The sequence below is a fragment of the Sciurus carolinensis genome, chromosome 16 (assembly GCF_902686445.1).
Source record: "Sciurus carolinensis chromosome 16, mSciCar1.2, whole genome shotgun sequence".
Taxonomy (NCBI): Eukaryota; Metazoa; Chordata; class Mammalia; order Rodentia; family Sciuridae; genus Sciurus; species Sciurus carolinensis.
The window spans coordinates 55,830,927-55,968,357 of record NC_062228.1 but is presented as its reverse complement, the minus strand read 5'-3'; the positions used below and the strand labels follow the sequence as shown (position 1 = coordinate 55,968,357).

The 137,431-nt window shown below is 52.8% G+C and overlaps 8 protein-coding genes and 1 non-coding gene across 18 annotated transcripts in view; 7 read left to right on the top strand and 2 right to left on the bottom strand.

Moving 5' to 3' along the window:
* Window positions 1-9,940: 9,940 nt before the first annotated feature.
* Window positions 9,941-20,714, top strand: Slc1a5 (solute carrier family 1 member 5). Of its 2 annotated transcripts, none has more exons than XM_047529752.1 (8): window positions 9,941-11,285; window positions 13,378-13,420; window positions 13,851-13,898; window positions 14,747-14,913; window positions 16,918-17,151; window positions 17,397-17,591; window positions 17,695-17,829; window positions 19,562-20,714. In XM_047529752.1, the coding sequence occupies exons 1-8, from the start codon at window positions 10,729-10,731 to the stop codon at window positions 19,794-19,796; spliced, it is 1,614 nt and encodes a 537-aa protein (XP_047385708.1). In that variant the 5' UTR covers window positions 9,941-10,728; the 3' UTR covers window positions 19,797-20,714. The 2 variants fall into 2 exon arrangements, with proteins under 2 accessions (XP_047385708.1, XP_047385709.1); XM_047529753.1 differs by lacking the exon at window positions 9,941-11,285 and adding an exon at window positions 11,834-12,759 and having other exon boundaries at window positions 19,562-20,713.
* Window positions 20,715-28,785: 8,071 nt separating this feature from the next.
* Trnas-uga (transfer RNA serine (anticodon UGA)) lies at window positions 28,786-28,858 on the top strand. Its single transcript has one exon. It is a non-coding gene; the product is annotated as a tRNA-Ser (tRNA).
* Window positions 28,859-30,989: 2,131 nt separating this feature from the next.
* On the bottom strand, window positions 30,990-41,459 carry Fkrp (fukutin related protein). Of its 5 annotated transcripts, none has more exons than XM_047527765.1 (3): window positions 41,383-41,459; window positions 39,761-39,825; window positions 30,990-34,126 (listed from the first exon to the last, which is right to left on the bottom strand). In XM_047527765.1, exon 3 carries the CDS (start codon window positions 34,085-34,087, stop codon window positions 32,603-32,605), a length of 1,485 nt encoding a protein of 494 aa, XP_047383721.1. In that variant the 5' UTR covers window positions 34,088-34,126; window positions 39,761-39,825; window positions 41,383-41,459; the 3' UTR covers window positions 30,990-32,602. The 5 variants fall into 5 exon arrangements, with proteins under 5 accessions (XP_047383721.1, XP_047383724.1, XP_047383722.1 ...); XM_047527768.1 differs by having other exon boundaries at window positions 39,761-39,822; window positions 41,383-41,400; XM_047527766.1 differs by lacking the exon at window positions 41,383-41,459 and adding an exon at window positions 40,625-41,363.
* Strn4 (striatin 4) lies at window positions 41,004-63,546 on the top strand. 2 transcript variants are annotated; one of them, XM_047527762.1, is made up of 18 exons: window positions 41,004-41,330; window positions 46,943-47,046; window positions 47,535-47,608; window positions 48,744-48,822; window positions 50,899-51,096; window positions 53,505-53,646; window positions 56,301-56,460; window positions 57,012-57,125; window positions 57,463-57,557; window positions 58,923-59,098; window positions 59,185-59,232; window positions 59,529-59,650; window positions 60,003-60,173; window positions 60,308-60,448; window positions 60,821-60,919; window positions 61,090-61,176; window positions 62,295-62,528; window positions 62,742-63,546. In XM_047527762.1, the coding sequence occupies exons 1-17, from the start codon at window positions 41,049-41,051 to the stop codon at window positions 62,462-62,464; spliced, it is 2,262 nt and encodes a 753-aa protein (XP_047383718.1). In that variant the 5' UTR covers window positions 41,004-41,048; the 3' UTR covers window positions 62,465-62,528; window positions 62,742-63,546. The 2 variants fall into 2 exon arrangements, with proteins under 2 accessions (XP_047383718.1, XP_047383717.1); XM_047527761.1 differs by having other exon boundaries at window positions 57,442-57,557.
* Window positions 63,547-65,753: 2,207 nt separating this feature from the next.
* Prkd2 (protein kinase D2) lies at window positions 65,754-92,688 on the top strand. Of its 2 annotated transcripts, XM_047529638.1 has the most exons (20): window positions 65,754-65,853; window positions 66,263-66,361; window positions 66,392-66,668; window positions 68,930-69,068; window positions 72,219-72,350; window positions 73,370-73,524; window positions 73,618-73,840; window positions 75,215-75,292; window positions 75,372-75,525; window positions 77,409-77,526; window positions 78,144-78,221; window positions 79,613-79,871; window positions 81,166-81,218; window positions 81,334-81,406; window positions 82,002-82,108; window positions 83,106-83,267; window positions 87,592-87,690; window positions 89,425-89,692; window positions 91,476-91,561; window positions 91,792-92,688. In XM_047529638.1, the coding sequence occupies exons 3-20, from the start codon at window positions 66,426-66,428 to the stop codon at window positions 92,002-92,004; spliced, it is 2,640 nt and encodes an 879-aa protein (XP_047385594.1). In that variant the 5' UTR covers window positions 65,754-65,853; window positions 66,263-66,361; window positions 66,392-66,425; the 3' UTR covers window positions 92,005-92,688. The 2 variants fall into 2 exon arrangements, with proteins under 2 accessions (XP_047385594.1, XP_047385595.1); XM_047529639.1 differs by lacking the exon at window positions 65,754-65,853 and having other exon boundaries at window positions 65,918-66,361.
* A 10,187-nt stretch (window positions 92,689-102,875) lies between these two features.
* Dact3 (dishevelled binding antagonist of beta catenin 3) lies at window positions 102,876-111,824 on the top strand. The gene is given in 5 exon segments (XM_047528867.1): window positions 102,876-103,166; window positions 108,219-108,315; window positions 108,480-108,632; window positions 109,608-110,587; window positions 110,589-111,824. Coding segments are annotated over 5 exon segments (1,893 nt in total). The 5' UTR covers window positions 102,876-102,917; the 3' UTR covers window positions 111,003-111,824.
* A 5,145-nt stretch (window positions 111,825-116,969) lies between these two features.
* Gng8 (G protein subunit gamma 8) lies at window positions 116,970-120,516 on the top strand. 3 transcript variants are annotated; one of them, XM_047529684.1, is made up of 3 exons: window positions 116,970-117,445; window positions 119,929-120,159; window positions 120,382-120,516. In XM_047529684.1, the coding sequence occupies exons 2-3, from the start codon at window positions 120,076-120,078 to the stop codon at window positions 120,508-120,510; spliced, it is 213 nt and encodes a 70-aa protein (XP_047385640.1). In that variant the 5' UTR covers window positions 116,970-117,445; window positions 119,929-120,075; the 3' UTR covers window positions 120,511-120,516. The 3 variants fall into 3 exon arrangements, with proteins under 3 accessions (XP_047385640.1, XP_047385642.1, XP_047385641.1); XM_047529686.1 differs by having other exon boundaries at window positions 117,248-117,352; window positions 120,074-120,159; XM_047529685.1 differs by lacking the exon at window positions 116,970-117,445 and having other exon boundaries at window positions 119,356-120,159.
* Window positions 120,517-126,823: 6,307 nt separating this feature from the next.
* On the top strand, window positions 126,824-131,421 carry Ptgir (prostaglandin I2 receptor). The gene is made up of 2 exons (XM_047529396.1): window positions 126,824-127,855; window positions 128,905-131,421. Exons 1-2 carry the CDS (start codon window positions 127,088-127,090, stop codon window positions 129,295-129,297), a joined length of 1,161 nt encoding a protein of 386 aa, XP_047385352.1. The 5' UTR covers window positions 126,824-127,087; the 3' UTR covers window positions 129,298-131,421.
* A 3,776-nt stretch (window positions 131,422-135,197) lies between these two features.
* Window positions 135,198-137,431, bottom strand: part of Calm3 (calmodulin 3) — a 9,475-nt gene continuing 7,241 nt past the window's right edge. Inside the window, exons 4-6 of the mRNA XM_047529572.1 lie at window positions 137,302-137,408; window positions 136,925-137,060; window positions 135,198-136,838 (exon numbers count right to left, since the gene is read on the bottom strand). Coding sequence (XP_047385528.1) covers window positions 136,810-136,838; window positions 136,925-137,060; window positions 137,302-137,408 — 272 coding nt within the window. The 3' untranslated portion in view covers window positions 135,198-136,809. The remainder of the gene's footprint in view (window positions 136,839-136,924; window positions 137,061-137,301; window positions 137,409-137,431) is intronic.

Here is a 137,431-nt window from a genome sequence, read left to right as displayed (position 1 = left end):
TTTGTCCAGGGCCTGTTAATCAGCTCCCCTCAGAAGTGTAAATTCTCGCACCTCTCAAACCTAGGCCCAGGGGAGGCTGTCCACAGGAGTCCAGGAGGCCTCACATAGCAAGAGGCCTCTACTCCAGGGCTCTTCTAGCCCCAGGCAGTCTGTGACATGGATGTCTCCCAAACTCAAAATGTCCTGTTTCGGGCTGGGGAGATAGCTCAGTTGGTAAAGTGCTTGCCTTGCAAGCACAGGGCCCTGGGTTCGATCCCCAGCACCGCAAAAAAAAAAAAAAAAAAAAAAAAGTCCTGTTTCTTCAGGCCAGTCCCCCATGGTGGGGACACCCACAGAGTCATTGGGAATGGGCTGTCTACTCTCAGAACTGGCTCCCAGCAGGGCCAGGTCCCCTCAGTCTCCTCAAACCTCTGGGGCAGAGCGGTGACCCTTCAGAACCCTCAGGGCACCCTGGTCCTCCTGGAGCAGGGCCATCTCTCCTGGGACCTCAGCCCTACCCGTCCCCCAGGCCCAGGTGGTGTCTGAGCCCCAGGGTGTGGCCTGGCTTGCTCAGACTGGGCTCACTAAAGGGAGAGCTAATGGTCCCAGGACCAGAAGCCCCTCCCCCACCCATCTCTGGCACTGTCCAGGCTATGTCAAGACCTACAGTGATCGCTCGACTTCCTTCTGCCACCCTGGGACAGGAATTGCTTTCCCTCTGTGTCAGAGAGGAGGACCTGGGGCTCAGAAGGAATTCCTCCCTCAGAGTCAGCTGAGAAGGGGACGTACCCCCCCACACACATACTTCATCACTGCCTTTCCAGTCTCCTTGGAAGCATCAAATGTCTTTCTATCCAGGTCACCTGAGCCCTGGGACACCTGTGGGGTCCCAGGCCAGCATCTGGGGAGGTGGCAGGGACAGTTACCCTAGAAGTCTTGTTAGGATCTGGGGGAGCTGAGGGGGGCAGCACCTGACACCCCAGCTCTGGGCCCAGAAACCCCGAATGTGGACGTGTACCACAGCCACTGGGACCCGACAGCCTGCAGCTGGGGCCCTCCAAGGACCTGGGGAACTGGCCAGCTCTTAAATAAATAATCAGGACAGTAGGAAGGGCAGGCAGGCCGTCTCCAGTTCCCCAGGCTGCGGCTCCCAGCCTCTGAGCTCAGCTGTGCCGGAGGGTCCCACACCGCGGGTCCCACGCTGCCTCCTTCCTGTGACTGAGTTGACTCACATTCCTGGAGTCCTGCTGTGCGCCTGGCCCTGTGCTGGACTGTGACAGGGACACAGCAGAGGTGGAGACAGCCCCTATCCTCAGTCCAATGGAAGGGTCCAGGACCCTTGGGGGCCTTGGAGGGACAACCTGAGTCAGACTTGGGGGTCACAGGATTCAGGGTGTCCCTGAGTAAAAATCTAAAGATGTGGGTCAAATGAAGGGAAGGTCAATAAGCAGCAGAAGGGGTGAGGTGGGGTCACAGGGTCAGAGGGGCCGCGTGTGCTGACTGGTATTGGTCATGTGGTTTTGAACTTGAGAGACTTGGCACCTGAGAAGATGTGCGTGATACGATACACACATGAATTTAAAAATTCGCAATGATTATTTTTACAATACATTCATATATATATATGTAATAGACATACACATACATACATATATTTAAATGCTTGGTTGAGATTCACTAATTTATTTCATCAATTAATATGAAATAGGTTGACACCTGAGGTTTTAAAATGTCATAGGAGGGCTGGGGAGATAGCGTAGCTGGTAGAGTGCTTGCCTCGTAAGCACGACGCCCTGAGTTCAATCCTCAGTACCGCAAAAAAAAAAAAAAAAAAAAAAAAAAAAAAAAAAAATGTCATAGGACAAAATTGCAAAAACTTAAGGATCTTTTTTTTGCATGTGTATGGTACCGACGGTTAGACCCGGGGTGCTGTACTGCTGAGTTACTCCAGCCCCTTTCTTATTTTTATTTTTTAAATTTCAAGACAGGGCCTCTCTAAGTTGCTGAGACTGGCCTAGAACTTGTGATCCTCCTGACTCAGTCTCTCCAAGTGGCTGGGATTGCAGGTTGCACCCCTGCACCTGGTTTGGGCTCTCCTTTAGGTGAAACTATAAACAGTGAACATCAGAAGTCAGGGGAGTGACATCAGCTTGTAGAGCTCAAAGCTCTTAATCCTGGAGCATGAGGCAGATCACAGTGGACTGGTTCCCTTCAGGATCCCAAGATGAATGTCATCCATTCACATAGTTTGGAATATTTCCATGGCATAAGTCTCTAACAATATTTTCCCTAGGTTTGGTTTAGTCTGAAAATATATGTTAGGTACACTAGCAATGTGTGTAGGTATTAATCACCTCGACTCGCAATACTCTAAAGTCAAAGAACTTTTCTTTCCTGTTTTTAGATTTTAGGCTTGAAGGAAAACGGTGGCAGAGTAAATGTCCATGGAGCTTCTTAGGTTGAAAGTTACAGTTTCTTTTTTCTTTCCCTGTTATTCTCCTTTATACCTATTCTTATTTTTTCTATCCTACCTTACTTTCTCAGAAGGTCATATAACAACTTAGTTTCAGTTTGGTAATGTAGAACTGTGACTCCATTTTGATTTTTAGTCAGGCTTGGGAGGGACTTGTGCAGGAGCCTAGTCCCAAGTGACAGCCTCCTGTCATTTTTATTTAAAAAAAAAAAAAAAATAGACCAGCGGCCAGTGATGTGTCAGAAAAATAACATGTTACTCCTGGTGAAGTTAGTACTGCATGTCACTTTGCCATGTTTCAGGTGGAGGCTGTTCTGTCAGCCTAATAGAGCTCTGGATCAATCCCAGATGGACATGTAACATGAATGAGAAACAAACCTTGGTCCTTATAAGCCAGTGGGAGCTTGGGACTGTTCGTTACTGCTGCAGAGCCTAGCTTATCCTAACTGAAACAGGCAGTAAAGAGAAACTCACATGGAGTCAAGATGTACCTACAGGTTAATGAGCATGATTTTGCCCATTAAGTCAACAGGACCAGTTTTCTCATCAGGGTGGAAACATACTTATTCTTGGTCAAGCAAAGATGAAGTTGTCCACTCAGGTTCGGGAACAATGTTGTTAGAAAAATATGTACCTTTAAACACTAGATTCACATTCAGAGAGGAGATGCACACGTGAGAACTGAGAAGGCCTGAGTTTTTCCATGATGACAAGTTCATGTTTCTTTTCCAGCTAGGGGGAATCAAAGAGGGGGAAATGGTCTTCATCGTTTAGCTTTTTTCTTCCTTGTGGTGCTGGGGACCAAACCCAGGACCTTATGCATGTTAAGCGTGTGCTCTGCCTCTGAGTCACACGCCTGCCCCCCTCACTGTTTAAAGCCTCTCTTTCTTCCTGCTCACCCTTCCTTCCTCCTTTTTTTTTTTTTTTTTTCCCAGCACATGTAGTTGAATTCCTAAGTTAACTATGTGAATCTCCTTTGATCCCACATTCCAGCCCCTGTTCCCTGTTCCTCTGCTTCTGTTTATAGCAGAAGTCCTCAAAGGCACTGCTGGGTCTCCAGCATCATTTGACATGTTTCATTACCCCTATTCCTTTTTTTTTTTTTTTTTTTTTTTTTTGGTACCTGGGATTGAACTCAGGATACTCAACCATTGAGCCACATCTTTTTAATATTTTGTTTAGAGACAGGGTCTCACTGAGTTACTTAGTGCTTCGCTTTTGCTGAGGTTGCCTTTGAACTCTCCATCCTCCTGCCTCAGCCTCCCGATCCACTGAGATTACACACACTGGGCTTCCCCTCCTCCTTGATAACACAGGACCAAAGAGCTAGCAGAAAATGTAATTTATGCAATTAACTCACATTTACTCCGCCGTTGGAAGCTAAAATTTGATCTGTGTTGTTAGGGGAACGGGTATTATTTAACTAAGTGTGACAACAGAAATTTGTGCATTTCAGGATCATGCAAAATAAGGGCTGCCTGTCTTCCAAAGTTACGAAAATAAAGTTATGAAATAAATCCCAGAATCAGTCTCCCGAGGATACCAAAATCAGAGGATACACAAATCTCTTATATACAATGTTGTAGTATTTGTATAGAACCTACATATAGTGGATATACTTGCATATCCTCTCCTATATTTTAAATTATTGCTAGATGACTAATAATACGATGTAAATGCTATGTAAATAATTGTCATATGGTGTATAATGACAAGGTAAAAACGCATGTACATGTCTAGTACAGATGTAATTTTTCCCCTAAATATTTTCTGTCTTTGCTGATGTGGAATCTGTGGACCCAGAGGTCTGCCAGTCCTTGCTGCACTTTGCTTCCAGAACATTCCACCTGTCCTGTTCCTCCTATTTGCCTGGCTGCCCCTGCTCAGTCTCCATTGCTTCTCCACCGTTAGTCTCATGGATTTGCATCCACTTTCTCCACCCTAGGCTTCCGGGGTTGACTGAATGATAGTGCCCAAAGACATCCAGGTGCATAGAGTCTGTTCACAGGGCTATAGAGGCAGGTGTGACATCTGTGCCACAGGTGTGATTCAGTTAAAGCTTGTGAGATGGGAAGGTGGTCCTGGATTATCTAGGTGGCCCGAAGGAGGTAATGGAATGCTCGAGGAAGTTTGAAGATGCTGAACTGAGGGCTTTGAAGATGAAGGATATGGCTGAGGTATGAAGGTGATCTTTGGAAACTGAAGAAGACAGACCCGGATTTGCTCAGGGGAGCATGGCCCTGTGGATACCTTGGTTTTTGGGGACCTTTGTTTTTCTTTTCTTTGTTGCAGTACTGGGGATTGAAGTCAGGGCCTGGTGTTTCCTAGGCAAGCATACAGTGAGCTACATTCCCAGCCTTTTTTAAATTTTGAGACAGGGTCTGCTAAATCGCCAAGGCTGACCTCAAACTTGAGATTCTGCCTCAGCCTCCTGGGCTAGGGGTGCCTGATGAGCTGGGAGCCTTCTTAACCCAGCAGGACCCAGGAATGGGCCAGCGCTAGGACTGGCACTCAAGTAGTATGGGTTACTTTATTCTTATTTTTGTGTTGGGTGAGAATCCAGGGCCTGATGCATACAAAGCAAGTGCTCTACCACTGAGCCCCATGTCTGCAGCCTCTTCAGTGATTTCTGTCCATTAGGTTGGGCTTCTGCTCGCTGCCCTGACTCATTTCCTGTCAGCTTTCCTTTGAATTTCCTGTATTTTTTTTTCTTCCCATTTTGTACTAGTGATGGAACCCAGGGGCACTTTACCACCGAGTCACATCCCCAGCCCTTTCTTGTATTTTATTTAGAGTCAGGGTCTCACTGAGTTGCTGAGGGCCTCGCTAGATTGCTGAGGCTGGCTTTGAACTTGAGATCCTCCTGCCTCAGCCTCCTGAGCTACTGGATTACAGGTGCATGCCACCACACCCAGAAAGGACAGGGTCTTGCTACATTGCTTGAGGGTCTCTCTAAGTTTTGCCTGGGTTGATCTTGAATTTTGATCCTCCTGCCTCAGCCTCCAAGTCACTGGAATTACAGGTGTGCACCACCATGCCCATCTTCCCTTTGAATTTCCTGCATCAACCAAATCAAACTATTCTTGGCTTCACAAATTATCCAAACCTTTCTTGCCTCCAGGACTTTGCCCTGTCCACTGTCTCTACCCTTCCCCCACTCTGTAACTGACATCCTTCAAAATGTCCCCTGAATGTCCCCTCCTTCAGAACTGTCCCCCTCCTTCCCTGGCCCACCTTCCCCTGTGAGCTCCCCCATCCCCATCCTGTCTACTCTGGGTCATCAGTGTCTAGCAATGGATCTGCCTCCTCTATTGGACTCCAGGAGGCCAGGAGTCAGGGTTTGTCTCAGTTCTGTGGGGTCTCCAGAGCCACCCAGCCCCAGGCTGGACACATATGAGGTGCTCAGAAAAGTTTAGCTGAGTGCATGGATACAGATCAAAGGAGGCACATTCTCAGTGACATCCTGACCTATTTCCCCGGTGGCCAGGCAGGGCCTGGAAGGGCTTTTCTGCTGTGTGGGGTCCAGGTTCCTTTGTGCTTGGCCTCACCTCCTCCTGACCCCTCTCGCCCCCTTCCCAGAATCCCAGGCCTTTCTTTACAATGATGAAATCAGAATCTGGGTAGGAGGTTTTGCTGAGTGGGAGGAGGAGGGACTGAACCAGTTGGCATGTTTTCTTCAGGTCAGAGGAGGGCAGGGGGCTGGGTGCATGACCAGCCAATCCTGAACCAAACCCTGGAACCCCTTCCTGCCTTGGACCATCCTCCCTCTACCTTGCCTCCCAGCCTGGCACTCCCATCCTGAAGGCTGAACATGAACTTTGCCCTATGCTCACGTTGCCCAAGTGGCCTGGGCCATTTCTCCATACCCCTGGGCTCAGATTCCCAGGAGGGCTGCCAGAAGCTTCAGCTGTGGCTGTAGCTGAAGCCCAACTGCTGGCTCCATCTGGGGCCTCACAGGCCTCCTTTTGCCCCATGGTCCCTGGGATCCTCAAAACTCCTGGAGGGGCAACCCGTCTGTGGATCCACGGCTGCCTGAGGGAACACACTGCATAAGGTCTTTTCTTCTTAGAATTGTCTATTTTTTTCGAGCAGGGGTCTTGCTCTGTTGCCCAGAGTGGTCTTGAACCCCTGAGATCAAGTGATCCTCTTGACTCAACCGCCCAAGTAACTGGGAATACAGGCAGAACCTTCTTAGAGTCTTTATCTGTAGAAGGTCATGGTAGCTTATAATTTTTCAGGGACTGAGGTTTGCCAGCACCAGTTAAGGGCCTTGTACACTAGTTCCCATTTCTCTCCGCCGTCTCTGAGGCAGAAGCTTCAACTGCACCCATTTCCCTGCTGAGCGAAACCAGGCTGGAGAGTTGAGTGATTTACTCACAGTCACTGAGCAATCCCATGATTCCTGCGACCTACCGCAAAGCCACAACTTTTCTTCCTGAATGCAGATAAGCAGTGCATTTGAAATGGGTGCTGGCATATGTTCACTTGCTTTTCCTCACAGGTGACATGGTGCCTTACCTTGTACACATCCTCCTGCACACTGCTTTTTCCTTCTTAAAAATAGATATACGTGCAGGACACTGTGGGTACACACCTGTAATCCCAGCAACTGGGGAGGTTTAGGCAGAAGGATCACGAGTTCAAGACCAGCCTGGGCAACTCAGTGAGAGCCCGTCTTAAAAAAAAAAAAAAAAAAAAAAGCCAGACCAGGTGTCCTGTACCTGTAATCTCAGTGGCTCCAGTGGTCATGAGTTCAAAGCCAGCTTCAGCAACTTATCAAGGCCCTAAGCAACTTAGCAAGACCCTGTCTCAAAATAAAATATAAAAAGGGCTGGGGATGTGGTTCAGTGGTTAAGCACCCCTGGGTTCAATCCCTGGTACCAAAAAAGAAAAAAAAAAAAAAAAAAAAAGGTCTTAGCTGGGGTGTAGCCCTGTGTGGTTCCTTCCTCCCAGCACCAAAATAAATAAATAAATAAACAAAATAGAAAGCATAAAGGAGGATGCTCATAGGTTCTACAAAAATACTACAGGTTTTATTTGAGACTTGCGCATCCTCAGACTTTGGTATCTTCAGTGGTGCTGGACCCAATCCCCTGAGGACACTGAGTCACATCTCTGCTGGTTGATGAATCACGGAAGTCGTTCCATGTCAGAACATGGGATCTGTCTCATTCTATCTGATGCCTCTAGGTGTTCTGTTCTGTGGCTCTGACTTGTAGAATAACTGAAGGAATGGACGAACTGCTGAATGAACTGGCCGCCCAGAGGGAAAGCTTGACCCTAATCCTGTGGGATCTAAACACCACCATTGGATTAAGTCTCCACACTCTTAATACTATTAACGTAAGACTTTGGGGATTCAACTTCAAATCATAGCAGTCCAGCTCTTTCATGCTCAGCTCAGTGATGCCTCCTGGTCCAGGAAGCCCTCCCTGATCCCTGGGCTGTGTGAGGTATCTTTTGGGACTCATCACTGTCTGGGGATGTGTCTGTATCTTCCACTGGACTTTTTGTGTCCTAGGAAGATAGACCAGGAGTATAATGGATACTGCTGGGTCCCTAGCACAGCAGGGTTTAACACGGTGCTCAGAATAAATAACAATCCCTTGAAGAAATGTCCCTGCTTGGAGAGGAGCTAAATGCAGGTGTAGCCATGGTGTCTGATGAAGGATGAAGGTGTAGACCCAGGCCAGAGACACCTGAGTTCAAATCACCTGCTCAGGCAGTGGGTTTGGGCCTCCGTGAACTTCATTATCCTCATTTCCTTGCAAGTCAGGAAAATGGGTGAGACTGTCTCAGGTATTGGCAGAGATAAGATAATGTCTGAATAATATCTGAAGATATTAGTTTTTTTTGTTTGTTTGTTGTTTGTTTGTTTTTTGAGCTAAGGTTTGGCCCTGTTACCCAGGCTGGCCTCCTAGGCTCTAGGATCCTTCTGCCTCTAGCACCCAAGCGGGGCTAGACATAGGAGTATGCCAGTGTGGATAGCTGTGAACATTCATTTATTTTAAAAACTATAAATATTATTCAATAAATTACTCTGTATCATTGAAATTTTATAGCAATGTCCCTGGGACAGCATCCGGAGGAGGTCCCCAAAGGGAGGTAGATCTCAACTCAGGCTGTGAGGGTCCTTGACATCATCACAGAAAGGAATTTAAGGATGGGTCAAAGTGAGGCACAGGTAGATTTTATAAGAGGAATCAAGAAGTGCACATTCTGAGAGGCAGATAGAGTGCAGTCCTTGGTGACTTGATGTGTGGATCATTACCTACTAGGGGTTGTTTTCTTTTGTTTTTAATGAAAAATCTTTATTAATTTTCCATGAGGGAGTTTTACCCCTTCCCTTTGTGAATTTGTAGAGTACTACATTGGTGTAACATTGGGGGATTGATAGAGGGTGTGACATATAGCCCAAGTTACCGATTCTAAAAATATGAATCTCAGAAATATCTATTTGTTGAGCAAAAGCATTCTCAAAACTGTTTTTCTTTGAGGTACAAATGAAGAGAGAGGTTCTTTATGGACCTGTGGATAAGGTCTAATAATTGATTTAATAGTCCCAGAGGCTCCGAAAGTGAGGTAGGAGGATCATGAGTTCAAAGTCAGCCTCTGCAATTTAACGAGACCCTAAGCAACTTAGCAAGACCATCTCTAGATAAAAAATAAAAAGGGATGGGTATGTGGCTTGAAGGTTACGTGCTCCTACGTTCAATCCCTGGTACCAAAAAAAAAAAAAAAAAAAAAAAATAGTGTTTGTGATCAAAGTATGTGAAAGTGAAATTCAAATTTGGGCTCTAAGTTTGTACTTTAAGTCATGGTCCCTCTTGTATTGTCCCACATTCTCCTTTCTACCTATCCTGTCTTTTGGCCTACCTCAATGTGAGGAATAAGCTTTTATCAACTGCATTTTATATGCGAGAAACAAATTTTAAGAGATGACAAAAAAAAAAAAAAAAAAAAAGAACTGGGATTAAGATGTTCCAAACCGGGTTGGGGGTATAGCTCAGTTGGTAGAGTGCTTGCTTTGCAAGCACAAGGCCCTGGGTTCAATTCCCAGCACCGCAAAAAAAGAAAAAAAAAGAAAAAGAGATGTTCCAAACTGGGACGTTTTGCAAATGAGACACTTAGGATTTACCTACACGTCTTAGAAACGCTGGAGCCGGGTTGCTGTTGTGTAAGGACTCCAACCTACAAGTTCAATTCCCTTGACTGAAAAAGAAGCAACCTTTCAAAGTCCCGCCCCCTCTGGACAGCGTCCTGCCCTCCTGTGCCACGCCCCTTTAGGCCCCTCCCCCGGATCTAGACAGTGTGGTTGTTTTTGTCGTTTCTCCTCCTACCCGCTACTGCAGGGTTGCTCTACACTGAGTTACATCTCCAGCACCCCCACCCCCTTTTTTTTTTTTTTTTTTTGAGACAGGATGTCGCTAAGTGCTGAGGCTGGATTTGAACTTTTACTCATCCTGCCTCAGCTTCCCGAGTGGCTGGAATTAAGACGTGCGATTCCTCCTTCTTGGGTGACTAGCTCCTCTTGGGTCTCAGCCCCGCCCCTCGCTCTCAGTAGCGCTCGGAACCAGCCGCAGCCAATCGCCGCCCGCGGGTGGGTCCCGCCTTCTTAAGCCCCGCTCCCCACCTTTAATCTTGATAGCTTCGGCCAAACCCGCTCAGGGCCACGTCGCTCGCCCAGGGAACTTCTCCCTCCGACGTAGCAGCTACCTCCCTCGATACCTGGCTTCCACCTCCTGTGCTCAGGGACCTGAATTTCCCCTCCCCGACCCATGAGTGTTAAATTTCTTCCTCCTGGAGCTTCGCTTCCCGGCCTCCAGACTCGGATCCCCTAGCCTTCAGTTTTCAGGACTCGGGATCTGCGCCTCCCGGAGCCAGGAGTCCCGTATCTACGCCACCTGGATTTAGTTTCCTGCAGACCTCTGCCACCTGCCACTCTCAACCTCCCGCAGCCACAGACCCCACGTTCCAGGCTGAGAAACTCCTGTATTCCCAAGGCCCAGGGCCGAGAAACTCGGGCGCTTCCAGCCAGCTTGTGGGCATTTGACAACGCGGAGAAGAGCAGAGAAGCCCTAGAGCCCAGCTGAAGGAACTTAGCCACCCCAGCTTCCGAGAGCCAAGGAACCTCGGCACTGTAAACTCACAACTCCAAGGAGCCCTCCAAAGTTCCAGGGGAAGTTTAGGACTCTCGGTCCTAACGCCGGCGTCCTGGGAAGGGGCCCCAAGCGCTCACAGCTTTCAGGCACAAAGAAACCCCCGCGTATCCCATCATGGTGGCAGATCCTCCTAAAACCGACCCCAAGGGGTTCGCGGAGCCCGCCGCGAATGGTGGACCAGCTGTGGGTCCCGGAGAGGACCAAGTTGCGACTTTAGGTGGCTGCTGCAGTTCCTGGACCCAGGTGCGCGGTTGCCTTCGTGCCAATCTGCTGGTGCTGCTGACTGTGGTGGCCGTGGCGATTGGCGTGGCGCTGGGGCTGGGGGTCTCGAAGGCAGGTGGGCTGGGCCCACAGCACTGGACCGCCTTCGAGTTCCCTGGCGAGCTGTTACTACGCCTGCTAAAGATGATCATCTTGCCGCTGGTAGTGTGCAGCCTGATCAGCGGCGCCGCCAGCCTGGACCCGAGTGCGCTTGGCCGCCTGGGCGGTTGGGCGCTGCTCTTTTTCCTGGTCACCACTCTGCTCGCGTCCGCTCTCGGTGTTGGCTTGGCTTTGGCGCTGCAACCCGGCGCCGCGTTTGCCGCCATCAACGCCTCTTTTGAAGGGGTCACCGGCTCTGTCGAAGAGACCCCCAGCAAGGAGGTGCTGGATTCGTTCCTGGATCTTGCGAGGTCAGATTCTGCCCGCGGAGGGGTCGGAAAGGCTCCGGTGCTAGGCGTGGTGGAAATGGCAATGCCCACGTGGGCAGGAGAGGGCTTTGGGCCCTCTAGAAAGAGGCATCCTCTCTAGGGCCTTAGGAAAATGGGACAGTATGATGGAGGGAGCGCTGATCCCTTGGGAGAGTGAGAACTAACTACCCCGGGGAAGGGGCTTCTAAATTTAGGAACCTGGGCCCGTAGGGACGCTATAAAAGGGCGACAGGCAAGGAGGTCTTATAGAGGGAGGAGGAAGAGGACTGCTCGGGGCTCTTGTAGGACATAGGGTCTTCCCAGAGGGAAAAGAACCCTGTTAGGAAAAAGGGACCCTGAGGACACCCCCAGTTGGATATGGAATATTGATGAGACGCCCCATCTTAGGGCCCTTGGCTGCCCAAAGATTCCATCCGAATGACCTGGATTGCAGCTGTTGCTGTGAGTCCCTATATAACTTCTCAAGCTTAGTTATTAAAAAAAAAAAAAAAAAAAAAAAAAAAAAAAAAAAAAAAGAACCAGGGGCAGAGGCTTTGGGATTCCTAGGTAAGGAGCCACAAGAGGACTTGAGGGAATTCAAGGAATTTTACTTCCCAGCCCCTTGGCTGCCCACACCACGTGTCACCTGGACACAGCCATGTTTCTTTTCTCAGCCTCCTTTCCCCTCCCAGGTTAGCTAGCCTGACCACTTCCTCTTTCTATCTTCCAGCTCAGTCTTGGCCACCCTCCCACCTGCCACCCCCACCTTTCTATCCCTCTTCTTCCTCTGTGTAGCCCCCCTTCCGCAATGGGCCTCCCCAAAGTGGATCCAATTAGAAAGGGGAACAGATTAATTTCCTTCTGCCCTCCACTGCTCCTGACTTTTGAAGAGTGCAGATTGGGGTCTTCATGGCCTTGCCTTTGAGACCTCTGATTCAGTGTCTCCAGATTGGGGACTTCCTGGAAGTGTGTGTGTTTGGGTGGGGGGTGGAGACAATGAGTCATGGGGCATCCCTCCACCTCCAGACATCAGTGCCGGCTGAGAGGGGAGACTTGCCAGGCTTGGGGTCCACAATTGGGGTGGGTAACACCTCCTGGCTGAGTGAGATTAGCTGAGTTCTGGCCCAGCCCTGAGCTGCAGGCAGGCACACCCACCCCCAGGCTGTTTATGAGCTCCCCACAACAGTTTCAAAACAGCTGTAATTCCTGCTTGACCTTTAGTTCCAAGACTTAGCTGGAACATTTCACAGTCACGCAGCCTATAACCAACCAGCTGACCTGCAGCTGGACACAGACACCCGGAAACACTGAGACATGTGGCCTTCACCAGCTGTTAACACACATGCCCACTGGGGACCAAACACTCTTTGGCAGTTGCCATTCAGCTATCAGAGCCACCCTAATGCCTAAAGCCACACGGACACCTGTGACCGCACATGCATGATGATATTCCACTGTGGAATGACTGTACATCCAGGTCAGTTTGTGTAGAGTGCTAACTGCAGTTCGCAGCACGTGGGACATGGGTGGGTTGGCTGCTCTTTCTACCTCATGGCAGACAGCATCACACAAGAGTGGTCCTGTAAGCAGAAATGCATATTCATGACATGAGTGACCAGCCCTTGCCACCCTCTCTGGGCCTCTCACTGGCCTGCTGCTTTCCAACCTGCCCAGATCCTCCCCACATCCTGCCACCTCCCAGCCCCCCCCCCCCCCAACCAGCCCTTTTCTCAGCCCTCCAGGAAGTAGCTGATGCAAGACATGGAGGGTATGAAGTCTGCTGCATGGGGTGGTGCGAAGGTTCAGGGAGGCCCTGCCCTAGCCTGCCTCAGGATCCCAGCATTCTTTACTTCAAGCCCACAATCCCCTGGGCTTGGAATGCCGGGGTGGGGGGGGCACATATCAGAATCCCACACCCTGAAAAGATGTGCAGCCAGGTCCCACTGTCCAGCCAAACCCTGACTGAGGGAGGGAGGGCCACAAATGGGGCCTTACATTGCCCTCACCCCTCAAAGAAGCCGAGCCAGCTCCCCAGAAACCCCCCTCTCCTCCCCTATGACAGTACCTAATAACCCCCATATGTCTATTTCTACAGAAATATCTTTCCCTCCAACCTGGTGTCTGCAACCTTTTCCTCTGTGAGTTCTCAAGGGTGTCCTAAGGGGCGGGTGGGTAGGGAGGGAGGTAGCCACTTGTAGCCCTTTCTACCTGATTTTGAGCCATCCCTGGGAAAATGCATGTGGCCACATGGGACACATGTTATCAAAGGGCTCTTGGGTAACCCCTGAAGCTCATCTGTGCCCTTCCCAATTAAAAAAAGATCATGAACCTGGCATGGTGGTGAACGCCTGTAATCCCAACTACTCAGGAGGCTGAGGTAGGATGGCAAGTTTGAGGCCAGCCTGGGCAACTTAGTGAGTTCCTATCTTAAAAAATAAAAAGGGCTGGAGATGTGGCTCAGTGGGGTGGCTGGGGTTGCTGGCAGGTGGCTTTGAGCTTTGTTGGTCCTAGCATGGGATGGGGACCTCCATGACAATGGGCACTGATTCTTCTCACCCCCACCTGCAGTACTCTACCACCTACCAACTGAGAAAGATCAACGGGACCCAGGTGAAGGTGAGAGCAGGGGCAGTCTTTGTTGACCCTCTGGGTCTTCTAACAGTGGGATTAGATTTAAATTCTGCCATCCTTTCCCGATTTCTGATTTTTCTGCCTTCTTGATTTGTCTCTCCATGAAAGAGGTTTCCAAGGGCTAGGGATGTAGCTCAGTTGGTAGAGTGCTTGCCTTTCAAGCACAAGGCCTTCGGTTCAATCCCCAGTACCACAAAAAATAAATAAATAAATAAATAAATAAATAAAAAATAAAGAAATGTCCAGGCTCCTCTTTCCCCCTCACCCCCCCACCCCATTCTCCCCACTCCCCATCCTGCCTCCCCCTCCCCTTCCTCCTACCCTCAGACTCAGCCGGAGGCATCTTTCCAAAGTGCAGATCTGACCCTAGCTTTCTATCACAAGGCAAGGGGTCCCCATCAGATAGGACCTCAACCCCATCTTGTGACTCCCTCTGTCCAACACATTCTCCTCTAGCCACCGTGACCAGCTTTCATTTCTAGGTTGTTGTATATTGTTTTCTTTCTCTGGAATATTCTATGGCCCCTCCTCTCCTCCAGTCTCAGTTCAGATTCTTCTCCCTCTGGGAGGCTCTTCTTGATGCCCCCTCATCCTCCAAGGTGGCACCTCCTCTCAATTCCCACCTCCCCTGGGGTCCCCCATTCCAACCCTGCTCACTCTGGGAGGCCCCTGATGACAGGTCTCTTTCCCCTGGGCCTGTACTCTGAGCCTTGGGAGGAAGGGGCCCAAGGAGCTATCTTGTCTCTGCTGGGTCAGGTGTGCCCAGGACAGCCCCTGGTGACTACACGGCGGCTGAGTTCCCTCCTCCCACCCCATCTCTTCCTGGCCTGCAGGTGCCCGTGGGGCTGGAGGTGGAAGGCACGAACATCCTGGGCCTGGTGGTGTTTGCCATCGTCTTTGGCGGGGCCCTGCGGAAGCTAGGCCCTGAAGGGGAGCTGCTCGTCCGCTTCTTCAATGCCTTCAATGATGCCACCATGGTGCTGGTCTCCTGGATCATGTGGTAAGTGGTGGGAGAGGGGCCAAGCACGGCTGTGTATGTGGTGGGGGACCCTCTGCACACTCCTTGGAGACAGATGACTTGCATTCAAATCCAGCATTGACCATTCCCTGGCTGTGTGATGTCAGGCAAATAGCTTTCCAGCTCTGTGCCTCAGTTTCCTCCTGTATAAAATGGCAACAGTGTTGTACTCCATGAGTCCTGAGGCTCTGATTCTGGCACATTCTCGATCTTTGTGGAAGGTGACAGAGGACAACTAAGCTGCGGCTGCCGCTTGGTTAAAGCACCTCAGTTTCAGAAATTGTGAGGATATGTTCGCCTTTGAATGAATAAGCTACTGTCACTCAGGTAAAGTGTGTTAGGGCGGGGGTGTGGCTCAGTGGTGGAGTCCTTGCCTAGCAGGTACAAGGCCCTCCCTGGGTTTGATCTCCAGCTTTGCAAAAAAGAAAAGAAATACATTTTTTAAAAGTGAGGCTTTAAACACCTGGCATCTAGTGAACATTCACTGAATGTTAGCTGCGATTATTGTCATTATGACTTGTTAAATGATCCCAGACAATGAGAAAAACAACCTCATACAGAGGCCTGTGGCTTCCCTGTTGTCTCCATGTGGTCTGGTGCTGATTCTTAGACTCTTCCCCTGGATCTAAAAGATCAGGAATTGGGAGAGGGGACAGGATTGCTGCTTTTTTAACAACACCTCCCCACCCAACTCCAACATCTACCCTGTGTCCACTGCCCAGATCAAGTGTGTCTTGATTGACACAAGAACTTTGCTGGGAGACCAGGTGGTGGTGTGGCCAAGAGCAAGGCTCTGCTGCTTCAGCGGCAAGCCCTCCCAGAAGTTGCTTAGCCCCTTTGTGCCTCAGCCTCCCCACTGGGATGATAGGGTAAATGGTACCAGCCTGGAAGGGCACAAATGAGTTCATACGCATAAAGTTCATGGAACAGTTCCCGGCCTATAACCTGTCATAGTAGATGACGTTAGCGCATGTTTGTTTCACACTGTCTTGTTTAACTTCTGGGCATGTGCCACTGGCCGGAACTTGGGCATCTGGCCACACCTAGCTGCACAGGTGGCTGGGAAGAAGAGGCTGGGGAGACAACTAAGGAGACTTAGCAGTCAGGCCGTCAGGGAGGGGACCTTGGGAGGCCTGTTGAAGAGGCATGAGCACTCTGGGGTGGTCCCTCCAGGAGGGAGTGATGACAGTCCCATCAGAAGTATATCGATGACTTAAAGAAAGCCTTCAGCTCCTTTCAGCTGACATCTCATTTCACCCAGCAGTTCCTGGGAGGTTGGCAACATTCTGGGTCCTCTTTCTTTTCTTTCTTTTTTTTTTAGTTGTAGGTGGACATAACACCTCTATTTTATTTATTTATTTTTATGTGGTGCTGAGGATCCAACCCAGTGCCTCACACGTGCTAGGCGAGCGCTCTACCACTGAGTCACAACCCCGGTCCCTGGGTCCTGTTTAATAGAGCTGTTCAGTGTTTGATTATAAGAGACTCGTTTATAATAGGAGCGCTGTGTGGGCTGTTGTGAAGATTCAGTCATGATCAAGGGCTCGGTAGGTCGTAATGCCTCATACCCAGGAGTATTAAGACCTGAACCACGACCTTTTTGTTTTTCATGATGTGCTGAGAATATTGATTCAAGGTTTACCAGCTACTGTAACAAGCAAACCCAGAACACAAATGAGTCATGCGGGTGGATGTTTCCTTATGTTAAGTTCAGATCTGGGGACACTCCTCCAAGCAGTGATGGAACGGGAAGACTTTTATCTCCTGGCTTCTCTTCCCTCAAGGGGAAGTGCCTGGAGGAGGCAGCAAGTGCCTGGAGAAGGCAGCAGAAGCTTCCGCAGACTGGACTGGGAGTGGAGCCCATCTTCAATGCACATTGCCACGGGCGCCTCCTGACCTTGAGGGAGGCTGGGAAGTGGGTGCTGACCACAGTACCTGACCTTTGTGGACATGTGAGCCTCAGTGATCTATCTCTTGGGTGGTTAGGTACGCTCCTGTGGGCATCCTGTTCCTTGTGGCCAGCAAGATTGCGAAGATGCAGGACGTGGGGAAGCTCTTCACCAGCCTTGGCAAATACATCCTGTGCTGCCTGCTGGGCCATGCCATCCACGGAATCCTGGTATTGCCCCTCATCTACTTCATCTTCACCCGAAAGAACCCCTACCGCTTCCTGTGGGGCATCATGACACCGCTGGCCACTGCCTTTGGGACCTCCTCCAGGTGTGCTGATACCCACCAGGACAGGAATTTCACACAGTGGAACATGGAGTGCTCATACATTTTGGAATTCTGGTGTTTTGTGGGATCCCTAGTGCCTTGTGGGATGGGGTGGGAAAACAAAGGCAGGCTGGACCTGGGTAGTGGGAGGGGTGGGCAGGCGTGGCCACACAGTAGTGGGCGTGGTTTCATGTGGGGTGGGCAGGGCCTGGGTCTTCTCGTGCGCTCACCGCCCAGCTCCGCCGCAGCTCCGCCACGCTGCCGCTGATGATGAAGTGCGTGGAGGAGAAGAACGGCGTGTCCAAGCACATTAGCCGCTTCATCCTGCCCATCGGCGCCACGGTCAACATGGACGGTGCGGCGCTTTTCCAGTGCGTGGCTGCTGTGTTCATTGCACAGCTCAACAGGCGACCCCTGAACTTCGTGAATATCATCACCATCCTGTGAGCGCTGGGCGGCTGTGGCTGGGACCCCTGGACCCACTGGACCCCGTCTCCTCCCACTGCAGAGGCGTTTACCTCACCGCCTCTCCTCCTCCTCCCCCAGGGTCACAGCCACCGCGTCCAGCGTGGGGGCAGCGGGCATCCCCGCAGGCGGTGTCCTCACTCTGGCCATCATCCTCGAAGCGGTCAACCTCCCTGTCAATGAAATCTCCTTGATCCTGGCTGTGGACTGGCTAGTGTGAGTGTGGGTTTGAGGCTTGGGGAACTCAGGGGAGCCCCTGGTAAAGGGGACGAGCGAAAATGTCACTGAACGCCTCTGGGCAGAAGACCCAGGAGGGTGTTCCAGAGGGAAGGGGTGGGACCTTGAGCCTTCCAGTCAGAGGGAAGGTTGGCATCTTTGGGGTTCTAAGGGGAACCCCAAAGAGGAACTTCTGGTGAACCAGAGTGGTGAGTAGAGACTGTTCTTAGGCTAGGCTGCTTGGGTTCAAACCCCAGAGTTATTATCCACTAGCTGTATGACCTTGGGCAAGTACTTCATCTCCCCATGTCTCAGTCTCTCCATCTGTAAAATGGTGAGAAGAGACTCTTGTTAGGGTTTAGAGGACTTAATATACATACCTCCCTTCAAACCTCACCCAGTAAGTGGTAAATTCTACTTAATTATTCATAGTCATGATGAAGCTATTGAGTGTAAAGATTGGAAAGTTTGGTTTCAAAAGTTATGTATGAGCCAGTCCTTTGCGGTGGCACACGTCTGTAATCCCAGCCGTTCAGGAGGCTGAGGCAGGAGTATGGAGAGTTCAAAGCCAATCTGTCTCTAAATAAAATATAAAAAAGGGTATGGCTCGGTGGTTAAGCATCCCTGGGTTCAATCCCTAGTACCTAAAAATAAGTTACATATGAGTTACTTTGTGTCTCAGGAACATGGCTCCTAGGTATACACCCTGGAGTATTGAAAACTTAGGTTCTCACAAAAACTGGTGTATAAATGTTCATAGCAGCATGGTCCAGAAGAGCAAGCAGGGGAAACCACCCAATTGTCCATCACTAATGAACAGATAAACAGAATGTCCCAGCTGTACACTGGAATAGGCTTCAGCAATAAAAAAGTACCAAGTACCGATGCATGCATACACCTTACAATGTGGACGGCCCTTGAACATGTGCTAAGAGAAGGAAACTATTTACACAGGACCATATATTATAAAATTCCATTGCTGTAAAGTGCCTGGAATTGTCAAATTCATGGAAACAGAAAACGGTGTGGTTGCCTAGGACTGGGGAAGGGAGGAACTAGGGGACGAATGCCTCCTGGGTACGGGGGTTTCTTCTCGAGGTGATGAAATATTCCAGAATTAAATCATGATGGACGCACAATTCTGAATTTACTAAAAACCATCAAACTATACACTTTAAAGTGCACATCTCGTGTTAGGTGAATTATATCCCCATTTTTTCAAATGGCACATAAGCACAAAAAACATAAGGAAAAAGATTCTTGGGGATTCTAGGGAGGAGAAAGGTCTGAGGAAAGGAGAACCTCAGTCTGCCATGGGGAGAAAGGGTGGTGGGTCTTTGGGGGGCTCTAGGAGAAGGGAGGGATGATTTTGAGGTTCTGGAAGGAACCAATTATGTGTTGGGGGAAAAAAAGATTATTTGGGTGGAGCAGGGAGATTTTTGGGGATTGGAGGTAGAGAAAATGTGAGGGACCCTTTGGGATTCTGGGAGACTCAGGGGAGGTATGGGACTCCTGGGGGTTGAGATGAAGAGTCTTTGAGGTTCCCGGAGGAGGGGATGCTCAGGATGCTGAGAAGATGGGAAGATGAGCTCTGGGGTCTAGGAGGGATGGGGTAAAGGAAGATGGCACTAGGGAACCCTCAGAGTCTAGGGGGACAGGCAGGAGGCTTGGGCCTTGGTGACTTTCCTCTCCTCTCCTCCCTCTCACTTCTCCATCACTGGTACCCTTTTAGGGACCGGTCCTGTACCATCCTCAACGTGGAAGGTGATGCTCTGGGGGCAGGACTCCTCCAGAGTTATGTGGATCGCACGAAGACGCAGAGCACGGAGCCCGAGTTGATCCAGGTTAAGAGTGAGGTACCTCTGAATCCACTGCCGGCTGCCACAGAGGAAGGGAACCCCCTCCTCAAACAGTATCAGGGTCCCCCTGTGGATGCTGCCACCTTTGAGAAGGAGTCAGTGATGTAAACCCCTAGAGGGACCTGCCTGCCCTGCTGAGGGGCACACTGGACATTGGGGTGGACAAATGGACAAACTGGGACTCTGGGGGCTGCCTGCATGCTCTGGGGAACCAGCACTCCTGCCCTGCACTGGACAGGAGATGGGGTGGCCTCACTACTGGGGTATGTGCCTGTGTTGAGTGTCCCCACCCCGCAATGGTCCTCAACTCCTGTCCCCACCCAAGGCGATAATATTCCCCCAACTCCATCCAGACCCACCTGGCCTTGCCTGTCTCCAGGTAGGTCACCTTGTGGAGTTCTGTGGCCTTTGGGGGCTGCAGGTGTGTGTGTGTGTGTGTGTGTGTGTTGACCACTGAACTTTCTCTGGTACATTCCACCTGCTCCCCAGGCGCTCTATTCCCTCCACAGTAACAAATATTCCCCGGATCCCTGGGGGAAGGCCAAGGATAAATATTGTCACTCCAAAGGACACTTTCTAGCAATAAAATTGTCAAGTATATTTAATCAGGTGTTTTAAGACATTGAATTAAAGCACCAACCATGACATCAAAAATATGATAAACTGAACTTCATTGAAAAAAAAAGTCTGTTCATCAAACCACCAGAGGAAAACAATTGGGCAGTTTCTCTTTTTTTTCTGCATGAAGTTTTGGGGGTTTTTTGGTACTGGGGGTTGAACCCAGGGGCACTCTACCCCAGTGCTTTTTATTTTTTACTTTGAGACAGGGTCTTGCTTAGTTGCTGAGACTGCCCTCAAATTTGCAATTCCCCGGCCTCAGCCTCCCGAGTTGCTGCGATGATAGTTGTGTGCCACCATGCCCAGCCTGGGCAATTTCTTACAAAGCTACAATGGACACCATGCAATTTAGGAGTCACACTCCTGGATATGTCAGAGAAAAGAAAACTTCTATTCGTACGAAACCACGAATGTTTATAATAGTTTTTTTTTTTTTTTTTTGGTACCAGGGATCAACCCAGGGGTGCTTACCCACTGAGCTACATCCCCAGCCCTTTTTTGTTGTTGTGGTTGTAGACTGACACAATACGTTTATTTTATTTACTTTTATGTGGTGCTGAGGATCAAACCCAGTGTCTCACACATGCTAGGCAAGTGCTCCACCACTGAGACACAACCCCAACACCCCACTCCCAGCCCTTTTTTGTATTTTATCTGCAGACAGGGCCTTGCTGAGTTGCTTAGGGCCTCACTGAGTTGCTGAAGCTGGCTTTGAACTTGAGATCCCCCTGCCTCAGCCTCCCGAGCTGCTGGGATTACAGGTGTGCACCACCATGCCTGGCTATTAAAGATTTTTAATGTTGACAATGATTCTGTGTATTTATGGGGTACAGTGTAATGATCAGATCAGTATAATTGGCATGTCTATCATGTCAGACCTCTATAATTTCTTAATGTTGAGAACATTTAAAATCCTCTTAGCTGTTGAAATGTTCAGTTGTCATCCATGGTTATCCCACTGTGCTGTAGGATGTTAGAAGTCTTTTCTCCTGTGCAGCTGCACCCCTGGGTCCATTAACCATTCTTTCTCCAGCCCTCCCCTCCTCCATTCCCTTCCCAGGCTCCCGTAATACAAAAATATTTATAGCAGCTTTATTCATAATTGCCAACATCTGGGAACAAATCAATTGAATAAGCTGTTATCCTCATGTGGGAAAGACTGCTCAGCAATAAAAGAAATGGTGGCCTGTACTTTTAATCCCAGCAACTTGGGAGGCTGAGGCAGGAGGATCTCAAGTTGGAGGCCATTCTCAACAACTTAGTGAGGCCCTAAGCAACTTAGCAAGACCCTGTCTCAAAAAATAAAAAAGTCTGGGGATGTGGCTCGGGGGTTAAGTGCCACTGGGTTCAATCCCTGATGCCAAAAAAAAAAAAAAAAAAAAAAAAAACATTGGAAAAGATTGGTGCATTCTACACTCTGTATATTCCAATTAGAAATCTCGTACAGGGCTGGGGGGAAGCTCAGTGGGAAGGGGAAAGCCTTGGTTCCATCCCTAGCACTGAAATAATTTTTTTTCTTTGTACTGGGAGTGAATCCAGGAGCACTTTACCAGGGAGCTGTACCCCAGCCCTTTTTATTCTTTATTTTGAAACAGTCTCACTAAGTTGCTGAGGCTGACTTGGAACTTGCAACCCTCCTGCCTCAGCCTCCCAAATTGCTGGGATTACAGGTGTGCACCATTGCACCCAACCTAAGAAACAATTCTTACACAACTCGCGGTAAGAATTCCATTGTAACCCCTACACGGAATGTAGGTATCCCTTGATATCTGAACTCTCACCATCCAAATAGTCCCAACACAATAACTTGCTTTTTTTAAACCCCCATTTTCTTTTTCTTTCTGTTTGATTTTGAGTTGGGGCCTCATTATGTTGCCCAGGCTGGTCTTGAACTCCTGGACTCAGGTGGATCCTCCTCCCTCAGCCTCTAAAAATCTGCTATTTGAGTCCAAACCCTTCTGTGCTGCTGTTTGAGCTTGGGTGTTATGGGGCGCAACTAAAGAACAGACTGATCACCACTGAGAAGTCCAAATTTGAGTCTTCATTAGCCACCAACTGACTGTCTCACATAACACCCAAAATGGCTATTGGGAGAACAACCCCAAGCATAAGGTTCAGGGGTTTTTATACTATCAGTCAGTACATCACTCCTAAGTGTCTGTTGCTGGGTTTCAAAACTACAAATTAGGGCTGGGGAGATAGCTCAGTTGGTAGAGTGCTTGCCTCGCAAGCAAAAGGCCCTGGGATCAATCCCTGGCACCGCAAAAAAAAACCAAAAAAACAACTACAAACTAATGTCATGAGATCTAAAATCATAAGCATAAGGGGAAGTGGGTCAAAAGGACCTTCCTTGGGTACAAGTTAAGGAATGGTTACTAACATCTAGACAATTGCTACTGATGTGGTACACTGTCTAAGAAAAATAGGAATCAAAGAGAACAATTCTACATTATATGAAAATTGTCATTTTGTGTCGCCAAACATGTTATGCTAAGCAACTGTTGATGGGTACAGAGGTGAGGTGTTCCCACGGGAGAAGCATTTCCTACATGACATGGAGTCTCAGGGTAAAATGGAGTCTGTTTGGTTATTGCCCATGTAGCCTGACCTGGAACATTTCCATGGAGTCAAATATGGCAGCCTGTACACAAGGTGCTCCTCATCTGTTCTAACAGGGCCTGCCCTACGCCTGCTGAAGTGTGTGACACACTGCATCATCTTCCCCTTCCCAGGAGTCTGTTGACTTGTGCCTGGTGCCTGCGATGGCACCAACCTAGGTCCACTCGTAGTTGGCATCTTGGAGATCCTGGACATCTTTCTGGTTTAGTTTTACATCCTGTGCTTGCATGGAGGGGAAATGGGATTCATGTCTGACTGTGTCCTGCATACAACATGGCCCCTCATGAGGTTAAGTGTTGAGTAATTAGATCATTGGTGTTTTACATGTTTTCTATTATGCCGTAATCCTTGGTGGGTTGCTATCGGGGGTTTAAGAGAATCTAAGTTTATCTGGGCAAGTTGCCTGGGATTTTTGGAAGAGGCTGGGAGTGCACTGTTTTTCTTATTTAAAATAGTGCTTAGAGCTGGACACAGTGGTGCATGCCTGTCATCCCAGCAGCTTGGGAGGCTGAGGTAGGAGGATGACGAGTTCAAAGCAGCCTTCACAGTTTAGCAAAGCCCTAAGTAACTCAGTGAGACCCTGTCTTTATTTTATTTATTTATTTATTTTCACATGGTGCTGAGGATGGAACCCAGTGCCTCACACATGCTAGGCAAGCACTCTGCCACTGAGCCACAACCCCAGCCTGAGACCCTGTCTTAAAATACAAAAAAGGGCTGGGGATGTGACTCAGTAGTTAAGCACCTCTGGGTTCAATTCCTGGTACCCCAAAATAAATTAATTAATAGTGCTTGGGCACAATCAGGGGTTCGGAGGTGGGGAAGGTACCCAGGGTGGTGATGGCTGAAGTTGCCTTCACTGCTACAAAATCTGCAAAGTCTGAACTTGGGGGAATTTGGTTCGTGGGACAAAATATCTGGTAGCAAAATTTCCCTGGAATCCATACAACCATCAGTGGCCACTAGTGGTCTGAGATGGTCCAGCCAATCCTGGAAGTGCCTTCGCCCTGTGCCACAAGGAGCCACATCTTTGCCCTGGTCTCAAGCACATACCTCAATAACTGACGAGTTTGCAGGCTCTGTTGAGCTTCCTGTAGAAGAGGCTGTGAGAGTCACATCAGAGCCTGGATGGCAAGAGGATGGTTCTGCCCAGAAAGCCAGTAGCAGGGACCCTGTGTCTTCCCTTTAGCAGATCTGTCTTTATCAGAGCCTGCTCAAGTTCCACCAATTCCCAGTGAACAGCAGTTAGCCAGACTGACCTTGAGAACTGATGGCCACACTGAGTTCAACATCCACCTTCAGAATCCTGTACCCTGACAAGGACAGAAATGTCAAATTACTGGAAGAATTATGAGCACCTCAGCCTTCTTTACTGAGTATGTGATAAAATACATATATAATATAAAATACATTGTGTATTTTTTATCCTTTTTTTTTTTTTTTTTTTTTTTTTTTAGTACCAGGGCTGGAATTCAGGGGTTCTTAACCACTGAGCCACATCCCAGCCCTTTTCATATTTTATTTTAAGACAGGGTCTCCCTTAGTTGCTTAGGGCCTCACTCAGTTGCTGAGGCTGGCTTTGAACCTGCAATCTTGCCTCCGGAGTCACTGGGATTGCCGGCAGGTGCCACCACACTAGCTCTCCAACTGTGATGTGGACAGGAGCTTAAGAATCCCCTAGGGCTGGGGAGATAGCTCAGTTGGTAGAGTGCTCGCCTCATAAGCACTAAGGCCCTGAGTTCAATCCCCAGCACCGCCTATAATTAATAATTATACTTAACATTTGTTGATTACTCTTACTACTCTTACTTACACTCTGCACATATGTTTATTTCTCTAAACATTGATCTGAGGTCATTCCAATTATTTTGATCTCCTGCTTTCTTTTGTAGTGCTAGGGATGGAATACAGGCCTCAGACATGCTAGCAAAGTGTCCCACCACTGAACTATGTCCCCAGCCCCTTGGTCCCCAATTTAGAGAGGAGGGAATGAGTCCCTGGACCCAGTTAGCAGGTGCCAGGGCTGAGAAATAGACTTCTTCAGCCTGGCTGAAATGTATCCGCACTTAAAACACTACTGCCTTGTTTCTCCATAGTAACTATAAGTGACAATAACATTTGCCCTTGATAGAATAAACTCTTTGTGCCCCAGTCTATACCAGAAGCTTCCCATGCAGGTTGAATTATCTCAACCCTGTGAGGTAGCCACCATGGTTGTTCGCATTCTATAGACAAGGAAACCAAGGCTAGCTGAAGTTAAGGTGCTTTTCCAAGGTCACAGCAAAGCAGAAAGAACCAGGCCTGGGACTGCCCAGCCCGTGTTCCCGCCCCCAATGCCCTCTTGTACCCTTCATGGCACCCTCTACTTGGGAGTTAGAATATTCCAGTGCTAGGGTCAGAAGACAACTTTCAATCAATGATTTTTGAAAAAGTTTTGAAAACCAGGGCACTGTCTTGGAATGAAATCAGCCTGAGTCTCTTGGCAGACGGAAATGTGACGTCCAGGGGCCTCGGGTTCCTGGTCTCTGCTCAGCAAAGGACTGAAGAACAGGATAAGAGATGGGAAGCAAGCAGCAGGTTTATTGAAAAAGCAGCAAAATAACAGACTTCTCCAAAGAGAAGGGGCCCAGCCGGTGTGGGTGTGGAGAGTTCTGGCTTGCTCTTTCTCTGGGCTTTCCCTCTCCTTCCCATCTCCACGCCCTCCTTACTCCCTCATTGGCTGCACCCCTTGTGTCCGCACGTCTGTCTTGGTCTCTCCACTGGATTTTGTCAGCTGGGAAGTTGACCTTGCTGGGGCCTCTGTGCACACACCGCCTGGTCCTGGTCCTGATGCCCTCCTCTGCCATCCTGCTCTCCCTGCTTCTCAATCTCCCTCTGAAATTGTGGCGTCCATGGAAAGGGTGGGGTGAGGCTCCTTCTGCCACTTCCTCCAGAGACTGGGACTCAGAATCTGGACCCCTCCGATGTGACCCTGCACCTTGCAGCCACTGAACACCAGGCAAGGACTCTTGGTCCCTTGGGGTTGGCCCTGGCCTGGTGACTGTGGACTCTGGCAGTGCCGGGATGCCGGGCGGCCCCAGTCAAGCACAGGAGAAGCCACTTCTTCCCCTTCCCTGCTATACCCTCTGTTCGCCCTTCATGTTTCATGTTCAGGCTGCTGCAATCCCATTTTCTCTGCCTTCAAAAGGACCAAGTTAGGTCCCGCCCACTAGGCCGCTGCTGGTGCCACCTGGTACAGCTGCTGTCATCTCCTACCTCAACTATTCGGGCCACCTTCCCTGCCTCACCTCACCCTTTGCTTTTCCTCTGTTCTCCACACGGTTGCCTGAGGGCACCGGTTCCCACTTGCTGCCACTCAGGTCCCTTTGCCCAGACTTCCCTGGCTCCTGCCTCATTCAGGGAGAGCCGGCGCTCACCAAGGCCCACCAGGCCTCTGAAAGGAGGCCTTTCACTGACCGCACTCTTCCCATCTTCCCACCCTCCCCCTGAACACTCACATTTCTTGAACATACCAGGCCTGCCCCTGCCTCAGGGCCTTTGTACTGGCTGTTGCTCTGCCTGGACCCTTCTCTCAGATCTCTACCAGTCCCTGCTCACCTCCTTCCATCTCTGCCCAGTGTCACCTCAGCGAGGCCTTCTCTGACCACTTGTTTGATCCTACGACCCTCCTCCTGGTTCCCTGCCCTCGCCCACCCACACCTACCCTGTTCTACTTGGCTTTATTTCATTCATGTATTTATTTTTTGTGATGCTGGGTATTGAACCCAGGGCCTCCTACTTCATGTAAGTGCCACCACTGACTGAAGGGCACCCCAGACCTCTACTTGTTTTTTAAAATGGCAGGGGCTGGGGATATAGCTCTGTCCGTAGAGTGCTTGCCTTGCAAGCACAGGGCCCTGGGTTTTATACCCAGCACCACAAAAAAAAAAAAAGGCAACTGTCACCTCCTAATGTGCTATATAATTCGCTTCCTTGTTATGCTTATTGCCTACTGCCTGTCATCCACTAGGATGAGCTCTTCCTGGGTGGCATCTTTGTCCTGTCCTCCACTGCATGCCCAGAGCATGCCCAGAGCTCAGCATAGGCCATGGCACTGCACATAGTAGGTGCTCAGTATTTGCAGAGTTCTGAGTTCTGAGCAGTGGGGCCCCAGCACTGCCTGTCTGTAAGAAGCTGGTTCAGTCCCAGTTTGACTACCTGCCAGTCATGACCTTGGGTCAGTGCTGCCAACTCTCATGCTGGTGACAGTGGCTCTGCTCTGCCTCTCCCGGGGGCCACTTGGTGAAGGTCACTTAAGAGCAGGAGTAAAAGCACCCGCTGGCCACTCCCTTGGTCCCTGCTTTCCTGATGAGGGGTCGGTGTTTCCAGGGCTCTTGGACTCCTCCTGACCCTGTCTGCTTTTCTTCAGGTCAATCTAAATGAGGTATGATTTATAGTAATTTTAAGGATGTACAAGGAACTGTGTCCATTCAAGTGGACTATTTGTTTGTTTGTTTGTTTGTTTTTTTTAACTGGGCATTGAACTCAGGGGTGCGTAACCACTGAGTTCTTTTTATTTTTTATTTTGAGACAGTCTCAGTAAGTTGCTGAGGCTGGCCTTGAACTTGTGATCCTCCTGCCTTAGCCTACCCAGTTGCTGGGATTACAGACGTGGGCCACTGTGCCTGGCAGACTATCAGATTTAATAGGATGGATACACCTAAAAAAAACCACCCACAGCCATACACCTTATTCCCATTACCCCCAAAGATCTTCATGCTCCTATGCAGTTGCCCCCTAACCCCAGGCCCAGGCCACCATTGATCTGCCTTGGGTCACTACGAGTTCATTTTGGCTCTTCTAGAATTTTACATTAATGCATGCATACAGTTGTAGCTTTCTGCATCTGGCTTCTCTTCCTTGGGCTAATGCTTTTGGGGCTCCCCTGTTTTTGCACTGCACATACCAGTGGTTCACCCTCTGCTTATTGCTGAGGGGTGTTCCATTGCCTGATGAGCTTCAGCTGGCATTCGCTCACCCAGTGACAGGCCGTGGGTGCTTCCGGATACAAGCCACTACTTTTTTTTTTTTTTTTCTTTTTTGGAACTGAGGCTGGAACCCAAGGGCACTTTACCACTGAGCCACATCCCCAGTCATTTTTAATTTTTATTTGGACACAGGGTCTCGTTAGGGAACCCAGGTCGGCCTCCGGCTTGTGATCTTCCTGCCTCAGCCTCCTGGGTTACTGGAATTCCAGATGCGCACCAGTGCTCCCGCTAAGTCAGCTTTTCATAGCGAATATTGTGTGATGTCCAAGGATGAAACACAAGATATTTACTGCTTGACAAAGGCATTCCTCCACCCAGCAGCACCGGGGACACAGGCCCCCTTCTGTCCCACTGTGCTCAGTGTGAACCCTGAGGCAGTTGGGTCAGAGGGAGTTCGGGGGGTCTCCAGGGAGAACCAGGAGGATACCGAGAGTTGGGATTCAGTTGGGTAACTGGCCCATGATTTAATGTCTCAGCAACCATCATGACCACCCCAGTGTGTGCTGGGAAAGCTCTGTTTTCCTGAAATGAAGTTCATAGATCACATAAACCACCTGCTAATGATTTTAAAAACAATCCTTAGCCAGTCGTGGCAGCCTGTGCCTGGAAGCCCAGCTACTCAGGAGGCTGAGCAGAAGAAACGCTTGCGCCCAGGAGTTTGAGGCCAGCCTGAGCAATATAGTGAGAACTGTCTGAAGAAATAGTAAAAATAATCCTTGGTTGGGGGTGCAGTTCAGTGGTAGAGCACTTGCCTAGTATATGCAAGGTCCAGCAATATGAGGATAAAAAAAAAATCTCTTACTGTTCTAACTGTAATAAAGAGATAGAGGGCTGGGGGGATAGCTCAGCTGGTAGAGTGCTTGCCTTGAAAGCACAAGGCCCTGAGTTCGATCCCCAGTACCTCCAAAAAAAGAGATAGAAAAGGAAAGTAATTTATAATATGCACCTCAACATCTCCAGAACCTGTGGAAGTAGGCAGACATTTACACCGGGTAGTTGGCATTTCCTAATGTGGCAGAGACTTACTTACTTCATTGGTGTCTAATTGCCAAGAGCCATGGTCAATGTGATTTTCTGATCTGGTGAACAATCCTTGGCCAAGTTTCTAACAAAATATAAGAGAAGCTTCCCTCATTTTATACGCTCATTGCTCTTCTAGAAAATTCAGAGGCTGTTAAAGACTTACCAAAGGCACTGGTGTTTACCAGAGAGTTTGATTTAAGGTTCAGATAATGATTACCAGAGTTTTCACCTCCAAGTGAGGTTAACATTTAATTGGTGTGCACTAGTATGTATACCCTGGTTGATAAAACACTGAAGTGCTTCTATTCTGGCTGGTTAATAATAACAAGAGTGAATGAGAGAGTGGTGACTTTTTTTGTTGCCGAGGCTGGCTTTGAACTTGAGATCCTCCTGCCTTCCCTCCTGAGCTGCTGGGATCACAGGTGTGCGCCACCATGCCCAGCTGAAAACATTGAATTTCAATAGTTCATGTGCCAATGTAAACTCATTAGCTCACGTTAGTTGTGATGGGTTTTCTGTCATATCGTAACTTAGTTGATAATAAAGATGTTGGATATATAAAACCATCAGACAGTATGATAAGACCTAGAAAAGTTTTTACATTTCTATGCTGTTAGTTCAGGAACAGAGGAGAGAGGAGAAAACCAAAAATGCTATGGTTACTACTGAGACATCATTTGTTTATTGAGACCTCAAGTCACCAAATTATTTCCATTTAATGGGAAGTTGCTGGAAGCATTTGATGTGGTTCTTTGTATCAAATCACAGCTAAGGCAAGGTTATTGTTACTATAGATAGAGACAGCTGTGATCATCAAGAAATCCCACTGATTCTAAATAAAACAAAATTATTTAAAAAATTTGAGAATGAGTTCAATTTCAACTTATGTTCTTTGGTAAACAATTTAAAGAAAGATGTATATATAGGTAGACTGCTTGGAATAGAGGATAAAATAAATATTTAAAAATTTGATGCTGGGCCTGGTGGCACAAGCCTGTAATCCCAGTGACTTGGGAGGGGGAGACAGAAGGATAGCAGGTTCAAAGCCAGCCTCAGTAACTCAGTGAGGCCCTAAGGACCTCAGCAAGACCCTATCTCTAGATAAAATATAAAAAAGGGCTAGGGATGTGGCTCAGTGGTTAAGCGCCCCTGGATTCAATCCCTGGTATCAAAGGAAAAAGGAAAAAGAAAAGAAAAAAAAATTCAGTGTGCCTGTATGCTTATATCCCTGAACCAGTTAACCAGCTTCAGTTTTTTCCCCCAGTACTGGGGACTCAGCCAAGGGAAACTCTCCATTGAGCCACATCCCCAGACCTGTTTACTTTTTGAGACAGGGTCTTGCTAAATGCTGAGGCCGGTCTAGGCTTGTGATCCTCCGGCCTTGGCCTCCCAAGTCACTGGGATTATAGGTCTGCATCACCACGCCCAGCTTGGCTGCAAAATACTTTAAAGATCATCTTTCCTTCATGAACATCACTGGGGCGTACAAAAATCGCAGGAGAGGGGGATACTGCTTTACTGCATGGTGGTGCTGCAAATGTGCAGAGTCCTCTCTCCTCAGGCCATGCCATCTGAGAGCCAAGGCTCATGGTAATTACCAAATCATCCCCTTCTGTTTCCAAAATGTTCTGTATTTTGGGGGAACCATTTGTGGGTTCAGTGGTTGAAGGCAGAGGCTAGGTTGTAAGCAGTCAGGCTTTGGATGACTGAGACTTGGGAGATTGGGCCAAATGTCTGTCTTCACTTCCTGGTCTGTGAAGCCCCCTCCTCTGAGGATGTGCAATGCTGTAACATGACCACACCCCCCTTTCTATGTGAGAGAGGCAGGGACTTGCCTAAGATCCACAAGGACAGCAGGTGGCCACACCAGGATTCCAGCTTGGTCCTGGTTTGGAGATCCTGGTTTGAACTGCTTCCCCTCTGAAGTCCCTCACAGTGGCCCTGTGATCAAGTGCTCTCACTATCCCAGTTCCTGGATGTGTGTCCGGGGTCCAAGTTCATATTGAGAAGTGACAGTGGTTTGAAGTCAGGCCTCTGCCACCTTAGAGCCTGTGCTGCTTTTTTGAGCGGGGGTCTCACTATGTTGTTCAAGCTGGTCTTAAACTCTTGGGCTCAAGCGATGCTCCTGGCTCATCCTCCCCGTAGCTGGACTGCAGGCATGTACCACCACACTGGATTCCTGTGGCTGTTCATTTGTTTCAAAGCACACTTAGGAGGTGTGCAGAGCAAGGCATTAGGATGAGGCAAGAAAACATAAACTCCCATTCATATTCACTTTATTTAAAAATGGAATAATTTAATTATGCCATATTAGTAATTAGACTGATAGTAGTACTTGTACATAATTTATAAATAAATACACATACCCTGGGAGTACATGCCCAAACACTACTGACTCTTAGGTGCATGATGGAAAAAGGAAGGCTTAGCAGCTAACTGCTAAGTAGCATGGGACCCTCATGCTCCTCTGGGGTGCCACTTCTAGAAGGGTCATAGTGAGGAAATCAAGTATGGGCTGAGGCCTGATGGCCTGGGTTCTAGTCCCCGGTCTGCTACTCCCTTATCTATCCGACCTTGGGTGAGCAACGTCACCATTCTGGCCTCAGTTTTCCTCACTGCGAAATGGACATAATGGCAGTTGTGGCTTGAGGGCGGGGAGGTGAGGGATAAATACTGAGAATGATGCCTGGTTCCATAAATGTGGCAAGTCAAGAAACAGGTGCAGAGAGTTGAAATACGGGGGTAATGAGCGGCCAGAACCGGTGGTTAACCAGTAACCCCTCGGATCTCTCAGCTTGTTTCCTCTGTCAAGATGGGGTTAAGCCACGCACGTGGCTGTCCTAGAGGAAAGAAGTCACATTCCAGAAGAAGGGAAGATGGTCACTGCTGTCCCACCTCCCACAGGGCCTCTGAGAGAAGAGCAAAAGCTCAAGAGATGGATGGCTTGCAAAAGAGGCGCTGGGCTCCACGTCCCCCGGCATCCACAGGCCACCAGGAGTGGGACAGACGCGCCCTCTAGTGGAGGAAGCAACCCCAGCAGCCAAGAATCCTGAGGTCTCCCTGGGTGAAGACACCAAATCCAGGCACTTGGAATCCTGGAGGATCTGGAAGCTCTGACCCACTGGTCCAGACCCAACTCGGAAGCAAGAGAGCCGGGATTTGGAGCTCGCCAGACCCGATTCTCCTTCCCTCTCTTTTCCAAACTCTCCCAGTGCCTCCGCGCAGGGCTCCTGGAATCTCTGGCACAGCACTTCTCTGTGCCGGGCCCTGAGGGAAGGGCTGGCATTTCTGGGCCTGTGTACAAAATGCAAGTAACTCCTTCAATTACTGGAATGACCCAGGATATTCCCACATATATTCCATATTCCATTGCTCAACGTGGGCAGGACTATTGCACAATTTCTGGACGTTGCTTCCAGTGCTTGGCCTGGCTCTGTCCCTGCCAAGGCCAGGCTTCTCTTGTGTGCTTCCTTCAGTTTCTTTCTTGGTCAGTTCACCTGTTCTTTCTCCAGTATATGCCCCCCATTGTCAATTTTAGCTTCTCCACATCCAGAAAGAACCCCCCCAAACAAAGGACATCTCTTCTGCCAGGAGGTTCCCCCGACATCAGGAGAGGGCGCCAGGACTTCAGCCACCTGTCAAACTAAGGAGTGCGGGGTTGGGGTACTCAGGGTTCTCGATAACCCCCGGGCCGAACTTGAGCTCCAGGAAGCGGCGGTAGTTGTTAGGTGCCTGCGCCATGAAGCCGGCAAAGGGCAGGGGCACCAGAGGCTGCAGAAAGTGCTCTGGGAACTCGACATCCTGCCGGTGGTCTAGCCAGGTATCCTTGGTCATGACCCCGTTGCGGGGATAGAAGGGCCACAGATCTACATGCAGGTGATTGCTCTCGCTGTACTGCACGCGGAAGAAGTCGCCTTCTATGGCCTTCTCCCACACGAAGCCGCGCTCGTCCACCACGGAGCCAGCCTCGGCCCCACGCAGCTGCTCGCAGTTGCCCACGTCCTCCAGGTAGATGCCCAGGTCCACATCGTAGTCCCATGGGATGATGTCTCCGTGGCGGGCTGCACCCAGGAGCGAGCCGCCCTCCAGCCAGTAGCGCACGCCGGCCGCCTCCAGCACGCCCACCACGTAGCGCGCCGTCTCGCGCAGCGCGCGCAGGCAGCACGGGGGCGTCCAACGCTCCTCGTAGAGGTAAGAGGGCGTGTCACCCACCACGGTCCCGAAGCAGCGCGTGCTCTCCTTGCTGCAGCCGAACCACTCGAGTCTCCCGCCCTCCCAGCTCACTAGGCGGATGCCCAGAGCGCGTAGCAGCGCCGCCCGTCGCGCGCGCCCCTCGCGCTCCGCCTTCCAGCGCGCGTGGGCCGTGGCCAGTGGGGGCTGGCGTGCCGCGGCGAAAGGCAGGTCCAGCAGCTGCACCGCCCAGCCTCGAAGAGAGGTCTGCAGGAAGAGGCTAGTGCCCACTGGCCGCGCCAGGGGCGCCGAGAGGTTGAAGAGGTCGCGGGCGCGCAGGAGCACCACAGCGTCTCCATCCAGTGCGTCACAGCGGGAGGAAGCGGCTGCCGGGCCGTAGCGGGCAGTCCACTCTCTCAGGGTGACGTTCAGGGCTAGGCACCGTGCTGGGTTGGCGGTGGAAACAGGGGCGGCCACCAGGCGGGCACTTCCCGCCCTGAGGGCTTCTATCATGCGCTCCAGCTGGCCTGGTGATTCGGCCCGTGCCCCATCAGGCACTAGGGCCACAAACTCGGTGGTCACGTAGGTCTCCGGGCGGGAGGCCGCAGCAGGCCGGTCGATGGCAGGCTGGAGCAATGCCAGGCGAACGTTGGGGATGCGGGGCAGGGCCAGGGGCGGGTAGGGGAGTGTGTCTGCTGCCACCACCACGGGCTGGGCTGGGTCCTGCTGCAGGAAAGAGTCCACCAGCTCAGACACCGCGTTGTCAAAGGCCTCAAACTCCCGCACGAGGATGGTGACGCGGGGGCCAGTGGCAGATGCACGGCGGGGCCCCCGAGCACGGGAGTTCTTGGGTTGGTGCTGCAGCCATGAGACATAGAAGAGAACCAGGAGGTTGAGGGTGATGGCGGCTGCCAGGGCAGCCTGGCAGCGGGTGAGCCGCATGGGGCCGAATTCAGGCCCTAGCCGGGCATCCTGGGCATCCTGGGAAGATGGGATGAGAGGGGAGGCTGCAGCTGGTTGTCAGAAGCCCCCTCCCTCAAACCTCAGTCTTGCTCCCCGCGCCCCTCCCCCCAGTCTCAATGCCCCCTCGGTGCTGGGGATGGAACCCAGGGCCTGCAGCATGCTCGGCAAGCCTCCACGGAACCCCACCTCCAGACCCATTGCCTTTCTTCTCCCCGTTTGGCTTTCATTCTGCCTTCACTTCCTCCAGGAAACCTTCCCTGACTCCCAGGCTGGGTTAGGCACCTGCTCTAGGTTCCTTGAGCCTCCTGGGGTTCTCTTACTCCAGCCTGGCCACTCTAAGCCATCACTGCACAGGGAAGAGTCGTCGTTTCTTACTACATGGGGACACCCGAGGGCGGACCTGAGGCTGCTTGGTCACTGCTGGATGCCCAGCAGCACTCAGGACAGAGCCATGTGGTGCTTTCAAGGATTTTCCTCCCAAGCGACTCACTTTACATGTTCAGTCTCATCCTTTGCCTATTCTGGCAACTTCTCCTTCAGATTCCGAGTCGGTTATAAATACCCTGGCTCCACACCCAGGCCAACTTGCACCTCCCTCTCCAGCACTCCCTCCTCCAGGAAGCCATCCTGATCTCTCCCTCCCACACCTGGCGCTGGCACCACAGCAGCCCTCAGTGTTACCCCAGGCCCCTGCCTTCTGGCCCCTTCTCATTTCCTCAAATCCTGTGCCATCCCATCAACTCCTTCCTGATGGCCAATCAGATCATTTTGGTTTTACAAGAAAAGCCAGAAATGCTTAAAAAAAAATTTTTTTTTTTTTTAAATCAGAATCATAACCCCCTTTAAATTTTTTTTTTTTTTTGTACCAGGGATTGAACCCAGGGGTGCTTAACCACAGAGCTACATCCCCAGCCCTTTTTGTTTTGAGATAGGGTCTCCCTAAGTTCCTAGGACCTTGCTAAATTGCTAAGGCTGGCCTTGAACTTATGATCGTCCTACCTCAACCTCCTGAGCCACTGGGATTACAGGTGTGTGCCTCTGGGCCCAGCCCCCCGCTTTCTTTTTTGGTGGTGCTGGGGAGGGTACCTAGGGCCTCACACATTAGGCAAATGCTCTACCATTGAGCTACATCCTCAGCCCCAGAATTGTCCCAATTTTAAAATGTTGATCACTAACTGATTCTTTTAAAAAATGGTATGGGTCAGATTCCTAGAGGTAGAGAGTGGAATGGTGGTTGGCAGGGGCAGGGGTCCGGGGGTGGTTTGAGGGGTACAGCATTTCAGGGTGTTGTTTTTTGCAGTGCTGGGGATGGAACCCAGGGTCTCAGCAAGGGCTTTGCCACTGAGCTATACCCCCAGGGTTTTGAGTTGTTTGCACAACAATATGAATGTACTGAACACCAATGAAGTGTGCAATTTAAACTGGTTAAAATGGTACACTTTATATTATATGTATTTTATAACAATTTAAAAAATTTTAAAAAGTGGATTGGGTCACATCAAAGTAGGCTGCCAACACAGGACACAACGTGTCCCTGTTCTTTGGCCTCCAGATGGCGCTATCTCCCTCTCCCCATCACAACTTGGGAGTTTTGCCTGATCTCTGCACAGATGGTGTAACTGGGTTCTGAGCAAGTACTCAGTTTCCCCATGAAGGATTTTTAGAGGTTTCTGGCCTCCCCAAAGACAGGGAACATCAGAGACCCAGCTAATCCTTCCTCCTAAATACTTCTGACTCTTCTCATTTCCTCAGCTTCCCCTCAACCCAGGTCCACCTAATTCCCATCCAATCTCCCCTAGGTCTCCTGCCCAAGTCCCTTTTTCTTGGTAGCGAGGGGGGCATCTTCCTAGAGCATGAATCTGACCTCTCCTTCCCTGCTAGAACTTGCCATGGCTCCCCAGTGCCCAGGGGAGAAAGTTAAAATGTATAACACTCCACTTGCGTGTCCACTATACCAGCTTCATCGCCTGTTATGGTTTAGATAGGAGGTGTCCCCCAAAAGCTATTGTGTGAGACAATGCATGAAAGTTCACAGGTGAACTGAGTTATGAGAGCCTTAACCTCATCAGTGCGTTAATCCTCGATAGGGATTAGCCAGTGGTAACTGTAGGAGGTAGGGTGTGACTGGAGGTGGGTGATGGGGCCCTGCCTGGAGGGGAGCTGTTTCTCTCTGCTTCTTGGTGTGATGGAAGGTCAGAGTTGCTTTCCTCCACCACCCACTTCCACCGTGATGTTCTGCCTCACTTACAGCCCCAAGGAACTGGAGCTGGCCGTCTGTGGACTGAGACCTCTGAAACCATGAGCGCCAAATAAACTTTTCCTCCTTAAAATTGTTCTTGTCAGGATTTTGGTCACAGCGATGAAAAGCTGATTAAAACACCTCCCTTAAACTCTGCCTAAGTCACCTAGACTTTTTTTCAAACTGGTGTTATTTCTAAGCAATTGCACATCTGTTCCCTCTGATTGGAAGGGTCTCCCCTTGAACACCCCTTCTCCCCATACTTTTGCTGGGGAATTTCTACTTATCCTTGAGGTCTTGGTGCAGACACCTCCTCCAGGAAGCCCTCCCTGAACCCCACATTGAGCCAGGAGCCTCCTCTAGGCTCCTGTAGCCCTTGGCTTCCTCTACCCATGCCCTGCTTGTTCTGGTTCATCTCTGTGTGGGGATGGATCTGTCTGCAGTGCTAGACTGTGTGCCTTGGGAGGGCACAGCTTGGTCTGCCCTAATCACTGCTGTGTCCCAGCACATGGCCAGACACTGAGGATGTAGTCAGTGAAAACTGATGGCCGAGGTCAAGATTTCTGTGTGTCTGTAAAGCCCACTCAGTTTCCTGAACCAAACTCTACCTTAATGCCTTGTGCCTGGGTCCTGCCTGGCCTTCCTGCCCTCTCTCTCCACCCATCCCACTTGAGAATCTGAGTTGTTGTCACACTTGTAATCTCAGTGACGTGGGAGGCTGAGGCAGGAGGATTGCAAGTTCGAGGCTAGCCTTGACAATTTAGAGCCTCAGCAACTTAGTCCCTCAGGACTTAGAGACCCCATGTCTAAAAATAAGAAAAAGGACTAGGGATATAGCTCAGTGGTAAGGTAGAGCACCACTACATACAATCCTCAGTACACCCTCCTCCCATCACGAGAATCTGAGCTGTACTTTAAGAGTGATTTCTGAGAGCTGGGAGCAGTGGCACACACCTGTCATCCCAGTGACTCCGGAGGCTGAGGCAGAAGTATCACAAGTTCAAGACCAACCTCAGCAACTTAGTAAGACCCTCTCTCAAAATAAAAAATTAAAAGGGCTGGGGATGTGGCTTGGTGATTAAGCGCTCCTGAATTCTAGTCCCAATTTAAAGGAAAAAAAAAAAATGACTTCTGCGTCAGGGCTGTAGCTCAGTAGCAGAGCACTTGCCTGGCGTGCATATGAGGGTTCCATCCCTAGCACTGGGGAAAACAAACAACAACAACAAAAAAACAGCTTCCACTAGGTGCAGTTGGACTTGTAGTCTCAGCTACTTGGGAGGGTGAGGCAGGAGGATCATTGGAACCCAGGCAGAAGTTCAAGGTCAACCTTGGCAACAAAGCAAGATCCTATCTCAAATAAATAAATAAATAAAGAATAATTTTCCGATTTTAGAACACTGGAATTGCCTTCCAGATTGATCTCCCTGGCCTCAATCTTTCAACATCAGTCTGTTGAACTACAACACATCAAATACTGTTCTAGGTACTGTAGCTACAGTCATGGACACACAAAATATTCCTGTTCTTGTAGAACTTATGTTATTGTGGAGGTGAAGAACTTTGAAACCACAGAATCTTCTGGGTCTGAAAAAAATCTTAAAAACTGCTGGGCGTGATGGTACACGCCTGTAATCCCAGCAATTTGGGAGGCGAAGGCAGGAAGATTCCAAGTTTGAGGTCAGCCTGGGCAACTAGAGACACCCTGTCTCAAATAAAATACAAAGGGGTGGGGATGCAGTTCAGTGGCAAAGCGTACCTGGGTTCAATCCCCAAAACAAAAACAAAAACAAAACTGAATGAGTTTTACTCCTCAGGAGCACAAAGTGGTCCTTAGATAGTTGTAGAATCTTCAAATTCTTGATGGTCAGCAAGAGACCATCTTTTTACTTCCATCTTTGTCTCATTACAGTTCCACACTCAGTGCCTACAGGGACCCTGCTAAAACAAGAATGAGATCCTACCCTGACTGCTCCAACCCTCCCCAACCTTCTCACTCCAAGGAGAAGACGATGTCCTTGCAGTTGCCCAGCCTCACATAAAGACCATCCTTCCGTACTTGCTCACTCTGCTCCAGCCACGCAGGGCCCCAAACCCTTTCTTCAAACACACCCAGGATTCTCTAGCTGCAGAACTGCCTCTTACCTGTCTGGATGTCCCCCCCACCCTTGGCCTGCAGGTCTTTGCTCAAGCCACCCTACAATGGCTGTCTTATTTAACAAGCATGTCCCTAATACCCACCTTCTTCCTTTCCCATCCCTGCCTTAGCTTTCTCTCCTACCGCTATGATGTTTACTGTCGGGGTTCCCATGGAAGTCAGGGATCTATTTTGTTCCCTGCTCAGTGCCTGGCTTATAGCCAGTGCCCAATAACCATGTGTTGAGGGAAGGAATGACTTCAATTGTTAAGATGGGGAGCCTGTGGTTTAGAGATGGGAAGGATGCAGGGAAGGATGCAGGGACGGATGCAGAGGGCAGATATTGGGTTCTTAGTGACCTGAGGATTTGATGGCCGAGAGGGAGATGCTAACGGCTGGTGAGGGTGTCAGGAGAATGAAGGAGGAATAAAAAGAAATCATTTAGTACCCTGACAAGGTTGGTCTTGGCTTCACCAACTCTAAGTACCATAAAGTCTTTCGTTAGGGCATAGTGGATGATTGATGACTGTGAAGACCTGAATGTTCTACATGTTCTGCATCAAGATACAGCAACATCAACAACTATCAGCTCACAACGTGTCAGGCCCTGTTTAAACACTTCACATGTATTCACTGTTTAATCCTCATATATGATCACATTTAAGGCTGAGGAAATGGCTCTAGAGACTTAAAGTCACTTGCTCAAGGTCACATTGCCAGGAAATGTTAGACCCAGAATTTGATCCAAGAAGCTGGTCCCAGAGTTATGCTTTAAATCAATAAACTCTTCTGCTTCTCTTGGGGTCAGCATACAGCTCAACTCTCAGGCTATCTTCAGTAAGCCTACCCCAGCTCCAACCTGATGGGCTCGTGAATATGTGAATATGGCATGATAATTAATTCAACCCATTAACTTAGTGGATATTTCTCAAATGCTTTCTGTGCCAGACCCTATGTTCTGAGGATCAGGATGAAGGAGGTAGTCATTGGCTCAGGACTGCCTTCCAGGTGTGAGAAAACAGACAAAAACCAAACACCATACAAACAGGCAAGAAGGCATGAGAGGAAAACAGGGGGCTTGCCAGAAAGGTGGTCAGGGGAGGTGAGAAGAGCATACTGGTTTCTCCATTCTCCACAAAACATAAGTGCACCGCTCTGATCTGGAGTGAGTCTCCAGCCTTGCAGCAGGCAGAAAACACAAGTTCTATGTGGGAGAGCCTTTGGGGATGAGGAAAGGGCACTTGCCGTGAGAGTGCTATGACACTGAGGGACTTCTTACCTCCTATGTTGCAGCAGGCTGGGGGAGCTCCAGGAGGGCTGTGCCAGCCCAGCTTAGCTGCTCTGCTGAGGGAAGGAGAACCAGAAAACTCCAGGTCAGAAAATTCTGCACAATAGAGCCTGATTTCATATGACCACAAAAGTGGCATCTACAAGGTCAAGGAATCCTTTTTCTTAAAGTCCCATAAGTCTGGGCACCAAATGGGGCATCATGCCAGGAGAGGGGTGGGGTGGGTGGGAGGGATGGCAGTTAGAACAACCTCTAACCATTTCTCATGAATGTGTCCAGAAAAGGTAAGGCTAAAAGGTAAGGCTGTTACCATGACAACCCTTTCCCTAGACACACTCCACCCCCTAGAGACAATTGTAAAACATCCCCTACCTAGTTGGGCCTGGTTCCTAGGGTCACCTGTGGGGGAGGGGCTGTTATTGTAGCAACAAGCACTTGGCCTTTCCTGTTTCTCATCTCCTTGGGGATGGTCCAGGCCCTGTAACCATAGCAACTGCCTGGAAACAGCATCTCCTCCTCTAAATAAAAACACCTGGTTGGTTTGGTCCAGGGACCTCCCAGGATGAGAAGAGGGAGATGGTTACTATGGCAATGCCAACTGGGTGGCTACGAAGCGGGGGTTGGGAAAGTCTCTTGGACATCAGTATCCTTGGGGCTGGGGTCCTTTCCACCTGGGTGCTAAGTGAGGGGGGTTGCCATAGTAACTGATGAAGGCAGGGGCAAAAGGACCATCAGGGAACTAGGTGACCTTAGCAACCTGCTCCTGGTGCTGAGACAGGAGAGGTTTGGAGTTCCATAACCACAATGGGGAAGGGGAGACTGGGCTCCAGGCAGGGTGTTTCCATGATTACCGACCTGGCCAGGAATCAGCAGGGGCCACTTTGAAATCAACCCTGGGGGTCACCTTTTCTCTCAAAGAGTGAAAGCGATTGTCCAGCGGTGTATTTGGGTCTGGGTGGGGTAGGACCCTCTCTTTGGGGTGAAGTGGGAGGAGCAGAAAGCAGCCCCTTCCTAACTCTCGCTCCTGCAAGGGCGGCAGCCGCCGCCGGCGGGGACTGGGTCTCCTTTGCTCTCCTCCGGGCGCGCCCCGCCCCGCCCCTGCCCGCACCCCCGCGCGCACGCGCGCCTTCGGGGTCGACCCGGGTGGGCGAGGCTCGCGCCCGGCCCCGTGCTCGTCACCGCCTCCCCCCGTCCCCCGCCAAGCGCGCGCGCGGGGGGTTGGCGCGGCCGCGCAGGCGCGCGAGGCACAGCGGGCGCGCGGGCCGGCCCCGGGGCCTCCATGATGGAGGAGCGAGCGGCCGCCGCGGTCACTGCCGCCGCCTCCTCCTGCCGCCCGCTGGGCTCCGCCGCGGGCCCCGGCCCGACTGGGGCGGCCCCGGTATCTAGCCCTGCTCCGGGGCCCGGCCCGGCAGGTAAGGGAGGCGGCGGCGGAGGCAGCCCCGGGCCCACGGCGGGTCCGGAGCCCCTGAGCCTGCCCGGGATCCTGCACTTTATCCAGCACGAGTGGGCGCGCTTCGAAGCCGAGAAGGCGCGCTGGGAGGCCGAGCGCGCCGAGTTGCAGGTGAGCGCCGCCCGGGACCCCCGACCCCCCACCCGGCCCGGCCCGGCCTCACCCGCCGCCGCCGCCGCCGCCATCTTGGAGCAATGGCCGCCGGGACGGCCGGGGGGGCGGGAGGGAGCCGCGACGGTCCCAGGGAGCAGGTGGGGGCCCGCCCGAGCGGGGTCCTGAGGAGCCCCGCGGCGGGAGGGCCGGGGACCGCTCGGAGAGGGAGTGGAGGGACCCGCGCACGGGAGGGACCGGCCGGGACCGGCGGAGAGAAAGGGGCGGAGGGACCCGAGTCGGCCGGAGTGGGAGTGAGCGCACCGCGCAGGGGCTTCTGAGGGGCGGCTCGGGCCGGAGGAAGCTTCCGATAACTCGGAAAGGGCACTCGGAGGAGTTGGAGGGCTCTGGAAGATCCGAGTGGTCCCGGACCGGAGTGGACAGGAGCTCTCAGGGGGCGGGGGTATTCCCGCCCTCGAGCCCGTCCCCGACCCGCTGCGGGGTGGAGGTCGAGCTGGGTCCCGGCCCAGCTCCTGGTGGGAGAGCGGGCGCGTCTGGGAGGACTTGGGACCCACTCGGGTCTGGGTGAGGGAGCCGGGAGGAGTGAGGAGAGGAGGTCCGAGAGTCCGGGATGGGGTGTGTTACGGGACCGAGGAACTGAAAGACGGTTGTGTGAGGGTTTCAAGAGGTTCCAGGAGGAAACTTTAGGGAGCCCCGGCATGTGTGGCATAGGGCAGGGTGGGTGTCCCTGGATGGAAGTGTGGACAGGATAGAGAACGTACCCTAGGAACGGGAGTGCTTGAGAATGGGAGCACCAGTTTGGAGGAGTGGGAGTGATGGCCCTGACATGGGAGGTATGTGTAGGATGTCAGGTAAAGAGCCCTGAACTGGAGGGGGACGGTGTATGCCTGGAGACGGGGGCCTGGGATGAGAACAGTGAGAGAGAGTGGAGGCACCCTGGACGATGCATTAGGGGCAGTGTTTTGTAGAGCAGGATGGTTTGCGGAAGATCCTGAGATGAACCCTGTGATTTGTGGAGTAGCAGTGGGGAGGAATGCACTCCGTGATGCTGCAGGGAAGAGTCTGAGGGGTTTGGCTAGGTTCTGTGACCTTGAGGAGTATGGGTCATTTTTGGACAGTGTCAAGAGAAGCTTCAGGGTCGGAGAGGTGAGGATTTGGGGATGGGCTGCCAGGTGTCTGAGGGCTGCCCGACTGGTGTATTATTAGCAGAAGTTGTCAGTACATGATTCTAGCAGCCCATCTTTGCTCTTTGATTTGCTGCTTCCTACTTAGTTTTAGCAGGGACCCAAGTAAAGAATTGATTGGAATTTTGGTGATGGGATTGATAAAAAGCATTCCCATAGTTGCTCCCTCCACCATCTTAGCCGAGTGGTAGCTGAGGCTCTGACTGGATTGGGAGAGGAATCCTTACATAAGTGAGCCTCACTTTTGTGGCCCACTCAGTACTTTCCAAGTTCTTTCCCAGCATACATCTCATTAGATCTTCTCAATACCCCATTATGTAGGCAGGGCCAGTGTCATTACCTCACTCAGCAATAGTCATAACAGCTGCTATTTATTCAGTGCATATTATGTGCTGGACACTGTATTAAGCACTTTAGGTACATGCTATCGTTTGATTCTTGCGGCATCCTGGAGAATAAATGATATTATCCCTTCCTTTTTAAGTAAAAGCAGAAGAGGGTTTGGGGAGAGCAAAGAATTTATCAAGGATCACTGGGACTGGACTGTGTTCCCTTCCTTTCTTCCATCCAATCTGGGATAAGAAAACTGGTCTAGGTGGCCTCCCTAGGTCACCCAATGGTCATAATGGTCAGAGCTTGGGCTGAATCCTGGTCTCTGGAACTTCACACCAGTGCATCCTACACCCACCTTCTCATCTTTTTTTAATGAGCAAAAAGCTATGTGTATCCCATGGCTTGGTGACTCTTCTTGGGTTGTGGGGTGGGGTGGGGGCTTGTGGGGAGCACTCAGCTAGATTCTGCTCTCTTATCTGGCCTCCAGCACCACTTACCTTGAGTTTTTGTTACATTAGGAAGATTAAAATATCCGGCAGGTGTGCTGTGTGGTGGCACACATCTGTAATCCTGATGACTTGGTAGGCTGAGGCAGGAGAATCTAAAGTTTGAGACCAACCTCAGTGACTTAGACCTTGTCTCAAAGTTAATAAATAAATAAATAGATAGATAGGATCGAGGATGTAGCTCAGTTGTAGAATACCCTTGGGTTGAATCCTCAGTTTGTTTTGACTGCAAAAACAAACAAACAAAAAATGGTGACTATGCCTGTTTTCCCTGTGTAAAGTGGAATGTCTCAGTGGAGACATGGAGGGAGTTGATGTGTTCCTAAAGTGGTACCCCACCAGGGTCCCCACTGCTCTCCACTACCATCAGTGCTCGCTACATTGCTGAGGCATTCCACACTCTGCTGCCTGGGCAGGGTCAGATACTTCTGATGAACCAGGAAGAGCTGACCCACCCGCTCCCAAAGCAGACTGCTGTGTAGCCAGTTCTCGGGACACGTATTGAATGAGATCCTGACAGGAGGCACCCAGAATTTGGAGTGGAGAGGTGGTAAAGGTACAGTCTGATAATAACCAGTAGTGTGTTCATGGGGATTCCAAGAAGTAGGCTGTGCTTTTTTGCCCCTCAGATACTTGCAGGCCACCAGAGGAGGCTGTGCAAGAGCCTGCACAGATTGTACACACTCACACACTTGCTCAAGATTGTGGCTCTGCCCTGGTGCTGTATGCTGTGTTCTGACAGGGAGGTTCTCTGAGGACCAGAGGAACCTTTCAGGGAGGGATCTGACCCAGACATTCTTGTGGGAGCAAGTTGTGATGCCTGTCCCAGGGGGCTGTGGGATCCGGTGGGGACTCCTCCGTGCCAGGAGCTGTGGGAGTGAGGAACTGAGGTGCTGTAGGGCTCCAGGCACTGCACAGGGACCCTGGGACAGAGGCTGACAGCAGGAGTGAAGAGGCAGCAGTTGCTGGAGGAAGCCTGGGAGCTGCTGCCTTCTTGAGAGAGGGAAGAGCTGGTGAGGGGTGGCTGCCATGTCTCAAAACTAAGGTTCTTTTTAGGGAGGGTGTCTTCTCTCTGGCCAGAGGGAGAGGTGGTGGGTGGATATGGTGAGCAGAGAACTTCCGGATCCCAGACTTACCTGCCTCCCCAGTTCACAGATCTGCTGCTGGCATTTGCTGGTGTTTGCTGGGAAACTGACTGGCCACCAACGTTTCCCCTTTTTGGTGGGATTCCACCAGTCTGAGACACTTTAACCACATCTTTCTGGTTCTCTTTTCTCCCTTCTCTGCCAGAGGAACTGGGAAGGGGTTCTCTGCCAGAGGAACTGGGAAGGGGACAACAAAGGAGAGTGGGCTGAGATCCTCACATTGTAGTGAGCATGGAAGGAAAGACCTGGGAAGTAGAAGCACCAGTGGGGACAGCTGAGAAGGGCGGCAGGCAGGGAGATCGGGGCTGCTCAGCATGGACCCCTTCCTCTCCTCTCTCCCTCTGTCCATCTTCCCTAATGATGCATAGAGGAGGTTTGGATCCTGAGAAGACACAGGCCAGAAGCTCACCCTTGTGAGATGTTGGTCACATGGGCAGTCTGCCTAACTGGCCCAGGATATTCAAGTACGTACATTTTGTTGAAAAGTCTTAGGAGGGAAAAAGTCCTCTCTCTCAGTGGACAGATAAGGTGTCTTGCCCATAGCATATCTGGTGATGTGTTTATTTGCTGCTTAGTAGTCCCACATTCCCCAGTAGAATATAAACCCCATCTTGCTCAGTGCTGTACCCTGATGCATAGTTGGGGCTTAAATAGTTTGTGGACTAAATGAACAACTGTCCTGTAGTGTGTGTATCCTTTTTCTTTGTTCATAAACAGGCACACCATTGCAGGTATGCCTGTGGAACACATTCCTAGAGGTGGAACTGATGGGACAAAAGCAAAGTGCATGAACCTCTGTTTATTTAGGTACTGGGAATTGGACCTGAGGGGGCTCTACACTGAGCTACACCCCCAGCCCATTTTATTTTTTATTGAGACAGGATCTTGCTAAATTGCTGAGGCAGGCCTTAAACTTGGGATCCTCCTGCCTCAACCTCCTGGACTGCTGGGGTTTTAGGCATGCTCCCTGACACCTATCTTAGTCTCTTTCTAGATACTGCCATATTGCCCTCCAGGAAGGGTGCATCAATCAGCTCATGGCCTCACCAGGTATACAAGGGTGCCTGTGTCCCTGGCCAGGACCTGTGCTAGGTATCACTTAACATGCTCAGTTCTCAGCCAACCTGAGGGTAATTCCTGGTCCCTGGGGCTGTACAGAGGGGATAGCAGGACTGTGGGCACAGGGATTGCCCTGATCCAGGTGCATGGGGCTGGTAGGTCAGGGTCCTGGCAGCTTCAAGGCAAGGAAGAGTGGTGTGGGTGGAGAGGCTGCCTTAGACAGAGAGAGCACAGCTTGGAGGAAGGGATCTAGGGTCAGCCCTTGGGGGCTTCCATTTGAGCTATTGAATTTCTTCAATAGGTGTGTGAAATGCAGGGAGCTCAGTGCCAGGAAGATGTTGTCCACCAGGGCAGGGGACTGTGATCTGTAGTATTCCTGCCTGAAGGGCCTTACCTCTTAAAGGGATCAAAAGAATGGACAGAGAGAATAAAAATGGCGAGAAAGATAGAGGTAGGAGCTGACATCTGCTAGCCCTCATTCTGGGCTCTGCCTCCACTGAGGAGAACTGAACACATGAGGGGGTGCTCTCATGCACCCCATTTTCTAGAGGGCCAAGTGGTGGCTTGATGATCTGCCTAAGCTAATGCAGCAAATAAGTGACTAAGCCAGGATTGGAGCTCAGGCTGTCTGAGGCTGGAACGTGGAACCCTAGGGGAGAAGCCAGGGATGAGCCCAATGCTCAGGGCTTTGGCAGAAGTCTTCCGGAACATGGTCAGGGGCCAAGATCCTGCCTCGAAGGCCGTTGGCCTTGTGTCTCCAAATGACCTGTTGACAGACGAGCAGACTGGGGCAGTCTGAGCCAACAGACGGTGTGAAATGCTTGGCAGGAACCCTGGCCCATGTCTGTGGCACATGTCTCTCATGCCCTGGGTGTGACATCATGGGATGGTTGGTCCTTGCAGTGGGGGTTGGGTAGCTTCTGCATTGCAGCGGGAGCTGAGCTAAGCCACCCACTCTTGTCCCTAAGCTCCAGAAGTAGCTTCCTACGCCTCTCAGAGACAGATGCTCTAGAAAGAATAGTGGGACGCCACCCCCACCGCCACCTTAGGGATGGCAGCTGACTTGGTGCGGGAGGGGAGGTCAAGGGCTTGCATCTTACTTCCATCCCTTCCTCTGCTGGCTCTGACCTTCTCCCCAGAAGGCAGCAGCTGAGTTAGACCCACACTGGCCCCATTTTCATTGTAGGGGCTAAGGACTCCTCTTCAGATTTTTCATTGTGGTAACATGGCTGGGAACCCTGGAGACAGTTCGTGTGTCTTGCCAGTGTGTCTGTTAAACCTGGCATATTGCGGGTTGGGAGCTAGAACTGTACCTGAGTAAGTGAGCGACACACCATCACTAGGCCAGAGCCCTGAGGCCCTCTGCCTCTCCCTTCTGCCCCCAGGCTCAAGTGGCCTTCCTCCAGGGAGAAAGGAAAGGGCAGGAAAATCTGAAGACTGACCTGGTGCGGCGGATCAAGATGTTGGAGTACGCGCTGAAGCAGGAAAGGTGAGTCCTGCAACCTGCTCATCCTGCCCTCTGAGAGGTCTTGTGGGCCACACACCTTTCGACTGCAGGCACTTGAGGACCAAGCATCCTCTTCCTGTCATTCAGGGAGGAAGAGGAAGTAGGTGCAGTGGGATCCAGAATAGACATCAGTAGCAGTTTGCATGATGGAGGCCCGTGGTGGGCTGAATATTGACCATCACCGTCTGGCTTACCTGTTGTAATACCTGCTGGGCATTATTGTCCTGTTTCTGACAAGAAACTGAGGCTTCAGGACGGGGTGACTTCAAGGAGTCCTGGAACTGGGGTGGCAGCCCAACCAGGCTCACTCCAAGATCGCTTTCCATCACTGCCTGCAGTGGCATTTTCTAGGGGGCAGGTCTGCTTCAGAGTGGGGTGAGTGGAGGAGGGAGACCCTGGGATTTGGGATTCTGGAGGTGACTGCTGGCCCATCTACCTGTTTCTGACTCATTAATCATTTGCTCTTTTAGGGCCAAATACCATAAACTGAAGTTTGGGACAGACTTGAACCAGGGGGAGAAGAAACCAGATCTTGCAGAACAAGGTACCCAGCCTGGGATCCTGGCTCTTGTCGCCCCTCCCCCGAAGCTGGCTGTGAGGGAAGTGTGACGGGGGTGCTCTTCCTTACTGTACTGTGAAAGGCAGAGTGACCGCCAGTCAGGGTGGGGCCAGAGGGATGAGTTCTCTGTGCCCTGCTGTCTGCTCCATGTGGGGCTCTGCTGGGCCCTGGGGTGGACCTGCCTGCCAGCCCTCCCTCTGAGACCGCCATAGAATCGCAGCAGCTTGTGCCTGCCTGTGAGGAGCGGGAGCTGGGCTATTTATAGGGCGCTGTGGACAGCGTGGGAAGCTGCGGAAACCTTGCTGAGCGGCAGTGTGTGTGCTGGGCTGGCATCCAGCTCTGCATCCCAAAAGTTGATCTGTGGGTGCTGCTTTATGTCACAGCACAGAAGTGCCCCAGGGAGCTAGATAGACGTGGCCCTGCCCTCTGGGCCCTTAGAGCCTGAGCCCCTTGACAGGACTGTTCCTCCAAAGGGAGTGCACAGGTTCCAGCTGAGGGACGGGGCTGGACCAGCTGTGGAGGTAGCAGACCTGAGGGGCCATGCTGGGTCTGCTGAGGCTCGGCCAAGGAGAACTGCGAGGCAAAGGGACTCTTCCAGCCAGGACTTGAGGTCTACAGTAGCCAGGTTCAGGCCCCTGGCCAGGCACAGCAGAGACACCAGTAAATACTTGCTGAATAGAATACGAAACAGATTACCAGCTAGATCCCCACAGTGATCCTATGAGATCGATGCTGTGATTACCAGCATTTCTTGGGAGAAAAGACTGAGGCTTGGAGGGTAGGCTGACCACCCAGGTCACTCCACGGGTGTGGGAAGTGCAGAGTGGGGCTGGACCCCAGCAGCCTTTTCTCCCAGCCTCTGGGTGGGAAGATATCTAGACCTGCATTTGAAGGCAGAGCTCTGCTTCTATGTGGGGAGTGGTCTGGGGAGCAGTTAGGAGACTATAGGTGAGGCCACTTCCAGGAGCAGGAATCACTGAGAACAGGGAGAGAGGATTTCCAACACTCGGGAAGTGTCTGCGGTATGCGTGATGAATATGACTTTGGGTTTGGGGTGAGACTGGAGGAGGTGTTGGTTAAGTGGCAGTCTCGAAGATAGCCTCCTTTCTCTGTCCACCAGTCTCCAATGGCCCTGTGGAGTCGGTCACCCTGGAGAATAGCCCGCTGGTGTGGAAGGAGGGGCGGCAGCTTCTTCGACAGTGAGTATGGGGGTGGGGACCGGATGAGGGGCAGGACACAACCCATTTGGCAAGGGAGATAAACCTGCAGACTCCACAGTCCTTCCTGTCCCTACTGGGGACACCAAATTATCAGGATCCCAGCTGGCCACAGCTGGATGGTCTGTCACCTATGAGTGGAACTCTGCCTAGGGAACAGGAGGAAGGACTTGCTGTAGGAGGCAGATGTGGGGACCCCTACTCTTGGAACACAACTTGAATGTTTCTGTGCCTTTTTTTCTCCTAAGGGTATTTTTTATCTTTTAACTTTTATTATTTTTGAAATACTAGGGGTGGAGCCCAGGGCCTTGAGCACGCTAAGCACATGCTCCGCTGATCTATACTTCCAGCCAAATTATTATTTTTTATTACTGAAGAGATTTGTATATTTTTGAAAACTCGGACCAGGCATGGTGATGCACGCCTGTAATCCCAGTGACTTGAGAGGCTGAGGCAGGAGGATCACAAGTTCAAGGCAGCCTCAGCATAGTGAGACCCTGTCTCCAAATGCAATATAAAGGGTGGGAGATGTTGTAGTAGAGTGCTGCCTAGCATGTATGAAACCCTGGGTCTAATCCCCAGAGCTGAAAAAAATTAATAATAATAGTAGGTAAATAAATATCACTCACAATTCTACCCTGAGGAGTTTTATATACCCATAAGAATTTTGGCATATGTACTATTGATTTCTTAAACATGTAGGCAGATAGACTACCCGTCTTTTCTGTGGCTGTGTTATAAAAGCAAGAGTCCCCTTTCGCTGTTCCAGTGTCTCAGAGCATTGCTTTTACTAAGTGTCGTGAACATTTTCCATGTAAATTATTTGTGTTGTGTTTCATTGAGGTCCTTAATTCTTTGGTATTATGGACATTGTGACAAACATCAGGAAGCTGTCCTTGGCTTCCCCAAGCTCACTGCAGGTGCGGCTGCCAGTTTAACACATGCACGGTCACCCCAGGCGATAGGAAAATAATAATAATGATGCTCAGGGGCCATGTTACCAAGTCCCTATGGTGTACTGGCACTGTGCTAAACATTCCTCATATACTGGTTCCTCTCCTAAGTCCCTGTCCCTGTCCCCATGCGGTGTAACTGCTCTCATTCCCCTCCTCACTTTCACAGGCGAGGTGCGGGGAGCTGGTGTGCTTGCCTGAGGCCACACGGTTAATATGCGGAGGGTCTGCAATGAGACCTCAGGCAGCGGTCCAGGAGGCCTCTTGCTTAGTCACCTTGCTTCCCTGCCTTAGACACTCACTCAGGAGGAGAAAGCAAAGGAGGACATACGCAGCCTAACTGCCAGAGGTGGCATCTCTCCCAGGGTACAGGATAAACAGAAAGGGCCTTCTGGCCAGCAGGTCCCTTGTGGATAAAAGTCTTTTATCTTTCCAATTCACAATTGACTTTGTATTCTTTTTCTTTTTTTTTCTTTCTTTCTTTTTTTTTTTTTTTCTTACGCCAGTCTTGGCTGGCTTCAATTTTTTAAGTTGCAGAAGCAATAAATGCTCAGTTATAGAAGTAAGTAGAGTAAGTCCCTTTTGTGTCCCTGATCACACTCTGCCAAGGTCACTACTACTCAGTTTGTCTGTGTCTTTCTTGGAGGGCATAACATAAGTGTGTTTGTGTGTAATATAAACGTAACATATACCCTAACATTTTTTTTCTTCTTTGCAAAAACTGGAATTACGTGGAACATCTAACTTGTCGTTTTTATTCTGCTGTTTACCAAAGCCATCTTTCTCTGACCCTCTGCTGTAGTTACTCTCTGCTTAGAGTCACTTTCAGCAATCTGCTGACACAGTCTCCTTCAGTGGGACATTGAGGCTGGTCCTACACTTGGGCTGTCCCCTCAGCGCACCAGGGACACTCTGTGTGGTGTGCATGTGGACCAGAGCTTCCATTGGAAGCAGTCTGGAGAGTGTAACTGCTGTGCCAGGGTGTGCCTGTAGAAAATCGTGGTGTCTGCTCTTAAACAGCCCCTTGAGATGCTGTCACAGTTTGCATTGGCCCCTGCCATCTGTGAAGAGTGGGTTCTGAATACTTTGGCTCTGACCCCTGTAGGTACCTGGAAGAGGTGGGCTACACAGACACCATCCTTGACATGCGATCCAAACGTGTACGCTCCTTGCTGGGACGCTCACTGGAGCTCAATGGGGCCACTGAGCCTAGTGACACGGGCTCCCGGGCAGCGCCGGGTCCTGGGGGGCTCAGTGGCGGTGAGTCGCTGCTGGTGAAGCAGATTGAGGAGCAGATCAAGAGGTGAGTCCTTGGGTTTCCTCCTGGTGAATGTGCGCCCGAAAGCCAGCATGTGCTCCTGCATTTTCTGCTTTGTAGTGTATTGTGGGTCCATTTGTCCTGGAGTCCTCTGTCCTTCTGTTGCTGGGAGCCCCTGAATTCTGTCTGGATACCCTGGGCCTCCTCTCCAGGCCCTCTGCCCAAGGCAGTCCTGCACACCCTGGCGCCTGGACCCTGGTGGCTTGATAGCACTTGGCAGGGATCAACACGTAGTTCCCACCTTCAGGAGCTCTTACTTGTCAGAGTAAATAATGTCATTATTAGGTGAAATGTTAAGAGTGGCAGGAGATAACCAGGCATTGTGGTGCTTTCCTGTAGTCCTGGCTACTTGGGAGGCTGACGTGGAAGAATTCCTTGAGCCCGGGAGTTCAAGGCCATCCTGCACACCACAGTGAGACCCTGCCTCAAAAACAAGTGAAGCAGGGCATGGTGGTACACACCTGTAATCCAGTAATTTGGGAGGCTGAGGCAGGAGGATCCTAAGTTCAAAGCCAGTCTCAGCCACTTAGCGAGACCCTGTCTCAAAATAAAAAACAATAAAAAGGGCTGGGGAATGTAGCTCAGTAGAAGAGCGCTTGCCTAGCATGTGTGAGGCACTGGGTTTGATTCTTGGCACCACATATAAACAAATAAAGTCCATCAACTAAATATTAAAAAAAATGAAAGGCTGGGGATAGAGCTTAGTGGTTAAGTGATAGAAATAGTGGCACTTTGGATGAGGTAGGCAGGGAGGTGACATTTGGGCAAAGGGTACCTAGAAGGAAAATGTTCTAGGCAGAGGTAACAGTGAATGCCTCTGTCCTGAGAGGGACAGGTGTGGTGTGTGCAGGAAACCAGAGCCAGTGTGGAGATGCAGGCCTGAGGCCTGTGGTGAGGCCAGGTAGCAGGAGGCAGATCATGTTGGATTCTAGACAGGCATGGTATTGCACGTCTATAATCTCAGAGGCAGGAAGATTGCAAGTTCAAAACCAGCCTCAGCAACTTAGCAAGGCACTTAGCAACTTGGCAAGACCCTGCTTCAAAAGAAAAAAACAAGAAAAGGGCTGGGGATGTGGCTCAGTGGTTAAGTGCCCCTGGGTTTAATCCCTAGTACCAAAAAAAAAAAAAAAAAGTTGGATTGTACACTCGGTGGTTGTGGGAAGCCTTTGGTTTTTGGCAGGTTTACTGTGACAAGAGGCTGTGGAGGCAGGGAAGATGGGGGAGATTACTGCAGTGTACAGGTGAGAACTGAGGGATCTTAGTGGTGGGGAAGGGGGTTTCTCCTGGGTTGACGCTATTTAAAGGATTTAGGTGATGGGGGAGCAAAGGAAGCAAGGTCTTGTCTAAATGCCTGAACAGCATCTCCTGAAGTAGGGAGACAGGTGGAACTGCAGGACTGCTGAGACCAGCTTGAGGTGCCTGTGCTCCTCCATATAGAGCATCTGGAGCTTGGGGCAGGTGGCTTCTAAATGTACCCCTAGTTTGCCAGCACCTGGATGTTCTTGGAAAGGCATAGGACCATCCGTGACCAGTGAGGGAGCGAGGATGGATGGCGCAGGGAGATCTGAACCCAGGGCCTTGGGCTCCCACGCCTTGAGACAGGAGAGGAGCCAAAGGAAGGAGAAGCAGAGAAGGGGAGCTGGTGCCGAGCGCCCTGTCGGGGGAAGTCCTGGAGAGTGTGGTCCTGCCTGCCCTGGTAGCGAGTGAGGGGAGGGTCTGCGATGGTGCTTCAGGGAGGACTGAGAGGGAGCAGGGGGCTTAGCAGCCTGGGCAAGTCTCGAGTCATCTCTGTACCAAGGGGTCCCTGGCAGTTCAGAACTCGGTGGCAACCAGATGCAGAGAGGAAGGTGTTGGCGTGTACCTGTGCTTTGCTTGATCCCGCTCTACCATGGGTTTGGCGGACACTTCCTCTGCTGGAACTTGTCATCAAGTTAGAGGTCAAGAGGTAAACGTAGGAGTGCCATCTGTCTCTGGGATAGCACAGGTCCTGCAGCCCTGCTGGTTCGTGGCCCCACAGGCATTGGTCAGGTGACCAGTTCCTCTTTGCTGCCTCTGACTGACCGGTGCTTGACTGGCCATGGGGACAGGAGCTGCTGTGTCAGTGGCACTTCTCTTCCAGCTTGGCCCCCAGGGCAGGTGCTGTCAGGGTGGGTGCAGGGCCTCCAGAACCCGGGTGGGAGCTCAGGGAGACGCTGGGCTGTCTGGTCTGAATGAGGGACCTGCTGGGGACAAGTGTCCGTTGAGCAGAGCCTGGGTCCGGCTGTGCATAGTCAGGACCAGAGCTCCTCGGGGCTTAAGAACTTAGCTGGGTCTTGGTTCTGGCTACAAGCCTGGCACCTTCCCACCTGGGATTCACCACCTGGCAGGACTAACTCTGCCCTTGTCATGAACAGGAATGCAGCAGGCAAAGACGGCCAAGAGCGCCTGGGTGGCTCCGTGCTGGAGCAGATCCCCTTCCTGCAGAACTGCGAGGATGAGGACAGTGACGAGGACGACGAGCTGGACAGCATGCAGCACAAGAAGCAGCGTGTGAAGGTGGGCCCCTCCTCGCTGGTCCCGGTCCAACTGCCCACAGCCAGGCCCTCCCTCTGACTGCAGAGGTGCCCAGGTCAGGGCCCTCTGTCTGAGCTCCCTCTCCCAGCTGCCCCCTAGAACTCTCCGCTGCCCCTTCCTCAGCTCACACGGTCCTGGAGACTCCCCTGGAGTTCTGCAGGCGAGGCCCGTGCCTGGCCTCACGCCCGCGATGTCCCCTCTCAGGCTCTCGCCATTGGAGTCGGATGTTCTTGATATCGCTCTCTCTCTCCTCCAGTAGCCTGGGAGCTCCACCAGGAAGGGACACTGTGGCTCTGTCCCTGTGTCCTGAAAAGGGTGTGGAACAGAGACGCTCAGTAAATATTTGTAAATGGTGTGAGTATGGCCGAGCCCAGGTCAGCCTGGGTCCGGGTGGGCTCTAGGATGTGGGTGTCTAGTCTGCCATTGGTGTGAGGACCCAGACCCAGGGATGCTGCCTCTGGGGAAGTGTCCAGATCACCTCAGTGTGGTCTCGAGATCTGGCTCCTGATGCAGCCTACATGTTCCCCTGCTCCCTGCCTGCCAGAGCCCCCGTGCTTCTGCCATCTCAAGGATGCTATCCTTAGACATGGTGTGGCCTCATCGCTCTAGCAAACACCACTTTGGGCTTTCACTTGGCAAACCCTGTGCCAGTGGCAGGAATGACATGAAGGGTCCAGTCACTGACAGAGAGCAGCTTGTGGCTGATGGTGGCCTTGTGAAGTCACGTGCAGAAGGATGAGCCATGATGGAGGCAGAGATGCGCCAGAAAGGAGGGGCAGTGGGAGATGGCTGGGCCTTCCCTGAACTCTGGTCTTCCCAGCAGCAGCCTCTGCCTAGACCCCCTTCCCCACTTGCCCAGACTCAGCTCAGACACCACCACCTCTCATGGTGACACTACCTTTCTCTGGCTTGCCCTCTGCTTCCTGTCCCCCTACAGGGTCAGGGACCTCCTGTGGACTCCTGTAGTCCCTGGACTACTCTGGTGTCAGATCTGTGTCTCTCTTCCCCAACTCCTCCGAGGGACTGGGTTTGCTTTAGCTTCAGTTCTATCTGGCGCCCCCAGCGTGTCTGCACAGGCCATGCCTGGCTGGGGCCTTTGGGGAATGCACTGAGGGGAAGGGAAGGCTCAGAACTGCCCCCCATAGGAAGGTGGGAGGGAAAGCAGTACTGGGGTCTTTCACCTTGCTCTCTGGTCTGGAATATGGATCCCTCCTACCTGTGCCCCCACCTCCCCCTCCCCGGGAATTTGACTTTTTCAAGACTTCTGTATTGCTTCCTCTGGGAAACCGTCTATGTCCTTCTCTGTTCCTCCCAGCAGAAATGATCACTGACTTTTTAATATTCCATTAGGCCTTTGCATCTGTCACCACACTGTCCCTTGTGCCCTGTGGGTTGGCTCATATATAGGGGTCTCTACCTCCCCAGGCCTGTGTCCACACAGCAGACCGACCCAACAGACCTGCTATGACTCCCAGATTGGCTAGTGGCCTGGCCACATGGCTTAGGGCTCATGCTTCTTTTGACTTAGCTTGTTTCTGAATACATGAAATGGGGCTCAGAGTCTCCCTGTCTCTGGATTGGGTTGTTTAAAATGAGCTGATACGTAGACCTTAGCTGTGCAGAGACTGCCCCCACCAAGAGCCCCCCAGATGTCAGCAGTTGGTCACTGTTAGGCATGCCTGGCATGGGCAGCTCCCACAGGGCTGGGAGGGCCCCTCTCGCATGCCTTTTTAAGAGCATCTGTGATGGTTCCACCTTCCTGTGAGTCCTGACCTGGGCGGGCATGGCCTCTCCGGACGTGCTGTCTAACCCTTGACCATATTCACTCCTGTGGCCCCAGTGCTGGCCAGAGTCTGGCCTCTCACAGGTGCCCACAGGTTTGCCTCCAGATCCAGTCCCAGCTCAGGCCTCGCCTGTAGAGGGGACAGCCACACCCTGGAGGAGGCCATGGTTGGCTGAGGCTGCCCAGGGCATGGCCTAGCTTGGACTTGGTGGCCTGGGGCAAGTGACTTCACTCTGCCCAGTAATCACAGTGGCTGTGCACGGGGTTGCGGGGGTTAAGTAGAGCCAGGTGTGCGAAGTTCACTCGGTGTAGTTTGTTCTGTGTAAACAAGGCTGGTGTGTGTGTGACAAGTGGTTAGTGTCATGGTTACTCTTACTCCCATGCTTAAAATGCTGCTGTTTGTCCTTTAATTGTGCGTCTTCATGCGTTCACTTGTGCACAGATACATGTCCCCCACCTCATTGCTGTTTTCCAGCCTGTCTTCCCCAGAAGCCCTGTGCTGGGGGTGGGGGCAGGAACAAGCAGAGGGGAGGAGGATGGCCGGAGTGCAGGGCCCAGAGGATTCCAGTGGGAGGTGGAGGAGGACTGCAGGGGGTCTTCCAAGAAGTCAGGCTGAGGGGCCCTGGCCCAGCCCTGTCCCTAGCGCTCAGCAGCTGCCGAGGCTCCAGCAGGGGGCGCCCCAGAATCTGAGTTGATACTCCAGGACAGCCCCAAGTGGAGGGGGACGCTGAGGCAGGAGGGGTCTGAGGATGCCAGGCCAGGGCTGGGGACTCTGGCTTATCTACTCCCAAAGACCAGGTAGGCTTGGTCTGCGGACACAACCCTGACCTGCCTGCTTTTGTCCATACTGAAGCTCCCCTCCAAGGCCCTTGTTCCCGAGATGGAAGACGAGGATGAGGAGGACGACTCAGAGGATGCCATCAATGAGTTTGATTTCCTGGGCTCAGGAGAGGACGGGGAGGGCTCTCCAGACCCTCGGCGGTGTGCCGGAGAGGGGAGCCCACACGAGCTGGGTGAGTGGAGCATGACTGGGCTGCTGCTGCTGGCCTGCCTCCCTCCAGGGTCAGACTGGGCCCTGCCCTGGCCCCACAGCTGCCGCAGCTGCTTCCTGCCAGGTCTCCACCGGATGGATATGCTTCCGAGGGGGAGGGGCCAAGGAGAGCAGGGACAGGAGCCAGTGGCCAGGCCCTTCACCCTTCCCTGGAAAGTCCCAGGGGGACTGTAGGCAAGGCCTTTCTTCCTGGAGCTAGGCTGCTGTCCTCTGTGGCCAGTGTCTAATCCTGATTAAGCTTAGGAGGGACCAGAACAAGGACCCAGTAGGGGAGAGGCAGGCGGGGCAGGGCTGCATCTTCCTCCCTGTTTTGTGATTTGTTGCCAGGAGCACACTTGTGGGGGTCACATGGGTGGATGACTGGAGACCGAGTCTCAGGACAGGGCAGAGACTTGCCCGCAACCAAGATTTTCCCTTGGCTGCAGAAAGACCTGTGGTAGTGGAGAAGCAGCACTCTTGAGAGGCTGGGTTGGAACTGGTGGGCGACTCCTGCCTCTTGTCTTGTCCCTGCAGAAAGCCGTCGGGTCAAACTCCAGGGAATTCTGGCTGACCTTCGGGATGTGGATGGGCTGCCCCCCAAAGTGACTGGCCCACCTCCTGGCACACCCCAGCCTCGGCCCCACGAAGGTAAACCCCATGCCTCAGTCCCTTGGGGCCCATGGCAGAGGGAGGCTGCAGAGCTAAGCCCAGGGCTTCTGTGTCCTTAGGGGCGAGGTCCAGCCTCCAGTCTGCAGCCTCCCTGTCCCAAAAGTTCGTCTGTCTGTCTCTGTCTCCCTCTCTTTTTGTTTGTCCTGCCCTGCTGTCTCTCTGTCTCTTCCTTTCCAGCTGTGGTTCTTGATCTCGTCCTCCTCCCTTTCCCTTTCTCGCTCCTCATTTCTCTCTCCGCCTCTCTCTGTCTCTCTCTCCCTGGCCCTCTCTGCCCCTCCCACCCTCCCCCTACCAGGTTCCTTTGGCTTCTCCTCAGACGTCTTCATCATGGACACTATCGGGGGCGGGGAGGTGAGCCTGGGGGACTTGGCAGATCTCACGGTCACCAACGACAACGACCTCAGCTGTGATGTAAGTTCTCAGGTGCCCACGGGCATCACCTACAGCGCCTCCCTTGCCGAGCGCTGGCCACGGTCTAGGCCAAGATTCAGTCCCACAGCTCTAGGAGGTGCTTCACCTCGTTTGACAGGTGTGCGAGGCAGACCCTTGTGGCCTGTGTTCTGAGCCTGACCGTCTGATTCAGGCCTTGGGCCATCTGGGGACCTCTTGGGCGGTGCATGTGTGCTTTGTCTTGGGCAGAACAGGACCTTGAGTGGTTGATCCAACAAGATTTGGGACATGGTGTGGAATTCAGAAGTGGGGCTGGGCACAGGGTCCACCTGGAGCTTGCCATGGGCTCCTCCACTTACCCAGGTGGCACAGGGGAACTCCCACCCCAGATTCTCTGACTCCAAAGAACTACGGCAGAAATGATGGTTCAGCAGGGACCATGTAGGGTGCTGAAACAGGTTGAGGGGGTCATGTGGCATGAACCTTGGCTGGGGCAGGGCACTCATCCTGCCTGACAGTCTGCTTGCTGTCTTTCCTGAGCCTGGCCCTTCCAGGTCCCCATATGGTGTGCCACCACCTTTGTGAGGGCACGTGCAAGACCTCAGGGCCACCTCCACAGGGGCCTGCGGATCTGCTGCAGACCTCAACCTGTGCGCTTGCCTCCATTTCCATGGCAGAGTGCCTGGTCTCCGTGTCCTCATCTTTCCCTGTGGCTTCATGGCCTCATAACCCTTCTCTGCAGCTATGCTCCTAATCTGAGCTTCCCTAGAGCAGCCAGAGCAAGCCATGTAACTCCCTGCTCTGAACCCTTCTGTGGCTCCCCATTTCTCCAAAGCTTTTTCTCACAGTGAAATGCATGGTTCTGAATGTGGCTCACCATTCTGCCTCCTGCCAGCCTTTCTGGTTTCACCCCTCACCCAGGTGGTGTAGCCCAGCTGCGCTGTCTCTCAGGCACCGGACCCACATTCTGCCTCCTGCCTCAGGGCCTTTGTGTGAATGGTTTCCCCTCCCCTATCTAGTTCTGGTTAAGTCCTGTTCACTGGTTACTGCCTCCTGAAAGCCCGTTGGCCCTGCAGAGACCAGGCTGCCTGGTGTCCCCTCCCTGGGTGTTCTTGATTTATAGAACTGTTCACAGTGTGTGATCTGTGCAGATGCCCCTCTGAACTGCATGACCCTAAGTTCAGGCCCACCTTGGTTTCCCCAGAACCTGGCATACTGCAGGAACTCATTGTGTGAGTGAGGGACTCTGCTGGACACCGAAGAGGGGAAAGTGTCAGGCTGGAACCAGTCTAGGTGGGGGCTGGAGGGCTCCTGGGCCCGGGTGTCAGTGTCTGCACGAGGGCCAGAGTGGACAAGGGGACACTGAGGCAGCTCCCCCCCACCCAGCTATCTGACAGTAAGGACGCTTTCAAGAAGACGTGGAACCCCAAGTTCACCCTCCGCTCGCACTACGACGGCATCCGCTCCCTGGCTTTCCACCACAGCCAGTCGGCGCTGCTCACCGCCTCTGAGGACGGCACACTAAAGCTCTGGAACCTGCAGAAGGCAGTAACAGCCAAGAAGTGAGGGCAGCAGTCCCAGAGCAGGGGTGGGGCCTCCAGGCCTGGGCCCGGGGCCCTCAGTGACGCTGGACTCCTGTCTTCCCCAGGAATGCCGCGTTGGACGTGGAGCCCATCCATGCCTTCCGGGCCCACAGGTAGGAGGTGCCCGCCTAGGAGGCCGGTGGTGGTGGGGGCTCAGTTCCCGTGCCCCTCCATCTTACGCAGCACCCCTGCACCGTCTCTCACTCCTAGACAGTTGGCCCCACATGCTCCTAGCTGCGGCCTTACTGTGGCTCTTCCAAGTTGGAAATGAATAGGGCTTGGGGACAGGCAGCTTGCCCGGCTGGCACATCCACACCTGATGCTACCCTTAGAAACTTAGGTCCCCACAGCCAGGGAAGGTTTTGAACTGCCTGTCTCTCTTCCCTTCCCCCACCGTGGTTCCCTGCAGAGGCCCAGTGTTGGCAGTGGCCATGGGCAGCGATAGCGAGTACTGCTATAGTGGAGGGGCAGACGCCCGCATCCATAGCTGGAAGATTCCGGACCTCAACATGGACCCCTATGATGGTTATGGTGAGGACGCCTCCCTCCCTCCCACACGGTGCGCACCTCGTGCCCATCTGAGGTGCCAGAGTGCTCAGGCCGGGTTCTCATCAGGCCAGGCAGGAGTAGCTGGCTTCAGCCTGCAACTGGGGGAAGGTGGTGGATGAGGCAGAGCTGGGCACCTGGAGGGTTTTTGAGAAGGTGGACGAGTGAGGCCAGGCATCAGCTGGGCCAGGCAGCAGGGACCTGGGCTTTCTCTGAGGGAGTCGGGGTTCAGGTGTGAGGCCAGGAATGGCTGGGTCCCTGCAAAATGAGGGCCCCTGGACTGTCCAGCGGGGCAGGTGGTCTTGACTTAGTGTGTTTCCTCCCTGGGCTGGCCCAGACCCCAGCGTGCTCAGCCATGTCCTGGAGGGCCATGGGGATGCAGTGTGGGGCTTGGCCTTCAGTCCCACCTCCCAGCGCCTGGCTTCCTGCTCTGCCGATGGCACCGTCCGCATCTGGGACCCCAGCAGCAGCAGCCCAGCTTGCCTCTGTACCTTCCCCACAACTGGCGGTAAGTAGGGGCTCTGGCACCCCACACTGGTGTGGTACAGAGCTGGAGGCCTGGAGGTGGGCAGCTCCTGAGGAGGCCCTGGGCACCAGGGCAAGATCTGGCTCCTTGGGCAGTCTTCTCCCCTCTACCCTCAGAGCATGGGATCCCCACCTCAGTGGCCTTCACCAGCACCGAGCCTGCCCACGTCGTGGCTTCCTTCCGCTCTGGTGACACCGTCCTGTATGACCTGGAGGCTGGCAGCGCCCTCCTCACACTGGAGTCCCGAGGGAGCAGTGGTAAGGGACTCTGTGAGGCTAGGGACTGAATAGCTTATAGTGCCCCAGTTCCTCCTGTGGTTCGGGGACCCAGTTGCCCTCAGGGGCTCTAAGTAGGAAGGAAATAAGATTGAGTGGAGGCGAGCCATGCTCTGAGACAGTACGGGTCTCTAGGGAGACCAGGGACAGCCCGTCATGGACGCCTTACAGAAAGGACAGAATGTTTCCACAGGGCCCAGGGACCATTTTGCAGAAGCAGCACCATAGTGGACGGAAGGGAGCAGCCCCTTCGGCCTCAGGCCCAGGCGCCAGCTGGCAGTGCTGAAGCCCCCTTGCCTGTCCTGGTCTCCCTGTTTTCTCTGCATCCTTCCCTCTCTCCTCTTTCCCGGCCAGGCCCAAGCCAGATCAACCAGGTGGTGAGTCACCCGAACCAGCCCCTCACCATCACCGCACATGATGACAGGGGCATCCGCTTCCTGGACAATCGGACAGGTGAGGCCTGGCCTCTCACCCGCCCCACAACATGTGCTCGTGAGGGTGGAGTGGAGTAGACTGGGACCCAGAACCTGGCCACGAACCTGGCCATGATGCCTTCTCGAGCCCTCGCCTCCCGGGCAAGGCCCAGGGGGACAGGACCTGCCACCCACCCTCTCTCCCTTCAGGTAAATCCGTGCATTCCATGGTGGCCCACCTGGATGCAGTCACCTGCCTAGCCGTGGACCCCAATGGCGTGTTCCTGATGTCTGGAAGTAAGTTGGGACCTGTGGCTGCCCCCTCCCCACCAGAGGAACTAAGCTGGGCCCTGACCCAGGGGCTCCCTGGGCTGGAATCCACATGGGCTGGGAAATGGCCATAGCAGGAGAAGTCCTGGTCATGACGGTGGTGACAGCCAGCTGTGCGTGCAGAGACAACTGTAGACACTTCACCTGTGTCACTTTGCTTACTCTTCTAAGTCACCCTCTGTGGGATGTGGGGCCTGAGGCTCACAGGTTTCAGGACTTGGCCATGGCATGGTGGTTGCGGGACTGGACCCTTGGGGATTTGAACACTTGGTCCTTTCCTGATCTCTGGATGTGGGTGCTGGGCCCAGCATTGGTAGGGCTGTGCCTGGAAGGCGCAGGGAGCAGCTCCCTAGGGGCTGTAGGCTGGGCTGCCCTGCCTCAGACTCCCTCAGGGTTGAGGCTGAAGGAGGCGCAGGCCATGCTGCCTTTGCCTCTGCCTCATCTCACCAGATGAGCATCTCGTCCTAGGCCTATTTCTGTCCCTGCCCAATGATGGCATCAGCTGTCTGCGGAGAGCCTGAGGGGCTTGTCAGAAAGACTGGTGCAGAGTGCCTCATACTGAAGGGCTCCATCGCCAAGACTTCAAGGCCCCGGGTCCGGCCAGGCTGCCTGCAGCCTCTCACCCCACTCTCCAGTGTCCCCAGGAGTCTCCACGGCTGACCCCTGCCTGGAAGGCTCCTTGCCCTATCCGTCCTTGGGTGCCACCACCTAGGAGTGTTTCTTCCTTTTTTCTTTTCGTTTTGTTCTGATGCTGGTGATTGACCCTGGGGCCTTGCGCAGGCTAGGCAAGTGCTCTACCACTGAGCTGTCCCCAGCCACCTCTGCTGTTTTCCTGTTCGTTGTCTGACCTGCGGGGTCCACAAGGCAGGAAGATGTGTTTTGTTCTGTGACCCTCCCACTCCTGTCACACAGCAGGTGCTCAGTAAATACTTGGTGACTAGATGGTGATTGACAGGATGGGGACAGAAGGCCTGTCCTTTGGACAGAGCCCCACGAGCCCCAAGGCCTTAGGATGAGGCCAGGTGAGGACTCAAGGGCCAGGTCCGGGTGAGGAACTTGGTGACAGTCCTCCAACTTCTGTGCAGGCCACGATTGCTCCCTGCGCCTGTGGAGCCTGGACAACAAGACATGCGTGCAGGAGATCACAGCCCATCGCAAGAAGCATGAAGAGGCCATCCACGCTGTCGCCTGCCATCCCAGCAAGGCCCTCATTGCCAGTGCTGGCGCCGATGCCCTGGCCAAGGTCTTTGTATGATGCCACCTGGCCCCGCCCTGGCCACCATACTGGCTGGGGAGCGGGCCCGGCAGGTGGGGCTGAGGTGAGTGGCAGGCCCTCTGGGCGGGAGGGTAGAAGCCTCTGCCTCCTCGCCTGAGGGCCCCACAGCCCTTTTGCCTGGCACTTGAGGTTATGCCAAGTCCACAGTCCTCTGAGAATGACTTGAGGTAGCCCTTGGGCACACAGGGGAGGGGGCTGAGGCCTAGAGAGGGACCCGAAAGGTGGTGGTCAAGTCTCTCCTCCCTCTTCTCTGCAGGTGGCTCCCAGCCTCACTTTGGAGGTTCAGAGGCCGGGCCTCTCCCTACCTGAGGAGGAGCCTGGCGGTGCTAACAGCCCTTTCTCCAGGAACGCCCTCCTGTGGCTCTCCTTCCCTAAGTACCCAACCTGGGGATGGGCCCCTTCAGGAATTGCCCCTCGAGGATGGCCTCGGGGTTCTGCCCATGCCCTGACACCCACTCCTGGTATCCACTGCCTTCTCGGGGGCAGTGCAGCCAGGTCTGAGGGTCCCTGGGGATCAGTTTTTCTAAGATGCCAGAAGGTGTCAGGTTCTTCCTTGAGCCTGGCTCCTCCAGACCTTGGGGGAGCTGTGCTGGGAGGAGTCTCCAGGTGCCCCCTCCCCGGGGCCCCTCCCCTGCTTTCCAGACACTAACCAAGCCTCCCTGGCCCTTGGCCCTGCCTGGGGAAGCAGTGCCCGTGACCCTCCTCTGAGGGCGGCCCTCACAGCCCCCCACAGCCCCCATGGAGAGGGACAGCCTTCTCTCCAGAGGGCCTTCTTGAGCCCCTCCCTGAGGTATGGAGGGTGGAGTGGGGGCCCCTGGCCCCCCATAACTCCCTGTATATCTGTATAATAAATGGGATTTTAATGGCACCCTGCCCCGTTATCACTATGTGATAGTCTGTCAGTCTCCTGGCTCCACACTTGACCTCTATTTATTTCACTCTCTTCGTTTGGGTTCTACCCTCTCCACACCCTTGATCTTCCTCCAGGTTCCTGTTTATAAGCCCCATCCTCTCTACCCCTGAACTTGTATGTGAAAACTTGTCTCAATAAACCCTTTGGAGTAAGATAGGTGCCTGTGCCATCTATTGAGGAGGCTGGGGACTTGGGGGGGTGGAGTTTGATGGGTTGAGGTTTTGTGGTACTGCAAGGGGGTGTTAAAGAGAGGCCTGGAGCTTGGGTGGGGTGCCAGTGGAGGGGCGGAAGTAGGGGCACAGAACCGAATCTCCTCATGCCCCTCCTTTCTATCCCTGAGTGCGCACTCCCAGGGGTAGGACCCTGAGGAGCAGATGCTACAGTGTGGCAGGTCAGCAGGAGACCTGGCCACCTGGGCATGTTTGCTGGCTGGTGCTGAGGACTGAGCCTCCTTCCCTGTCCCAGTGCTGCCTGGGCCCCTGGGGGGCAGGAGGGAAAGTGGTAGGCTTGCCAGCCATGCTGGGAGGGTCCTGGAGGAAGTGCAGGTGCCCAGCCCTCGAAGCAGCTGGAGTCGCTCCCTTCTCAGTGGTTGATGTTCACTCTGCTCAGCTGGGAGCAAGGCCCTTTTCCTGTCATTTTACCAGTCCTCACAACCTCAAATAGGGGCCACTGTTATACCCATGTCAGAGGATGAGGCAGAGGAGGGGCTGCTCCGAGGCTCCAGGGTCATGGGAGTTGGTATCCAGTCCTGTCGCTCCCTGCTTGCTCTGGAGCCTCCACCTCCTCCGACCCCCTGTGCCTGGGTGAGTCCATCCCCACTGCAATATGGTTTTGATATCCACACCTGGTGTGGTGGAGGGCTGGGCCCCAGTGCCCAGGACTTGGAGAGGGTGAAGGCCTGTGCACTGCACTCTGAGGACGTGCGGGCATTTCACTGGTCATCTACCCATCTGGAAGAAGGTTAAGTGGACAGTGACGAGGCGACACAATCAGGAGCCTGGCTGTAGGTTCCATGTGGCCTCGGCCCCCCTCATCCCTCTGGGCTCCTTGCAGCTTCCCCAGGTGGTGGTTTGGGTTTTCACTCCAGCCTCAGACTTCCTTCCCCACCCCAGTCCCCGGATGTGGTGACAGAATCAACACTGTACAAACCTCAACTGCCCCCAACAGCCCTGTACAAGGAAAGGGGGTTCTTCTTGCAGTCTCCATCCCGACAGCCCTGCTGGTTGAGGATCCAGGCCAGATGGGTGGCCCAACTTGAGCCTCCTGCCTCTGGAACTTAAGTTTGGGCCTTGGCCTATCAGTGGAGGGGGTGGTCTTGGAAAGTCTCTGCTCTTTAAGACTTCAGCTTCCTGTATGTAAACTGAATGGTAGCTACGCTTTGATTATTAGCTAAGGAGGAGAAATCCAAGTAGGAACTGCCCCTCAGGGGGCTGGAGGTGTGTTCAGACGGGCCTGGCACACAGTAGGCCCTCAACAGATGCTTGCTGAATCCCCAAAGGAATAAACAAACTCATCCATAAACCCCTGAGTGCTTGGGATGCCACCCCTTTCTCTGCAAATGACTAGCGACAGCTACAATTTACCAAACCTTGTTCCAGGCACCTGTATACCATCTCATCAGTCCCCACAAAGACCCTCTACGGTCAGTCCGTTACAGTCCCATCTAACAATGGGGAGACCAAGGCTCACAGAGGGGAAGTCCTTAAAATCACGCATGGCCCTAGGAGGCTGGCGGATCTCCACCCATAAAGCGGTGCGCGTGTGCTGCTGTCCCTCCAGTTCCCCTAGCCCTTGGCACGCCACAGTGGCGGGGTCAGGCTCAGGGGCGCTGGAGACAGACCTGCAGCCAGACTCCGCCTCCGTCTTTCCATCTGGGGAAGGGGCGGTGGTGCCCCGCCGCACCCCCTCCTCTAGAATGGGGCGCGGTGAAGGCACCGGCAACATTCTGGGAAGTGAGACCGAGCCCGGAAAGCGGGCCAGACCTGACACCCTGTTTCCGACCCTTTTCCCTGCGGTGGGCGCCGGATGCAGGCCAGCCGAGACGGATCCCCTCCTTAAGGGACCGAGTGCCTGGAGCCCGGGTCCCGCGACCTGCGGCGGGTTGAGGGTGACTTGGCCTCCCTGTCAGTTCAGGGAACAAAGTTAACTTTGGGGTGGCCTGGAGAGAGGAATCAATCCGCCCGCCTGCACTCCATCTGCCACTCAGGACCCCCGATCAGGTTGGGGAAGGTCCCGCCCCCAACTCAAAGGCCCCGGGCCCGCCCTCCCCTTCCGTCCCCGGCCCCTCGGAAGGGCCCGCCCTCCTCCCTGACGTCACCGAGGCCCGCGCCAATTGGCCGACGGCACCATCGCTCGGGACACTTCCTCCTGGGCCGCCACTGCCGACTTAAACTTGGAGGGGGAAAAGAGCCACCCACGCCGTGCGACCCTCCCTTCCCCCCCCACCCCGCCTCCGGTAACGCCCCCTTCCCTGCGTCCCCCGATCGAACTTTGTTCTAACTTCCGCGACCTGTGAGATTCCCCCTTTCTACCCAGGCCCTGGGGACCCCTTCTGTCCATCCCTGGGTCGGTCGGAACCCTGGGATCCACTCGATCCCTGACTCAGATTCCTGCCCTGTACTCCCAAGGTGTTGGACCCCTCAGGGTCCCTTCTTAGGTTCTCCTCTGAGGGCCCTGGAACCCAGGATCCACTCTCCCCCTTCTTTTCAAGGGGCCTTTGGATCGCGGAGTTTCTTGGTCCCTGTAACCCTGACCCATTATTGCTTGGAATCTCTTGTTCGCTGGGTTCCCCGAGTCACTATTTCTTTCTGGTCTTCTGTGATCCCTCGATTTCTGCCGTGTGATCCTTTTCTCTCATTTCCCAGGATCCTGTCATCCCCGCATCTCTCAACCTGCCAGATTTCTCTTCTTGGTCCCTGCGATCCTACCACCAGCTCAGGAGATCCATCGGATCTAGGACCCGGGTTCCCAGGGCCCTCCCAGCCGGATCCCGGGTTGGCGCCGGGCGGGGGGTGCGGGCCAGCCCCCATGGCCGCCGCCGCCCCCTCCCATCCCGCCGGGCTCCCGGGTTCTCCCGGGCCGGGGTCTCCTCCACCCGCTGGCGGCTTGGAGCTGCAGTCGCCACCACCTCTGCTGGCCCAGGCTCCCGCCCCGGGCTCGGGGGTCTCCTTCCACATCCAGATCGGTCTGACACGCGAGTTTGTATTGCTGCCCGCCGCTTCAGAGTTGGCCCATGTGAAACAGCTGGCCTGTTCCATCGTGGACCAGAAGGTGAGTGTTTGGGGTTCCCCTATCCAGCTTGGGGAGAGAACCCAGGAGTGGGGTACTGTGGCCCCCTGGGGCCTGGCCTGCCTAAGGGAGAATGAGGGGATCTGGGTGACTTGAAGGGGAGACATTGGCTCCCAGTTGAGTCCTCACTTCACCATCCATTTGAAGGAGGCCTTGAGCAGGGGTGGGGAGCCCCAGAGATCTCCCCAAATTGCGAATCCTTGCATGTACTGTTTTCTGCAGGCAGTAGGGAGGAAGGATGGTGCCTGCCAGGTATAGAATGGGGACAAAGAGGCAGGTGGGGAAGCAGATGTGGAGGGACCTCCCCATCCAGGCCCATCCAGGGCCTCCCATTTGGTGGAAACAGTAGAAATTGAAGCCAGGCTGGTGGTGGTGATCGGGTGACACGTGTGGGTGTGGGTTGTGCACAAGTTGCCAGGGGCAAATGAGGGCTTAGGACCCAATTCCTGCCCTCCCCAGACATGAGGTGGTGCGGAGGAGCAGGCACCCCTTATGCACCCACAGAGTCTCTGGGGACCCTAGCCCCTCTCCTCATCACACTGTCCCCACCCTCCCCTCTGCTTCCTGAGGTATTATTGGCCCAGGGGTCATGGCAGGGAGGAACCAGGTAGAACTGGATACCTGAATCCTAGATTGTTAAAAGACTAGCAGGTTTCTGTGTTCAAATACCAGACTGTAAAAATGTTAGAATTGCAATCTAAGTATTAGAATATGCATCCTAAGTAATTGAATTCCTCTGAATTCAACTATTAGATTCGTAAGTTATTGAAATATTAAAACTTTAAAATGTTGAAATTTTAGATTCCTAGGTTGTAGGAACCCTAGAGTGTTAAAATGTGAGGCTTTTGGAATGCTGGATTGTTGAGATCCTTTGTGCTAAGATAGTTATATATTAGAATCCTAGCCAGGTGTGGTGGTCCATGCCTTTAATCCCAGCAACTGGGAGACAGAGACAGGAGGATTTTAAATTCAAGACCAACCTCATCAAATTAGCAAGGCCCTAAGCAACTTAGAAAGACTCTAACTCAAAACAAAAAATAAAAAGGGCTGGGGATGTAGCTCAATAATAAAGCATCCCTGGGTTCAATCCACAGTACAAAATAAAAAAAGAAATTAGAATACTAGTTTGTAAGACTCCTAGAACATAACCATATTAGACTACTGCTGACCTAGGTTATTGGAATCCTAAAACATATAGTCCTGGAATCTAGAGTATATAATTGAATAATGTGAGCATATTGGAATCCCAAAATACCCAGAATTTTCTCAGACCCCTGGAAATAAATCCTGTGGGCTTCAGAGAAACATCAGGAACTAGGCCAACTCCCTTATTTTACAGACAAGAAAACTAAAGTTTAGGTTTACTTTAGTTTAGGTGGTCAGGGCCAAAGTGATCCTGGTTCTCTGTGGAGGGAGAAGAGACAGGGCTTTGTCCACCAAACCCCCAAATCTAGCGGGCCCAGCTTCCACCCCCAACTCAGCCTGCCCCATGGGAAACCAGTATGGAATGGTGGGAAGCAGATTTTCCCCTGGGTGAAATTCTTTGTCCAACAGCTCAAATCCCCAGTCTTCCCGCTCCCCCTCCCCGTCCCCAACTTTATTTTTCTTCCCTCCCTGTCCAGGTGTTAGGGCCTCTTCCTTCCTTCTCGATGCCCCACCTGGGCAGTTTCACTTTCAGTTCTACCAGGTTTCATTTCCGGCGCCCCGTCCCCCTTCAAGGTGGGGACTGGACACCTGGGTCCTTTGAGTCGGGGGTGACAGGCACCCTCTACCTCCAGCTCCCTGGATCTCTAGCCCACCTCCCCACCCCCTCCCACAAGTTCTAATTCCCCTCCCAGCGCGCTGTGCTCCAGTGCTGGGCCGGGAGCCAGGTAACAGGGACAATAGATCCAGGAAGGAAGCTGGGGTGGGGGTGGGGGGTGGCGGACAGAGGAGGGGGTGCTCATTCAGGCGCACTCCCTTCCCTCCTCCAGCTCTGGAAAATTCTAGGTGTCCACGCTCCGGGAGCCATTAACCCTCCCACCGGCTGGCCAGTGCAGCCACCAGTCTCCGGCCAGTGCTCCCTCCCAGCACACCTGGGGCTCTGGCATCCTGCCCGGCTCGAGCTGGGGTTGGGAGGGGTCAGGCAGGAAGCCGGGGCTGCGGGGTCTCTGTTTCCGGGGAAAACCGCCTGCCCTGCTCTGGGAGGCTTCTGTAGGCAGCTCTGAGCTTTTCCGTCCCCACCTCCCTCTCCCGCCCCTCAGTTCCCGGAGTGTGGCTTCTACGGCCTTTACGACAAGATCCTGCTCTTCAAACATGACCCCACGTCCGCCAACCTCTTGCAACTGGTGCGCTCTGCGGGCGACATCCAGGAGGGCGACCTGGTGGAGGTGGTTCTGTCCGGTGAGAGGCAGTGGCCAGCCTAGGGGCGGGGCGTAGGACGGGGGCGGGGCATCTGGAGGAGGTGGGAGTGGGAGGACATTGGACTCAGGGGCTTTTGTTTTATTTTGTTTTGTTTTTTGCGTTTCTGGGAATCATGACCTCCTACCACCGAACCACACCCCCAGCCCCAGAAATGTGCCTTTTAAAAGTATAGGCCAGTGGTTCTTGTCCTGCTGCTGCAGATTAGAGTCACCTGAGGGCCTTCTGCAACTTGCCTCTCCCAACAAGATAGACGCGTTGTGGAGTTCGCCCAGCACTGGTGGGTGAAAGATTCACCTTCATGCGCGACTCCCCCAAACAACGCCGAGACCGAAGAGCCAGACAGTTACATAGCACTGCGTGATTGCATTTATGAAGCGCAAAGGCAGACAGATCAAAGCCCGGCTCGGCTACCCAGAACAACTCTGAGGCTGAGGCAGGAGAAGGCATATTCAAGGCCAACCTGGGCAACTTGGCAAGGCCATCTCAAAATAAAATCAAAAGGGCTGGGGATGTGGCGCGGTGGTAGAGCACTCCTGGATTCAATCCCCAGTTCTGCTCCGGGCGGTGGACACAAATGCAGTCAGGAGAGTGGAGACCCACCAGGGGTCCAAGGGACTTTTGGGAAATTGATTTATATCAGTCAGGATGCTGGTCACATGGTTTGTACAGTGAAAATTCGCGTATGTGCCATTTCCTGAACATATGTTATACTTGTTACTCTTGAATATCAAGTTCAAAATATTCTGATGTCTGTGCCTCCTCCCACTGAAATGCTCAATGAGGTCATAGTCTCTGCAAGATGAGATGAGACCTGGTCATCTGTATTTTTTAAAAAACCCCAGGTGGTTCTGATATGCAGCCAGAATTTAGTCCACTCGCCATACCCATTTTATGGGTGGGTAAGGTCTCTGCATCTTAGACAAGGCCTTCTTAAGAGTGGGGTGTCAAAAGCTGGGTGTGGCGGCTGCTGCAGGCCTGTAATCCCAAGGACTTGGGAGGCTGAGGCAGGAGAATCACAAGTTCAAGGCCAGCCTCAGCAATTTAGCAAGATCCTAAGCAACTTGGTGAGACCCTGTCTCAAAATAAAAAAATAAAAAGGGCTGGGGATGTGGTTCAGTGGTTAAATGCCCCCAGGGTTCAATCTCCATTACTCCCCGCAAAAAGAATGGGGTGTCTGCTTATTGTTGTGCTCAGGAAAATGTGGTAAGTGGATGAATGATGATTAGAAGTTTGGATTCACACATTTGGTGAACTCACACAGGCTTCCAACATCCTCTTAGAAGCTGGTAGCTCTTGAATATTTATCTTCACCTCGATCCCTCCTCTAAGCTGAATCCTGCTTACATATTTGTCCCCTTGACAGTTTTACTTGGCATCTCAGATATGGTCTGTACAGGAACAGAATTTTTTTGTTTTGTTTCTGTTTGGTGGTGCCAGGGATGGAACCCAGGGCCCGGCGCATGCTTGGCAATTGATCTGCCACTAGAAGGGCCCCAGCCCCAGCCCAAGACAGAACTCTTGGTTCCCTTCTTCTAAGCCTACTCGTCCTACAGTCTTCTCCATTTTGATGATAGGCATCAGCATTCAGCCAGGTGCTAAGGCCTCAAACCTCCAGGCATCCTTGATCCCTCTTTTTCTCTCACCTGTTCCTGCCATCCATCAGCAAACCTACTTGTCCTGTCTTTAACATACATCCTGAACCTGCTTCTTAGCACCCCCACTGGTCCAAGCTACTATCACATCCATCCTGGACTACTGTAGTTCGTAAGTCAGATCATGGCTCCTCAATATCCTTAAAATAAAACATAAATTCCTCTGCATGGCTCAAGACCACCTGTGATCTAGCTTCTCCCAGTTCTCTGAATTCATCTTTTTGTTTTGTTTTGGGGGTTCTGGGGTCAGGGTGCTCTACCACTGAGCTATATTTCCAGCCCTTTTAATTTTTATCTGAGTCAGGGTGTTGCTAATTACCCAGGCTGGCCTTAAACTTTTGATCTTCCTTCCTCAGCCTCCCAAGTAGCTGACCCCTGAGTTTGTCTCAGCACTGTCCTCCATACTTTCTCAGTCCCAACCATGTTTGCCTGCCTTCTGTCCCTTACACAGACCACGTTCCTTCCCACCTCAGGACCTTTGCACTTGCTGTTCTCTATGCCCTGATCTTTTTTATAGCTAGCTCCTTCTTGTTATTTGGATCCTAGTTTAGATGTCATTTCCTCATGGCAACCTGACTATCCATCAAGGGTTAGAAACTTCTCAGTAACATTTGATTTACTATACTGATTTATTGTCTTTAGAGTACTAGGCATTTTCTGAAATTTCCTTACTTATTTATGTGTTTATGTTTCTTGTCTGTCTCCCCAAAAGAAAGTCAGTGCCCTGAGAGCACAGTGTATGTATCTTGTCCATGACTTTAACCTGAGGGCATAAATAGTCCTTGGCACATAGAAGAGTTCCTTTCTGTTGCATAATAGCAGGAGTAATAGCTAAATATTGGACTGGAATTTTGGGGAAAAGAAATGAATAAGACTTTGTCCAAGAATGCAACTTTTAAAATAAGAGCTTGGGTGTAGGGATGTAGCTCCATGCTAGGTCTCTTGCCTGGTGTGTGCAAGGCCCTGGGAGGAGGGGGCCAAATCAGGTGAGAGCTAGCATTTACTTTCTGTGCTGGTATTGTTTGAAGGCCTATCATATGTTAATTCATTTAAACCTTAAAGAATCTTTGAGAAAATGTGTGCCCAGCCTGTTTTCCTAGGTACCCCTCAGGCCTTTGCCTACTGTCCTCTGGCCCCCCAATTTACCATTTTAACCCTTTTAAGGGTACAGTTCAGTAGTGTTAAGTACATCCACGCCACGGAGCACCCAATCTCCAGAACTGTTTCACCTTGCCAAAATGAAGCCGTCCACCCATTAAACAACTCCCCATGTCCCTTCCTCCCCGCCCCTGTCGTAGGTATGTAGGTATTTTGTCCGGGGATGGAGCTGGGGCAGAACGTAAGAAATGGAGGGAGGAAGGAGGGGGAGGTGGACAAATCTTGTCACAGGGAGACTTGTGGAAAACCTGGGAACGTGGGGCGGGAACAGCTGCAGCACCCCCTGACTCTAAGTCCTGCTCCTCCCTGCCGCCTGCAGCCTCCGCCACCTTTGAGGACTTCCAGATCCGCCCGCACGCCCTCACCGTGCACTCCTACCGAGCGCCTGCCTTCTGCGACCACTGCGGGGAGATGCTCTTCGGCCTGGTGCGCCAGGGCCTCAAGTGCGATGGTGAGGGCGAGGGGCTGGGCGGGGCCGACGCGGTGGGACTCCGAGGGCGAGGCCGTGGCTAGAGCTGGGGGAGGAGGGGCGGGGCTGGAGGCGGAGCTTGGGGCGGAGCCTCAAGGTGGAGCCTCAGAGCGAGGAGCACCCGCTGGGGAACAGACCTGGGGGGAATGTCCTGGGGCTCCAGGCAGAGGGCAGGCTTGTATCATCAGGGATCAGGCAGAGAAACAGATCCAGCAGGAGATGATATTAAGAGGTTTATCTGAAGGAATCGGCTTATAGGATTGCGGGGCTGGCCGTGCCTATGGGAATCCTCTGGACAGCCTGTGAGGGAGGGCCCAAGGGAACTCCCAGGCACAAACTGCTGTCCACAGGGAGAGCTCCTTCATCCCGGAAGTCTCAGCTCTGTTCTTTAAACCTTTCCATTGATTGAATCAGGCCCATCAATTAAATAGGCCAACGTATCTCACCACTGTCGACTCTGTAGACTTTACCCCCATCTACCAAATACCTTCAGAGCAACGCCTAGATTAGTGCTGGAGTAACTGGGGGCGCTAGCCAAGCCAAGTTGACACAGCTGACCGTCAAAGCCCACACCTCGTCAAGCTGGCACCTGACCTTGTTTGCTAGGACAGCTGTAGCAGAAGATCACAGGCTGGGGGGGGGGGGGGCTTCAATAAAGTGAGGGGCAGAACTAAGAGTGGGAGCAGAAGCCGTTTTGAGGCTCTGGTGTCCAGAGAGTGATGAGGCAGGGGTGGAGCTTTGGAGGTGACCTTGGAGGTGTCCATTGTTGGGGTGGGAAGGGAAGGGGTGGGGTGAAAAGCATGATACAGGATCTGGGGGTGGACCTTGGGGGAAAGTGGGGTTATTAGAGGGAATCAAGGACAGGGTCTGGAAATTGGTGCTTAGGGGTGTAGTGCCTTTTGGAGAAAGTTGGGAGGTATGGAGGAGGAGGAACAGAGCCTCTGGGGTGAGAGGCGGAAGCGGCGCAGGCTATGTCTCTGACCGTCTGGCGCCCCCCGCAGGCTGCGGGTTGAACTACCACAAGCGCTGTGCCTTCAGCATCCCCAACAACTGCAGCGGGGCCCGCAAGCGGCGCCTCTCGTCCACATCTCTGGCCAGTGGTCATTCAGTGCGCCTGGGCAGCTCCGAGTCTCTGCCCTGCACTGCTGAAGAGCTGGTAAGGAAATAGAGAACCGGCGGGGTGGGGCTGCGGGGCTGGGGCCTGGGAGCAATGAACTGATGTGGCCTTCCCACTTTGGCCGCCCCGTAGAGCCGTAGCACCACTGAACTCCTGCCTCGACGCCCACCCTCTTCCTCCTCCTCCTCTTCCGCCTCATTCTACACTGGCCGCCCCATTGAATTGGATAAGATGCTGCTCTCCAAGGTCAAGGTGCCTCACACCTTCCTCATCCACAGCTACACGCGGCCCACTGTTTGCCAGGCTTGCAAGAAACTTCTCAAGGGCCTCTTCCGCCAGGGTCTGCAGTGCAAAGGTTAGCTGGGCCCCAACTGGGAGGAGAGACAGCGCCTGGACCTCCCTCAACCCCCAATCTGAGTTGTGGGACAGAAGAATCTCAGTATTCTGATCCTTAGTAGCACAGGACCTCAGAAAGGGAGTTCTCTGAATCCTGAAGTTCTGGAAGTTTTGGAATTCTGGAATCCTGGAAGCTTGGAAATCTAGATGCATAACACACTTAGCATTGAATTCCCAAACTAATGAACCTGAGAATTCTAGAATCAGAGAAACTTAGAAATAAGATTCAAGAATTTGGGAATCAGAATTTAGCTAAAATAACCACAGAACTTTAGACTGTAAATCTTAGAACTGCTGAGTTATAGATTTTCAGAGCATTAGAATTTTAGAATAATGGAACTTGAGAATAATGGAAGCCTGGAAGGATTACTTTTGAGAGTCTCAGAAATCTAGAATCATGTACACTTGGAAGCATTAAATCCTAGACTTTTAGAACTCTATATGCTAGAATTTTAAACCATCAAATTCTAGAATCTTAGATGTATAGAACCCTAGAACCTCAAAGTCATTTGATTCTGGAGGCTCAGAAGTCGAGAACTGTGTGTAGTATTATTAAATGTTAGAGTTTATGTAAAATTCTAAACTCTTGGACTTTAAGAAGTCTTGGGCTGGGATATAGCTCAGTTGGTAGAATGCTTGCTTTGCAAGCACAAAGCCCTGGGTTCAATCCCCAGCACTGCCAAAAAAAAAAAAAAAAAAAAAAAAAAAAGTCTTAGAGGTCTAGAATCATAGAAGAAGATTCATGGATTTGCAGCATTCTAGAAAGTTGGATGGGAAACACTGGAGACTTAGAATTCCAGAATCACACTACTAAAAACTGGGTTTTCAGTAAATTCTAGAATCTTTGATATATAATGTTCTAGAATCTGGTTCTCAACCATGGGCGATTTTGTCCCCGGGGGACCTTGGCAATGGTTGGAGACATTTTCATACCAGGATGATGCCCACTGTCATCCAGTGGGTAGAGAACAGGGAGGCTGCACAAAAATGGAATTATCCAGCCCAAAATGTTAATAGTGCCAAAGATTGAGAAACCCAGCTCTACAGGGTTCAAAGCCCAGAGTCACAGGATGTTAGAACCCGCTACATTAGATAATTTTAGGAGTCTAAGTTAATGGAAACCTACAATTGTAGACCTTTGGATCTGTAGAGCCTTAGGGCTTCTGTGACTCCCACTTAATCCGATCTCCCCATAGTTAAGGAAGCCATGGCCCAAAGTGGGGAAAAGCTAAACCCACACAGCAAGAACAGTCTCTTCTGAGCCTGGGAGTTGAATGAAATTTCAGCCCTTGAACTTCTCATCCCCACGTCCCTTTTCCTGTCCTCCTCCCAGACTGCAAGTTTAATTGTCACAAACGCTGTGCCACCCGTGTCCCTAATGACTGTCTGGGGGAGGCGCTTATCAACGGAGGTAAGAGACTGGGGTCCCTGGAAGGAAAGGGGGGTGGGCAGCACTGGGTGGAGTCTCCTCTGATGCCCTGTCCCCCCAGATGTGCCAATGGAGGAGGCCACCGATTTCAGTGAGGCTGATAAGAGTGCCCTTGTGGACGAGGCTGACGACTCTGGTGTCATCCCTGGCTCCCACTCGGAGAATGCCCTCCATGCCAGTGAGGAGGAGGAAGGCGAGGGAGACAAGGCTCAGAGGTACCCATGGGTCCCCCAAGGGGCCTTTCCCCATAGCAAGCCTCAATGGCCCCATCTCTACAATGGGCTGACATTGCCTTGATTTAAATTTTCCCAGTTCCTGAGGCAAACCTTTTAAAGCACCAAAACTTTAAGTTTAACCTTTTTTCTACTGAGTGTGTAGCTCAGTGGTAGCGTACTCCTGGGTTTAATTCCCAGTATAGAAAAAAAAAAGGTTTTTTTTTTGTTCTCATACTAAATCCCTCCTGTGAGGATCATTGTCCCCATTTCCAGGTTAGAAGATGGAGGCTCAGGGGCTTTAGCCAATGATTAGTAAGGGAGAGGAGCTGAGGCTTCCCCCAGAGGACCAGGACAGCATGAACTCAAGGGAAGTGGCAGGCTGCTTCCACGGATGCCCCAAGAACTCTTCAATGACCTTCTGGGCCTGACTCTAAGCAAAGGGACGTGAATAAAACAGGTAGAACTGTGTTCACATAGCGTGGAGAGACAGCTAATAAACAAGTGCATCCAGGGCCTCAGGGAGCAGTAACTGCTGCACAGAAGCACTGAGGGGCTGGGCCACTGGCTTCCCCCGTGGTGACCCACTTGCGTAGCTTGCTCCAGGCCCTGGGTTTGATCCCAGTCCTGCCATAATGAATAGAGCAACAAGAAGTGTTGGAGAACAGGGGGTGTGCTGTTTTAGTTAGGGTATTAAAGGAGACCTGTCTGAAGCGGTGACACTTGAGAAGAGGGAAGGCGGTAGGAAGCCTTGGGGAAGATGCCTGGGAGCAAAACCTTCCAAGCAGAGGCAACACTGAGTGCAGAGACCTGAGATGGGACCAAGCAAGTTCCAGGAACAGCAAGGAGTCTGTGTGCATGGAGCAGAGAGGGCGAGGGAAGAGGGTGGGATGTGAGGTGGGAGAGGGGATGGGTCACAGTGATCACAGAAAGTTCCATGCTGTGCCCCAAATTCCCTTTCTCCCTGGCCTTTCCTGGGAGCATGTAGTAACACAATAATGGGCTGTTAGAGCTAGACCTTCAGAGACTTGGGACAGGGACAGGGGCGCTGGGAGAAGCAGCCCATTTCACAGATGAGGAAGCTGAATCTTAAAGAGGAAATGAGAAGTGCCAAGGGCACCCAGGGCCCTGAACAAGCACAGAAGTTGTCAGTCCTGGAACTGGGCAGCCACTTATCTGTAGACCTGCCTCTCCTCACTGTAACGATGGCATCCACACGGAGCAAGGAACCGAGGCACGCAGCAGTTGAATCACTTGCCCAATGTCACACAGCTGACTTCATCATTGCTGGGCTAAATACTAATGAACACTTAGTGGAGGTCCCCGTGGTAAGCTCCTTAGAAAGGTTTCCACCTCTTGTAGTAAGCCCCGTGAGGGGAGAAACTGAGGCACGAAAGGATTAGGTAATTTTCTAGGCAGCCTATCTGTGGAACTTGCAGTGCATGCTAGTCACTAGACATGTGCCACTAGACACATCTCCATCCTGGAACTGGCCTCTTCATGTATCCCTCTCAAGAGTCCCCTTTCTGGCTGGGTGTGTGGCGCACGCCTGTAATCCCAGCGGCTCAGGAGGCTGAGGCAGGAGGATCGTGAGTTCAAAACTGGTCTTTCCTATAGTTTAGCGAGTCCCTAAACAACTCAGCAAGACTCTATCTCTAAATAAAATATTAAAAGGGCTGGGGATATGGCAGAGTGGTTGAGCGCCCCTTTCTTCAATCCCTGGTACCCCCCGCAAAAAAAGGGTCTCCTTCCTCACTATGGGAAATCCGCCAAGGTTGCAACCCCGCCCCCCAACTCCCAGACTGTCCAGAGGTGCCCCCTGTGGCACCAGGCAGTATGGCCATTTTCTGCACGTGCCTTCTCACCCCTTCCTCTACCCTCCACAGCTCCCTGGGCTACATCCCCCTGATGAGGGTAGTGCAGTCAGTGCGACACACGACTCGTAAATCCAGCACAACGCTGCGCGAGGGTTGGGTGGTGCATTACAGCAACAAGGATACGCTGGTGAGTGGGTGGGGCGGGGCTCAGGTTAGGGGCGGGCCGAAATAGCCTGGTGGGCGGGCCTGGAAGCAGAGCCAGGGGGCTGTGGGTTGTAAGAGTGGGGCGAGGCCCAAGGCAGGAGTTGGAGCCCGATTGGACCTTGGGGAAAAGCTTCTAAAGGGGAAGGGTCAGGTGGTGCTGTGCCACATCTAGTTTAGGGACGGGGGTTATCAAGTGGGACCAGGTGAGGTGAGGCAAGAAAGGTTAAGGGAAGGGGTTGCAGTAGTGGACCGCAGGGAGAGGGGCCGTGGCGGCCAGGCTGGAGAGGGGCTGTGGGTGGGGCTAAGGTGGGTGGAGTCAGGGCTGGGAGGGGTGGGTGGAGTCAGGGGTGGGTGGGGCTGGGCTTGGGGTCCCCGGGTTTTCATGCAGGCAGAGCTAGAATTAGGGTGGGCGAGAGAGTGAGGAGGGGTTTGAGAACCAGGATTGAGAACCAGGAGGGCAAGGTCAAGGCTGCGGTGGGGCCAAGTGGGCGTGGTGGTGAAGGACCAGGTTGGGGAGGAGCTTTAGACCGGGATCACCCAGCTGCACAGGACCAGACCGCCTGGCGGCCAACCTCACCCTCCCAAACGTCTCCCCATCAGAGGAAGCGGCACTACTGGCGCCTAGACTGCAAATGCATCACGCTCTTCCAGAACAACACGACCAACAGATACTACAAGGTGGGTCTTCCGTCCCCCAGCGGCCCCAGACTCCCTCTTTGCCCGCCTCCTTCCCCACTCTCCTTGCCCTCGGTTACTCCACTGAGGTCTCGAGAATCACACCGTCCCTACCGCAGCTTCCCTGCTTCCAATCCATCAAAAGGACCAACATTTGATTCTGCCCCACCGCTTTCCAGCTGGGCAGCCCAGGGCAAGTTCCTTCACCTCTGTGCCTCGCATCTTTCACCTGTAAAAGGTCTCACTGGGACTCAGGGCTGCTGCGATAATCCACGTAAGGTGATTAGCTAAAAGGGTCTGGCATGTGTAAAGTTCCCGGGAACCATCAGCCTGTTATTATTACTTTAGAATTTGCTTATTTATATTTCTCAGTCTTCATCACCCCCTCCTATGCCAGCACCATGTTCCAGCCACTGTTTCCACTGGGCTGGTCACAGCAATCTCTGTAGTGGGTCTTTGCTTGTGCCTTGGCAGCCACCGTCTCCCCACACAGCAGCCAGAGGAGTCTTTAAGACTGTCAAAGCCTCAGTGGCTCCCACTGCCCTTAGAATAGAAGCCCAGGCTCCCTGCCAGTACGTGCCATGGGCTGGTTCCTCCCCATCCTTCCTGCCTTGGTCAGACCCTGCCGGTTCTGTCTGTCTTACTGCCTGGCTTACTGCCTACCTAAGTCGTTGGTCTTTCTGTCCTTCCTCCCCTTCTTTCCTTTCTCTTTCAAAACTTTTCCCACCCCATGGTGCTTTTTTTTTTTTTCTTTTTTTCCTGCTATCAGGATGGAACCCTGGGGCCCTTAACCACTGAGCCACATCTCCAACCCTTTTTTATTTTTTATTTTTATTTTTTTTGAGACAGGCTCTCTCTAAGCTGCTTAGAGCCTCCCTAAATTGCTGAGACTGGCTTTGAACTTGTAGTCCTCCTGCTTCAGCCTCCCCAAACACGTGCTACCACACCTGGCCCATGGTGCCTTTTCTCCCAGCCCCCTTCCTGTCCCCTGTCCTAATCTTGTCCTATCTCATCTGCTCCCACACACAGCCAGAGGCTGCCCCTCCCCTGCTCAAAACCCTTCAGTGGCTCCCTAGGGCCCTCAGACAAAGTCCAGGCTTCTCTTTGTGGTCCACAAGGCCCTGTGTGCCTTCATTTCCTTCATTTATTCATCAAGCATTTATTAAACACCTCGTGTGTGCCAGGCACTGTGCCATGAGATGGCATCACCGGAGCACAGTGAGCCTTTCCTGGGGCCTTCGGACGTGCTGCCAGCTGGCCTCTTCTGCTGGGAGCCTTTCCTGCCACTTTGTGCAAACAGGCCTGTCTGCTTGATGCTGGCTCCCGTGTGCCCCTCTGAGGGAGCCCCAGGGCCGCCTGGGGTCCTTACCTGCACTGCTTCCTTGTCCTGCCAGGAAATTCCGCTGTCAGAAATCCTCACGGTAGAGACCGCCCAGAACTTCAGCCTCGTGCCTCCAGGCACCAACCCACACTGCTTCGAGATTGTCACTGCCAACGCCACCTACTTTGTGGGCGAGACTCCCGGCGGGGCCCCCGGTGGGCCGAGCGGGCAAGGTGCTGAGGCTGCCCGAGGTTGGGAGACAGCCATCCGCCAGGCCCTGATGCCCGTCATCCTCCAGGACGCACCCAGCGCCCCAGGCCATGCACCCCACAGTAAGTCCCCAGCCGGGCCCCTGCCAGGATGGATCTGGAAGGGCTTGGTAGGACCCTGAGGAAGGTAGGTGACGGTGGGGCTGGGAATGTGACCACTGGGCTCAGGGCTGAGTTAAGATCTCTGTCAAGCTCTGACCGATGTGTGGCCTTGGGCACGTCAGGTCCCCTGTCTGTGCCTGTCAGATGCGACAATGGCTCCTCGTGCGTTTCCCTGAGGGCCTCCTCTGTTCAACCTATGCTGGGCAGTGCTTGGGACACAGCTCAAGACCTGCTCTCACCCTCCCAGTGGGGCCGAATACCTGTCCCCAAACAGCGATGACACAGTGAAGGCAGGACCAGGGCAGGGGAGCCAGGGGGCTGGAAGAGCCCAGGTGGGTGCCTGAGCCCATCTGCGAGTCAGGAGGGCTTCCTGGAGGAGGCAGAAAGGGCAGGACGGGGAAAGCAAGTGGGAAATCCCTTCAGACTTGGGAGAGGGTGGTCAGGGAATATTAGTTCCCAAATGGCCAGTGTGGTACAGCCAGGAGGCAGGAGAGCACTTGCTGGGAACGAGGTTCAGCGAAGAGGCCAGCGTGCTGGGAACGCCCAGCAGCTCAGGAGGGGCTGGAGTCAGTAGATGGGGACTTGACTGTGCTTTGGAGGCCAGTTAGGGGCCCTGGGCTTCCTCCCAGGCTCTGGGGAGCCTTACGTCAGCTTTGTACTTCAGCAAGATCCCCCTGGCTTCCCCTGAAGGGTGAGTAGTAGGGAACAGGACTGGGGTAGGGAAGCCAGGCCAGAGTCTGGGGGCAGTTTGAATGGGGGGTGGGGAGCAGGGGCCTAGAGTGGGCTGTGGGCAGGTGGGAGAAGAGAGACTTCAAATGGTAGAAGGATCAGGACTTTGGAAATGTCTGGCTCTGGTTGGGTTTGCAGTGGGGCAAATTCAGGGGAAGTTGCTAGAATCAGTCTGGACTTTCCCTCCAAGCCTCAATTTCCTTCTCTGTAAAATGGGATTGGTGTGCCTCCCTGGGTGCTGGGATCCCTGGGTAAAATGCTCAGCATATGGTTTGTGGCATCACTTCTTCAACCCCTCAGGGTATCTTATTACTCCTCCCAGTGACCCTAGGAGGGAGGTCCTTTTATTATTCACATTTTCTAGATGAGGAGACTAAGGTTCAGGGGCGGCCAGGTCATAGTCCTGTGCAAAGATGCACCATGATTCCAACCTGGGTGGTCTGGCTCCAGTGGCAGCCTTTGAAGGGATGGGTGAAGACAATCTTGAGCCTGGGGTCCCCTCACCTCCGCTCTCCCCTCATCCCAGGACAAGCATCTCTGAGCATCTCTGTGTCCAACAGCCAGATCCAGGAGAATGTGGTAAGATTCCCGCCCACACTAGATGCCTTCCCCCTCCCATGCAGCCTCCGGTCTCCTGTCTCCGTGGCCTCCTAACTCCATTTTCACCCCTGCCCCTCCTGTCCCCACCCTGCAGGACATCGCCACTGTCTACCAGATCTTCCCAGATGAGGTGCTGGGCTCAGGGCAGTTTGGAGTGGTCTATGGAGGTAAGGGCCCTTCTGAGCCAAGTCAGGGGCTGGGCAGAGCCTGTCTGCCTGGGCTCCCTTTTGGCCACATGCTCCCCCCCTGTTTTGATTGGCTGAGAAAGCTCCATTCTGGGGGCGCTAGGTTGTAGGCCCCACTTTGTCCATGGAAAAACTGACGGGCTTGGGCTGGGGTTGAGGCTCAGTGGCAGAGCATTTGCCAGCATGTGTGAGGCACTGGGTTCGGTCCCAGCAGCACATAAAAGAACTAAATAACCAAAATAAAGGTGTCGTGTCCATCTACAACTAAAACAAAACAGACAAAAACCGGCGCGCTTGCCTCCTGCACTCTGATCGGACACAGAGCTAGATCCTTGATTCTCATTGGTTCTACTCTAGTTTCCCAGGTTCGTTCCCTCCTCCAAACTCTCTTACTTTCCTTCATTCCACTTTACTTCCTCCATCCCCCTGTCACATTGGGGACATTTCAGAGCCACCTGGATGGCCTTCCATCACCTTTGCCCACCTGGCTGGGTCGTCGCGGTAGGGGGTGAGCACCTCCTGCAGGTCTGGGCGGCCTTATTCCCTCATCTCTTACCTCTCCTTCCCTGTTCCTCAGGAAAGCACCGGAAGACTGGCAGGGATGTGGCAGTGAAGGTCATTGACAAATTGCGCTTCCCCACCAAGCAGGAGAGCCAGCTGCGGAATGAAGTGGCTATTCTCCAGGTGAACACCGGGGACTGTGGAGCCGCTATGCCCTGCCCAAGAAAGGCCTTCCCATCCTGCTTCTTTCTTTCAAAAGGCATCTGGCTTAGTCAGGGAGAGCTTCCTGGAGGAGGGGACATGTGTGCTGAGACTGAGGGGGCGAGGTGTTCTGAGCAGAGGGACCAGGCCTGTGCAAAGGCCTGGGGGTGAGAGAGGGCATGAGGTCTCTCAGGAAGGAGGGGGTGGGAGGAGAGGCCAGGGAAGAGGGTGGGGCTAGGCCCAGTGGGTTTTCTCCTGAAGGTAGAAGAAATTCTGAGGGATAGGGGTGTAGCCCAGTGGTAGAGGGTTTGCCTAGCATGTGGGAGGCCCTCAGGACCACAAAAAAGAAAAAAAAAAAAATACTAATAAAAAAATACATAGCCAGACATGGTGGTACACACCAGCTTGGGAGGCTGAGGCAGGAGGATCACAAGTTTGAGGCCATCCTCAGTAACTTAGTGATATTTGAGACCCTGTGTCAAAATAAAAACCCAAGAAGGCCCCTAAGGGATGTGACTCGGTGGTTAAGTGCCCCTGGGTTCAATCCCTAGGATCACATAATATTAGTAATAATAATAATAGCAAAATTTTTTAAAAAGGATTTTGAGCAACGGAAGACAGGCTCGGGAGTAGACTTCAGAAAACTCCCTCTAGCTGCCATCTGTGGTGGGAAGGGATGGGATGAATCTGGAGCTCAGGGAGGAAGGGACCTGAGCAGAAGTGAGGTTAGGGCAGAGCAGGCCTGTGGGGAAGGGGAGGGCTACAGATTTAACAATGTAGACATGACGGACATGAAAAGACCAAATGGAAAACTAAACAAAACCCAGAGTCACAGACAGACCAAGCTCTCTCTCCCACCCTCCTGCACCACCCCAGGGACGTCCTTCTGCTTTGTGGTCCACCTGCCTCCGCGGCTGACCCTCTGGGGTCTGAGTTCACGTGACCTGGGCCCTGACCCTGTCCCCTTCCAACCCCGCAGAGTCTGCGGCACCCCGGGATCGTAAACCTGGAGTGCATGTTCGAGACGCCCGAGAAGGTGTTTGTGGTGATGGAGAAGCTGCACGGCGACATGCTGGAGATGATCCTCTCCAGCGAGAAGGGCCGGCTGCCCGAGCGCCTCACCAAGTTCCTCATCACCCAGGTGAGCGCCCCCACGCGGCGGCCCTGGTGCCTGCGGGTGCTGGCCGCAGATAAAGAAGAGAACACCCGGAAAAAAAAATAGAGGGACAATAATAGTTTTTAAGAACCATAATAATAAAAAGGCTCCTAGACTAATAATAATTAAACAATAGATTAGCAACTAGAAAAATAATAGAGCAGTAACAATAGCTATTATTATTATAGAAAAATAATAACAGATGAGTCAGGCTCTGCCCCTGACTTTACCCACCTAGAAAAGGGGGGAAAGAGGCCTTTTCCCCCGCTCTGTCATTCAGTCAATCATCTGTTAAATTCTTAGACAAACTGCTTGGTCCCATACTGGGCAGTGCTGGGGAAACAGTGGTAAACCAAGACAGCTTCAGCCCTAGATAGCATCACCCAGTGCCCGCAGGGCTGGCACAGGGGAGGTTGAGCCTGACCATCATAAATTACCGTGGTCACTGACATTTATAGAGCACTCACAGCTGGGCAACTCTTTAACTCATGTAATCTTTTAGTAACCTATGTGGAGGTGCTATTATTACCATCACTCCTCTTTTCTAGCTGAAAAAACCAAGGTTCAGAAATGTCAAGTAACTTACCCAGGGTCACACAGCATCTGTGCTTTTAATTAGTAATGTCAAATTAATTTATTTTCATACAGAGTGTATATGTGGGGCCATTTTAATTGGTTTTCCATCATAGCATTGTGTGTTGTTCTGTCTGTACTCTTTTCACTTTAACAGTAGTTGAGTTATATCTTGATGTAAAGCACCAAATCCCCCGCTGATGGCCACGGCCATATAAGTTGTTTTACCTTTTGCACCATTATAAAGCACATCCTGTACATCCATCACAAACATGGAACCCAGGGGCACTTACCACAGAGCCACATCCCCAGCTCTTTTTATTTTTTTTATTGAGACAAGGTTTCACTAAGGTGCTGAGACTGACTTTGAACTTGTGACCCTCCTGCCTAAGTCTCGAGAGTTGCTGGGATTTCAGGTGCACGCCACCTTGCCCGGCTTGGTGGGAGAATTTCACGAGAGCACATTTCAGGTAGTAGACTTTTGATTCTTGAGAAACGTGTGCTAAAAGTTATTTTTAAAGATGTTGTTCTCTAAAATCTCTAAAATAACTGGATTTCATTCTTTAAAATCCTTTTCAATCTTTACTCCCACAAATAGAGTCCTATTTTCTTACTCCTAATCAACACTAAATAAAAGTAATTGTTTTTTTGTGAGGGGAATACTGGGGGTTGAACCCAAGGGTGCTTAACCCCTGAGCCACATCCTCAGTCATTTTTATTTATTTTATTATTTTTTAAATTTTAAGACAGAGTCTCACTAGGTTTCTTTCAGCCTCACTAAGTTGCTGAGGCTGGCTTTGAACCTTCTATCCTCTGACCTCAGCCTCCCGAGCTGCCGAGATTACAGGTGTGCACCACTGGGCCTGGCCATTTTTCTACTTCTTATGACTTTATTTGGCAGTTTAAAAATTACAGATGAGGCTCAGCATATTGTCAAGTTTATTGACCTTTTTTTTTTTTTTTCCTTTGATGTTCCTGTTGCATGTTTTTCAACTGGATGTTCTTTTGCTTATTGAGTCTTAAGAATTCTTCATCTGTGAAGAATCGTAGATCTTTGTCACTTACCCTGTTTGGGTTCTTTGATTCCAGTATTTACTTGCCTTTTTGTTTTCATTGTGACTTTTTTCAGAGGGTTTTAACTTTTCAGTGTTAAATGTCCCTATTGCAGTTTCTGGGTTTCCCATGCTTTCTAGAAGGGCTTCCCATGTGGCTGGGACACACCTTATTCTGAGACCTTTTTTTTTTTGGTACTGGGGTGTGAGCCCAGGGGTGCTTAACCACTGAGCCACATCCCCAGCCCTATTTTTTTTTTTTTTATATTTTTTGTTATAAATGGACATGATACCTTTATTTTACTTATTTGTATGTGGTGCTGAGGATCGAACCCAGTGCCTCACGTGTGCTAGGCAAGCGCTCTACCACTGAGCTACAGCCCCAGCCCTTTATTGTATTTTATTTAGAGACAGGGTCTCGCTGAGTTGATTAGGGCCTCATTAAGTTTCGAGGCTGGGTTTGAGCTCACGGTCCTCCTGCTTCAGCCTCCCGAGTGGCTGGGACTGCAGGCAGGTGCACCTGCTGCCAGCCGAGACATCTCCTTTGTTTGCAAAGCGCCCTGTGCTGTGCTTCCTTTGCCCAGGCCCAGCACCTTCACCATCTCCTGCAGGTGCCTGTGTTTATCAGGCTGGCTTGTGGGGTGGGACCAAGAGCCAGGGAGGCAGGTGCTGGAGACTTTAGGTGGGGAGAGGGAAGGCAATGCTGTTGGCACTTGAAGTAGTTTCCTTTTCTGGTCTTCCTTTCCTTCCTGCCTTTTCTCCTGCTCTCTCCTCTTTCTCTCTCTTCCCCCACAGATTTCCACTCTCTGGGCTCTGGCCTGCTCCACCTCTCAGTCCTGTGCTAAGTTCTTTATGTCATGAACTTATTTAGGCCTCACCACCCTCTGAGGTAGGTATCATCATAACCCCATTTCATAGACGAAGAAACTGAGATTGAGGGAGACGCCAGGCTCTCCCGAGGTCGCACAGCTGGGCAGCCGCTGTTTTTCAACTGGATGTTCTTTTGTTTATCTGGGTCTCTCCAGCTGCCATTTGTCCTTGTTCACCGTGTTCACTGAGAGACAAGTGAACCACCCAAAAATCTGGAGGTGACAAGTACACATTCATCTTTCCATCTCGGTCTCACATGAGAAATGAGTCCGTAGAATGAGGAACGGGGACCACAGTGCTGGCTTTCAGTGTTTCCTTCAGAAAAAGTCATCGAGTGACATCAGGATAAATACAGAAATTTAATTCTTAGATGTAGGTGACAACTGCAGGCTTACGTGGCTCTGGGCTTCCTGTACATTTGGCATTTGGTTTGGTTTGCACAGAATGGAGGCAGAATCATAGTGCCCACAGGTAGGTGGCTGCAAAGGCTAACCAGTTTTGTTTTGCTTTAATCAGCTCACCTTGCCACCTTAAAGCATGTTCATGAATAGATGCAGCTTTGAGACACACACACAAACATATTTACCTGCAGGCCATTGTAAAAATGATAACCGATAATAACAGCAGTAATGCAGCAGGCCCCTTAGCTAAGATTTCAGTTACGAACAGTCAACTGCAGCTTGAAAATAATAAGTGGAAAAGTCAGAAATAAACAATTCATACTTTTTTTTTTTTTTTTTTTTTTGTTCCAGGGATTGAACCCAGGGATGCTCAGTGTGGCACTGAGCCACATCCCCAACCCTTTTTATTTTGAGATAGGGTCTTACTAAATTACTTAGGGCCTTGCTAAGTTACTGAGGCTGGCCCCCAACTTGTGATCCTCCTGCCTCAGCCTCCCAGTTTGCTGGGATCATAGGCATGCATCACCATGGCCAGTTTCCATGGGACATCTTAAAATACTTCCTGGGATTTCTAGCCAAGCATGGTAGTACATATCTGTAATCCCAGAAACTTGAAAGACTGAGACCTGAGGATTGCAAGTTCAAGGCCAACCTCATCCACTTAGTGAGACCTTGGCTCATAATTAAAAAAAAAGGCTAGGGATGTTGCTCAGTGTCCCAGGGTTCAATCCCCAGTATCAAAAATTAAGGTGGGGGGAGGATTTCTGCAGTTTGCATGCAGCCCTTTCTGTACCAGGCACTCGCTCAAGCACTAAACCACTCATTTAGACTTCACAGGAGTCTCTGGGGTGGGTATTATTATTACCCCCATTTTACAGATGGAAAACTGAGCCCAGTGAGGTGAAGTGACTTGCTCACAATCATAAGTCAGTAAGTGCAGAAAAACCACCAGGTTTTCCACTAGGGCAGGTGGCTCCAAAATCTGCCCACCTCTCGAGAGTTACCTCTAGGATATAACCCATGTCAAGTTTCTGCTGTTTGTAGTTTGTATTGCTTTCTATTACGGTTTTTTAGAGGGTTAAAATATGTTAAGAAAACTTACACTATAGAACCTTCTTGAAAGTCCTTGTTCTGTTCATAGCTCTTTAGGAGTTTACCAGATGCTAGAGGGTCTCAGGTTGCCCCCAGACCCTCCACCCTAGCCCACCTGCTAGAGTTCTGGACCCAATTCTTAGCTCTTGGGTGTAAATGACTCTGGGGTTCTGAGATCCTTGGTGTTTGGACACCGCCCCTAACCTGGGGAGGCTTCTTCAGGGACACAGAGCAAGGCATGGATGGGGTTAGGAGTGCGGGCTGCCCAGGGCTGACTCCAGGGCAGTGCCTTCTGCCTTTCTCACTGCTCTGTCTCCTCAGATCCTGGTGGCTTTGAGACACCTTCACTTCAAGAACATCGTCCACTGTGACTTGAAACCAGAAAACGTGTTGCTGGCGTCAGCTGACCCATTTCCTCAGGTCAGTCATGTCCCCTCCTGATTTGGGGAGGTCCAGTCCATTGGTGGATGGGGACTGTAATAAACAAGATACAGGTGTAGCTGTGGGTGCGGGATCTTGGAACCCAAGAAGACAATGGTTTAGATAAGATAGAGGCTTGTTTCTCACTTCTGTAGGATCTGGCATAAGCATTCTGGGGCTGCAAAGGCTGTTCTATCTGTTCTATAGTCTTGGGGACCAGGCTTCCTGCTATCTTGCAGCCTCTCTGTTGGGGTGCTGGCCTTCCTGACCCATGATGGGCCCTCATGTCATCTGCATTCTTGCTAGGAAAAATGAGGAAAGAAAAGAGGTAGAAGAAATGGGCACACCCCTTTCTTTCACTAAGGTGGTACTTAGAAGTTGCAGCATCACTTCAACTTATGTCCTATTGGCCAGGGCTTGATCACATGGTCCTGGGCTGCAAGGGATGCTGGGAAATGTAGTCTTTATTCTGGGTTGTCTTGTAGACCACAAAATTGAGGACTTTTTGAAGAGAGAAGCAGAGAACAAATACCAGTGAATAGCTATGGTCCTGATAGGGAAAAGGTTTTTGACAAGTCTCCCTTATGGGAGGAACCAACTTGGGCAGGGTGAGGCCATAATAGCTATAATTTATTAAGTACCTACTGTGTATTTGGGCCTGTAGTTACAGGTTCTTGTCTGGTCCTTCCACATCCCTGTGGAGTTTTTACTTTGTTGTCTGTTTATTGAAGATCCTGTCTGTGCCCAGGGGATGGCCATCTGTATCAGTAGTTGGGGGCAGGGGTTGCCTCCCCCCCACTCGCCCAGGGACATTTGATGTCGTTGGAGACAGTTTTGGTAGTCACAACTGTGGCAGGGGGAGGGTTGCTCCTGGCATCTAGGGACACTGCTGAACATCCTACAGTGCCTAGGACATTCCTCCACAGCAGTGAATCATCTGGCCCTGAATGTCAGGAGTGCCAAGCTTGAGAAACTCTGGTTTAGAGCAGCGATTTCCACAAGAAATACAATGCATGCCAGAGATAGAATTTACTTTTGTGTGTTTGTGTGGTGCTGGGGATGGAACCCAGGGCTGCTCTACCACTGAGCACCCCCCAGCCTTTTTTTTTTTTTTTTTTACTTTGAGACAGGGTCTTGTGAAGTTGTTGAAGTGTCCTTGAACTTGATCCTCTTGCCTTAGCCTCCCAAGTCACTAGGTTTACAGGCATGTGCCCAGTCCGCGAGCAGCACTTTAAACACTTGATCCTGTTGAGTCCCCAGAAAGCCCGAGAAGAGGCTGCTACATACATCCCCTATACAGATGACAAAACCAAGGTTGGAGGGATTAGGTCCTTCGCCCGAGATCCCCAAGGCCTATTCTGTTAGACACTGCTCCTAACATGTCGCATGTGTTCCACCATACATCCACCCCTTAAGGTGGGGACAGTTGTGATCTCCACAGTGCAGAAGAGAGGGGAGGCTGAGACCCATACTGGGAGGTAGAGGTATAACTTCAGGGACATTTATTGAGTGTTTGCTGCTTGCTGGGCACTGTCCTGGGCTTTGGTGGGTTAATTCACATAGCCCTTTGAGAGCGGGCTGTTCTTCTTCTCCTCCTCATTGAGATGAGGAAACTGAGGCACAGAGAGGGAAAGTCTCTGGATCCAAACCAGCATTTGATTTTCTTTGAAATACCATGGCGAGTGGCGGGTGGTGGGTGGCATCCTCATAGCCTCCACCTGTCACGCTCTGCAGGTGAAGCTGTGCGACTTCGGCTTCGCACGCATCATCGGAGAGAAGTCCTTCCGACGCTCTGTGGTGGGCACACCTGCCTACCTAGCACCCGAGGTGCTGCTCAACCAGGGCTACAACCGCTCCCTGGACATGTGGTCGGTGGGCGTGATCATGTATGTCAGCCTCAGTGGCACATTCCCCTTCAACGAGGACGAGGACATAAACGATCAGATCCAGAACGCTGCGTTCATGTACCCAGCCAGCCCCTGGAGCCACATCTCAGCTGGAGGTGAGCGCTGAGGCTTGGCAGGGAGGCACGGGTGGTGGGCGGGGCCAAGGAGGCGGGGCCGCAAGAGTGAAGATCCTGAGGCTGCTGGTGCAGAGAATTCAGCCTCTGCTTGGTCTGGACCACAGGAGGGGCCGTACTGTAAGTGGTGGGATGAGACTAGGAACTCATAGAACCGGTGTCCTGGAGACTCATAGAACCCGTGTCCCCTAGGTTATGTGGGTTAGAAAACGAAGCTCCGCCAGGCATGGTGACGCACGCCTGTAATCCTAGCAGCTCAGGAGGCTAAGGCAGGAGGATCTCAAGTTCAAGTCCAACCTCAACCACTTAGTGAGATCCTATCTCAAATTAAATATAAAGAGGACTGAGGATGTGGCTTAATGGTTGAGCGCCCCTGCGTTCAATTCCCCAGTACAAAAAACAAAAAAACAAAAACAAACAAAAACACAAAACTCCACAAGAGTGCTTAGATTGATATTGGGAGTCCTGGGTACCAAGGGAGACTCGGCCTGTTGGGTAAGAGCTAGCAAGGGATGGGACCTGAGGAAGCCAAAGGAATGGGGTGGCTTAGAAGGGGGCACACCCTCCCAAGGTAGTCATTAGAGTCTGGAACCCTGTGTGACTAGGAGACCAATCCCTGGCAGATACTAAGAGGTGACTTCTCAGAAAGCTCAGAGTGAAAGCTTGTCCTCCAAGGCTTCTTACTGAGGAGAGGGCCTCAGATGAGCGCTGGATCATTTTAAACCCCTGACACTCAATAATCCTCTTCACTAAGAATGGGCCTCAGCCCCCGGGCCTTCTGCAGGCAGCAGTGACTACCGACTATTTGATAATATGAAAGGTTTTCATTTTGCTTTTTTGAATATGACCAGTGATAGTTGGATTTCTACAAACCAGCATGATGTGAAATTTCTACTTGAAATATATATGTGAATTTTTAAAAAGCAGGTGAATGTAACACAAAATTTTATCAAGTTTCTTTTCCATATGTTAAACATTCACATTCACATTTTTATTTATTTAGTTTTCTTTTTGTGGTGCTGGGGATGAAACTCAGGACTTCAGGCATGCTCACCAAGCACTCTACTACCCAGCCCTAGTTCACTTTTTAAATTAAAAAAAAAAAAAAAAAAAAAAAAATATATATATATATATATATATATATATATATATATATATATATATATATTTGAAACTGGGTCTTCCTAGGTTTCCCAGGCTGGTCATGATCTCTTAAAGAGATCCTCCTGGGGGAAAAACAAAAAAGGATCCTCCTGCCTCAGCCTCTCCTGTAGTGGGGACTAGAGGCATGTGCCACTGTACCCAGCTCCCTGTTCACATTTTTAAACATAGTTAAGGGTCTACAGTGAAAATCCTCTTTCACTCCTTTGTTTGCTGTTCTTTCCAAAAGGCAATGGCAATGGCATTAGACATGATGTGAGATATGTATATCATATATGCTTTGCCCTCACAATAGATTTTGGTTATAAATGACTTGAGTTAAAGAAAAATATTAAATGGAGAATAGTGCTGGTGAGCCTGTACTATTGTGACGATGATATGGAAATGGGGGAACTGAGGTAGAGAATTAGCGAAACGTATAGGAACAAGTGTGCACGCACGGAGGAGACCATTTCGTAATTTAATGACAAAATCAAAATCTGTAGGCATGTGATTGGCACAGCTGAGCCCCCCTAGCCCCCTCAGCTAGGCAGGTAGGCCGCGTGGCCTGGTGGGAGGAGGCGCCCCTCACCGCGCAGGACCTGAACTCTTGTCTTCTGCGCAGCCATCGATCTCATCAACAACCTGCTGCAGGTGAAGATGCGCAAGCGCTACAGCGTGGACAAGTCTCTCAGCCACCCCTGGTTACAGGTGCTGCTGCGGGGCGGGTTGACACTTTGGCGGGGTTGGAGGGGTATAGGTCTCCCATTGGCTAGGCTGTGAAAGGGGTGGAGCCAAGTAGTTGGGCAGGTTGCGTAGGGCGGGGCGGCACCTTCACAGGTGTGGGTGGTACCCTGGCACGGCAGAGCACCGGCGCTGCTCTGCCTCCAGTTGGCTGCCCATGTTGCGGCCCAAGCTAATCCCAGTTCTCCCGGGCCCAGGAGTACCAGACGTGGCTGGACCTCCGAGAGCTGGAGGGGAAGATGGGCGAGCGGTACATCACACACGAGAGCGACGATGCGCGCTGGGAGCAGTTCCTGGCAGAGCACCCGCTGCCTGGCCCCGGGCTACCTGCCTACGGGGAGCTCGGAGGCACCCGTTCACCACCCGACCACGAGATGCAGGGACTGGCTGAGCGCATCAGCGTCCTCTGAGGCCCCGTGTCCCCGCCTTGTCGCCTTTTGGAGCAGCCTTCCATACCATCCCAGCAACAAACTGTTGAAGGGGAACTGGCTTTCTGCGCACACGGATGGGACGTCAGCAGGGGGCTGCGGTGGAGGAGTTATTCCCAAAGGCCCCTCTCCCTCTCCCAGCAATTAAAATGGACTCATCTCTGGCCCCATGGCCTTGGTCTCTGAGGCTCGGCACTGAATCATTAGCCTCCACCTGTTCACAAGGTGGAGGTCAGGAAGGAAGACTGCCGGCACAAGAGGGAGGCAGGAGGTGGGGAGGAGTTTTGGGAGGAGGACTAGCTGGGGAATTGAAGGGGAAAGAGCATGACATGGGGGTGGGCAGAGGAGCTGGAGCAAAGCACAGAAGCGCCTCCACTTCGGTGGGGTGACAGCTGATAAAACCTCCTTAAGTCAAAAATGCATTTAATCCACCCACTTTTTATCAAGCATCACAATAGCAACAGAGTTCACTGTTGTTTCCCCTCAGGATCATGGGGGTGCTGCCCAAGTCTGTTCTACATATTATTAGTCTGGGAAAAGAGCAAAATTCAAAATCTGAAGCCCATTTCTACTAGGGTGCCATGCTAAAAGTTGAAATATCGTAAGCCAGACCATGAGCACAAGTGTGGTCCTACTAGAAGCCTCACTGATAAAATTTTCTTTCATCTTCCATCTTCCTTCTTCCCTTCTTTCCTTCTTTTACACTATAGGAGATTAAGCCTAGGGATACTCTCCACTGAGCTACATCCCCAGCCTTTTTTTTTTTTTTTTTTTTTTTAATTTAAAATTTTGAGACGGGGTCTTGTAAGTTGCCCAGACTGGCCTCAAACTTGTGATCCGCCTGCCTCAGGCTCCTGATTAGCCAGGATTACAGAAGGGCAACACTGTGTCTGGCAGTATTTTCTTTTGTACTGATGTACTGACTTCTTGACACCCCAAATGTACTCATTCACTCTTTCTTTCATGTGGGTCATTGTGCTAGGTGATATTGGTGGTGGGGACTCAGTGGTGACCAAGACAGCCCAGGCCATGCCCTCATGAAGTTCACTGTCCAGTGGAGACACAGACCTGTGTTTGGACCATGATGATCCAGAGTAGGCAGGGCTGGGATGGGGAGCAGCCTAGAGCAGTCTGGGGGCAGGGATGGTGGCTGTCTGAGCAGACCTCTTAAGTTTCATCTTAGTTCTGAGGTTGTGAACAGGGGAAAGGGCGTGGAGGGAACATGTCTATCTCCTCTGCTTTTGACCTCTGCCCTCTACCTCCCTGACTTTTGGTCAGTGAATAATCTGAGTATGCATGTGGATAAAACTTGGGCATGCTCAGGCTTACACAACATAATTAAAGACTCACCTAAGCTCTATAGAACAGGGAAGAATTGAGCAGTCTAGCCAGTTGAAGCTTAGAGCAACTTGTCTACCTGCTGGTTGGTTCCAGAGCTGCAGCTCTTTAATTTGAAAAAGCTAAGTGAGCCTCTGAGGATATGCAAATGGGTAGTCACACCTCTGAGTCAGAGCTAATACTATGGGGGAAAGTCTCTGAGATCCATCCCAAATGCCTGTCTTCTAAAATGGGACTAGGATTCAGGAGTGCGAATAACACAGGGATGACTCCATCTCCAGTGACAGATCCTGGCCAGCAAGTCTATGGAAACGCCACTCCCCGCACCCGTCCGCAACTGCACTCCTGCCTCGGCCACCAGTTTTGTTAACATCCTGAGACCAGGAGTTAAAGACACGATTCAGAAACATGTTACCTGTGAAAATGCCTCAGTGACAGAATTCCAGAATGCCCAATGTCATGAGGATGCCATGGCAGATAAAATCAAATCCACACTGCAGAAACTTAGGGTCCTGCAACTTAAACCACTAGAGATAAAAGGTCTGTCATGCCCAGTGCGGTGGCCCACACCTGTAATCCCAGCGCTTGGGAGACTGAGGCAGGAGGATCGTGGGTTCAAAGCCAACCTCATCAACTTAGTGAGGCCCTAAGTAACTCAGCAAGACTCAGTCTCTAAATAAAGTATAAAAAGGGGTTGGGGATATGGCTCAGTGGTAAAGTGCCCCGGGGTTCAATCCCTGGTACCAAAAATAAAAAAAGTCTGTTGCATCAGGACCAGCAGACACCACAGAAGGTAATTTCAATAGGGACACTTGTAGATACTGTGAAGAAAAGGGACATTGAAACTGAGACTGTCCAGGTTTAAAATGCCAGTCTCCCTAGTGACCCTTCCAGCAGATGTTGTCCTGTGTCCACAAATACCCCTCAAGTCACCAGAGGATGTGTCACCATCCCATCAGCAGGCATCCTACCAGGGTCTAGCACACACAGGGCCAATCCCCCACTTCAGTACACAGCAGTCATCATGATAAGGCCACATTTGTCACGTGGTATATGCTTGTCTAAGCCACTCCGGTTTGCTGGACCCCTTATTACCTAGCACAGTTTCTTAGACTATGCCAATAAATACCTTAGAAAGAGTTATTCTATCACTCTGGAAAGCTAACGTTCTGTGTTCACAAGAGCCTCGTGGGCCCTACCTCTGCTCCCAACCATCTCAGTCCTCACCTTCCTCAGTACCCCGATCCCTCTGAGAGCCATCAGCCTGTCCCTCAGACCCACATCTTCAGTATCTGCTGGTTCTCGTGGGGCTTCCAACCCGGGCACACATGGGTGCATCTGGGGCTCTGACCTGCTAAAGGAGGAAATCGTTTTGTTTGTACTGGGGGTTGGACCCAGAGGTGCTTTACCACAGAGCTGCATCCTAGCCCCTTTGTATTTTTCGAGACCGGGTCTTGGTATTGTTGAATGCTGCCCTTGGACTCGGAATCCTCCAGCCTCAGCCTCCCGAGTCATGGGATTACAGGCATGTGCCACCACACCTGGTGAAACAGATCCTTTCATGGCCCTCCTGACACTGCCTTAGTGCTCCCCCAGAGGCCCACTGGGACCTCCAACCCATCACTCAGAGCCTCTTGATGTTCACTGCATCCCCTGCCACACTCCCATCCTGCCCATCATGAACTCCAGTGGTAAAGGGTGCTACTGGCTAGTACGAGGCCTCTAGGCTGTGAATGAAGTCGTCAAATGTAGGTTCCTCCTGGTCTGTGACCCAAACATCATCCTGCCTCTACCTCCCAACACCACCCACTCCAGTTTTCTTTCACACACTTTTGCTTCTGATGGTTCTCAACCCTTTTTGCTTTCCCCCAGAAAGTCACCAATAAACAGAGAGAAAATGCCTCAGTGTTTCCTTGGGACATCTACTTTTCTCGGACCCTGAATGATAATTTGAGAGATTTTGTTTTTCCTTGCAATTCCACTCCTGTCTGATTTGTTGGTAATAAACTCGTCTGCTCAGGCATCTCAATAGCTCCCTCACTGACACTCGGTACCTGCCCCAAGCCCTGGCTTGTAAAGGACACAATGTGTCTAAAGACTAATTACAGTGACATAACTCTTGAGTACACTATTTAGGACATGAACTTGTTCATGAATGTAAAATCTATTCACAGAAAGTATTTACTCTGTTTTCTTTTTTCTAATCCTAAAAGGCAATTCTGACAGATTCTGGGCCTGTCATGGGTTAAATTTTGCACCCCAAGCAACCAACCAAAAAAAGAAAAGATACCTTGAAGTCCTATTTTCCAGGACCTCTGAATATTAACTTATTTGGAAATAAGTTGTTGCTGATTTTTTTAGTTCAAATGAGGTCATTCTGAAGTAGGGTCTCTAATCCAACATGGTTGGTGTCCTTATAAGAAAGTGGCTATGAGCCAGGAGCAGTGGTGCACCCCTGTAATTCCAACTGAGGCAGGAGGATCCCAAGTCCAAGTCCAGCCTCAGCAATTTAGCAAGGTCCTGTCTCAAAAAAAGATCAAAGAAAAGTGCTGGAGAAGTGACTCAGTGGTTAAGCGCCCTTGGGTTCAATCCTTGGTACCAAAAAGGAAGTGGTCGTGGCTGGTTCAGGCAGAGACTGGAGTAAGGCTCTGCAAACCAAGGAACGCCAGGGACAGCCAACCAACAGCCAGAAACTAGGGGGAGGCGAGGAAAGACTCCCTCACTGGTTGTAGAGGAAGCAAGGCCTTGCGACTTCTAACGTCTGAGACAGTTTTAAGTCACTTCATTTGTGGATTTAACCCGATGTGGCACGCGATTGCTGAGCTCTACTTCCCTTTTTATAAAACAATTTTGAGACGGGTGTTGTTAAGTTGCTGAGGCTGGCCTCGAACTTGCCATCCTCCTGTCACAGCTTCCTGAGCAGCTAGGACTACAGGCATGCGCCTCTGCTCCTGGTCCCACGTGATACTTTGAAAGAGTCTTAAGAAACGAACTGAGGCCTGTCTGGATGTTGTCAAACATGGATTCCAAATCTTTCAGCTCTTACCTCTCCTTCAACTGACCTGAGGACTCTACCCCAGAGCCGTTAGTTTGGGGCCAACCTTCCTTCTCATTTTAGTCTCCCAAATCCTCTTTCTCCTTTCCCCCAACCTTGGGGGCACTAGGGAGCCCTGGCTTTGTTTGCCCTTTCCGTGACTGTATGTAAGATCACCTCTACAGGTGCTGGCCCTGCAACACTGGAGCGATGGGATTCTTGGGCCTCGCCCTCCGAGCTCGGGCCTGCTCCCTCTACTGGGTCCCCTGCCGCTAGCATGGCTGCAGTCATGCTCTTAATCTCTATGTGCTACCGCCGGTCAACGGCTGCTCACTGAAAACACCCAGCTTTCTCAGCTCTCAGGCTAAGCCCTGTTAAATCTTAGCCCCCCACATTCTCCCGGCCACGTCACTATTCACAGTTGCCCAAACCTGACCCCAGACACCCTCCTTCCCCTCCCTTTTGAGAGACACAGCCTCATGACTGCGGTTTCTTTACCCGAATTCTTACTTTGCCTTGTCTTGACCTTGCAGAGCCCCCGCTTGACAAGTGGATGGCTCTTACCTTGGTTATCCAGAAGGGAATTTCCAAGGGACTGAGTGGCCAGGGCTGGCTTTCAACAGCCCAGAGTCAACCCTTTCCTGAGCCAGTCAGACCAAAGGGCGCACTCGGGGAGGGAGGATTGGAGGAAGCAGAGATGTTGATCAAAGGGTACAGAGAGAGCTTTGGTTACACTGGATGGTGAGTTTTAATGTTTTCATGAGTTTCTTGTCAGCCTGCTCACCATAGTGAATAATAGTCTTGTATATTTCAAAGTTGCTATGAGACTAGTTTTTTTATTGTTCTTGCTACACACACACACACACACACACACACAAATGATTAAAGAAACTGGGTGCAGTGGCCTCATACCTGTGATCCCAGTGACTCGGGAGGCTGAGGCAGGAGGATCTCAAGTTCAAAGCCAGCTTCAGCAATTTAGTGACGTCCTGAGTAAGTTAGTGAAAACCCTGTCTCAAAATAAAATATAGAAGGGATGGGGAGATAGCTCAGTCGGTAGAGTGCTTGCCTTGCAAGCACCAAGGCCCTGGGTTCGATACCCAGCACCGCAAAAAAATAAATAAATAAATAAATAAAATATAGAAAGGGCTGGGGATGTGGCTCAGTGGTTAAGTACTCCTGGGTTCAATCTCTGGCACCAAAAAAAAAATCAATGAGGTGATATATATGCTAATTAGCCTGGTTTAGTCTTTTATAACATATCCGGAGATCAGAACATCACATTTACCCCATAAATATACACAATTATTACCTGTGAATTATAAATAAGTACAGGACTGGGAATATAGTTCAGTGATCTAGCCTGTGCTATGCATATACAGTAACAAATAAATAAAAATTTAAAAATAAGACAAGGCATAGTGGCACAAGCCTGTAATCCCAGAAACTTAAGAGGCTGAGGCAGGAGGATTGCAAGTTTGAGGCTAGCCTCAGCAAACTTAGCTAGATTTTGTCTCAAAAAAGTGGGGTGGGGGTTGGAGGGTGTAGTTCAGTGGTAGAGCATCCCTGGGTTCCATCCCCAGTACTGCAAAAACAATTATAAATAAAACTAAAGCCCCTCACAAAACCCAGCATACCTATGGTGCTCATATTTTTAAAAATATTTTTTAGATATCGATAGACCTTTATTTTATTCATTCATTTACATGTGGTGCTGAGGATGGAACCCAGTGCCTCACACATGCTAGGCAAGGGTCCACCACTGAGCCTCAACCCCAGCCCTACAGTGCTCATATTAACCTGAGATGAGAGAGCGGATACTTGGAGTGAGAGTAGGTGTGCTCTGTGGTACACCATAGTTTTGGTGTGATTTGGAGACAGAAAGGACTCTTGGTGGCTGTAGGAATGTTAATTAAAAATGTTACTAAGCCTGCTGAACTTTTAGGAACTTTGCTTCTGTCTCAAGAAGCAACAGTGTTTAAGATCCATGTATCATCAGAAAGACCCCAGAAAGCAACAGATGGCAATCTCTCAACCGCAGAGAGTGACTCCTTAAAGAATCTGCTACTAATTTGGCAACAGCAAAACACCTTCATGGACACATGTGTGTCATCTGAGCCATGACTGTGTTCAGGGAGGTGGAGGCAAGGCGAGGCTTTTAAAGATGAGGAGCACATGGGATATTTTGAAACAGTAATTCTTTTTTTCTTGTACTGGGGATTGAACCAAGGGGACCGTAACCACTGAGTCACATCCCCAGCCCTTTTTTATATTTTATTTTGAGACAGGGTCTCACTGAGTTGCTCAGGGCCTTGCTAAATTGCTCAGGCTGGCCTTGAACTTGAGATCCTCCTGCCTTGGCCTTCCAAGCTGCTGGGATTACAGGTGTGTGCCACCGTGCCCTGCTGAAACAGTAATTCTTGGTTACCAGGATCAGTAACCTGGGTGGGTCCAAGTTTATACAGGCAGTCATTGGGCAGGGGTCCTTACAGAAGTGTGTGTGTGTGTGTGTGTGTGTGTGTGTGCGCGCGCGCGTGTGTGTGTGTGCGCGCGCGCGTGTGTGCAAGTGCATGAACTTGTGGTGGCCTTTGTGATTGGGCAGAGGCTTGTGATAATTCTTTTTATCAGGCATGTGCATGCCTGATCTGTGATCTTTGGGGTTTATTATTATTTTTGTTAGGGCTTGACACAGGTGACTCCATTTTGATTTTGACATCTTACCCAGTGAAATTCCCTGGCTGATGGAGACACTGAACTTGCTCCTTCCCCAGTCCCCCATCTTACCCTGACTTACTTCCCTCATCTCATCTGACATTCTGCTAGAAGAACTTGAAATCTCATAATTGTTTTTTCTTTTTGTGGTACTGAGGATTGAACCCAGGGCCTCACACGTGCTAGGCAAACACTCTGCTAGTACATCCCCAGCCTTTTTTATTTATTTGGAGGTGGGGGTCTCAATAAATTGCCCTAGATTGTCCTCAAACTTGCCTTCCTCCTGTCTTAGCCTCCTGAGTTGCCGGGATTATAGGCATGTGTCACCTCGCCCAGCTCCAACTCTCATGATTTAAGTCCCCTGACACTGCAAAGCCCCGTTGGAAGCTTGATGTTTTACCTACTCTGCAGACACCTTAGATCAAATAGGTTTAAACATGGTCTTTGATCACATTGGGGCAATTTTTTGTATCCAGGGAACTGCTGTCTTGACTACCCAAGAAACCTGCAGAGCTGGGGATGCGACACAGTAGAGCACCTGCCTAACACGGGTGAGGTGCTAGGATCAATCCCCAGTCCTGCAAGAAAAATAAGTATTATAGGCTGGCTGGGGCCGTAGCTCAGGGGCAGAGCACTTGCCTAGCACAGGTGAGGCTCTGGGTTCAAGTTCCAGCACAAAAGACAGATGGATGGAAGGACCTGTGGTGACCGACTGACATCGCTGTCAGCCTCACTGAGGCCAGGGACCTTCAGGGGACACATGAACCGGTCCTTCACAGCTGTCAAGCCTTGGACATGTGGTTTCTGGGGTGGGGACGGGGGGTCTAAATGCTGCAGTCAGAAGCAACTGCTTGGTATTCCTTCCCAGATTTCTTCCTCCCCTCCTCCATCATCATCATCATCATCAGTAAGAACAGAGTGGACTGAGGCTGGGGCTCAGTGGCAGAGCGCTTGCCTGGCATGTGTGAGGCACTGGGTTCGAACCTCAGCACCACATAAAAACAAACAAATAAAATAAAGGCATTGTGTCCATACACAACTACAAAAAACATTTTTTAAAAAGAACATGGAGAGGTCAAAAGGGAAATCTTCAGAGCTGGGGTTGTGGCTCAGTGGTACAGCGCTTGCCTGGCACGTGTGAGGCACTGGGTTCCATCCTCAGCACCACATATAAATAAATAAAGAAGATATAAATAAAGAAGATGTCATGTCCATCTACAACTAAAAAAATATTTTAAAAAAGGAAATTTTCAATATTGCTGTGGTTCTTCTGATACCACCAGACTCTTCACCTCCTGCTTGGAGTCCTCTTATCTGGCTGTCCCTCACCTCGAATATTGGTTTTACCTCTTTATTATCTTCTTAGTTATTATTCTCGGAATAACCGTCTTCAAATGACTGGTGATCAGGACCCTAAATCAGCTCCAGATTCAACCTTCCATCAGCAAATGGCTCAACCTGTCTCGCAGGGATGAAAACACAATTCTGACTTCACCCCAGACACTGACTATTCAGACAATCTGTTTCAAACTCTCCAGATCCCTATTTTCAATTCTTGATTGTCTCCCAACTGTTTGAAAATTAGATGGTGTAGGTCTGTCTTGAACGAGAGGACTGAATAGTTTTTCTCTACTAAAGTCCAGTTCTTTTTCTCCTTGGGACTCACTAGATCTTTTTAAAACTTAAGCATCAAACTCTTCTGGCTCCTAATGTGTGGAAGATACTGCTCCAAGTACTTGACAGATATCTCATTTGATCTTCAGAACAATTCTATAAGGTACAAATGGAAGCACAGAGAAGTTAGTAGCTTCCCAAAGCCACACAGCTGAAGTCCGCCTTCAATGTCTTTGCTCTCAATTCTACCACTGCTATCTCCATCATATGACCATAAGGTCATACGTGCACTCAAAAATCATAAAATGGAAGTTCTTCAGGGTGTGGGGTCACACACCTAAAATCCCAGCACCTCGTGTGTGTGTGTGGGGGGCAGAAAGGCAGGAAGATCACAAGTTTGAGGCCAACCTGGACAGTTTAGGGAAACCCTGCCTCAAAATAAAATAGAAGGACTGGGGACATAGTTCATTGGCAGAATGCCCTTAGGTTCCATACCCAGTACCAAAATAATAAATAATGAGATGAAGGTCTCACATGATCTTCTGGGCCCTGACTTTTTTAAAGAGTCAAGATCTGTCCCGAGCCCGGCGCGGTGGCGCAGGCCTGTGATCTCAGTGGCTCAGGAGGCTGAGGCAGGAGGATTATGAGTTCAAAGCCGCCTCAGCATTTGGCGAGGCCCTAAGCAATTCAGCGAGACTCTTTTTCAAAAGAAAAAAAATACATATATAAAATGCTGGGATGTGGCTCAGTGGTTAAATGCCCCTGGGTTCAATCCCCAGTACAAAAAAAAAAAGTCACGATCTGTCACGGGGGCTGGGTTTGTAGCTCAGTGGTAGAGCACTTGCCTAGTATGTGTGAGGCTCTGGGTTCGATTCTCAGCACCACATGTAAATAAATTAAATAAAGGTTCATCGACAACTAGAAAAAAAAAAGACTTTTTTTTTTTTTTTTTTTTTTTTAAAGATCTGTCTTGGAAATGGGTATGAAATCGGAGCTAGCTCATGAAGGCTGTAGAGAGGTACTAGCACACTGAGCGTAGTGACACAAGCTGGCCACCTGAGGGGGCGCTCGCGCCGCTCGCGGAGCATGGGAGGCACTGGAAGCCTTGGAAACCAATGGCAGGCTCAGACTCAGGACCACAAAACACGGAGAACAGAGCATCTTAGAAGGCTGAGAACAAAGCCTCTTAGAACGTAGAACAAAGGCCCCTGGAATCGCAGACTGGTGGAGCATATAGCCTCACAGCACCTAGGAGACAAAAGACGCTTAGATTCTCTGTTCTCATCAAATCATTTTATCTTCCATCCAACATTCAGAATTTGGGACACAACCGATCTTGGACTCTTAGAAGCAAGACCGGCTACCTAATTTTGTCTGCTCGGTGCAAAATGAAAATGTAGGGCACCTTGCTCAAAAAATGTGAATTTCAAGATAGCTATAGTAGACTATTAAACCAAGCGCCTAGGTCATCTGAGTCCCACATGGGTGAAGCCGGCCCTGCTTTAAGAGGCATAACTTTATCCAAGGATGTCGTCCGTTTTACAGAGTGTCTGGGAAGGCTTCCTGGAGGAGGAGGCGAAATCAGTGCTGACCCTCAACCCCACTCTCCCCCCAACCGCGCAGCCTCAGAAACTGAAGGTTAGGAAGGGGAGGTAGGAGCTTCTGCCAAATTGTCACGTGGATTCATTCTCTATTTATAGACCATCCTTCCTCTCTCGCCGGACAGTCCAATGGTAGCCAGCGCTCGCCCGCAGGAGGGCGGAACAGGCTGCGGGACCGGGAGGCACAGACCAATGGCATTGGAGCAAGGGCGGACTTGTTTCATTGTGACGAGAGAGGGGCGTGGTCAAGGCCCCGAGGCAGACTCACGGGGGGGCGTGGCGAGATTGCCTTTAAGCAGAGTGAGTAGGTAGCTTCGAGCATGCGTCGTGTTGGGCGGCGCGGGTGCTCTGTCAAGCAACTTCGTAAGGGAAGGAACCCGCCAATAGGAGGCGGTTGCTGTGTCGCCGGGGGCGTGGCCATGCAGATAAGGCACGGGTGGGCGGCCCAATGGGCGGGCGCCTATGCAGATGAGACGGTGACAGCCCGGCCAGCGGGCGGGCGGGCGGGCAGGCAGGCGGGCTGCTGGGGCGGGGAGGTGGGACCGGGAGAGGGGTGGCCGTGGGGCCCGGCCGGGCTGGGGCGGGGGTCCGCAGCCATGATCCGGGCCTTCTCGTTCCCGGTGAGCCCCGAACGGGGCCGGCTGCGGGGCTGGCTGGAAGGCAGCCTGGCCGGGCTCTGCGAGTTGCATTGGCTCCGAGAGAGGCAGGAGTACCGCGTGCAGCAGGCGCTGCGGCTGGCCCAGCCCGGAATGGGGGGCGCTGAGGCCGAGGACGAGGAGGACGCCGACGAGGACGAAGATGCGGCGGCGGCGCGCCGGGCCGCAGCGGCCCTAGAGGAGCAGCTGGTGAGGGGCCGCCTGTCCGTTCCTCCCTCCACCCTCGTCTATATCTGTCTGTCTGTCTGTCTCGGTTGGATGCTCAGACCACCCGTCGCGGGGGGGGGTGACTCAGAGAGGGGGAAAGGACAGGGGTAGGGTTGGAGACCCCGGAGTCCAAGCGGCGGGCGGGACCTGGCCTCCCCGCCCCCAAATCCGGGGAGGGGGTGCTGCATAGCCTCTGCTGGGGCCTCGTGAGATGCATGGCTCCATCCTCTACACCCCTTCCCCAAAGAAAATTCTTCTGGGCCCGAAGTGTGTGTCAAGACCGGATCTGAGTACTTTGCACGCGTCGTCTTCTTGCAGCTTGGGAGATAGTGGGTGGTAGTCCCCATTTTACAGAGAAAAAAACTGAGGCTCAGAGAGAGGAAGTGACTCACCCAAGGTCACACAGTCAGGATTCAAACATGCCCCTCTCCGGGCCCCGCTACTAGGGAGGGTTCCATCTTCTCTGAGTCCTGGTGTGCTTGGAGATCTCCAGAGGGGGCGCGGTGGGGGGAGGGGATTTTAGGGCCTCCAGAGGGAGGGATCACTGCTGGGAGTTCGCTCAGTCTCTGAGGGCCCCACCGGCATCATGACCGTCCGTGACATCCGTGACACTTGCCACTAATTCCTACCTGGTCCCAGCCCTCCTTAACCCAAGAAGAGGCAGGTTAAGGCAGCAGGGTGATCTGACTTCTGGGTGCTCTAATCGGGGAAGAAGAGCAGAGGTCTCCAAATTAGAGAAGCACCGTTCCTCTCCGTCCCTATGTCATTCCCGGAGTCTGGAGACCCCTTCGTGGTTACCCGCGCTCGCTGCCTACCACCACATCTCCGTGATCTGTGTCTGCTTCCTTTCTCAACCCTGTCCCTCTGTCTCGTCTCCAGGTCTTCCCTCCTTGCATTTCGGCTCTTCTCTCTCTTCCTGCCCCACGCCTCAGTCTCAGCCTGTCTCGTCCCCTCCCCCAGCCCACAGACCCTGGCTCCCCTTGCAGATCCCGTCCCGAGCCTGTGGGTGGTCAGAGCTTCCCGTTTGGGGAAACCTGAGCCGAGGTTGCGGGGGGTGGGGGTGGGGGAGGGGGCTCTCCCTGTCGCTGACCTCGACTGCCCCCTCCCCAGATGGGAAGTGGGGAGGGCCGAAGCCAGACGCCGGCGCTGCACGCCCAGCCCCTCCCCCGGCCGGGAGTGGGACCCTGCACATTCTTCTTGGAAGCAGAAACAGCTGTGGGAGGCCCCGCCCCCTCCAAAAGTTAGAGACTGGATTGTGGGGGCCTGCACCAGCTCCCCCTACCCCGAGGTGCCTGGGTTTCCGAAGGTGCCTCCATCCCTCCAGGAGCGAGGGCACTGCCCCTCTGCCTCCCCATCTCTATGCCCCTCATCTTCCGCGTCTCTCAGTCTCCTTCTCCTCTCCACTCTCCCCCAAACCTCAGTCTTCCTGGCTGGCATGAGTTGGTAGTGGAGAGGCCTGTCCCCCCACAGTCACCAGGCAAAGCTCTCCCAGCATCAGGGAGGAGGCGGTGGCGGGCGGGGAAGTGGGAGAGACAGCAGCACGGAGGGAGAGGCAGAGAAGCGCTAAATATAAACTCCTCAAGTGTTGGGGGTTCCTGGGTCCTTCTGAAGATGGGCCTCCTCTGTTCCCTGAACCCTTCTTACGAGACTTTCCCAGCATCTTCCACCTAAGAATACACTCTCTTGGAAGCAAGAAAGACAGAAGCCAGACTTGGTGACTTTCTAGTAAGAATGATGGAGATACCAGGTAAAGACTAGGGGTATTGCAGAAAATAGAGGTAAGAATTCTAGGTGGGAGTCAGGGGCTCCCTGGGTTCCATTTGCTCCCAGGAACAAAAAGGGCCACCTTTAGCAAGGAGGACTTAAGCTAGGCTTGCAGAGGATGTCCTACCAGAGCTAAAAGGGCTCTGGATCCTGATAGGGGAATATAAGGAAAGGGCAAAGGTGTGGGGTGTGGGACAAAGGTAGAGGGGCGTCCAGAAGCCCTAACTACACTCGTGTTAAGCCTGCCTGAGCTGAACGGCCTGCTTGTAGTAGAGTTTGCAAGAAAGGACCAGTAAGGGGCACGGAGGCGGGGAGGCAGGGAGCAGGATTCAGGCCAAGGACCTCTGGTCTTTTCGAGAGTCATCCTTTCTGTAGCTGGAAGGAATGAGGTCAGATTTGTAAAATTGGGGATGTAGACTGGGGACGATTTCAGGGTCATCTAGACACTGAGGAGGAGGCCGTGGGGGAGGAGTCCAGACTCTCTTCCTCAGCCCTCCCTATGTGGAAGAAATGATATGAGGCCTGCAGAATTTATCAAACAAAACCAAAAAGCAAAGCAAAAACAAAACAACAACAAAAAAACCCCAAAACATCATTTTACATTTATTTTTAATTATGCAAGTCATGTTTTAATTATTCCTTGTTAGAAATTCATCGCTTTCATGTAATGATGCAAGTTAGTATTAAAAGGAACTGCTCTCTTAACTCATTTAATCCTCACAGCAATCCTATAAGAGATGGAGTCACAGGATGCCATGTGACAGAGGAGAACACTGAGGCCCAGAGTAAAATCACCCACCCAGGGTCTCACAGCAGGGGAAGTGGCAGAGCTGAATTTGAACTCTGGCACTCTGAGACCAGCTCATGCCTCCTTAAACTCTCCCCATCCCTCCCTTGACACCCTAACTTCAGCCTCTCCCCTGAGGTCCCCGAAATTGTAACCTTGGCTTGAATCTCTCCAGACCTCTTCCTGAAAGGACTTCCTGCATCAGCTCTCAGAAACAGTTTACATACCAAGAAAGAAATGCAGAGCTTTTGTAGAAGCTTTGCTTTTTACAAATGCCAGTTTCTTGGGTGAGGTCCCCATCACTGTGCTAGTGGTTCTCAAAGTGTGACCCCTTAACCAGAGGCACCACATCACATGGAACTTGTTAGAAATGCAAATTCTTGGTTTCAACTCCAGACTGGGATCAGAAGCTCTGGAACTGAGACTCAATAATTTTGGTTTAAACAAGCCTTCCAGGTCTTCAGTAGGATGGTAGTCCTGTAAAATTATATCACATAGTGACATTCTAACTGTCTTAGTTTGTTGAAGTACACTCTTTGAGGTTAGCACAGGATAAAATTGCCTAATGATGCATTTCTTAGAATGTGTCCTCGATGTTAAGCAACACATGACTGTAATTCTGACCTCACTCTCATACTCTGTATTCTGCACTTTGATCTTTCTGCTAATGCTTTATCATGGCCACGGTTCTACAAAGAAAATTTCCATGTTCCATCTTAACAGGTGTATAGTATTCCATATAAATGTACATTCATTCATTCATTTGTTCATCAAGTATTTCCTGGGCACCTGCTTTGTGCCAGACATTGCTAGGGGCCATGCAGCCAACACAAGTCTCGGCCCTCCTAGAGATGACATCCTAGTGAGAGACACAATAAACAAGTGACACCCCACTATATGATTTTAAGTCAAGAGGTCATTACTGCTGTGTAAAATATAAAAATAGAAAATAGAAATAGAAAAAAATAGAAGGGTGTCAGCATGCAGAATGACAGGGGAGCTATTTTGGAAAAGTGTCAGAGAAAGGATCACATAACCAAAGATGTGAATGAAGCAGGCCAACCAGTAGGCTGTGTGGGGGAAGCCAGGCTGCTTTCCAGAACAGCAAGGGGGCTGGCTGTCTGGAACCCAGGGATCAAGTCAGAGACTGGGGGGACACGGCAAGGAAGGCACATAGGTGGCTTCTCGATTTCTTTAACCACTCCTTACTATTGCGCGATTTGCCTGCTTTTTTGGGTTCTGCTCAAAGTTGATTCCCCGGAGAGCATCTCTGCATGCCCAGGCCAGGAGCCCAGGCTGGAACGATTTGTTGACTTTGCCCACATAAACAGGCCCAGATGGGGGCTTCTGTTCTGGGGGAGGGGAGGAGGCAGGGCCCCAGTGGAGTCAAGGGCTGGGAGGGGGGTTGTGGCTGCGGGGGAGCCGGCCAGTCTTTCTGCCCTAAATAGGCAGGGCTGGGTGCCTGCCCTCCCAGCCCCTCCTCCCGCCCGCCCTCCTCCCGCCAGCCAGACAAGCCGCTTTTGTCTGAGGGTCAACCGTCAGCCGCCCGCTGCCACTAGCTCTGGACTCCCTCAGACCCATGTGAGCTTTCCTGGCTCTGGCCCTCCCTTCTGAAATGAGGCTAAGCCCGGTGTCTTGGAGCCCCCACCCCTAATAGGTCACGGTCACTGCCCTGGAAGGGTTTTCTCCTTCATTTGTTCCTGGGAATGAGGAGCAGAGGACTGACGCTGGGACGTGGAGGTTTCTTGGCGGGAGTGGAGTCAGGGCAGGGGGAGGATGTGGTCCCAGGAGCAAAGCGATCTGGGGCAAAAAATGCTAGGGACCACTGCTGCAGGACCATTCAAGTCAGACTCAGAAGGACTTCCCAGGATGCAGGGGCAGGGCAGGGGTTGGGGCTGAGGGGAGAAACCAAGGAGGGTGTGAGTCTGATGCAGGAAGCACACACCTGAGAGAGGGTCAAAACCGGAAGAAGGGACTGCGGATGAGTTCAGGGGTAGAGCACCTGCCTAGCACCCAGGAGGTCTAGGTTCAACCCCTAGTACCCCCACAACACACACACATTTTAAAAACCGGGAAAAGACACACCCATGACTAAGGGATCTGCTGGGTTCTGGACACCACCTTTTTAGCACTGAACCATCTTTACAGCAAGAAGACCTGAAGTTAGACTCAAAGAACACTCTGATAGGAGTTAGGGAGCACAGATGGGAATAGTTGGCAGTGAGATGGGACAAGAGTTGGGGCCTCAACGCACCCCACCAGGAGTGAGAAGGGGCTAGGGCGTGAAGGACCAGAGTTAGACAGCTGCTGTCCCAATGGGGTCTTAAGGGGTTCTGAGACTCAGGTTCGGATTTTATCCTTTGAAATCAGTCTTATTGTCAAAGTGAACCTGTCTGTGTTCACGAGCTCATGGAACTCATGGAACACGAGCCCATGGAACAGGCTGGGGCCTGCTGACCGTCCTGTTTTCCCCATGCCCTCAGGAGGCCCTGCCTGGACTCATCTGGGACCTGGGTCAGCAGCTGGGAGACCTGAGCCTGGAGTCTGGGGGCCTGGAGCAGGAGAGCGGGCGCAGCTCGGGTGAGCAGGATGGAGGGGAGGGGTCCGCCGGGGACACCCCAGTCTTCCCACTGTCCCCTGTCTCTCAGGCTCACACTGTCTCTCTGTCCCACCCCCTCCTGTTCCCAGCCCTGCTTTGCCCACCCCAACTCGCTGATGGTCTTTGACTTCTCTTTGGAATCCAGGCTTCTACGAAGACCCCAGTTCCACGGGAGGTCCAGATTCACCACCCTCAACCTTCTGTGGGGACAGTGGCTTCTCCGGATCTGGCTCCTATGGACGCCTGGGTCCCTCTGAACCCCGAGGCATCTATGCTAGCGAGAGGCCCAAGTCCCTAGGTAAGGTGGGTGGGGCTGGGGACCTGAGGCCAGGGACAGCACGTTAAGAGGATGGTTTTGAGCATAAACTTCCTAGTCAGTCCTGGACTCCAGTTCTGGCTGTGACCCTCCCTCTTCGTGTGATTTTGAGCCTCTCTCTTCTTTCCCAGCCTGTTTGTCTATTGGGGGGGATCACAGGGTCTACTGCTGGGGATGTGTTGAGTGCTCAGTGGGTCTCTGCCCCCCAGCACTGGATTCAGCCACTTGGTAGTCACTCTGTAAACAGGAACCGCTGCTACTCATTTACGAAAAGTACACCTCTGAGCCCCTACTGTGTGCTAGCCTAGCACTCTCCTGGGGGTGAGGGCCACAGCAATGAACAAGACAGGGAGCTCCCTGACCTCATGGAATGGACATTGTAGTTGGAGAAATAGAGAATATGCAAGATAAGTAAAATACATAGGGTACTGGTTACAGACATGTGCTATGATCATACATAAACCAGGGGAAGGGGACATCCCTTTGAGTCTGGAGAGGGAATTGGAATTAAGGAAAATATGGCCAGGGAGGGTCTCACTGAACCTGTAACATTCGAGGGGTTCTCCTAAGTAAGACAGTGGGCCAAGCAGTTGTCCAGGGGGGTGGGGGATAGTAGTGGGAGAGCATTCCAGGAAACAGGAAAAGCAAATGCAAAGGCCCTGGGGCTGGTGCGTGACTGTAGTGAGCAACTGGAAGGCCAGTGTGGCTTAAGATCTGTAAATATAGAGGACAGGGTTAAGAGCTGGGGCTTAGAGAGGCAGAGGCAGAGTCATGCAGTGTCTTGTTGATCCCTGTGAGGACTTTGTCACCAACCTTAAATGAGGGAAGACAGGAAGGCGGGTTTTATTGATGAGGTAGGGTGGGGACCGAGGGACTTGACCAGCCCCTCCAAACCTGGAAGAGAAAGGACTTTGAGAGTCCCTCCTCTCCCCACCTTTTGTTTCCTCCCTCCCCTAGGAGACGCCAGTCCCAGCGCTCCCGAGTCGGTGGGCGCGCGGGCCGCGGTGCCAAGGTCCTTCTCTGCACCCTACCCGACGGCGGGGTCCTCGGGCCCTGAGACCTGCTCCTCCGCGGAGCGGCGGGCCCGCGCAGGGCCCTTCCTGACGCCCAGCCCCCTGCACGCTGTTGCGCTGCGCAGCCCGCGGCCCTGCGGCCGCGCTCCCGCCAACTCGCCAGACCCGGCAGGCACCGGGCGGCCCCTGGACGGCTACATCTCGGCGCTCCTGCGCAGGCGCCGCCGCCGGGGGGCGGGCCAGCCCCGGACGAGTCCCGGGGGCGCGGACGGGGGTCCGCGGCGCCAGAACAGCGTGCGCCAGCGGCCGCCCGACGCGTCCCCGCCCCCCGGGGGCGCGCGGCCCGCGACGGAGCCCTCGGTGGAGCGCGCCGGGGGCCTCCCCGCCAGCCCCGCCGCCTTGAGCCGCGCCTGGGCCTCGCAGTGGGAGGCGGACGTGGCGCCCGAGCCCGCCGCGCCGCCCGCCGCCGCCTCGCCCCCTGACAGCCCGGCTGAGGGCCGCCTGGTGAAGGCGCAGTACATCCCGGGCGCGCAGGCCGCCACCCGCGGCCTCCCTGGCCGCGCTGCGCGCCGCAAACCGCCGCCGCTGACCCGCGGCCGCAGCGTGGAGCAGTCCCCGCCCCGGGAGCGTCCTCGGGCCGCGGGTCGCCGCGGACGTGTGGCCGAGGCCTCGGGTCGCCGGGGCTCGCCCAGGGCGCGCAAGGCCGCGCGTTCCCAGTCTGAGACCAGCCTGCTGGGCCGCGCCGCCGCCGCGCCGCCGGGCGCCCCCAAGTACCCCACGGCCGAGCGCGAGGAGCCCCGGCCGCCCCGGCCCCGCCGCGGCCCCGCGCCCACGCTCGCAGCCCAGGCCGCGGGGTCCTGCCGCCGCTGGCGCTCCACCGCCGAGATCGACGCCGCCGACGGGCGCCGCGGGCGGCCCCGCGCCCCCCGCGCCCCGCGGTCCGGGGCCGGGTCCGTCCCCGTCGGCCCCCCAGCGCCGTCTGCTGTACGGTTGCGCCGGCAGCGACTCCGAGTGCTCGGCGGGGCGCCTGGGGCCGCTCGGACGCCGCGGGCCTCCGGGCGGCGTGGGCGGCGGCTACGGGGAGAGCGAATCCAGCGCCAGCGAGGGCGAGTCGCCTGCCTTCAGCTCTGCCTCCAGCGACTCAGAGGGCAGCGGTGGCCTCGTGTGGCCACAGCAGCTAGTGGCGGCCACTGCCGCCTCCGGGCCTGTGGGGGGTGCAGGTGGAGGGGCACCCGCGGGCCCCGCCAAAGTCTTCGTGAAGATCAAGGCCTCCCACGCGCTAAAGAAGAAGATACTGCGTTTCCGTTCGGGTTCTCTCAAGGTCATGACTACAGTGTGAGTTTGGGGATCTGCTTGGGCTCCCCCTTTATGGCCTCTGCACCTCCACACTCCTGATCACTGGCCCTTCCACACCCACCTTCCAAAGACCACCATTCTGTTTCCAAAGACCCTCTCACTCCCCCCCATCCGTAGTAGCAGTCTTGGTTAGAAAGGCTCCCCTCCACCCCAGGGAGGAATGGGGGAGGACCCTGATTGACCCGTGCATCCTCTGGCTTCCAAGCCCAGGGGCAAGAAAGTCCCCCTTCTGTGGGCCTCACCTTCCTCATCTGTACAATGGGTGTCCCTGTTTGCAAAAGGGGTGATTCAGTTTGAATTTCCCCGTTTTAGTGTAGAAGTTTAGTCTGTTCCCCCTTCACTTCTCTCACTGAACCCTCCCATTCCTTTCTGTGCCCAGATTTGTCCCCCTCTCGTTCACAAAGTGCCCCCTTCATGTCCCTGGATCCTTAGGATATCCCCTTGGCACCCAGGTCAGAGACTCTGTGTCTGACTCAGGTGGTGCCTGCAGAGTGCCCTGGGAAGGGAAGGAGCACTGACTTCGGGGTTTTGAGGGTCAAGTAGGAGTTGGCAACACCTGGAAAGGACTCTTTCACCTCTATCCCTGGACAATTATGGAGGATTGGGAGGTAAAAGAGGGGAAAGAATATGGTTCTATCTCATGCCCCCACTGTGAGGGAGAGTGGGGGAAGCTGGATGACCCTCAGCTGTTCCAGTTTTTTTTTTTTTTTCTTTTTTAAAAAAATTAGTGTATTTATTATGACGATGGTGACTCCCCGGTGCACAGGGGGGCCAGATTCTGTGTTTCTCTAACCTCTTTGTAAATAAATGCACAGTGTTACATACTTGGTGGACTCTCTTTCTTTAATTGTTAGGAATGCTTCTTTTCCTTTGGACTAACGTTTATTGAACGGTTCTGTTTGCTTCAGATCTGGCGATGTCCAGAGCCAGATGTCAGGTTCCAGGTGGGATTCAGCTGCATCTTCGGACCACTGGCTCTTTTATTTCAGTGAACGTGATGTTTGAGTTATGTTAGGATGTCAATAGGGTTTCATAAAAATGGGAACAGTGCAGGAAGGGTCGGGTGCCCCATCCCACCTCAGAAGCCATCATAATCAGCAGTGTGTTGCATATCCTTCCACGTTCTTTATGTGTTTGCACACATGTAGGAATCTAAACAGCTACGGGTGTGTGCAGCTACATGCCTAGTGTCATGTATGCATGCATATGTGGTGTTATGTGTATTTATAGTTGTACATAAACTTTAACCAGATGTGTGCATATACATATAGTTAGGCTATGTATGTAATGTTTATAGCACATATATTTACATATTCACATACATTGGACTATTTGTGGTGGTTTCCTTTTTTCTTGGGGGGGGGTGAAGTCATCTGTGCCTGGAGATTTCTTTTTTTCTTTTTGTGGTGCTGAGGATTGAACCCAGGGCCTTGTGCATGCAAGGCAAGCATGCTATCAACTGAGATATATCCCCAGCCCTGGAAATTTCTTTATGGGGAGGATTTAAATTAAGGATTGAATTTCTTTGATAACTATCAAAGTCCTATAACTATAGGACTCTTTAGCTTTTCTATTTTTTCCTGTGTCAGTTTTGCTAAGTCATATTCATCTAGAGATTTGTCCATTTCATCTAAATTTAGATAACATTTTCCTATGTTGTTAATATCTACATAGGAGATTTCATTGTGGGATTCCCATTTTTATTTTGAGACAGGGTTTGCCAGGATGGCCTCAAACTTGTGATCCTCCTGTTGCAGCCTCCCAAGTTTTGGGATTACTGGCATGAGCCATAGTACCCATTATCATTTAAAAACTTTTAATTGACATTTCTTTTAACTGACAATTCTGTACTAGGAATTGAACCTGGGGCGCTTTTACCACTGAGCTACATTCCAGTTTTATTTTTAATTTTAAGACAGAGTCTTGCTAAGTTGCTGAGGGTCTTTGCTAAACCTGCCCTTGAGCTTGTGATCCTCCTGCAAATTCACCTGAGTCACTGGGATTACAGGCATGTGCCTATCTTAACTGACACTTGAACTGACACACTCCTATTAACACTACCTAAGGATATAGTTCAGTGATGAAACTTGCCCAGGATGTACCAGGCCTTGGATTTGATTCTCAGCATCAGAAAACAGAAACTGAACAAAACTACCCAAATTGATGTTTCTTCTCCCCCCCCCCCTTTCTTTTCAGTGCTGGGGCTTGAACCCAGGGCCTGGAGAATTTTAAGAATGTGCTCTGCCCCAGCCCTTCAGCTGACATTACAACAATTTTTGAGATGCTCATTTTTCTATTCTTTCATCAAACATGTTATTGATCATTTTCATTTTGACAATCTTATGGGGCAAAAGTGCTCTGGTTTTTTTTAATAGTGAAATTTATAAAATATTTTAAAATTAGTTTTATTTGGTTAGTGCGTTGTTTTAATTAATGTCTTCCTATTTCTTTGAGGTGGCACAACTTTTATATGCTTATGGCACTTATATTTCCTCTTCTGTGAATTATCATACCCTTTGCCTAACAGTTATTTGCTTTCTAAGATTTTGGGGTATTCTGAGCATGGTGGCACATATCTCTAATTCCAGGTACTCAAGAGCCTGAGGCAGGAGGATTGCAAGTTTGAGGCCAGCCTCAGCAACTCAGCAAGACCCTAAGCAAAAACTAAACAAAAGGGCTGGGGAAGTGGCTCAGTGGGTGCCCCTTAGTTCAGTCCTCAGTATTGAGGTATGGGGAGGATTTTAGTGCTTACACACACACACACACACACACACACACACACACACACACCCTTTTTTAAAAGAACCCCAATAGCTAACAATTATTGAGCACTTATTACATGCTGGACTCTTCTTACCACTACATATATTGACTGATTTAATCCTTACAACCAAATGAGGGTAGCCCATTTTACACACACAAAAACAGGCACAGAGAGGTTTAAGTAAATCTGAAACACATGGCAAATTTTAAAATTCATGTAGTGAAAAAATAAATTCAGGCATACTCTCTCTCCAAAGTCCATGTTCTTAACCACTGCCCTATGTAACTTACTTGTTACATGCATCACCTCTAAAAAGATACACAAGGAACTGGTCACAAGGGAGGAAGTTTTTGGGGGGGAGGATTGTGACATAAAACTAATTTTCCAATTTGTTAAAGGTGGAAAGAATAGTGGGGGGAACTGAGTAGAGGTATGACAAAACTGGGTAGGATTGGGGAATTAAATAGAATGATTAGAAATGGTCCCATTGAGAAGGTGGCATTTGAACAGAGAACTGAAGGAGATGGGGGAGTGAGGCTTGTGGATACCTTTGTGTGTGTGTGTGTGTGTGTGTGTGTGTGTGTGTTAGTTACTGGGGTGTGAATCCAGGGGTGTCCTACCACTAAGCGACATCCCTAACTCTCTAGTTTTTGAGACAGGGTTTCACCCAAATTGCCCAGGCTGGCTTCAAACATGAGATCCTTCTGCCTCAGCCTCCCCAACTGGAATTGCAGGCAAGTGCATCTGCACCCAGCAAGGCTTATGGGTATCTTGGGAAAGAACATCCCAAGCAGAAGGAACAGGCAGTGCAAAGACCCTGAGTCAAAAGTCTGCCTGGCATGTTGGCAAAACAGCACAGAGGTCAGTGTGACTGAAACAGTGAGGGAAGCCCTGAGACCAGAAAGGTGATAGGCACCTCCTGGGGACATGGGCATAGTTTTTGTTTGTGCTCCAAGTGAGGTGGGAGCCATGTGAGAATCAGAGCAGAAGATGGACTTAGTTTTTATTTTTTAATTTTTTTTGGGGTGGTGGTGGTGGTCTATTGAGCTGCAATTCATATATCATAAAATTCACCCATATAAATTCTACAGCTCAGTGGTTTTTAGCATATTCACAGATTTATATAAATATCATCACTATCAATAGCATTTCCATCTCCCCAAAAAGAAAAACCTGCATCCCATACCTGTCATCCTTTAGTCTCCCCAACCTCTGGCAACCACTGATCTACTTTTGCATTGTGTAGATTTGGAAGTTCTAGACATTCATATAAGTGAAATCATACAGTGTGTGGCTTTTGTGACTGGCTTCTTTCATTCTGTAGGTTGTGTTCAGCATTCAGCCATGTTTCATTGTGTACCTATTAGTGCTTAGTTTATTTTCATTGCCAAATGATCTTCCATTGAATGGATGTACCACATTTAGTTTGTTCATTCATCAGTAAATGGACATTTTCCTGCACCATTTTACTTTCCTGCCAGAGTAGGAGGTTCGGATATCTTCACATGCTCACTGACACTTGCTGTTACATACGGGGGACTTAGTCTTTCAATAGGGTTTTCCTGGCTGTGCTGGAGGGAACAGAATAAGAGAGGCAGAGGTAGAAGCCAGGAGCCCAAGGAGGAGGCCACTGTAAGTGGAAAGCTGTGGTGGCTGGACCGAGGTGGGGGCTGCAGAGGAGGCAAGTGACTGGATTCTGGAGTTACATTGAGATGGCTTCGATTTGTTGCAAAATCAGTTGTGGAATGTGAGAGAAGGGAGTTAGAATGACCCCAAAGATTTACCTACCATCCACTGAGATGGTTAAGTCTGAGGTAGCAGAGTTTGGTAAGTGGAATCAGGGGCTTGGTTTTTTAAAAGCATATTTTTTAGTTGTTGATGGACCTTTATTTTATTTATATGCAGTGCTGAGAATCGAACCCAGTGCTTCACACACGCTAGACAAGCGTTCTACCCTTGAGCTACAACCCCAGCCAGGGGTTCGGTTTCTGATGCCTTAAGTCACCTACTAGACATCCATTTGGAGACAGAAAATCAATAGGTAATTGGACACTTGATCCTAGAATTCACTGTTGCCATTCATTGATTGCTGCTTCAATAATTAAAGCCAGAACTGACTGACCCAAATCCAGGGTCTCAGTTTCCTCCTCCAAAAAAATGGGGACAATATAGGATGTTTCTGGCGAATCCCATGCCGCTTAGGGCAGGAATTAAAGCTATCTTTTGGGCGAAAAGACGCCGAGGTCCGCACTCAGAGAAATGGAGGTTACCTCGCTTCCCCGCCAGCCTCTGGCCTCGGTCGCAGGAGGGGGCCAGCGGGGGGAGACTGGGTCGTCACCCTGCCTTTCCTGGCTCTAAGCTGGGCTTCCTCCTCGGGGACTGCCCAGGCCCAGATCTGCTGATGGAAACCAGCTGCGGGAGGCGCCGGGCTCGGCACACGCCCAGGCCCCTCCTCGGCGCCGGCAGACCCCGCTCTGGTGATGGGGGAAGCGCCTTGGCTCCCCTCCCCCCTTCCGCAGCCCGGCCCCGGCCCTGGCACGTCCGGCGCTCCTGATGCTTTCCAGATGTGGGCCGGGTTCCCTCCCCAACCTGGTCCTGCTGCGCCCGAAGGGGAGGAGGAAGGGGGCCAGGGTTCGATACCCGCTATCGAAAGGCTACTAGGGGCCTGAGTGTCCTCCCCGCCGGTCTCGCTCTTCAGGCCAGGCGGTAAAAACCGAATTCGGGTGTGCAGTCTGCGGGAGAAATGCTCCTCTCAGCCTCCACCTCTTCCCAGGGCTCCAGCCTCTGGCGGGTTAGCTGCGCTCTCTGATGGCCCCGTCGGGAAAGAGCCCAAGCCCCGCCCCTGTCACGCCCACTCAGACCACGCCCCAGGGACACTCCACACGCCCCTGGAAACTCCGCCCTGGCCACGCCTCCAGTCAGTTGCTGGTTCCGCCTCCGCCGTCCCATGTGGAGGGCGCCCTCTGTGTGTACCTCTGTCTTTCTGCCAGCTCCCTGTCTCGTCTCTCCACGTCCCTCTACGTTTCAGTCTGTGTGCCTCTCTTGTGTCCTCTCTGTCTCTGTGTGCCCTGACTCTCCTGTCCCTGTCTCCTCCCGTCCCCGTCTCTCTGCAGTCTTCTCTCCTTGGTCTTAGTCCATAAGTCTCTACCTCTCTAAGTCTGTCTCTCCCTGCATCTCTCACCTCCCTCTGAATTTCTCTATCCACTTTCCATCCTATTCCTCTGGTCCTTGGCTCCCCTCCACCTTCCTAGGTCTCCATCTCCCTCCCGCGTCTTTCTCAGGTTCCGCAACCCCCGTTTCCAATTCCCGCAGGATCCATGGGTGCGCCTTGCCCTCACGGTTGCCCAGTCCTGCGGTGACTTAGGAGCGGTCTGGGAGGGCGGCTCGCGGGCTGCGGGCGCCCCCATGTGGCCCGCAGGGCTGAGGTAGAGGCCCCAGGCAGGGCTGAGCTAGTGTGAGCGCCACAAGAGGTGTGATGGAAAGAGCGTGAGAGGCTGAGTGTCCGCGGGCGTCACCGGGAGGTGTTGTGCAACTCCGGGAGACCGTGGGAACGTGTTCTCCTGAGACATGTGTGTGACGCCAGGATACTGTGACTGTGTTGCCGATGATATTATGAGTGACGAGGAGGAATTGAGTGGGATTGCATACATGAGAGGCGACAAGTAGGTGACCGTGTGCAATACCATGAAGCCAGGGGTCCTGTGACACCGTGAGATAATTGGCGATACTGCAGGAGAATGTGTGTGGTAATGGGAGATTGCGTGTAACCTGTGCAGAGAGAGAGAGACACTATTTGGGGACTGTATGTGACACTAAAAGACCAATGTGAGAGTGAGATACTGTGTGTGAAGCTGTATGTGAAGGAGATGGGATAAGAGTGCCATGTGTTGTAAGGGCAGACGGACAAGCGGCATGCCCCCAGTGCTGGCATGTGCAGGGCCAGGTGCAGCAGACACTGAATGTGAGACTGTGCATGTGCTGGCCAGAGGTAGTGAGGAACTGTGACCACGACACCGAGCTTGTGTGTGATGCTGAGAGATTGGTCCATTGTTGGGACCACAGGTATGAGAGTGTGTGCGTTTGATGCTCGTGTGCAAGCGTGTGATGCTGGAATATTGCTGTGTGAGGACAAGCAAGACAGCATGTGAGAATGACAGCCATGTGTGACACAGGCTGTAGGGTCATCGAGAATTGTGAATGGCATGACAGTGTGGGTGTGTGAAACACTGGGAGATTATGAGTGAGTGTGAGAGACTGAGCCACGCTGTGTAACTATGAATGGCATCAAAAGGTGGTGTGTGTGCAACAGGATAGATGGTGTGTCACCCTGTGGGGAGGCAATGTGTAAGATTGTATGTGCCCACAGGAGGTTATACAAGAATAAGTGTGTCACTGGACAGGTGACTACATTTTTGTGTACCATTATGCCTCACTGTGTGCTAGTGCTTGTCGAGGAGGTCACCTGAGAAACTGCATGTCTCTGTGGAGGATGTTGAGAGTCGTGAGCCAGCAGAAGTTTAAATTGCACATGTACGTGCATGGTGTTTTGAGATATTACCTGTGACCCTGACAAATTGTACGTTTGACGTTCTGAGATAGTATTTTGGGTTGTGCAGTCCTGGGACTGGTCCTTGGTGATAGCGGGCTACACTATGAGAGATGGAGAATGTGGGGGACATTCCAAGAGAACTTGTGAGGTCGCATTGAGCACAGGTGGTTCATGAGACTGGGGCACTACTGTGTGACCCAGAGAGGTACTGTGCACCTCTGTGGGAGGGGCTTTGAGCATGAGTGTGTGTGCTCCGGAGGGGGTCATCTGTGATGGCGTGACACTAAGGTGGTGAGTGTGACCCCGTGTGACAGGCTGAGAGCATGGGTGACACAGTGAGAGGCTGTGCGGGACACTCAGGAGCGGCTTGTGTGACTGCAGAATAAATGCAGCAGGGCACAGGTACACCTAGGGGGATTGTCTTTTGAAGTGCTTCTGACAGAGACAGAGAGGGAGGGACATACAGAAAACAGGAGCAACAGAAGCACAGGCAGAGGGACAAAGATGGGCGGGAGGAACCTAGGACAGAGGCAGACCTAGGGCGGTGGAGTTGGCGGCGGCTGGGGGCGGGAGGAGGCGGGTCCTGTGGGGCTGAGCCTCAGGGGAGGGGGCGGGACTGGGCCGGGTCGGGGACCCAGTCCCTGCCTCTCAGCCTGTCTCCACTCTCCTCCATCCCGGCCCTGAGCAGCAACAGGTAGGAGGCTCCCATCCTGGTCTCCACAGCTGGTTCCATGGCCACTGTCAGCCTGCCTGGGAATGAATGAATGAATGACTTCTCCCGTCAGCCTCTCCCTCTGTGCCTCTCCCTCCGCCCTTCCATTCACCCCTTCTTCACCCCTTCTTTGCTCCACCTCCCCCCAGCGCCTCCATTTCTCTGTATCTGGGTCCCCTTTCTCCTCTGTCCTTCTGTCTCTGCCCTCTGTCCCTGTCTCCACTGTGCATCTCTCTCCTGCATCACTCTGTCCCCTCCCCTCCCTTTCCATCTGCCCCTCTCTTTGCCTTCTCTCATCACTCCAATCCTCCTCTGATCTCTCCACCTCTAACTCTCCTCGGTCTCCTTATTTTCTCCATGCTTGTCATTCCCTCTGTCTGTCCCTCCCTTTTCCCCTCCATTCGTCCCTCTCCCCTTCCTTTCTGCTTCCCTCGCGTCTGGCTGGGTTGGGCTCCCCATCCCTCTCCTCTGGCTGCTAATGAGCAGAGGAGCCTTTGAGGTGGCCAGGGTTGGGGTGGGGAGGCTCCCTGAGGGTGGCAAAGGGGGCAGCTGCTGCCAAAGCCCTAATGAGGCCCCCTCTGCGCCCCTCCCGCCGCGATCTTAATTCACAGTTCTCCCTGGAGCCACCACTAATTGGCCTGGGGAGGGGCCCCCCTTTCCTGGCTCATCCTCTATCCCTGGGGGGTAAGGACACCTGGATCCCTAGATCCTGATCCAGCACCTGTGGCCCTGTCCTTCTGGCCCTCCCTCCACCTGCCCCTCAGCCTCCCATCTGTGCGTCCCTCCCTCTTCCTCGCCTCACCCCTCTTTTCCTCCCCCGCCGGCCTCTAGATATCCCCATCCTTTGGCACACCCCTCTACCCTCCTCTGTCCCTCTCCTCCAGGGCCATCATCCCTTCCTCTACCTGTCTCTGGCACCCTATTCGTGCGCCCTTTCACCCACACCTGTTACTGGGTCCCACCCCGCCACACCTCGGGACCCAGCGGTGTTCCAGCCTGCAGACCCCACTCCTCCCTGTCCTGCTGCAGTCATGTCCAACAACATGGCCAAGATCGCCGAGGCCCGCAAAACGGTGGAACAGCTGAAGCTGGAGGTGAACATCGACCGCATGAAGGTGCCGGGTCCGGCGTGAATTCTGGGTCTGGGGTCTGGGAGGGCCATGTTGGGGGCGGGGCCCAGAGGCGCAGTGGGAGGATTCCCTGAGGAGCCGGGCAGGACTAGGGGGTGGGGCTCGGACAAGGGGCGGGACCTTGCAGGGAGGGGCGGGGCTTTTGGGGACTCCAAGGGGCGGAGCCGCGAGGGCGGGCCAGCGACAACTCTACCTGGGCGCCGGCAGGTGTCGCAGGCGGCGGCCGAGCTCCTGGCTTTCTGTGAGACGCATGCCAAAGATGACCCGATGGTGACACCGGTACCCACCGCCGAAAATCCCTTCCGCGACAAGCGCCTCTTTTGCGTCCTGCTCTGAGTCCTCCCGACGGTTTATCCTCCCCTCGCCGAAGTATGATTCCAATAAATTTGATGACTGTGGTGATGCCTGTGCTTTCGAGGAACCTGAGACACTTGGAGAGGTTGGGGCGGCCTTGGGGGACCTGCGTCCCTTCTCATTCCTTCAGAGTGTGAGAAGAGTGGGGGCCGTGTGGATGCTGGGTACCACCCCACCAAGCCTCGGAGGAAATGAGCACTTCGAGTTCTGCCCTTCGCGGATCCTCCCAAACGATCGTGCATTTAGTTAATTGTCCTAACAGCCCCAGAGAGCAGCTGACTACTTGCACGATGCCCATTTTACAGATTAGAAAACTGAGCCTAAGGAAGTCCCTTACTCAAAGCCATGGCTTGGAAATAACGGGGCCAAGACTGGGTTCCGGGCTTCTGATGCGGCTCCGCTGGTCTTGCTCCTCTCCTCCCTCCCGGGTTGGAGGTTCTTAGGAGCCTGGGACTCATCCCAGGAATCACCCCGCCCCCTTTTTTCCATATCTGGTTGCCCCCTACCACCGGCTTACTTCTGTCCTCAGCGCTGCCCTTCCTTCCTTCATTCTCCTAAACACTCCCTGAGTACCTGATCTGTGACCAGCCCTGTCTGTGTTGAGCGATTTGGGGACACGGCTATGACTGAGACAGCCCTGGTCCTGTCCTTCTAGAGCTGAGTCCAGTGGAAGGGCCAGACCTGTCCCTAGACGGTATGCAGATTGGGCGGGACTGAGATTTGGCAACTCAGAAGTCGCTCAGCTTGAGGGTCAGGAAGGGCTTCCCTGAGGAGGATGCACTTGGCCTGGGACTTGGTGGTAATAAAACTTGGGACCTGCAGAAGCAATGTGTCTAGAGGAAAGGAGAGGGGACAAATTAAGACTTGCTACTAATGCACAAGGCCCTGGCTCCAGTCCCCTGTACTGAGGGAAATAAACTGTGAGGCCAAGAGTGACTTGTGGCAGCCCTGGTTCCCACCCTGGTTCCTACTACACACACTGGTGGCCCACAGGACAGATATAGCTTGCAGTGGTATTCTCTCTCTCTCTCTCTCTCTGTCTCTCTCTGTCTCTCTCTGTCTCCTTTTGGCCCAAGTGATGTTTGATTACATTCTTGACTTGGTTACCAAATTGGAAAATAGAGATATTTCTCATGAACGTCTGCATTTCCGGCTTCTTATGGAATGGCGAGATCTGCTGACTCACAGGGTGACCCAGGCTGTGGGAAGGGTCTGGGCTTTCCCGCCAAAGTCCCCACCATGCCTCACTGTCTCTCAGTTAGGGAAGCTGAGGACCCTTTGTCATGAAGGCTGTACTGGGGCTTCTTAGAGTAAAACGAAAGTGAACTATTGGGCTGGGCTGTGGCTCAGTGGCAGAGTGCTTGCCTACCTAGCTTGCGCCAGCACTGGGTTCCATTCCCAGCACTGCATATAAATAAATGAATAGAATAAAGGTCCATCAACATCCAAAAAATATCGAAAAAAGTGAAATGTTGTTTTTTTCCATTGAAACTGAGGGAAAGGCCCCTGGGCAAGCCATGGGTTTGTTAATTAATTTACCTTATTGGCCTGAGGGTTTGAGTTGGCAAACCGGCCCTTCTCCTCCCAGACTGAGCCTGGTGCCCCAGCTCCTCAGCTTGGAGCAGATGGAGGCTGGACCCCTGGCTCTGGCTGGTGGTGGCTCACTGGGCTCTCCTCCCAGGGGGACCTTCGTGAGTCTGGCGAGTGCTCCATTATTCACATTGGATTAGGGTCCCCTGGGCCCCAACTCTGAGCTTCCTGTAGAATGGAGGCAGGAGAGGCTGTAATTACATCTCCCTCCTGCCTCCCACCTCTCAGCTGGCTCCGGCCTGGTTGCATCATGTCTGTGGGAGCCCCGGGGGAGAAGGGGGACCGGGAGAGAGCCAAGGATGAGCTGGGGGTGGGGAGGAGGGAGGAAGGATGCTGGGAGGGACGGAGCCAGGATTTCGGAATTGCTCTGACAGGGCACCCTTGGCACCCCCGCGGTTTAGAACCTGAAATGTAAAGGAATCCAGGAGCCCAGAACTTCTGAGGGCAAGATTCCAGACTCTTCCAATGCTGTGGTCCAGGGTCCTGGGGCCACCCCTTTTTCCGGATGGGATTTTGGATCTCAGCAATCAGGAGGGTAGGGATTCTTGAGACTAGACTGTTGGAATTTAGACTCTTGTGGTCCTGGAACTGGGAGCTGGGGGCTTGCTTCCCTTTCTCCTGGCCTTGCTGGTCTGGGGGAGCCACAGGGAAGCATGGTGGGGGGGCTGACTGGCTGGAGCCTGGGGCAGACGCAGGCAGGAGGGGGGCAGAGGGGGGACCAGGAAGAGATGTCCACCTGGAGGCCGGGGGTGGGGAGGCTGGGAGGAAGGAGAAGCCAGAAGCTAGAAGGGACAGGGCAGGTCCTCGGGTGACCAGTGGCCAGGAGCACAGACCCAATTAATCTTATTAGCCTTACAACTCTGTAAGCAGCACCAGCTCTGGTTGCCTCTGCTCTTTCCTGTCACCCCAGCTGTGAGGTTAGCTCTGGACCAGGCCTAGGCTGGGGTCAGAGCCAGGCCACGAGGGAGAGGCAGCCGCCTGGGGAAGTACTTGCCTGCAGCATCCCCTCCCCTTCCCCCTGCCCCAGAGCTCTTCCCCCACCTTGGCCTGTTGCCCTGTGCCCCCTGCAGCCTGACCCCAGCCCCAGGGCTCAGAGCAGTGCTGTCCCGGCAGCAGGGGCCAGCGGGAGAGAAGGCAGAAGCCAGAAAGAGCCTCCCCTCCCCGCGCCTTCACTCCCTGAGGCCCTCTCACACCGCACCTCACTTGATCCTCAGAACAGCCCCCAGTGCCGCTCCGTTCACCCCCATTTTGCAGAATGGAAAATAGGCACAGAGTGGTGGTGATGTCCCCTGGCCAGTGGGGCTGGAGGATCTGGTGGAGGACTGTGCAGGAGAAACTCAGGGTGCCCAGGGGCCTGGAGAATAGGGAGTGAGGGTCTCACCAGGGCCCAGGGCAATGGGCAGACGAAAACGGCCCCTGACTGTAGGGCTGGGACCTGCCTGCAGCATACGCCTGCATGCACACACAGCAGCTTCTTGCAGCAGCGAGCGGGCACTTGTGTGCCACCCCATGAGGTGGGGCGACTTCCCTCCAGGACCACATCCAGGAGGACGGAAACCAGGGAGCCAGGGTCGGGCCCAGGGCGAGCCAGGTGGCAGGTCTGCAGCACCCAGACGCAGCAGGGGCAGGAGGCCAGGGTGCTGGCTGAGGCTTCTCACAGCTCTGCCCCTGGTCTGCTCGGGCCATGCTCCCACCCGGACCGGAGTCCTGGCTGGGTAGGGGGCGGCTCAGGTGAGGACCTACCTGCCCAGGCTATGCATACCGTGAGGATGCATGTCCCCATTCCCGGTTGAATGGTGTCCTCTGAGCCGAGATCTAACAGGATTGTTGAATGAGTAATAACACGCTGCGATTTGAGGGGTTTGTGAGAGGCAGGTGGAGTGACGTGTCTCTTTATCACTCAACACCCTGACAAGCTCAAGGCAACCATTTAATGAACTCCAGGGTTTTGCTAGGGGAAGACATCTCCTCAGGGTCACGTGGCAGATGGTGAGCAGTGGAGACAACTTCAAAACCCAGTCTCCTTCCACAGCACCAGGCTCCCTCCACATGTGAACACACCCAGGCAGACGCAGCCATGAAAAACTGAGTCAGCAGGGTGCGGTGGTGCACACCTGTAATCCTAGTGGCTCAGGAGGCTGAGGCAGGAGGATCGCAAGTTTAAGGCCAGCCTTAGCAATTTAGTGAGACCCTGTCTTAAACGGGAAAAAAAAAAAAAAAAAAGGGCTGGGATTGTGGATCAGTGGTTAAGCACCCCCAGGTTCAATCCATAGTAATAAAATAGAATAATAAATAAAATAATCCAAAATAAAATAAAAACGGTGAGCCCACACTAAGTGGACACACACACACACACACACACACACACATGCACAATCACCATGCTGACACAAACGCTGGCTCAGGTCATGCCAGCCCTCCAAGTCTCACACAGAGTCACATGTCAAGTCCATGCTGCACAGTCCCTGGCACCCGCCCTCTCCTGGGTCCCCGTCTCCCTCCGCTTTGGGTGCCCCGTCCCCCTTTACCCTTCCTCTTCTGCCTGCTGCGGCCTGGGGTCCCTCAGGGAGGCCAAGTCTGTTGCTGGCGGAGTGGGGAGAGGCCGGCTGCTGACTCACCCTCCCAGGCAGTTCCTTCCATGGCTCCCCTGGCCCTGGAAGCCAACTCTCCCACAGTGCCGATGGGTGACCCCTTAACTGGTGGCTCCTGGGCAGGAGCAGAACCCTATGATCCCTGGCTGGCCACAGCCAGGCACATGGCAGGGCGTCCCAGGAAGACGCATTCAGGTATGTGCAGCCCTGGCAGGGACTCCAGGGACCCCAAGTCCTTACTGGGAAGGAATTACAGCTGCTGCCCCCACCCGGGCCCCCCAGCTTCTGATGGGGGAGCACAGAACTGATGCTGGCGTTGCTAGGAACTGAGGCCCCTAGGGACACAGGAGGGGAGACTGAGTCCTGGAGGAGGGGGGCAGGGCTAGTCCCACTCCCCCCGGCTGTGGGAGCAGAGGGGACCGACTTCCTGAATGTGCAGCGATCCTGGAGGGGATAGGAAGCCAGCGGGAGAAGGCTCGGGAACCAGAGCTCCCCACCTCCCGCCCAACAACGCCCCCGATGCCGAGACGGGACGAGCCTGCCAGGCGTCATCCTTCATTAATTTGACAGAACTTCCTGAGTTCCCTCTGCTCTGCCTGGGAGCCGGAGGACATGAGGGGCACCACATGGCCAGGAGGCCTGGGACCCGTGCACACAGGCACCCCCAGAGCAGGCTCATGCATTCCCTGGGGGATCCCTGGAGCGGCTGGCACTGGGGCATCCAGCCTGCCGGAAGCTGGGGGTGCCAGCTGGGCATGGATGATAGGGAGATGGGGGAAGAGCAAGGGGGTTGTGGTCACCAGAGCAGGGACAGAGAGTGTGAGGCTGCAGCTGTCCACAGCCCAGCCCTGGGTCAGGAGCGGCCCTCTTGGCCTTGGGTCCGAGATGACATCAGCACTGGCTCTTTCCTTGTTACACCACGCACCTGGGAAGAGCTGCTGGCCACAGTGGACCACTGGCCTGGGAGACTGGTGTTACCCGTCGTATAGATGAGGAGACTGAGGCACGCCAGCTTCCTGTCCTCACTCAGGACCATCACATGGCAAGAAGGTGGGCGAATTGGGACAAGAACACAAGTTCCGATGCATACGAGTCCCTGAGTTTCTGATTTCTACACTCAGACCTGAAAAAGGAGGCGTATCTGAGAAGGTCTCCCTCACGGACGCAGTGGGGCCAGGCCATGACCACTGTGCTGACAGCTGGGACGTGTGGGCTGAGCACACTGGCCAGAAGGAGGGGGCGTTTGGAGAGGGCGGGAGATGTTGCAGCCATGTTGCAGCCCTGGACGGTCATGTGTCTGTGGCCAAAACATTATTCTAGGAGGTGAAGGTCATCAGAGCTTGGCCTGGGGCCCCGCAGTGCCAGGGTGGGAAGCAAGAGGTCAGCAGGGTGCGCCCTTGATGATAGGCCACCCGAGTCCTCTGGGCCCGAGCCTGCAGGGGGACACCAAATGCAGTCCTCGTCCATGTCCCTGCTCGGGGCTTTGAGCTCGAGAGCTGGGAGCCCAGGGACACGCTCTGGCGGGGCTCCCTCCTTCCTCTTCTTCAGGAAGGAGTGAATCGTGTCCAGGGGGCAGACATCTCAGTGGTGTCTGGAAAACACTGCATCAGGGAGGAATTTCCTGGTCATTTCTCAATTCCTGGGCCACGTCCTAACCCTGGGGCCTGAAGCCCAGAATAGATCCCAGAGGCCACCCCAAGACAGCCCAGGCTGTGGCCAAGCTTCCCCTTCAAGGGGTCAGTTACACCCTTCAGATCCTGTCCTGGTCCCTGGTGGAGCCTGAAGGGGGTGACTGGACGGTGTTGGGGGCCAGAGAGGGAGAGCACAGGGGGCAGAAGAGCGGAGGTCTAAGCTGAGGAGGTGGCAGGTGGCTCAGAGAGGAGGGGGCAGGGGCAGGTGCAGGAGAGGGGACACACCGAGCAGAGGGGGTGCAGGCCAGGGACAGCACAGGGAGCTGGGGGCTGGCTCTGGAGAACGCAGGGGGAAGGAGGGCGGGGCAGAGAGAGGAAATGAAAAAGCCGGGGTGAGGAGGGAGCTAGGGGAGGGAGGAGGAGGAGGAGGAGAAGCTGACAGATCAACGCAGAGCGGGAGCAGGGAGGAGAGACCAAGGCTGCCAAGGACGGAGGTTCGGAGGGGCTGAGGAGGCAGAAGAGGAAGGACAGACAGACAAGGAAAGAACTAGAAGAGAGACAGACACAGAGACAGGCAGACAGACCCCAGAGAAGAGAGAGGGGAGAGAAAGACAGAAGACACAGACGGGCTCGCAAGGGCTGAGGGGTCGACTGGCAGATCCCGGCTGGACCTTGGTGGGCATTCGAGTGTCCCTGCACCTGCCACCCTCCGGAGCCCCCCAGCCCGCCAGCAGACAGCAGCGGGCGATGGCAGATTCCTGCAGGAACCTCACTTACGTTCGGGGCTCCGTAGGGCCGGCCACCAGCACCCTGATGTTCGTGGCGGGCGTGGTGGGCAACGGGCTGGCCTTGGGCATCCTGGGGGCCCGGCGACGGTCACGCCCCTCAGCCTTTGCTGTGCTGGTCACGGGGCTGGCGGTGACGGACCTGCTGGGCACGTGCTTCCTGAGCCCAGCCGTGTTTGTGGCCTATGCTCGCAACAGCTCGCTGCTGGGGCTGGCCCAGGGTGGGCCCATGCTCTGCGACGCCTTCGCCTTCGCCATGACCTTCTTCGGCCTGGCCTCCACGCTCATCCTCTTCGCCATGGCCGTGGAGCGCTGCCTGGCGCTCAGCCACCCCTATCTGTACGCCCAGCTGGATGGGCCGCGCTGTGCCCGCCTGGCGCTGCCCGCCATCTATGCCTTCTGCACCCTCTTCTGCGCACTGCCCCTGCTGGGTCTGGGTCAGCACCAGCAGTACTGCCCGGGCAGCTGGTGCTTCATCCGCCTGCGCTCAGCGGAGCCCGGGGGCTGTGCCTTCTCACTGGCCTATGCCAGCCTTGTGGCCCTGCTGGTGACTGCCATCTTCCTGTGCAACGGCTCTGTCACTCTCAGCCTCTGCCGCATGTACCATCAGCAGAAGCGCCACCAGGGATCGCTGGTCCCCAGCTCACGGGCGCGCGAGGACGAGGTTGACCACCTGATTCTGCTGGCCCTCATGACAGGCATCATGGCTGTGTGCTCCCTGCCTCTCACGGTGAGTCCCCAGGAGCTGCGGTGCAGGGGGAGGGGAGGAGGGCAGTGCCCAGGTCTGTCCTCTAGTGGCTGTGCCCATTTCACAGATGGGGAAACTGAGACTCCAGAGAGGTCAAACAGAGGCTTAGTCCCTGGCCAAATGATTCCCGACTTCCCGGAGAAGCCTCTCCTCATTTGCTTGTGGTCCCATGTGACTCCTCCAGTGCCTGTCTCCCTACATCTTCTTTTCCACACCCCCAGGCCCCCTAATGAAAGACACCCATCCTTCCCTTACCCTGCCATGATAACAGCACTCTTGATTCATGGGCACTTGCTCCGGGCCCTCTGATGCTCAGTGGCTTAGAGATCATTCCTCAGATAACCTACCGCCAGAACTTCCACGCCCTCTGCACAAGCCTTTGGCAGGAAACAGCACCCAGGTCCTGTCCTGTCACCCTTGCAACAGATGAGGGGTAGCATCTCTTGCTCCCAGTCACACAGAGCCAAGTCTCCACCCTGGGCACCCTGATTACTGAGGCTTACCCTCCCACCCCCACCCCCCTCCCCTTTCCCCAGCCCAGGCCCCCCACTTCCTTCTCTGCCCTTGAATCTCCCACCCTCCCCTGTTTCCCACAAGGCCCCCCAGCCTCTCCCACAGAAGTAGCACTAGGGTCTGTGACACCTGCTCACCTCACCTGTATTCTGAACCTCCGTTTCTCTTTCTGTAGAATGCAGGGGCTGGGCTGGGTTTGGGGCTATGATGCCTCCGACGAATGCATCCAGAGAGCCGCAGCTGGCCTGCAGCTTAGGGAGCCCCAGACCTCAGTCCAGCCCCCGCCCCCGGCCTCCCAGCTGCCTAGGGCGAGGGTACCCTCATTTCTGCCCCAGTCTCTCCCTCTGGCCCTGGCTGTGTCCTGGGGGCTTTCCCTCCCTTGCTCCGGGGTGCATTAGCCACCGGGTTTTCATCCCGTCCTCCTCCACCTCTGCCGCGCGCCCTCAGCCCTGCTGGCGAGCGAGGGGGAGGGGGAGGGGCGGAGGAACCGGCCTCCCTGACGCCCTCCCTGCCCTCAGGTCCGAGGCTTCACGCAGGCCGTCGCCCCGGACAGCAGCGAGATGGGGGACCTCCTCGCCTTCCGCTTCAATGCGTTCAACCCCATCCTGGACCCCTGGGTCTTCATTCTGTTCCGCAAGGCTGTGTTCCAGCGACTCAGACTCTGGTTTTGCTGCCTGTGCTCCCCGCCTGCCCGCGGCGACTCGCAGACACCCCTCTCCCGGCCCACTTCGGGAAGGGGGGACCCCCGGGGCCCCGCTGCCGCCCTCCAGGGGACGGAGGGGAGCTGGGTGCCTCTCTCGGCCTGGGGCGAGGGCCAGGGAGCGTCCTTGCCACCTGCGCCCCGGTCCAGCGGCAGCGCCGTGGGAACGCCGTCCAAAGCAGAGGCGGCTGTCGCCTGCTCCCTCTGCTGACATCCAAGCAGGCCCTGTCATCTCCTGCCCTGTGTTCCCGGGGCAGGAACCAGAAAACCAGGCATGGGGTGGACGCTGCAGATGTCAGAACCTTCGGCCGTCCACTGCTCAGCCTCCTGCTTCAGGGTGTCCACCTCTGGCTCTGGGAGGAGACGGGATGGAGGGAACGTTTATCCTGGAGCATAAAAAGAAACGGCTTTCTCAAAATAACCAGTGGCCTCGCTGCCCGCTCTGGCCCTGCTGCCCATCCATCTCACTGTCTAAATATTTAGAAGGTGGAAAAGTTCCCAGTGGCTTCTGTGCACTCAGGTCTGCTGGGTTAGGGTTTCCACGCCCATCCTCATCCTTAAGGGGCCCCCCTGCCCATTCCAGGTCCCCAGGGGGACGTCCTGCCCTCTCCCAAGCCACTCCAAGAACCACCCCCAATCTGTCCCTGGGAGCCAGGGATTCTCGGAAAACTTCCTGTTTCCCCTGCCTCCCAGCCCCCATCAGACTTGGGGGCCCTGAACCCCACGGGTAGGTAGGAAGAAGGCGAGGCTGCTGGAGACCGTGCTGGTCTTGAGCCTGGTGCGGAAAGGGCCTGAGAAACTCCGCATAGCCTTGGTGGGCTGTGCCATGGGAACGCAGGGCGAGCTTGGCCAGGAGAAAGAGGGAGAAGCTGGCGGCTGAAGGGGTGGGAGCTGGGGGTCCCAGAAGCCTCCCAAGACTGCGGACCCAGGTCCTGTGCCTGCCCCCCTTGCTTCTGTCCCCCCTCACTCCCTGCCTGAACAAACTGCTGCCTCCTTACAGAGCCCGGCCTCATCCCTCTCTCCTTGGGGCCTTCACAAAAATCCCCTTCATTTGTTCATTCATTCAACAAATGTTCAGCAGGCACTGACTCTGAATGACGTAGGGACACAAGTCCCTGTCCTGCCCCCAACTCTGCTGGGGTGACTTCCAGCCTTCCCCACCTTCTCACGGCCATTCCTTGGCCCCAGAGAGGTCAGAAATCCAGGGTGCTGAGGAATGAGCATGAAAGGAAGTGAGCTGGCATGTGGAGTGGGGGAGGGTGAAGGGGAAGCTGCCCATCTCCCACCCCACGGCCCGCCAGCCCCAGAGCCCCTTTCTCAGTTGTGCCTGGCTGAAACAGCAAGCCTGCACCTGGGGAAGGTTGCACCCCGGAAGCACGGCCTCCTATGAAGACAGCAGCAGCCATGATGGAGCGAGAGCCCCCTCCATGCCGGCACACCCTGTCCCTCCACCCACCCAGAGCCTTGCTATTGCTATTGGCAGAGCCTAGCTAGAGAGGCTGGAATCAAGGTTCAGAGGGGGCAATCACCTTTCCTGGGGTCACACAGTGAGGAGAAAGTAGAAGTGGCCTGTAGAGTAGCCTGCTTGTCCACCCCCAGAGCCCAACTTGGTGACCAGAGCCACATCTTCCCTCTGTCCCTCGGTTCCCTTTCAATCATAATCTGGTTCTCAGTTTACAGGGTGGCTCTGAGGATCAAGTGATTCCCTCTGAAAGTGGCTGAGCACAGGGAATAACGTGCTCAGTGGGCGTTTCTATTATTGCCGCTGCTGTTGTTCCCTGGGCAAACGCGACCTGAAGATGAAGCAAGACTTGGTGCCCTTGCTTGGACTTTTATTTATTTATGTTTTTAGTCACTGTGCTTCAAATCACATTCAGGAAGAACAAGGGGTGTCTGGGAGAGGTAAAAATGTACCCAGTTAGCAGGGTGTGGGGGTGCACGCATGTAATCCCAGCGGCTCAGGAGGCTGAGGCAGGAGGACTGCAGATTCAAAGTCAGCCTCAGCAGCTAAGCAAGGCTATAGGCAACCTAGGGAGACCTTGTCTCAAAATTTAAAAAAATGTAAAGGGATGGGGATGTGGCTCAGTTGTTAGGAGCCCCAGAGTTCAATCCCTGGTACAAATCAAAAACAAACAGAAAAAAAAAAAAAAATCCAGATCAAGGTGACCAGTTAATGGGTCTTGGGTTTTCTTTCAGTATGGTGAAAGTTCTGGAACTAGAAGGTGATGACCTTGCTGACAGTGTGATCATACCAAACGCCACTGAATTTGTGACTGGATGTGTATTGTAAATGACTGAATTGGTTAACTTTTATGTTATGGGTACCTGAACAGAATAAAAAGTGTAATACTGAAAAAGGAGTGTGAGTAAGTATTTAGCAACTTTTCTAACAGTCTTGATCAAGTACTGGTATATTGGTTGAAATGATAAAGAGTTCACTTGTAAAAAGACAAAAAAGTAGCTCAGGAAACATCAGAATGGGGCCTTCCTTTGTCACAAAATGTGGCCTGGCCTCAGCAGGAAGTCACGCCATCACCCCCAGAACATGGTGAAGCAGGGATGGGGGCACGGCTGGCCTCCTTTGCGTCACCCTGAAGGTATATCCCCTGTAGGGGCTGCGCAGGGCCCGGCATTTGATCCTGTCGTTCCCATCTTTGGGATGAGGCTCAGGACCAGGAGAGGTGAAGGTGGAGGCTGGTTTTCTGCTGGCCATTCCCCACTGGACCCAGAGCCTCTCTGTTTGCCCTAGACCCCCAAACCCTCTGTCCCAGACGTTAGCAGCTTTCAGACTCCTGCCTGTTCACCCACAGCCCCTCGGGGTGAGTTGGAAATTCTGGCTGCTGTCCTGACCCTGGAACACCCAGGTTCAGCTTCCCCACCCACGACTCCAGCGCTGTCTGAGCCCTCCCTCCCCTGCCTGCAAAGCGCCACAGGAGCCTGCTGTCTGGAGGCCATGGCCCAACGCCACCCACTGCTGCGGTTTACCCCAAAGGCCATGAACTTTCAGACCTCCTTATCTTGCTAATCAAACTCACTTCTGGGACAATTGTTTCTTTCTTTTTCCTTTTCTTTTTATTTGTTTGGTACTGGAGTCCTGGGGATTGAGCCAGGGGTGCTCTACCACTGACCTACATCTCTAGTCTTTTTTGCACTTTATTTTGAGACAGGGTCTTGCTGAGTTGCCCAGGCTGGCCTCGAACTTGTGATCCTCCTGCCCCAGCCTCCCCAGCCGCTAGGACTGTCAGTGTGCACCACCATGCCTGGTCAAGGAACAAATGTTTTCCTCCATCCAGTGCTCTTGCCCCTCAAGATCCCTCCACCTTGAAGACACAGTACCTGAGAGGGTGGGGTCAGCAAGTGACATGTCAAGTATGGTCTGTCTCTCTCAAGGAGACTTTATTCATTTTAAATTTTCTTTCTTTGTTTCTGTTTTCCTAGCACCAGGCTGACCCACAGATGGGACTTAAACATACACCCCATGGTTGGACCCGGGAGTTACAGCTCTCTGGGGCCTTCCGTCATCATGGCCCCCCCTGCTGGTCACACTGGGAGTGACACTCAGGAGTGGCCCTAGAGCAACTGCACTTGCTGCAGCCACCTTCCACTGGCTGGGTACCCCTGCTGGCCCCATGTCTGGCCACCTGCTTAGGACAGGCTTGGAGCTGGTCTAGCAAGTCTGCAAGGCCGAACTGGAGATGATTCCAAGGCAGGCATCTCTCTGCTTTGGACTGGAGTCACTTGCCCTGGCTGCTTGCCCCGCGGCCATTAGAGCCCAGAGCTATTGGTGTGTCTTTGATTAATAAAGAATGGAGAAGGGAAGTCATGATTATTTAATAACACCGCCTGTCTGGGAGTAAACGTCTTCCGAAACCCAGGGCCCGAGGGGAGTAGAATGTAGGTGGATGTGAGTGAGCAAGCCGGGATTCCCAGACCCAGCTCAGCGCTTCCCGAGAAGCGGGATGTGGTACGGGTCCCCTGCCCGGCTCTGAGCCTTTCCTGTCAGAGCTGGAGAGTGTGTCCTGCTTCTGTTTCTGGGCTCGAGCAGGCACAGTGTCCATAGGTGCCAAGTTTCAGAATCTCCTGGCCCTGCTGAGAATTAAATGACAAGATGTCAGTCCACTAAGGTGGGGATTTTATGATCCTCCTTTTAAGGTTCTTTTGCAGACTGATAAACTGAGACCCAGAGATGTCAAGTGACCACTCTTGGGTTACCAAGTAGGAAGTGGACGAGGTGGCCCCTGAGGTTGTGAGGAAAGAGACCCACCCCTGGGTGTGGTCAAACTGGACTTGGAGTCCCCTTCTCTGGGACCACCCAAACCTGTGTAACTCTTCACTACTGGACAGAATTTTCCACAGGCAGCTTGGTTGCTACCAAGGCAGCTCCGTCTCAGACCCGACTGGTGACACAGACTCAGTCCAGTCCCTGCTGGCTCTGTCTGTGACCTGGACCTGCCTGAAGTATTTTATTTTGTTTTTGGTACTGGGGAGTGAATCCAAGGGTGCTTTACTATTGAGCCTCATCCCTGTTTTTTTTTTTTTTTTTTTTTTTGAGACAGGGTCTCACTAAGTTAGCAAGACTGATCTCAAACTTGCGATTCTCCTGCCTCAGCCTCTGGAGTTGCGGGTTACAGGTGTGTACCCCCACGCCCGGAAGCCAGTGGCTGTTTTGTTTTATTTTAGACTACCACTTAGCTTAAAGCCCAGCAATTGAGAGCTTGGATCTGGTTTGAATTCCAGTTCTGCCACTTTCTGTTTTATAACTTTGAGGGGTGACATTCCTCCTCTGCGCCTCAGTTTCCAAGTCGGCATGAGGAGGCTGATGCACCCACCCAGAGGGCTGCTGTAGATCTCACTGAGGTCATAGAGGCAGAGCGTAGATGGTCTGTGAAGTAGGAAGGAGACAACAAATCATGGCTGAGGCTTAGTAAGCACTTGGTGAGTCCATCAAGCCCCCACTAACCACAGCCGGCCGCAGGAGGATCCGCCACACACCTGTGGGGAGGGCAGGAGACCTCAGGGGTCGGGCCCTAGGCCCCCAGTTATTACCCATTACATGCCACTGCCTACTGCACCACACCATACCAAGTGGCAGGAAAAGGGGCATAGAAACAGGGTTCTGGAGAAATGGCTGCTACTCCCAACTTGTCCACCCAGTGCTGCACTGACAACTGGACACACTGGGGGAAGCCAGCAGATGCCCAATCTGTCACAGGAAGGTCCCTGAGGCAGGGCCTGCCTGATGCCTTCTGGCCTGGCCAGGCTTCTCCATCCCTCCAAGGTAAGGTTAAGATGTGTGGAAGAGGAAGCTCCCATTCCACCAGCCCAAGGAAAGAGACCTCTTTTGCTAACCCTGCAGCCCCGGGTCCCTGAGGGAGAAGCTGTGGGGTTTGCAGTCGGGAACATTGGGAAGGCCCCGGAGGAGCGGGTACATCCCTCTAGTGCAGCCCAATGGTCTGGGAGGCCTTGGTTCTCCAAGTCCCTGGTTAACACAGGAAGGAAGCAAGCTTTGGAAGTCTGCTATTACTTGGAGCTTCTTGTTTCAGATCTCTGACCTAAGTCCACACCCTCCTGTGCACTCAGCCTGTTCTCAACACTGCAGATCCCTTTCCGCCTGCCCAGTAGACAGGCAGTGAAGGCCATGCCCACCCCGCAGCACCTGAGGCCCCCCGCCACAGGACTTGCCTCATCTTCTCAGCCTTGCTGTGTCTCAGTTCCTCCACGTGTCTGGCTCCTCCTGCCTCAGGTTTCCACATATGCTGTTCCCTCTGGCTGCGACACCCTTCCTCCCCCGGTTAGCCACCTGCTCGACTTCTGGACTTTAGCTCAGCCTGCCACCTGACTGCTGCAACTCTCTGGATGCTTGTGGCACCATGGACCTGTCTTGAAGCTGCCTTGGTTCTCCTCTCGCTCCACCCACAGGCCCATGCGTGCACTAGGTGACCTGTGAGTGCCCAGCCCACCCTGTGCGGCAGGAGCACCCTGCCCTCAACTACCTCGCAGTCAGGCTAGGGTCCAGACTTGGCTGCCCTGGGGACACCAGGGAAAGGCTCTTCAGTGGCAGGGCTGAGTCCCCGTGGGGCAGACCCAGACAGACAGGAGGGAAGAGCCGAGTCAGGTAGTCACTGTATTTTATTGGAAAACATTGATATATATTTTTCTTCACAGCTTGAACTGAACACAATATTGCCCGGTTTAAAAAACAAACAAAAACAAAACATTCCGAAAATGTCCACAGCCTCACGCCTACCTGCCCTTGCCCTCAGCTCTTGGCTGGGTCTCCTGCTATGCCCCGTCCCTCCCTCCCTCCCTCGGAGGCTGGTGCCAGAGGGCAGAGAAGAGTCTCAAAGCTGGGCAGGTCCCAGGAAAAGCCACCTGATCAACCTGGGGTGGGGGAGCCAGATGAAAAGAACAGAAAAAGGAAAAGAACTCAGACTGAACTGCCCACGTTGACTGACTTGTCCCAGAGGCGAGAGTCAGAAGCCAGGGCGCGGATCATGCTCTCCGCTGGGAAGCGCAGGGCAGGCAGGGGCGAGGGCAGAGGCTGAGGCAGCGCGGAGGTGAGAAGCAGCGCCAAGTCACCACGAAGGAGCAGGAGCAGGAGGTGCCGGCCGAGCGGGAGGCAGAGGCTGCCCTTGCTGCGAGCTCTGCGCAGCGGGCAACTGGGTTGTCTTATTGCAGGTTTGTTCTTGTGAGAGCGTGGTGGGGCTCATCTGCCCTCTCCCCACCCTTCAGCTGGCCCAGCATGGTTTGGGGCAAAATGAAGATTTTTAAGGAGCATAAAAGAAAAAAAAAAAAAAAAAAAAAAAAAAAAAAAAAAAGGATAACCAGCACATTACAAAGCGACCATCCCCACATCCATTCCTAGACGGGCCCTCAGGGCGGGTGCGCCACGGGGGAGGGGGAGCGGCATGGGATGTTAGCACCAGGTATTTACAGAACAGCTCGAGATCACTGGGGGAACACGGGCTCGTGCAATCTGCAGAGGGGCCAAATGAACAGTCCCCTACCCAGCCCAACCATGAAAACCAATCAGATGGTTTTGGAACAGCAGCCAGCAGGACCTGAGTGCTGTCCACTGTCTATCTCCTTCCCAGTAGGCCCCCTTGGGTATAAGCACGCCAGCTTCCAAGCTCCCTGCCCCCCGCCTGGGCCACATCCAGTCAACGCCACAGTTCCTGGATCCCCCCTCAGTCCTAGAAAGTCTCTCCTGGCATCCCTGCCCCACAGGCTGCTGGGATTTGCACATGGAATCACAGGGCTGGTTGCATGCAATGGCAAAGGGCATGCTCTTCTGCCGGGGTGAGGGCCTCACTGCCCTCCCCAGCAGGTCCGGGACAGGGCTGACAGCCACCCCAGCACCCAAAATAAGAGGACAACGAAAGGAAACAAACGGCAACAGAGGAGAGCCACCCGGGCTGGAGGAGGAGGGCAGAGGCTCCCTCGAGGGGCTTGGGGTTCATCTTATGAATGCATCAGGCCTGGAAGATGTGAACGGAAGGGGGAGGGCCAAAGGAAGCGATGAGGGACGTGGAGGGAAGGACTCAGGAGGAAGGAGAAAGAGCAATCATGCAGCGTGGGACAAATCTTTTGTTGCTTTATCAGATTCTCAGTCAATCAATTGGTGTTTGCTAGAACCGGGGTAGGCAGGGGAGTGTTGAAGAGAGAAGAGCGCGCGCGAGAAGAGAGAGATCAGGAGAACGGGCATCGCCAGCTGCCCGGGCCTTCATTTCGCAGTCATCATCTGTACAAACTCTGCGAACACAAAGGGAGAAGGCCGGTGAGCAGGGCTAAGACTGAGCGGTCATCCCCGCACAGGGACCCAGGCGGGCCTGGCTCACCTTCATAATTGACCTGGCCATCTCCATCGATGTCAGCCTCTCTGATCATCTCATCCACTTCCTCATCGGTCAGCTTCTCCCCCAGGTTCGTCATTACGTGACGTAGCTCTGCGGCACTGATGTAGCCATTCCCATCCTGGGATTGAGGACAATGGCTTCCACTCAGCTTCCCCGATGGGAGAGTGGCAGCAGGCAGGGACTGTCATTACCCTCGAGGGGCAGCAGAGTGAAGGGGGCTGTCTGAGAGTGCAGAGCAGGTGGGCAGGGGGCTGGTGCTGGGACCCAGGTTTCCAGGGCGTAGTGGCTCGGTTGCTCTGGGTTTGCTCTGACCACTGGAAGCTCTGGCCTCAGACCTGCCCTGGGAAAGTACTACTTACCTTGTCAAAGACGCGGAAGGCCTCTCGGATCTCCTCCTCACTGTCTGTGTCCTTCATTTTTCTGGCCATCATGGTCAGAAACTCCGGGAAGTCAATGGTCCCGTTTCCTGGAAGGGAGGGAGGAGATTAT

Bases quoted from the DNA above. Each gene is read 5' to 3' on its own strand.
- Fkrp (XM_047527765.1), bottom strand. From the start codon at position 34,087: ATGCGGCTCACCCGCTGCCAGGCTGCCCTGGCAGCCGCCATCACCCTC.
- Ptgir (XM_047529396.1), top strand. From the start codon at position 127,088: ATGGCAGATTCCTGCAGGAACCTCACTTACGTTCGGGGCTCCGTAGGG. The intron at 127,856-128,904 runs GTGAGTCCCCAG...CCCTGCCCTCAG, and splicing joins TGTGCTCCCTGCCTCTCACG to GTCCGAGGCTTCACGCAGGC.
- Strn4 (XM_047527761.1), top strand. From the start codon at position 41,049: ATGATGGAGGAGCGAGCGGCCGCCGCGGTCACTGCCGCCGCCTCCTCC. The intron at 53,647-56,300 runs GTGGGCCCCTCC...TCCATACTGAAG, and splicing joins ACAAGAAGCAGCGTGTGAAG to CTCCCCTCCAAGGCCCTTGT. The intron at 60,449-60,820 runs GTAAGGGACTCT...TTTCCCGGCCAG, and splicing joins GGAGTCCCGAGGGAGCAGTG to GCCCAAGCCAGATCAACCAG.
- Prkd2 (XM_047529638.1), top strand. From the start codon at position 66,426: ATGGCCGCCGCCGCCCCCTCCCATCCCGCCGGGCTCCCGGGTTCTCCC. The intron at 75,526-77,408 runs GTACCCATGGGT...TACCCTCCACAG, and splicing joins GAGGGAGACAAGGCTCAGAG to CTCCCTGGGCTACATCCCCC. The intron at 83,268-87,591 runs GTGAGCGCCCCC...CTGTCTCCTCAG, and splicing joins CCAAGTTCCTCATCACCCAG to ATCCTGGTGGCTTTGAGACA.
- Gng8 (XM_047529684.1), top strand. From the start codon at position 120,076: ATGTCCAACAACATGGCCAAGATCGCCGAGGCCCGCAAAACGGTGGAA. The intron at 120,160-120,381 runs GTGCCGGGTCCG...GGGCGCCGGCAG, and splicing joins TGAACATCGACCGCATGAAG to GTGTCGCAGGCGGCGGCCGA.
- Slc1a5 (XM_047529752.1), top strand. From the start codon at position 10,729: ATGGTGGCAGATCCTCCTAAAACCGACCCCAAGGGGTTCGCGGAGCCC. The intron at 13,421-13,850 runs GTGAGTTCTCAA...CCCCACCTGCAG, and splicing joins TGTCTGCAACCTTTTCCTCT to TACTCTACCACCTACCAACT. The intron at 14,914-16,917 runs GTAAGTGGTGGG...TTGGGTGGTTAG, and splicing joins CTGGTCTCCTGGATCATGTG to GTACGCTCCTGTGGGCATCC.